At 40.1% G+C, this 143,350-nt stretch overlaps 14 protein-coding genes and 2 non-coding genes across 20 annotated transcripts; 5 read left to right on the top strand and 11 right to left on the bottom strand.

Moving 5' to 3' along the window:
• Positions 1–13,821: 13,821 nt before the first annotated feature.
• LOC133838282 (probable palmitoyltransferase ZDHHC24) lies at positions 13,822–14,972 on the bottom strand. Its single transcript, XM_062269347.1, has one exon. The coding sequence runs from the start codon at positions 14,834–14,836 to the stop codon at positions 13,895–13,897; it is 942 nt and encodes a 313-aa protein (XP_062125331.1). The 5' UTR covers positions 14,837–14,972; the 3' UTR covers positions 13,822–13,894.
• Positions 14,973–25,194: 10,222 nt separating this feature from the next.
• LOC133838566 (uncharacterized) lies at positions 25,195–27,642 on the bottom strand. Of its 4 annotated transcripts, none has more exons than XM_062269710.1 (3): positions 27,486–27,642; positions 27,003–27,411; positions 25,195–25,353 (listed from the first exon to the last, which is right to left on the bottom strand). In XM_062269710.1, the coding sequence occupies exons 1-3, from the start codon at positions 27,637–27,639 to the stop codon at positions 25,260–25,262; spliced, it is 657 nt and encodes a 218-aa protein (XP_062125694.1). In that variant the 5' UTR covers positions 27,640–27,642; the 3' UTR covers positions 25,195–25,259. The 4 variants fall into 4 exon arrangements, with proteins under 4 accessions (XP_062125694.1, XP_062125695.1, XP_062125697.1 ...); XM_062269711.1 differs by having other exon boundaries at positions 25,212–25,353; positions 27,003–27,408; positions 27,486–27,638; XM_062269713.1 differs by lacking the exon at positions 25,195–25,353 and adding an exon at positions 26,743–26,933 and having other exon boundaries at positions 27,486–27,638.
• Positions 27,643–29,778: 2,136 nt separating this feature from the next.
• On the bottom strand, positions 29,779–33,271 carry LOC133836757 (uncharacterized; the record flags this gene model as incomplete). The annotated part of the gene is made up of 2 exons (XM_062267346.1): positions 29,779–30,004; positions 32,679–33,271. Coding segments are annotated over 2 exons (819 nt in total), but the record flags the coding sequence as incomplete, so codon positions are not given.
• An 8,682-nt stretch (positions 33,272–41,953) lies between these two features.
• Positions 41,954–42,763, bottom strand: LOC133836756 (uncharacterized). The gene has a single exon (XM_062267344.1). It carries the CDS (start codon positions 42,761–42,763, stop codon positions 41,954–41,956), a length of 810 nt encoding a protein of 269 aa, XP_062123328.1.
• A 2,977-nt stretch (positions 42,764–45,740) lies between these two features.
• Positions 45,741–46,310, bottom strand: LOC133837547 (calmodulin-related protein 97A). Its single transcript, XM_062268344.1, has one exon. It carries the CDS (start codon positions 46,305–46,307, stop codon positions 45,858–45,860), a length of 450 nt encoding a protein of 149 aa, XP_062124328.1. The 5' UTR covers positions 46,308–46,310; the 3' UTR covers positions 45,741–45,857.
• Positions 46,311–46,358: 48 nt separating this feature from the next.
• On the bottom strand, positions 46,359–47,071 carry LOC133837546 (uncharacterized). Its single transcript, XM_062268343.1, has one exon. It carries the CDS (start codon positions 46,973–46,975, stop codon positions 46,475–46,477), a length of 501 nt encoding a protein of 166 aa, XP_062124327.1. The 5' UTR covers positions 46,976–47,071; the 3' UTR covers positions 46,359–46,474.
• Positions 47,072–58,417: 11,346 nt separating this feature from the next.
• Positions 58,418–60,237, top strand: LOC133837505 (luciferin 4-monooxygenase-like). The gene is made up of 2 exons (XM_062268287.1): positions 58,418–59,160; positions 59,216–60,237. Exons 1-2 carry the CDS (start codon positions 58,484–58,486, stop codon positions 60,180–60,182), a joined length of 1,644 nt encoding a protein of 547 aa, XP_062124271.1. The 5' UTR covers positions 58,418–58,483; the 3' UTR covers positions 60,183–60,237.
• A 23,243-nt stretch (positions 60,238–83,480) lies between these two features.
• On the bottom strand, positions 83,481–84,417 carry LOC133838054 (uncharacterized). Its single transcript, XM_062269004.1, has one exon. The coding sequence runs from the start codon at positions 84,310–84,312 to the stop codon at positions 83,827–83,829; it is 486 nt and encodes a 161-aa protein (XP_062124988.1). The 5' UTR covers positions 84,313–84,417; the 3' UTR covers positions 83,481–83,826.
• A 739-nt stretch (positions 84,418–85,156) lies between these two features.
• Positions 85,157–86,795, top strand: LOC133836405 (nuclear pore complex protein Nup58). Its single transcript, XM_062266878.1, has 3 exons — positions 85,157–85,352; positions 85,401–85,882; positions 85,967–86,795. The coding sequence occupies exons 2-3, from the start codon at positions 85,574–85,576 to the stop codon at positions 86,708–86,710; spliced, it is 1,053 nt and encodes a 350-aa protein (XP_062122862.1). The 5' UTR covers positions 85,157–85,352; positions 85,401–85,573; the 3' UTR covers positions 86,711–86,795.
• A 75-nt stretch (positions 86,796–86,870) lies between these two features.
• LOC133836403 (developmentally-regulated GTP-binding protein 2) lies at positions 86,871–88,405 on the bottom strand. The gene is made up of 4 exons (XM_062266877.1): positions 88,221–88,405; positions 87,897–88,097; positions 87,180–87,844; positions 86,871–87,117 (listed from the first exon to the last, which is right to left on the bottom strand). Exons 1-4 carry the CDS (start codon positions 88,282–88,284, stop codon positions 86,956–86,958), a joined length of 1,092 nt encoding a protein of 363 aa, XP_062122861.1. The 5' UTR covers positions 88,285–88,405; the 3' UTR covers positions 86,871–86,955.
• Positions 88,406–88,737: 332 nt separating this feature from the next.
• On the bottom strand, positions 88,738–92,884 carry LOC133836955 (uncharacterized). Of its 2 annotated transcripts, none has more exons than XM_062267585.1 (5): positions 92,454–92,884; positions 91,272–91,934; positions 89,926–91,215; positions 89,251–89,869; positions 88,738–89,185 (listed from the first exon to the last, which is right to left on the bottom strand). In XM_062267585.1, exons 1-5 carry the CDS (start codon positions 92,574–92,576, stop codon positions 88,938–88,940), a joined length of 2,943 nt encoding a protein of 980 aa, XP_062123569.1. In that variant the 5' UTR covers positions 92,577–92,884; the 3' UTR covers positions 88,738–88,937. The 2 variants fall into 2 exon arrangements, with proteins under 2 accessions (XP_062123569.1, XP_062123568.1); XM_062267584.1 differs by having other exon boundaries at positions 89,251–89,872; positions 92,454–92,876.
• Positions 92,885–97,939: 5,055 nt separating this feature from the next.
• Positions 97,940–100,966, top strand: LOC133838391 (glycine receptor subunit alpha-4). Its single transcript, XM_062269464.1, is given in 5 exon segments — positions 97,940–98,591; positions 98,653–98,716; positions 98,718–99,108; positions 99,684–100,336; positions 100,398–100,966. Coding segments are annotated over 5 exon segments (1,455 nt in total). The 5' UTR covers positions 97,940–98,520; the 3' UTR covers positions 100,674–100,966.
• Positions 100,967–102,855: 1,889 nt separating this feature from the next.
• On the top strand, positions 102,856–109,987 carry LOC133838073 (plasminogen). The gene is given in 7 exon segments (XM_062269028.1): positions 102,856–103,558; positions 106,949–107,026; positions 107,089–108,479; positions 108,481–108,587; positions 109,043–109,153; positions 109,214–109,526; positions 109,587–109,987. Coding segments are annotated over 7 exon segments (2,193 nt in total). The 5' UTR covers positions 102,856–103,524; the 3' UTR covers positions 109,746–109,987.
• Positions 109,988–110,748: 761 nt separating this feature from the next.
• LOC133837499 (uncharacterized) lies at positions 110,749–142,758 on the top strand. The gene is given in 9 exon segments (XM_062268282.1): positions 110,749–111,223; positions 128,020–128,227; positions 129,427–129,613; positions 139,457–139,561; positions 140,585–140,719; positions 141,509–141,712; positions 141,714–141,950; positions 142,007–142,072; positions 142,074–142,758. Coding segments are annotated over 9 exon segments (1,215 nt in total). The 5' UTR covers positions 110,749–111,204; the 3' UTR covers positions 142,128–142,758.
• Trnav-cac (transfer RNA valine (anticodon CAC)) lies at positions 111,598–111,670 on the bottom strand. Its single transcript has one exon. It is a non-coding gene; the product is annotated as a tRNA-Val (tRNA).
• Positions 111,987–112,059, bottom strand: Trnav-cac (transfer RNA valine (anticodon CAC)). Its single transcript has one exon. It is a non-coding gene; the product is annotated as a tRNA-Val (tRNA).
• Positions 142,759–143,350: the final 592 nt, after the last annotated feature.

Below are 143,350 nucleotides of genomic sequence, written 5' to 3'. Positions count from 1 at the left end.
CTCATCCACCAATCAACACGTTCGGTTTTGCGTCTGTGAGCGAGCTGCGCATGCTGCTCACTTGCTTAAAGTGCTCAATTTGTATTTCATTTTGCACAACCTTCAAGGCGGCTCGCTGATCGTCTTATCAAAAAACCCAAGAATTGAACCATTCTCAATTGAACCGATCTAGCGGAACCACTTCAAACTACCTCAACGGAAAAAGAGAGCAATCAATATTTATCGCTGCCATCTCTCTCTTTAGTGATGCCCGCATTTTGCTCTTTGCAGATCAGATTTTATCTACAGCTCTTAAGTGAGGTGAATTTTTCGCTGAGGTGAAGTTGAATTTGCAGTTGAAACGAAGCTGGAAGTTGTTGACAACTTCAAGAAAGTTCAGTTTGTATTCAATTAATAAAGATAAAGCCTAAGATCTGATAAAAATCTTATTAGTAAAAGCAAGTGACGCAGTTTATGAGTTCGCTTATCAGTTTTGTGAATGAAATGCTGATAGTAAATGGCTTATGAATTGAATGAAAGGATTCAATTACGATAAAACTCCAAAGAAATTAAAACACACTTCTTGGTGATCGTATTGAAATCAACAAGTTAAAATAAATTTGTTTGGCGATCGTGTGAAATGCTGATAGTAATGTATGAATTCAGTGAAAGGATTCAATTGTGATAAAACTCTAAAGATATAAAAACGACTTTTTTAACGATCGTGTTGAAATCAACAAGAACGTCAAATCAAATTTTCTGCTGATCGTGTTGAAATCAACAAAAAATTTAAATCTAAATTTAAGTTGATCGTGATGAAATCAACAAAATCAGCACTCGAAGGCATTAAATCAATTTGATACACTTTAATTGGCGTTATCAAATGGTTTAATCCTTCACGTCTGAAGTGCTGCACTGTCAATAACCTAAACGATCGTGCAAACTAAAAGTTATTTGTCTTTATACCAACCTTGAGCACAGGAAATCACTAGGAAAATATATTTCAACAAAAGAGAATCACTTAAATGCATTGTAAGCGATAAGCGAATACGAAAATCGTAGCTATATCTGTGTATAGAGAGGATTTATCGGACGCGCTGCTGCTGCTTTCGATCAGTTTGCAAATATATTTAATTAAAGCCAAACACTTTGCAACCGGATAAGTGATAATCTTGCAGCCAGATATACACTTAAAGGGAAGTACGTATAGAGAGACTAGATCCATGAATTCCCGTCAAGGTTTATTGTTGCGAATAAAGTTTGGGGTGGATAGACGATATAGGTGCGATCTCCAGCAACGACCGACGCGAACTGAAACGTAGCCAAATTATTAGCATTGAAGGTTTACTTCTGCGGCGAGAATTGTTAACTCAAATGTGACGACTGAAGTGTGATAATGGCCAAATTGCCTATTGGTGGTGGATAACTATAGACAATGGTCGGAACCGTGCCGATTACTTTTTTGATTATCGCCATCGTCATCGTCAAAAGTCGGCGTCGTTGTCGTCGTCGTCGTCGACGCCAAACAACATCCGCCCATCGTCGTCATTGGCATCTGCATTTGTCGCTGGGCCACTTGAAAACCATAATTTATGATTTTCGTGTGTAAATCATTTTTGAAGTTGAACCACTGCAACAGAGTGTGTGCTTGCCAATGACAGATGACCATCTCTCTCTCTCGCTCCCTGTTTAGTTTTCAATTTGCGGGCGTTTCTAATTGCAGGCGTTAAAAATCGCTGGCAAATCGCGAGCAATTATATTAATGACAAAACGACTACCTTTTCACATCTCCCTTCCTCCCCCCCCTTGTGTTTGACACTTTAACAAACTGCAGTTTATCGCTGTGGACGTGTGTTCAAGTTGAAATCCCACCCCATTGATACTGCGTGCGTCGAGTGGTCTTGTCTTTGACAGATATTGAGGGTTATCGGCCAGAAAATCACATCTATCTATGGTCAGATTGATAAACATAGCCACAGATACGGCTACAGATAGTCATTAGACAAGGCCTGAAATGCGTCGATGTGCCAATTACAATCATCAACAGAGTCAAGAGTAATGCAATTACAGGAACATGAATCATCGGGAAACAATTCGTGGGGGTTTTCCTGATATCGTAATGTTTGCAGATTGATAATGAGTTCTTAAGCAATAAGTTAAAAAGCCAGCTAATTGAATGTTAGTCACTTTTTCATCGAAGGAACTTTCGCTTTATTATTGTATGATCGATCTTGACATTTGAATTCTTAGTTAAGGAATATATATTATAGTCATATTCTGGAAATTATACGAAGCTAATATATTTAAGCACAACAACACTAATATATTTTTCAGATATTATAACATTGCAGTTCCATTATTGAATTGCTTGAAAGTAAGAATGTTTGATAGTCTATCACTGATAGAGATCCTTAGAGATTGACAAACACTTTCGAAATTAATCAGCATGATATTGACACTTGATGATTGGAGTTTTACACTTCAAAATAAATAACAAACATTTAAAACGGCGTACTTATTTTATTAATATTTTGTAATACGTATGAGAGTGCATAAAACAGTTTGAGTATTTCTGTGTTATTTTTTTTATTAATAAATTGGTATTTAATATGCGCTGATCTTAAGTTTATGTATTCTCACAATTTTTTTTTTTTATTTGTATTTTATATTTTTTTATTTTAACAATTTTATTTAATTGTTATTTTTTTTTAATTTAAAATATCAGAATATCATTGATCTTTAGATAATATTTATGCGAAGAGTTTTGAATGTTTTAAATCAATAAGCTGGTTCTTTATGTGGTATTTATTTATTTCTTTGCTATACTTTCACTTTGATCCTTTTGCAGCTTCACACACTTTTAATAATAACATTCAACCGGACAACACGTGAAACGATCCGCACCGTGGACCGAACAAAACAGAGAGAGGCGCAAAAAAACGTGCAACGGACACAAGCGAAATGTAAACAGCGAATGAATGAATGAAGCGCCGGACAAGAAGTAACGGTAAATTTCACATGTGCCAAATGACAATAGAAAGAGCAGACACAACGCTGTCGACGCGTCGCGTCGCGTTTGTTGCTGTCGACGTCGCAGTCGCGGTCTTCGCAGCACTAGCAGCAGCAACAGCAGCAGCGGCGCATTAACAGTTGTGGATGCTGCCGTTAACAGCGCGCTGTTAGCGAACTATAACAGCAAACGTTTTCGCAGCGCCAGCTTCAGCGTCGTTGTCGCCGTCGCTGTCGCCGTCGCTGTCAACGTTGGCAGCAAAGTCAGCGATATCGCTCATAAACGTCATTCAATGGCTCTATCTAACTACAGCAATAAGGCAGCAACTGTAAGTGTGTAAGTGTTGTGTATGAGAGTGTGAATGTGTGTGTGTGTTTACTGAAGCGTTGCTAAATATGAAAACATAAAAATTAATGTTATATTTATAGTGTGGCAGCCAAAAGTTGTAGCAGGAGGCGGTCGCGTTGCGGTCGCTGCAGGGCAACAGCAACAACAATGCGAGAAGCGGAAGTAGAAGAGCAAACTAAGAATGGAGATGGGGTTGAAGATGAAGACGGACGAAGCTGTGCTCCAAGTGCTGCTATTTGCTTTGCCCGACGGCATCACGTTTACCAGTTGTAGTTGTCTGTGTGTGTGTGTGTGTGTGTGGCAAGTGGCAAGCAAGTGAAAGGGGGCAGGTTGGCCATGCCTCGCCTGCATTTCAATAAGCAGCGCAAAATATTCTATGCTATAAATCGGCCAGAATGTAACGCGCCTGGCCACATCGCCAATTGTGCACAAAAAGCAACAACCACAACAACAGCAGCAGTTGCAACAACAACAACAACTGTCGTCTGTGCCCCTGAGTGCTTCACATTCCGCAGCCACATGACTCGCATGCCGCGCCGACAGTGACCCCGCCGCCGCCGCCATTTTTGGGAGATTGGGGATTGCCGCTGACTGCGGCCAATGCGGCGTATGATGAATTTGTGCAAAGGTTTTTCTCGCAGTTTAACTCTTTCTGCACTGAGATTTCATGCATATAACAAACATACGAATATCGCATGTGCCACATGCCCCATGCCGAATGGTCTATTTCACTTTTAATGCGTAAATGCAATAATTAAAACGATACTGAAACATTTAAATATTCAAAACCTTGTTTGTATTAAGCTAGTATTACGATATTAGCGTTGACCTCGTTATTCCCAATTCATTTAAATCGAGTAAAACATACAGAAACGTTTATTAGATTGCAAATCTGTTGGATAAATATAGTTTTGTTGAATTTGTAATTTAATTTTAAATATTGTGCATTGATTACGTATGTAAATAATTGTCCGAAATATGTTGAATAAAAACTTTAATTTCACACGTTTCTCTATGATTTTTCTTTTATTGTGTTCAACAATTTTATCATTAATTCTACTTTCATTTCCTACTTAAGGTAACTCGCAGTCGTTCACTTCCACCATTTGCGTAATTTGTAAAATCTTTTGTCGAATTGAAGAGTACATAATCATTATTATAAATGGTAAATTGACTTGTGTCATCGCACAATAAACACAATACGCCGTCGGCTTAAGGACAGTCCATTAATCAGCATATTGTGGCCAGAAGAAGCCCTCGGCTACAGAATGAAATATTGACAAGCAAACTGCCGCCCAGCCACGCACTAAGCTTGTGGCATCTTCCTTTCCCTGCTTCCTCGTTAGGCAGCAATCGCGATGCTGCGAAATGCGTTGTCAACACTTTTTGGCCAATCAGCAGGTCGCCTGACTTCGCCTGACGAGGAGTTTCCCATCTGTCACCTTTCAAGGGAGTGGCTAAGCAGCGTTTAACTTTCATTACCGGCTTCGTCTTGAAAATTTACTTTTTTAGTTAGTTCCTTTTTTCCTCTTCTTATAGAAAAGCTAAGCACTGATTGCAGCGTTGTCAATTGAGCGACTTCCGTTTGCTGCTTCCGTTGACTCCTCATCTTCGTCTGCTACGTGGTGTATTTGCAATAGTTGCAACTTTAAAATGGAAACAAAGAGTTGACCAGCAGCAGCACATGCCACTAACCACAAACTGTCCGAGAAGTGCCCTCACATTAGCAGTCAAATAATCATACGCCGCATTGTTCCAGGCCTCTTCTTCTATTCTGTGTTGTGTTGTGGATATTTGAGTGTGCCGTCAACATCGTCCACGTTTACGTTCACGTTCAAATCCAAAATCCAAAAAGGAAACGTTGCATATCAGAAATGTGGAAGAGAACTTTAAACTGCGGGTCCTTTGCCCCAAAGTGAAGGGAAGAGGAGAGCACTCACTCACTGCTCTACAGTTGTGGCAGATAGCAACAACCCAGGGATGAAGTGAGGCATGAGCTTGGCTGGTTGGCAGGTTGGATGGTTGGTTGCCTGCTTCGTCGGTATCAGCCTCCTTTTTGGTTCGCTTTGGGTTTGCAGTGCAAAATTTACCGCTAAGCATTTGCCAACAGCGGCTGCGACTGCACAAAGGACATGACAAACAGACTGAGACTCGGACTCCGACTCTGACTGCGACTGTGACTACGACGATTGTGAATGAGAATGCGAATGTGACTAGCACTGTGATGCTGGCCGGGATCATGGGGGTCATTGTAATCATAACGGTAATGTTGACGTTCCCTCGTCCTGTGTCGAGTGTATCCTTTTTACCAAGTGAAACAGAGAAGAGAATAGGAGGGAACGCATTTTAAAAACCAAAATTAAACGCAGAAAAAGAAGAGCTGAAGCTGAAATGGCGCCAAATTAGTCAAATCGTGCTATGGGATATACAGGGTGCTTCAGTTATTAGAGCATATCTCAGCCAATTGTCAACTGCTTCGAATATAAACTCAATTCCTTTCCTCTTCCTCTTTCCCATTCCCAATCTCAGTCTGAATCGCATTCTCAATCCAAGCCAACAATTTTGGCAGACAAACAAAAGCAAAAGCAATTGACTGAACTTGCTGCCAGTTGTCGCTGCCTCTGCTGCTGCTGCTGTTGGTCCATCTAAGAAGCTACGACGCTGACTGCGCTGCTGCGTCGCTGCTTTGGTTTGGTTGCTGGTCTCTGCTCTGGGCTGATGGACAGAAAAATGGCAACACAAAGTGAGCAACTAAACAGCTCGCGACAGTTTTTATGATTTCTCGTTTCATGTTTGGTTTTCTTTTGTTTGCTTTGCAATTATTTCCCCTGTGGACCGTGAGCGGGGCAAATAACAGAGGCCGTCATGAGGGTTGCTGTTAACTGACATTGTGGCTGCTGTTATTGCTGCTGCTGTTTCCTCCCCCTGCCAGATTCCACGCTTCGCTGAGCCGCATTAGTTACGAGCATTATCATCCACACGGTCGTGAACGTCTTCCACAGTGCGTGGAGTGTGCGCATCGCCCCGGCAAGCACTTCTTCCTTGAGCCCCTGCCCTTTAACCTCTTCGCCTCACACTTCACACAAACCTAGTTGAAAGTTAGACAAACAACTGACAGTCCCAGGCGAGAGCCAAAGAACTTATCACTTTCCACCTAATTGATATCAGTTTCAGTTTCAGTTTCGGTTGCAAAAACTTTGCTGCTTCCCCCACACCCATACCCGCACCCGCTTCGCATGCCAACCCCTGTGAGCTGGCTGAAGTGCAGGCAATGTAAATCCGCTTAAAGCAAAGTGAACTCATAAATTATTGATTTGATTATGTCACCCGGTCGTGGCACTCGGCCTTTTTGGACAGCCAGCTGTTGGCCGAAAAGAATTTTTGGCTCGCAGGCACCTTTTTTGGCTCTCAAGTATTTATAAAGGATCAACAAGCGATTACGTCCTAGCTGGCACTCAATTGCCTAGCGTGAAAGTGCCGGCGTCGGATTAGTTGACATATCAACAGTCATCATCAGTACTAAGAGTATCTGTATCTGTATCTGTGGCGGTATCTGCATCTGTATCTGTAACTGGAATCTGAAATCTGGTAGCTGCGGCTTTTGAATGCATTATAAATGATGACTGGCCGTGTTGGCCATCATTGCTTTATTGGCCATTTGCATGCAGAGAGCAATGGCTAAGCCAAAGCTAAGTCTATTTATAGCCAACCAATTGAGCAACCTTTTTGTACACACTCACCTGCCACATGATTGTGTCTGTTCTGTTTGCTTGCAACCTTTTCATCTGCTTTTGCTTTTTCGCTTTTTGGCGAATTTGCTCCTCCTCTCGTTGATTTCTGGCCATTTGTGTGCCTGCCACGTCATCGTCATAGTCATCGTCATGAAAATGCCGTGGCACGTGTTTTCACTTGCAGATTTCTATCTGATTTGTTGACTCGCCTCCCTACTGCAAACTATAATAATAATTAAAGCTCTACTCGGGTTACCTTCTTGCGGTCCAGTTATCTTGAGGCAGCTCTCAAGCATCTGACTTTCCTATCACTCCCTCTCTGTGCTCCCGCTTTACTTTGGAGACGTGTTAATCATTTGGCCTTGGCGCACGTTTCGCTCTGGTTTGCCATGGGTCATTTGTTGACCTCTTCCTCCTTTTGCTCTCTCACACAAACACACAGAGCTTGTGACATTTGTAGACACATTTGTTGTGCGTCCCCACCCCCAACACACTCACCCAATTGCCTTGGCTTTTATTTATTTGTTTGCCTTTTGTTGACAGCAATTTAAACGCTTCAATGGACTCAACGGGGACCTGGCATCGAGTGCACACGGACACACACACACACAGTCAAAACCTAAAGGGTTGTTGTTCGGCAAATAAGTTTCACCTCGTAAATTAATTTCACTCGCCCTGAAAACACAGCGCGGATACAAATTACGAGCATTATGCGGGGTCCGGACAGGTTGCTGTCCTCCCTTCAGCTCCCTTCTGCCTCCCTTTCTCTATTCGTCTGACAGTCTTGAATTGGATAAGCAGAAGCTGCCTCAAAGGCCAAAGGTCGACAACGAATTAAATGTGCGAATTTTGAACATCAACAACTGGCAAATGAAATGTGTCCACAAAATTAAAATCCGAATTATATTACAATACAAATGTTTGCTACATTTACCATTTTTGGTCTATAAATTTTCAACGATTTTTCGCATTCATTAATAATATTTATTTACCCAATGCCAAACTAATTTCCATTTGCGAATCGTTCGCAAAAAAGTGCAATAATTTAATGGCTTTACATTTGGGGTAGCTTAACAAGTCGTCAGTTTTCATGAGTGTGTGTATTTCGATAATCCTGCTGATTTATTATTGTACTTATTTGCATCGTTTACATTCCACTTTTAACATCTCCATCGAAATGAAATTAAAGAAATACAATACTTTTGGACGAATTGAAATGTTGCGCAAAATATTTGCTAAATTAAATTGCACAAAATAACGTTTAATGAATAATTTAGCAAATGTATTTAGTTGAAGTGAAACAAGAAACAAAATATGGTTATAAATAAGGGGATTCCAATTATTGCTTAAATTATTTGATGAAACTTTTTAAGTAGTAAACAACAACGCAAAATATTTGAAAATTAAACCAAATATGTTTCATATGTTAGAACATTTCACAAAAGATGTGCATAAAATATTGTAGTTTAATTCAGTTGAAACAATAATTTATAAATCCAAGGGAGAAAGTTACAGTCAAGTGTGCTCGACTGTGAGATACTACTCAATGTCAGTAAAAGCAAATATACCGAATGAATGTACCAAAGACTATAATTGGCTATCGGATAGCAATATACTTATAAATTCAAAATATGCCATAAAATAAAAAATATTGCAAATTATTAACAGCTGCTGTTTTGTATTTTAAATAACTTACACAATTTTTATCACAATTAAAAGATAGCTTAAATTCGAAGATGGCATTTATGAAGTAGATTTAAAAACATTTTAAAGTCTAAGATATTGTTATCTTTTCTTTTGATTACTTAAAGCAACTTAAGAAATACATTTCAATTAAATAATTATAAGAACAATAAAAACAAATCAGTATTTAATAGTGAATATATGATACATGTAATATTGTGTTGGCTGAATAGAATTAACTACAGAAACTTTTGCTTAACAATTTAATTGTGCACAAAAATAATGTTAAACGGATTTGCAAATTGATCATCACAATTGGGGGCAACCAAAGTAGTTTAACAATAAATATGCAAGGAAATAATTTGTCTAATCTCTTGTGCTTTAAAATGCAATAAACATATTGCAATTGTTTGTGGTTTTGCCATGGCAACCATTGTCGTCAATGAGTGTGTGAATGTGAATAAGTATGAATGTATGAATATGTGTATGAGTGCAGTATGTGTGTGTGTGGGCACGGAAATCGTTTATCTTTTGTCGTTTGTGTCATGTCTCCCCGGGCAACTGTGAGGCTCATTTTAGGCAGCAGCCACTTTGCCAGAAAGCTGATTTATGCCTCGCTGCACGCCTGATTTTCCATATGCCGCCTTAACAAGGCGCCCAACAGAACCTTCCGGATGATATCCTGCCGTTGCTGTCGTTGCTCTTGGCTCTTCAGCTTGCCATTGTTTTGTTGCTGTTCCCGCTGCTGTTTGGCTCCCCGTTGCGCCTTGTCGCGTCAGAAGGACATGTGATTCAATTTGCTTCGATTAGAAATTCCAATTGCCAAAAAAGTTGAGGAGGAGGTGGAGGCTGAGGAAGTATTGACTCTGTCGCGCTTGACAGATTTATAGAAGTCAACTGAAGAGTCACCGAAAATTAAAATGGCAGCTGCTCATCAAGTTCCGCCTCAGACAGCGGCAAAAGTGGCAGCAGCTGTGCGGCATCTGTGTGCGGTCGATCGCCTCTTCTCTGTGTGTGTGCGTGTGTGTGTGTGTGTGTGTGGCATGTGGCAAGCTCGCGAGACAAGCGAACATTTCGTATTTGTATATTAGGCAATGACGCTTTTTGCCGCTAACAAACTGCCAACAGTTTGATATCCGGTGCGACGCCGGTGCCAACTTTGTCGACTAGACGACGACGACGACGACACGTGCGGATGGAGCTATGGCAACCATCTGAACAGCTGAACAACTATAGACAGGCCCAATTCCAGTTTCAGTTCCAGCTACAGACACACGCAACTGTCACGTTTGCCTTTTGCAATGCTGTCAACTTTATTGGCCCAGCCGCTGTTGCCATTCGGTTGCTGTCAATCTTCGCCACGTTCGCTGCTCCCGAAAAACTTTCGACCAACATATTCCCATTTTTTTTTTGTTGTTGTTGCTTTTTGGTTCGCATATGGTCGCTGTACGTGCATTCATTTCCCAATCCTCTGTCAATCAATTTGGCGTTGGCCCTAACGCAACGCATTTACTCCTTCTTCGCCTGCTCTTCCCTTCCCTTCCCTTCACTTACATACATCCTGGACAAGGCCGTTAAACGCTTGCCGGACAATTGAAAAATTAACAGTATTTATTTATGGAGAACAAAGGCCACGCCAAAGGGCACATTCACACCCCCCGCCATCCCCGTCAGCAGTTTGCTGTGCGTGCTGCGCATGCAAAATGCCCTCAATCCCGAACATTTTTTAATTGGCGCGGAAATTGCGAGAGGAATTGACGTTATGAAAGGCATTTCAAGGCAGCCAACGGGCACATTTGATACAGCTTCTCTCCTGAATAAATACGTCTATATATATAAAAAAAAAATATCTCTGAGGTACTCTTACAAGTGGCAAACGAAATACGAACAAATGAAATCAATGCAAAAATGATGGCATATTAAAGATATAAATAAAAAAAGGTTGAAAATGGCAAAAGCGCAAGCAAAAGCAACGAAGTGCTTGTGGAAGTCGAATGGAAATTGTGCAGTCGGTCATTTATTTAATTTTTCGCACGATTTCAGCATTTGCCTGCCTCGATGCTGGCGGCAACAGGAGCTGGTTGCTGTCTGCCCCAAGGACCTCAGCTAGATAGAAACATTGGTTAAATGACCGCAAAAGGCGGACGGGGCGACGAGTGGAAGTGAGAGGGGAGAGAGCTAAGTGCGGTGGGGTGTGAAGTGCAATGCAAATAAAGCTGATGGGAGTTGAGCGTGGCAAGGCACTTAAGGGGTGCTGCAGTCACACTCTCTTTCATACACACACAGAGATACAGATACGAGATATGCACATATAAATGCAAATAAAAACATGAGCAAAATTTACTTTGATGCGAATTCCCTTAAAGGTGCAGCAAATGGGGCCAAATGAAATTATACCCCAATCCTTGCTCCCTCTTTTTCCCCTTTCTTCCCGTAAAGTTACTCACTTATGTGGGGCAAGCTACGGAAAAAGCAGAAAGCACATCGTTAATACAGCATATATGCTAAATTTACATGCAAATTTGAAAGTGTATCAAAAGATATTGAGTTTCAAAGGCAAATGGCAAAAGAATTTGCCAAAAACCAAAAGTGACAACTCTCGGCAAATCCAAATATGTGGCAACTGAGTGTGGATTCGATTATAGCCACACATCAGACATTAACATTAACAGTGTCTGTTGCTGTTACTGTTAATGGTACTGTTAAAATACTACACTTACATTCCACAGGGGAAATAATTGCAAAGCAAACAAAAGAAAACCAAACATGAAACGAGAAATCATAAAAACTGTCGCGAGCTGTTTAGTTGCTCACTTTGTGTTGCCATTTTTCTGTCCACCAGCCCAGAGCAGAGACCAGCAACCAAAGCAAGGCAGCGACGCAGCAGCGCAGTCAGCGTCGTAGCTTCTTAGATGGACCAACAGCAGCAGCAGCAGAGGAAGAAGCAGCAGCAGCAAAAGCAGCGACAACTGGCAGCAAGTTCAGTCAATTGCTTTTGCTTTTGTTTGTCTGCCAAAATTGTTGGCTTGGATTGAGAATGCGATTCAGATTGAGATTGGGAATGGGAAAGAGGAAGAGGAAAGGAATTGAGTTCATATTCGAAACAGTTGACAATTGCCTGAGATATGCTCCAATAACTGAAGCACCCTGTATATCCCATAGCACGATTTGACTAATTTGGCGCCATTTCAGCTTCAGCTCTTCTTTTTCTGCGTTTAATTTTGGTTTTTAAAATGCGTTCCCTTCTATTCCCTTCTCTGTTTCACTTGGTAAAAAGGATACACTCGACTCAGGACGAGGGAACGTCAACATTACCGTTATGATTACAATGACCCCCATGATCCCGGCCAGCATCACAGTGCCAGTCACATTCGCATTCTCATTCACAATCGTCGTAGTCACAGTCGCAGTCAGAGTCGGAGTCCGAGTCTCAGTCTGTTTGTCATGTCCTTTGTGCAGTCGCAGCCGCTGTTGGCAAATGCTTAGCGGTAAATTTTGCACTGCAAACCCAAAGCGAACCAAAAAGGAGGCTGATACCGACGAAGCAGGCAACCAACCATCCAACCTGCCAACCAGCCAAGCTCATGCCTCACTTCATCCCTGGGTTGTTGCTATCTGCCACAACTGTAGAGCAGTGAGTGAGTGCTCTCCTCTCCTCTCTACTTTGGGGCAAAGGACCCGCAGTTTAAAGTTCTCTTCCACATTTCTGATATGCAACGTTTCCCTTTTTGGATTTTGGATGTGAACGTGGACGATGTTGACTGCACACTCAAATATCCACAACACAACACAGAATAGAAGAAGAGGCCTGGAACAATGCGGCGTATGATTATTTGACTGCTAATGTGAGGGCACTTCTCGGACAGTTTGTGGTTAGTGGCATCTGCTGCTGCTGGTCAACTCTTTGTTTCCATTTTAAAGTTGCAACTATTGCAAATACACCACGTAGCAGACGAAGATGAGGAGTCAACGGAAGCAGCAAACGGAAGTTCCTCAATTGACAACGCTGCAATCAGCGCTTGGCATATTGTGAGGTCAGTGGAAGAGACGGCGTTGGAGTAGGATTAAACTCACAAATATAAGCGGGCAATGAAAGCTAAACGCTGTTTAGGCCAAATCCACTCACAGAGGAAAGGTGGCAGATGGAAGAGACTCCGACTCCAGTCAACTTGATGATTGGCCAAAAGTGTTGACATCGCATTTTTTCAACTGAATTCTGTTTGGAGTGCCGCAGTCGAAGTTGGACTTCAGTTGATAGCCAGAAGCAGTTGTTTTTTCCTCGATGTGGTTGTTGTTGTTTTGAACATTTTTCAAGGCACATTTTGCCCGCTGCTGTTTGGCCGCAATTTTGATTAATGGTTGAAGCTTAAAGCCGCATTGACAACGCAGCCGGCGGCGACTTTTTTATTTGGCAATTATGTTGTTTAGAGCTCGCACAGATTTCACACCTCGAACATTTTTCACAGAACTGGCACCGAGAGCGTCAGACAAAGAGCGAGAGAGAGTGATTTCATGTTTCGAGGCTTGTCGGTGACATGGAGCGTCATTAATTCTACTCACTCGTCTTCCCAATGGCCGAATCTCCAAACTGTCGCCTGTCATTTTTCAACCATTTCTCGGCATTTTTTGACATTTGACAAGTGTTTCCGACTGCGGCCACCAAAACAAAAAATCAAAACACAAAAAAAAGGTGGCTAAAGGTGCAGCCAAACCCACGGGATGTCCAACAACAATAACAACACCAACAAGGACAAATATCTAACAAAAAAAGGTCCTTTATCAATCTGTCTTCCGCCTTTGAAATTCACTTCACTTTGAAATTTTTATGCAGATGACGGCATTTAAAAGTGTCCAAATCTAAGACGAAGTTCCAACACTCTTATTCACACTGCTTTGTAATGAATATTATCCCATTTCCAGGCAGTTGGCTAATACTTTACTTACCCTAACCAATGTTATCAGCGAATTGTCCTTGGTGGTTGGGTTGCTTGTAATTAGTGCTGGCAATAAGAATGGAAATCGCCTGATTAAATGAAGCGTTAAACCTGATTTTGGGTCGCAAACGTACAATTGTATTGAATATGTATTTGTTCTGCAAATGTAATTCAATGAATGGAATGAGAGGAAGTCACGTGACTGGGTTTTATGCTGGCTTCTTGGACTCTTTGGTCTCTTTGTGCGCAGTAACCATCCACTGGGTGCCATCACTCGCCTGAGGGCTGCTGATGAGCGGCGATAGCCAAGTCCAGAACATGCGTTTGCCCAGCACCAAACGCCAGTTGCTCCAGAAACCCAAATCGTAGCTGCGATCCTGAAAGTAATACATGCAACTTCCCCGACTGATCATATACAACTGAAAACCCAGCTGGGAGGCAACAAAAGCCAAGCTAAATACACTTATTTTGAGGACAGCTCCGTTGATAATTAACCAATTGGGATCTTCTTTGAATGAATCGAGCAATTTCACCGGATCGACGCCCAAGAAGATGAGCGGATCACTGAAGACAGGCAGACGAATTTTGAAGACGTACGCAAAGTTGTAGACGAACACAAACAAATTGCCAAGCGTCAGATGTGCGAGCAAGGCGATAAAGTAGCGTTGATTGGCATGACCAATGCAGTTGGCCGTAATATTGCAATGATGATCCCGCTTCAGCATGCACGTGTTGCACAGTCGACAGTGCCACGCGCGCGGTGGCACCAACATCTGACAGTGGGTGCACAGATGCCACAGATGTGCCTCCGAGGCGAGTGGCTGTTGGCGCGCCTTGGCCACGGCCAAAAAACTCGTATCCGTGTGCCAGCAACAAATCAAATTGCCAAGGATATTGTGCAGCATGTAGATGGCCAGTACACAATTCACTTTATAGAACTTGCCATTCGTCTGGCACAATTCCGGCAAGATAAAGTGCAGTTCATACCATGTGTAGAGTCCCACAACGAGCAGCAATATGATGGCCGAGATTGGATGCAGCGAATAGACAATCTTCCGGCGATGATGTTTGATGCAACGCAATACGAATGCCTCTGTTGTTATGAAGACTTGACGCAACCATCGTCTGAGTAATACATGAAATTTAACCATTCTTTGGTTTGAGAATGGAGAAAGAATTATAGACAGATTGTGAGTATTTGTTTAATTTGATTTGAATAAACTGACTGAATTCGAAGGGTTCATTTGATGGCTTGTGATAATCGCATCAGTCTAAATGGCAAACTAATCGAAATTAGATTTATGTGCTTTCAGTTGAAAAGAAAAAGCCGCTTAAAATGAAATTACTTTCTTAGAAAAGTCGAAATTTTTTTTAAACTTCAAATTAAGCAAATGGCTCGGAAAATATAGAAATGAGAGTTATTTTTAATTTTTTTTTTTAGTTTAAATTTACAGGTTCTTTACAAATAAAACAAATTTAATTTAGTTGGAAAAAAGGTGAAATTACTTTCTTAGAAAAGTCGAAATGTTTTATAAAACATAAAATAATATATTAAAGAAAGTTAGTGTTCAGTACGCTTTTACATTTTGTAATTAACAATTTCTATAAAAAATTCAATAAAATGATTTTTTGCACTTGCAGTTCAACCGAAAAAGTTGCTTTAAATTAAATGTTTCTTATAAATGTTTTTTTAAATGTTCAAAATAATTAAATGAGAAGTATAGAATAAAGACTTAGTTGTCAGTATATTTTTAAAATTTAAATTAACAATTTCATTAAAAAAAAACCCACACGTCTCATTTCAAATTGCAAAATAGGTGAACCGCATGGAAAACAATGAACCACAGAGCACATGATATGCATATGCAAATGCTTCAGCAGTAGAAATGGCAGCTGCCTGTTGTTCTACATTAGCTTCTGAAAAGGAAACAAATCTAAGTTGTCTAGCAGAGTTTGTTCACTTAAAAGATACCCTACAAATAGCTGAAAAGATTGCTCGTTAAGCTTTTTATGTTAAGTGCGATTTGCAAAGTATAAATTCTATGTGAAGTTAAAATGCCTTGGGCAGTAAAAAAATATAAAGAGATGATTATGGACATGAAGAGCCTATTATTTGCAGCTTCGTTGGTAAAAGGCTCTCTCAAGTTATACCCTTTGTTAAGCATTTTATGGCATACAGGGTATAATAAAATGTGCAGCTTGATGCTTGTTTTCGAAATATAAACAGAAACAGATGCCGAGGCAAACAACAATATGAGGCCAGTTAGAGCACGGCAAAAGTCAAGAGGAAGAGGAACTTGCTTTCTCGTTCTCTCTCTCTCTCTCTCTCTCTCTCTCTCTCTCTCTATGTGATGTGTGTGCAAACTGACACCGAGTAAGCACACAAATGTTGTCTATTTCGCATAAATTTTTATGAATTATTAAGATGAACTAAGTATTCGGAATGCGCAGCACACGGTTTACCATTTCACAGAGTTTGTGGGAAACTCAGTTGTCAGTGGCTTTTACCTGTTTTTCTTCATTTTTCACCTGCTTTTGCTTTTGCATAAAGTTTGTATTTGCATTGAGGGGGGAGCAGAGAATTGGCTTTCAGATCGAGGGTGGCCGGTTACCCACTTGATGCGTAATGTGCTTGCGCGTTATTTGCACACACCGGAAGCAAACAAACAGCCATTTTAGCTTGTGCCTCTCTCTCTCTTTTGCTTTCGCTCTCGCGTGTTGTTTCGCTATTTCCGGCATTTAAAAGCTGCGAGCTGTGAGCTGACGACACTCGGAATTGAGTTGGAAGAAGAAAAGTCGTGGGATGAACTGTGGGCTGAACACAATGTTTGTCAACCTGTGGCATTCTTTTCGTTGGCATTTTCTTTACCGTTGACTTTTTCACTGTGCCCCACTTGACAGTCATTAACATTCACTCGAAAGTAAGTTGCCAACTGGCTGTTTTTGGCCAACTTCTCGCATAATTGCAACGTTTGCTGCTAATTTAAGCCAAAACTCCAAATCTTTCTCCTCACGCGACTTTCGTGTCTTTGTTTGATTTCATTAGCCATGCGAAATGTGAGAAGAAAACTGAAAGTTTTACGCGCCTTCTTGTCTTATCAAGGTGCGCGGCGAGAATCACACTGTATCTCATTTCCAAGCAATTACCTGAGCGAATCCTGCCACCTGCGAGGCTGAACTTGCTCATGGTCTTGCTTCTCATGTAATTGAGTTTGAAAAATGTTTAAAATTAGATATCAGGCTAACACACAAAAAAAAAAAAAGAATGAGTAACAGGCGTCTTTGCTCCGTGTGCCGCATACAAATTAATAAAAAGAAAAGGAATTGGAAAATAAATGAAGATTAGCCTAAAATATACCCTAGACAATGATTTTTATTAAATTTGAGATTTGAAATTAAAGAATATTTGTTAGAAACCGTATACAAATAAATAATAATCAAGGAATTGGAAGCTGAATAAAAATGAGCCGAAAAAAACCTGGAATGGAAATTAAGGCAACAAATTTAAGTTGCTTTTTATACATTTTAAGATTAAGATTAAGACAACATTTGTTTAATGAATCAGCACACAACAACTTCTTGCGCAGTCAAACAATTCATTTTATCTTTTATATAATTAAACGAATAAACACACAGCTACTTCTTGCACATTTGTACGTTTCGCAGGATATTTCAGCACGCCTTACGAGTGCTCATAACACGTGTCTTTAGCTGTCTGCCAGTTTCTGTTATTATTATTATTATTTTTTAGGTTCAGAGCTACTTGAGACTGAGATGTGTGTGTGTGCTGGTAATTAGAGTGCAGGCAGAAATGTGTAGCTTTAAACAAACTTCTTATAATGCTTGAATTTATTTTGGCATTTATTTAAGCCAGTAGCGAATATTAATTGCTTGGCAGAAGGTCATAGCTCAAAGGCTGCAGCAGCATCTCCAGCTGCATGCCGCTCACATTTATTTGAATATATGCGAATTTGATGCGAATGTGAATACGAATGCTCGACATCTGCTACTCGATTTATTGTGCTCGACTGGTCGATTGATGCAGCATACCATTGAAATTTTAACGAACCATCAAACGGCAATTGCTAGCTGCTCAATGCACACGCCAGCCAACGTTGCGTATGAGCGATTTTCTATAGCAAAACCATCTGCTGCTGTTGCTCCTGTTGTTGCTGCCGCTCCATCAAATATGTTGAGAATGCTAAACATTTGCCACTTGCCAAACAAAATGGTTCGTCATTTGTGCTCGAAAGTTTTTTTTTCTCCTCCCTGTTTTGAAATGTTCACACTTTTCATCTTCTTTTGCTGGGTGCGACATATTTTTACCGATTCGCGGCATATTTCTTCCCCAACTTGGCGCATGCTGTCGTGTGTTTGTGTGTGTCTGTATGAGTGTGTGTTTGTGTGTGTGTGGCACGCTTGTTTCCATTTTTTTGTTTTTCATAAATTTTTCATTTTGCTCTCGTGTATTGCGCCTTCGACATGTGTTTGACATTTGCATGAGAGGTGTGTACGGCACATTGCTGGCAAAGATGAGGAGAATGAGACGACTGCAGTTGATTGATACCCTTAAACGTGAAGTGTATTTTAGATTTAGAAGTGGGTATACTTCATTTGTTATTCAGATTTAGCTGAAAGAACATCATATCGGTAGCATATCAATGAAATTTGATACGATAAATGCTAAAACAAAGTTTCACCTTATAATTAAAAAGTTTTCTTTTAGTTTGCTGATAATAAAAGTAGTTAATTATGCTTGCATACAACTTGTTATTTGTTATTATATGTGCTGTTTTTATATATTATAAACATAAATTAATAAAGATTCTTGGAAAAAATAAATTAATTACCTTGAAGTCAGAAGTATAGATTTATATATAATTGTTATTTCAAAAGCTAGTCATGCATTTTTCTTAATATTATTCTCATTTTTGTGTATTTAGTTTGCTGGGTGACAATCAATCGAAAATATATTTTTATGTCTGCAAAATATGCTAAAAGATGCCTATGTTAAAATGAAATATTTACTAAAAGAAATATATGGTTATAAGTTAAAAAAGCTATTCACTAATTTTACTTTGTGTCGTCCCCATTTTTGTGGTTAGTTTGCTAGGCGACAATCGATCGAAAACATGTTTTTATGTCAGTTATAGAATTCTCAACGATTTATTTTTCTAAAGAGCATTCAATCATCGAATTTTTCGTTTTTCTTTTTGTGAGCGGTTTTCTAGTTCAATTGATTTTTTCAAATGTGAAACATTTAAATGTCACACTATTTCATAGTGCTGTCTGTGTCGTGAGTGTGTCAACGTCTATGTGTGTGTGTGTGAGTATGTGTGTGTTAAATTGAAATTGTAGTCGCAAAGAGCATGGGCGTTTTAGCTGTGTGGGCGTGTCGTATGCGAAGCCAGGACTCGGTTTTTGTGTTTTTCATTATATTCATAGATTTATTGCAAAAGTTTTGTTATTACTTTTCTTTTTTTTCCCCATATTTTCTCGGTGCCAATGCCTCGGCATATTTAACATGCCTGCGATGTTGGCCAAGCTCAATTGCTGATTGAGTTCGGAACATGGCGCAGCTGAGTGGGGGCACAAAAAGTTCAAATGCAAAGTGGAAAGAGGCAAGAGGAAAGTGGTGAGTGAGAAATTCACAAAGGCGACACAACTATTTACAGGACGCGGGTCGCATAGTTGCCAACTGAAAAGCAATTAAAAACTAATTACAGTAGCCTCCACATAAGTAGGAACAACAACAAGAACAACAGCAACAACAAGAAAATGCGGCAGCGAAAAGCGACAGAAAATTGAGGTGAATTAAGTTCAGTTTGTGGTTTGGGGTGAAGCACGCAAAAATGCGCAAAGCATTTAATAAAAATTTAAAACTTAATTCAGTAAATACCTTGGCGAGAGAGGACAACAACGGCAACAGCAATGCCAGGTGGTGGGTGACAAGGCGGATAATTAGAGCAAAAGGCAACGACAGAAATGAGGCGGCCAAGACACTGAAAGGGGGCTGAGAATGAGAGAGAGAGAGATGGGGTGGACTGACTTTGTTCTAGTGTCGCCAGCCAACGTCGCGTATGAGCAATTAGTAGTTAATTGTGAAGTTACCCGAGGCACTGGCAGGAAATGGAAGTTGCTACGCTGCAGCACTTGTGACATTGACGACGCTGCGGATGAGAATGCGGATAGCTTGCGCAGCTAATGGTGGCTGCCAAAGTTGAGGTGTGCTGTGAGGGGGGTAAATCTATGAGTGTAGGTGTTAGTGTAGTTGTAGGTGTTGGTGTTGGTTGAGGCGAAGGCGATAGCGAGGTGACTGTGCCATGCGGATGCCAATGCCGTGTAATTAAGTAGCAATTTTTGCTACTGCAGCAGAATTTTCAGTAGTTAGCGACACGTATGTGGGAGGTTCTCTCTCTCTCTCTCTGTGTGTGTGTGTGGGTGCTTTTGATAAATTATCGCAACTAATTAGCGTTACAAAGGCGCACATCAGCTGGATCAATAGCTAGGGGAGCTGCGATGAACAGCACACAGATTAGTTGAAAAAATATTTGGAAATGCGCATAGAAGGAAAGTGTGAGTAGGAAAACACGACGTGCGAGAGAAAAAGGTGTTGGCATTACACTTGATTAGAGTATTATTTTACTAAATATATTTGCAAACACGCCAGAGAAGGTCGAGCAAATAATTAGATTACACGCTGAAGTGTTTAGCAAAAGTTAATGCGAATTATGAGGATATATTAATTAAATAGAAATCAATACATATACAGATAAGCAAATTAAATTGTGAAAGTGAAAGTAGTTAAGACAATCCTTGTTACCTTTCTCTATTTTACCCTTTTCTTGTGTAAAATTCCAGATTAGTTGCATTTGAAAGGAACGTGCAAAGGCATTGAATGGCCAAGATTCTTAAAAAAAAACTTAGCAAAAAACTTCTCAATTGCAGAATGTCAATTAAATGACTATCGAATGGAATTGTGACTAAAAAGCGCTTAACTACGAGTACAACACAGCCGGACCGACTTTGTAGACACTTAAACAACGCTCAACTAATTGAAACTGGGAGACGACCTAAAGCTGAAAAGCCAAAGCAATACGACAACAACAGCAACAACAGCAACAGCGACAACAAGAACAAGAACAACGATAAAAATCAACGGAATCATCAGAGAGTAGAGAGACAAGTAAGCAAAGACGATTAAAAGACCAACTAACCGAAAAATGAACAATGCCAAATAAAAATAAAAATCAAACACGCAAAATGGAGAAACAAATAGCGAAGCTTTTCGTCCACCCAATCCTTCTCCTTCCCCTCCTTGCTCCTCCACTTCTGTTAGCGTCCAGCAATGCCCAAGCCACTTATGTAAGTAAGTAAGATGAAGCGCCCAGCTCTAAACAAAGAAACAACAAAGGGGAGAGCTCTAGAAAAAAAAAGGAGCAAAGAAACGAAACGAAATAAAGAAGCGTTGACAAAAATCAAACAATGAAAACGCTGTTCAATAAAAACGCAGGGCAAAAATAGCAACAAAAAAAAAGGAACGCTAGAGATAAGCAAAGAGCGAGGAATCCGTTGAGCAGGGCAAACAGAGTAATGCCAAATGATAAAAACAAAGCAAAAATGGAAAGTGTGTGTGGGCCAAAATGAAGTGGCGACGACACAACAAAAAAACGAACGAACCTAAAATAAAATAAGAAGAGAAGAGGAGTGAACGAAAATGTGCGAGCTAATATTATGGACACAAGGCCTCGTCTTCAAGAGCAAGTCGAATTGAACAGCAACAACAATGGAAGCAACAACAACAAAAGCAATGCTGTGTCCCATGAGTGGCAGGAAGCATAGGCAAAGGCGAAGGCAATGGCAAATCAAGTGCGTGTACTTGACTCAATGGCCACTCAATGCGACAAACTTTGCCATGTGGTCCACACTCAACTCAACTTGTGAGAGTTTCAAAAAATGGGAGAGCGAGAGAGAGAGAGATTAAGGGTGGCTGAGCTGTGAGAACTCACTCAATTCCGCTCAGCATCCCTTTTGAGTACTGAGAGCACGCAAGCTCTCGCCAAAGCTTTTGTGCAGCCTGCTCAGAGCAGCAACTGTCCGATGATGATGAGAGCACAAAATGTGTGTGCTCTTATTCAGTTGCTCTTAATTGATTGCTGTTGCTTTTGCTTAAATCTTTTGTTCAAGCAAAAGTAGTAATTGCTTATGAAATTGCAAATGTATTTAAAGATAAGCAAACTGCATACAAGTTTTCGGGGGTAACGAAAGCTTTAAGTGCATACAACTTTACTTCAATTACAGCGTCTGCCATGCAAAATAGTCGCCTCAACAAGGCAGTAAATTTCTCTCAGTAGTGTGAGCTTTAATATTTTTAAGAACTTGATTTTTCGTAGGAATCCAGTTTACAGATTATGAGCTCATGATGGGTGGAATAAATAAATATTGTGTTTTTAATATGAAATATGCTATAACTTTTTCCCTACCTTCGGCTTCGTATGTGAAGTACGACACAATCTAAAAATAAATACAAAATCTTGTTAAATTCTTAGCATGTTTCACTTCGGCAATTATGCACATATGTTGCAAACACAGCTCTTTATTAATGTTGTTTGTTAATTAAAGTACATCTTCAGTTAATGCAAACAGACTGATGAAGTAAACATTTAATTTGATACAAGCAATACTTGTATGCCAATCATTGCTCAGTTTGATTACATTGAAATGCAGTTGATTAAAATAACTAACTTAAGTTACATATCAATTTATTTCCAAGTGCCACTTGATTGACACAAACACATATCGAGTATTGAGACAACTCTCGTTTCATACTCGTTTGAACAGTACTAAATGATCAATAAGCCTTCAAATGGGTTTTATCTATTGCGCATTTGATGCCACGCCCACCAATCGCCCCAATACTTAATGCAATTTGAGCATCTAACCCTTTCGCGCCACATGGTCATGTCCCGATGCGTCGTCTTCTCTCATTTTCTCTGCCCCAGACTAATCCGTTTTAATTTTGTGCCGCGTTCTTTGAACTTTCCAGCTGTTTGGACGTTTCGATTCACACATACTACGAGTACAACACTTGGTTGTCACACACACACACATTTACACACGTCCGCATACACACTTAGACAGTTGAACAGCTTGAGAGCGCCTAAAAGAATGCTTTGTTTGCTTTTCATTAAATGTCAGGAGGTCTGCGCTCTCCCTCCCTCTCTCTCTCTCTCTCTCTCTCTCTCTCTCCCATCATCATCATCACGCTGCGGGCTGCAGCTTGATTTTGCTTCTGCTTTTGCCTTTGTTTAGTCACTTCTCTCTCTCTATCTCTCTCTCAACGTTGCTTTTGTCTATTTCAGTTTTATTATAAGTATGAATTGTATTGCTTTGGTCATGTCATTGACGCCTCACAACGAATGCCAGAGGGTCAGAGGTCGTTTCTGGCTTTGTTTGGCTTTCGGACTCTCAGCAAAGTTGCTCTGGCACAAAAATTTGTAAGTCTTGCGACGTCTTAGAGAATTAATTAAAATGCAAATATCTGTTTTCAATTAGAGCTTAATGCGAACATTATGTGCGTAAATAACTCGGCAGAAAGCAACAGCTAATTATGCCATATTCGCAGTGGGCGCATTGGGCGTGTCATCATGTCTCAAGTGTCAAGTGTCAAGCGTCAAGTGGCATGATTAAAAAGTTTTGGTAATGTCGAAAACGGTCGATAGGTTTATCGATTGTTGAGCTTGTTTGAGCTCACACTTAATGAAATCATTTAGCTAATGTTGAGGCATGCACGCAACGCTCTCAGCCAATATCAAGTATACGCCATGTGGCACAACTCATTGACTTGTGGCAGCTCCGACACAAGCTCACACACACACGCGCACACACACACACACAGACGCGCATGAGTATACGAACTTCTACACTTAACCGAAATGAAAATGTTTAGTCAACTGTAGCTGACCTCACCAGGCGCCGGCGGCAGCTCTCTGGCAGCTTGCCCTTTGCCTCAATGCAATCACAACAACAACCACATTGCCAACTATGAAGGCAACAAATACAACAACAACAACAACAGCGACAGCAAAAATGAAAACTCCGTTGACTGCTATTTTTAGTGTAGTGTAGCCCGAGAATCTCTGCACTCGGCTCTCATGGAAATTTCATAGACGAGCTATGAAAGGATAGAGACCAACCCACATAGATATCTACCTACACATACTCAGTGCTTAGCTTTCAACTTGTCTAACTGCCGTAATTACTCACACTTGACCGAGGCATCGGCTTGATAACCCGGCATCAAGCATCGCTGTTGGCCAGATAAATTACAATTTTAGCAGCTTGACTGTCAATCGACCGCAAAATACCCGTAAAAGTATGCAACAAAAAATGGCTTTAATACGGCAAAGATTTGTAAAAAAGTGTTGCATAATTTTAGGAGCAGCTGAATTTCATTTCGTATTCCACTACACAATAGTTAGCTTAATAATAACAAGTATACGCACATGTGGTTTGAAATGAAAACTCAATTAAGTGTGTATCCTGTAAAAAAGAAAATTGAGAAGGGGATATTTGTCCAACCCACTTTCTGGAGACGAAATAAATACTTGCGAGACGTTAAAGGTAATCCGTAATTAGATTTCGGTTGTGCGCAAATGTTCGCAAAATCAAACCAATAAATAATTTGCGGACATTTTTATTGTTGTCCCATTGATTAAGTGCTGGGGCCTATTGTTGGGTAGTTCGAAACGGATAATGACCATGGGGGCGGTTACTCTCTCACTGCTTGACCTATAAAAGTACAACTTTGACACAGGTTATTAAGTAAATGTAACTGGCACAGCTTGCCAACACACACACACATACACACATAAACAATACTTTATTTACACTGTAATGGCATATAAAATGGCTGCCGTTGGCATTTACTTGTGTATGTGAGCTTCGTTTTTTTTTTGTGTGTGTGTGTTCTTGTTGGTTTATTTGCCAGTGTGTCCAGTTGTTTAATTTCTATGCTTTTATTTTGCCACATTTTCTCTGTTGCATTTCTAGATAGATGGGTGGGTGTGGCACGCCCCTTATTCTGTTCGTTGCTCTTGTTGCTTATTTATTTTCGTAATAACAATAAATAACATTTTTCTTCGGTTTTTGCTTCTAGTCTAGGGGTGTGTGTGTATGTGTGTGCTCATTTGCTGAGTTGTTTTATGCGCCTGTCGCTTGTTTGTGGCTTTTTGACATTATTTGGATTAAGAATATAAATCTTGGCCATGACTCAGCGACTCGAGTGAACTTTTTTAATATTTTTACTCGATTTTGCTGTTTCGGCCACAAATTGTCGGTTCGCCTTTATTAAGATTAACAACTGATGCAGCAACAAGATAGACAAAGGCAAATTTAATTAAAAATATGAAATTTTAAATTGACAAATAAATAAACACACAATATTGTCTTACGGTCTGTGAATAATTAAACAATGTCCAATTTTGGCCTGAAGATGTTTATTATTTACAAACATGCTTTTCTTCTCAGTTCTCTGCATGAAAATAGCAAAAGTTGCATAGACAGTTCTAGTTTTCAGCTTGTGGGGTCTTTGCTTCTATTTGGTTTGTGCCAATTTATTTTAACCATAGAATCCACACCAAAAAATTCTTGGAAACCAGAGAGATGTCTGAAATAGAAATGTGTTAATTAAAATTCGACACACAGAGAGAGAGAGAGAGAGAACTTTTGACTTTCAAGGCAAAACGAATGCACGATATGTCAATATACTAACTACATTGTTTATGTATGTGAGTTTGCTCTATTTTTGTGCCCGCAGGATATACTCACACATAAACTGAAAGTAGCAGCAGAAGCTGAGCTGATAGACAATAAAATGTTGGGTGTTGGTTTTAATGTGCGAAACCTTTTGTTGCAACAGCAGCCAAGTGCTAGAACGGAGCTGCTTACCTAAGCATAGCCATATGCATACATATATTAGCGATACACCGACACAGCAAACATTTAGCTTAGATGCGATTTGCAAAATGTTTTGGCTGCAGCATGCTTCGTTGTCGGCCTGGCTGCTGCCTGCCTATGAATGCATAAGCCAGGCAATTCGAAATGGGCCACAGCTTAGCCTAATGGCGTTACGACTTAAGCTGCAATTTCAATGCAGAAAACCTCCACAGCCTGCTGCCCCCGCGTCTCCCCCGAACTCCCAAAGCAGCAATTTTGTTAATTTTCCAACTGCTTTGCGCGCATTTCGCGCACACCAAAGTTTTAATTAAGCTAAAGTCAAAAGACCGTTAGAGCGTGTGCACACACACTCATACACCCACACACACACACATATACGCATACACATCGCAGCAGCAACACGTCAGCAAATTCTTTCTATTCATACCAAGCTCCCAGTTGGCTTTTCATTCATTCAAAATGCCAAACAATTCAAAAAATGTGTTACTATTTCGTCTAGCCTCGCTCTCTCTCCCTTTCGCCGACTCTCTCTCTCTCTCTTCGCTCTCTCTCTTTCTCTCCTGCTCTTTGTTGGTTGTATCAAAAGGCATGTTGGCTAAATATGTTGCGCTTTTGTTTGCCCCGCTGAATGTGTTGCGGAATTATTTTGCACCACGCTTTGCTCTGTTAATAATTCAAAAAGGGCAGCTGCCACTGCCACATCTACTTGCCACAGCCAGTGCTACAGCTACAGCTACAGTTGCTGCCACTGGCTGCGGCTTTTACAGCGCACTCTAAATGCTTGCGGCATGGCTGCCTGGCTGCCAGACTAAGCATCTTTTATGTTTTATTAGCTTGTCTAATTGAAATATGCACGTTATGTGTAGCTCATGAAAAATGGCCGCGCTCTAAGCAAAAATTCACTTCATTAGAAGGTCATTTAGCAGCGCGCATGTTTCAGAATAATTAACTCAAATGTAACTGATGTCTGCTACCATAGAAAAGAAAAATCCCGTATTTTAGCACCCAAGTAAATTCAGTTACAACTATTTCTTCAAAGAGAACTGAAATGATGTAATATAATCTAGTTAATAAAAATATTATATTCTATTTATTATGTAAAATCCAATTGCTAATAATTGGCATGAATATTCGCAGCTTATGCGCTTAAAGGGATTTCGCCCCAAATACATTTAATTTGCGAGTGTTGAGCGTTCGATAAGCCACGCATTGTGCTCAGCCATTGGAAACTTCCAAACAGCTTTTTTGCTGTCACTCAGTCAATAAAACAATCAGATTATGCAGCTTCAACTTCTGGAATCAATAACATTTAATAATAAAATATATATAGTATAAAGCGTGAAATTTATTCAAACTCACGACTGGAAGACAGTCAACTGTTGCTCCAGTTGAGATATGTTGTCATTGCTGTTGCTGGCACAAGAATTAGATGAACTCGACGCACGCTTGGCGGCACATTCATAGACATAATTGGCCAGGGTCACCGCAGGAGATGCTGCTGCCGTCGTCGTCGCCGCTGCTGCTGATGCTTGGATTGTTGCATTGCCAATGCCATTGAGCTGCTGGGACGCTGCCACATTGCTGTCAGTTGCCGGCCGCAAAGTTGTTGGTCGATTGCAGCTGCCAGTCTCAGCAGCAGCAGCATCAGCAGGAGCCACCAAGCTGGTGGGATGCCGCGGCTGCCACATGTGGTGTGTTCTACTGCCGCTGTTCGCCTCCGCTGCCCTCGGCATTTCCCTAAGGCAATAAGCGCCAATCTCACATACTGCTGAGTGAAACACACACACACACAAAACTATTGAGCTGACTATGCGACGCAGTTGCTTGCTTGCTTGCACTTACCCAAAAAGTTGCTGATGATCACCCACATGCTGCAGAGTATCATCAGGTTTAGTTTGAAATTCAACTTCATAATGAGCTCGATTTCGGATACTTTTGTGAACTGTTTGAGTAGTCGTAAATGTCGTCTGATTATTTCAAAGGCTACTTCAAACATTTTGTTCTTGCTTTTTGCTACTTGCCAAAACTTTTTGTTCTGATCAAATTTGTTGCAAGTTTTGTCAAAACAACTTGCTACGCTTGTGAATTTTATTTTCGTTGTTTTCGGTTGTTGTTGTTGTTGTTGCAGCTCAAGTAAATCCATTTAAATTGACGCATTGACAATTGTTTTACCAATTTTATTCTACTTGTTTTTCGACAGTTGTCCGTTGCATCGAGTGTCACAAGTTTTCCAACGCCACTTCAGTGTTTATCATACTCTAAAAGCGGGTTCTATGCACTTTAAGGATTGACTGAAGCAGTTTTAGTGGCAGTTCAAGTAGTTTAAGAAAGTATTTTCGTAGATATCGCGTTGCATTTCAATGTGTTAGTAAAAAGAAACAACTGCGTGTAAAGTGTATTGATTATTCGTCCGTTAGTTAAGCTCGTTTCTTGAGGTATTTTGTTGGTTTTTATTTTATTTTTCGTGTGTATTCGGTACTCAAGCGTTTTGACAAGTGCTGCCTGCAAATTTTGTGCTATTGTTGCAGCTGACTGGCATTTGGCTTAAAGTTTCGCCTTGGGTTTACTTAAGGTTTCCGCTTGCCCTTTCTTTTTGCTCCTTCTTTGGGTTCCTTGGGATGGGAGCATCTTTCTCTATTTGCTGCTTTGCATAGCCAGCTAGTTTATCAAAACAATTTCAAGTTGAAGTGCGGCTGCAAAAACAATGCGCTCCGGGCATCGATTTTCTAAAGCGAATGGGGCCGCGTCCCACAAGACACAGCAACTGAAGCGTTGAGGGTGTAAGGAAAACAACTCAATGCATGGCACTTAAGCAGCTCAAACAACAACAGCATCGACATCGACAACGACAACGACTACGACAACGATGTGCCACTTGAATTGCATTGGGTTGAAGGTGTAGAAACTTTCATGACAGCAGAATGCAATTTGTGTGCGGAGCAAAGTTTATGCAGCATTTACTTGCCACCGTCTGTTGCCACCGATTGTCGAGCACTCTTGCACTTGCACTCGCTCTCGCATTCGAACGTATTTGTGCAATCAGTCAAAGCCAGTCGAAAGTGCTAGCTGTTGGCTGCGGGCTGCTGGCTGCTCTATAGTCATTCTACGCCAAGGAGCTTAAGAACTATTCATATGGTGTTACGGTCTTTATCCACTTTATTCATAACAGAACTCAACTAGCCGAGCCATGCATTGGCTAATGCATTGAAATTTAAACTAAGTGCATACAGTTTACCCATTCTAATTATGCATTGGCAAACAGTACCAACACAGACTGTAAATATATTGTACTACACCTAAATACATACGTGTGTGTGCTCAACGAGGTTGGTATTTAAAAGTTGCCAATAAAGTGGGACTATTAAATGAAGTATTCAGTTTCAAAAGATTACTATAATAAATTAGCTATTAAATAAAATATAAATGTACGCATTGGTATTTATATTCAAAAATACTAAATCATTCCGAGGGTTATATTTGGTATATCAATATACCATTGCATTGAAAATATACCATATAGTATTAAATATACCATATTGTCAACCAAGCACACTGATATATTTTTTTATTATTTTAACTTATAAAGTTATCCATTTTAAATTTAATCAAATCAGAGCGTTATTATTCCTAAAAAAATACAGAATATACAAACATACTAATATATACCGATGATTATATTTGGTATGGCGATATACTTTTACATTCAAAATATACTATAGAGTATAAAATACACCAGATTGTCAACCAGATACACATCCGCAACCAAATTTTAGAAAATGACATTCTCTAATTATTGTTATACATACCAAACAGTATTTCAATAACATTTTCCCAATTTTTCTCTTTTTTATATCAAATTATACACACTTTAAATAACAAACAAATATCTTATTTTTAGTAAAAACTTTTAAATCCAGCCGAAGCATTACCATAACATTTATGAGACTTTTCTGTTTCAAATATTGTGCACATCATAAACTAGGAAACACACACAGAAAGTCAATAAAAATTTACGCACTTTATGCAATTTAATATCAAAATTTTATTGCTGAATTTGCCATGGCGACCCTCGCACTCGCTCATATCCCAGCGCTAGAATATATCTCAAAGCTAGCTGACTTATCGGGCATCCAGTTCATGCTGTAACGGAAGCAACCATGGCAAACGCTTGGCACGTGCATTTCGTATGATAAATGTTGTCGGTGTCGTTGTCGCTGTCGCTCTTCTTGTTGTTGTTACTGTAACTGTTACTGATGCTGTTGGTGTCGTTGTCATTGTCGTTGTCGCCTTTGCAGTTGCGTTTGCTGATTATGCAGCGCTGCTTATGCCACATTCGCTGCTGCTGTTGCTGCTGCTGCTGCCTCAGTTAGTTATGCCAGAGCGCAATGTGGATGCCAAAAACTTGCCGCGACTTCCTTTTTCGCCTAGGTATCTTTTTATTGCACTCGTGAGCGCAAAAATAAACCACAAAATGTAAGAGAGGCAGCAACGTTGCTCAGGTGTGCGGTGAGAAAGAGAGAGACAAAGTGGGGAAAAGGAGATCAGTTGAATTGGTAGTCGTCTGTCTCTATCTTCTACTCCACGTTTAGTTTTGTATGCGGCGTCAGGTTTCGTTGTGTGTTAAATTTACGCTGACATGCGCTAACTAGCTGTATGTGTGTGCCTGTCTGTCTGTCTGTGTGTGTGTGTGTGAGTGCCGCACGTTGCCGTTGTAACTTGCAACTTAAATGCGCACGTGACGCTGCCTGCGTTGCTTTATTGCATGCACGGGCGAAAATTAACAAAGTTCCACTTTTTTCTCTCTTTTTGTTCTACCGCAAGCGAGTCGGTGACACACTTTTTGGGGATGGACGAAAAACGCATTAAGATGTTTAAGTTGCACACGTTTGACGAAGACAGGGCAACATTACGCATACGCCGCATTGGACGCAAACTGCAATCAGCAAAGCAGCAGCTCAAGCAGCTCAACCAAATACGCATTACTCCTCAATGCAGACGACAATCAATCGAAGGCTGAAAGCTTTCAAGGACAACACGGAAAATTGCACGAGATGCCTCAATTGCAGCGAAGCATTTTGCCAACTTCAAATCGAAATTTGCGCATACAAAATATATACTCTATGTGCAAGGAGAAAAAAAAATATGATGATGGTAAAAATGAAGCAAGAAAATGTTCGTTGGCGCCAACAGCGTCGCGTCAACATTGGAATTATAATCAGAAAACTGCGCGCAAACAGAAATTGAAAGTCAACAGCAGCAAGCAAGAGAAAGTGGGTTGAAGAAGATGCGGGGAAAGGTGGTGAAGGTGGCATCAAGGATATCGAAATCAAATCACAGCATCGTCAAATGCATTTAAATCTGTTTGCATTGCATTCCTTTAGCTATGTGGCTCATGCACCCGCCATCCCGATGCTCCGTTGTTGCTGCTGCTGTTGTTGGCACTCCTTTGGCTCCTTTCGACTGTCTCCATCGACTGTCTCCCGTCTCCCGTCGACAGTCTTCCGCTGTCATGTCGTTGTCGTAGTTCTCGCCTCGCTGCACTTTGCGTGCGCCTTGGCATGTGTCTCTTAATTTTTCAGCTTGCACATCTCCCCCCCGAGATGTCCCTCTGTCAAAGTTGCTGCCTCCGTTGTCATTGCAGTTGTTTGCATGTCTGGGATAGGGAAATTGATTTTTATCGCCTTGGGACATGCGTTTGACTGACACACTCACACACACACGCTGCCTTTCAGTTTGTACTTTTGACTATTTGTTGCTCCAGCTGTCGTTGTTGCTCTCGTTGTCAAAGAAGTGTCAAAACTTTTGGCATATCGACAGAGTTGTTGGTTTTCCGCTTCATACGCAAACACACCAACTTAATCGCCCTCTATTTGTTTAGTGTAGTTACAAATAAACATTTAAAGCTCTTAAGCGCTTAATAATAAGTAAATATTTTAATGAAATATTTGTCATGTCTCTGGACTGTAATTAAATAATAACTTTCCTCACCAAGCGCTTTGCAATTTACATGTTATTCAATTTTTGTAATACCACGCAAATAACTGAAAATAAAACTGAGTTTGACATTGTAGAGAAAATATTTAAAAGAGTTCCTTTTATTTAATTTACAAACGCCTAAAGGATATTACATCGCTCATATTGTAAAAATGTTAATTTAAATTGCCATTTTTTTGCAATGCATTTAAATGCGCTTGTCTATTGTCATTCCCAGCAATCTGTTAACAATTCTTTGGCATTTTGCATGCCTCGAGGGGGTTTTATTACATTGAAAAATTAATATAGCAAAGATCCCGTGTCGTGTTTCACTTCACACGCTTGTTAATAAATAAATAACATCAATATTTATTCTTCGCACATTTGCCATTTAATAAACAGAAATGAAACCATAATGAATATCCAACATCAGCAACAACAAATACGTATACGTAATATATAGCATAAAAAATGAGCAATAAATTGCTGTTACAGTTGAACAACACACACAAATTAATAATGAATATGTTTCGCGAATACATCAATTGTTGCGCTCAATTGTTGTTTAACAGAAATCAAACAAAATGTGAAAATTTTAAATGGAACACTTTATTTTTATTTACCTAGCATTATTAAGACACAATAATTATTCATTAATGTGCATAAGATGCATAAATAATTGCATGCGCATTTTATACTTATGCTGCTGCCAATACACATAACACGTATACGTATACGCATATAACGCATACGCCCCATGTCACTTCAAAAGCAATTTTTAAATGAACCCGCAAACTTTTGACGTAATGTGAAACTGAAGTGAACTTGGTTCACTTGGTTCACCTTCGATTTGTTTAATTAAAGTTTCGTTTAATGGCAAAGCCAACGAAACAGTTTTTACGTGCACATGAGACTCAACCACCTTTTCAATCCACCCGCGTTCCCCCACGTAACCCTTTTAATTGAACATTTTTAATTTATGCATAATAAAAACTGATTTACCGCTCGAAAGAAAACTCGAAAAAAAGTTCAACTTTAACTTTGATGCTTTTTATGACTGACCCAAAAAATGATGAACCATAAAAGCACACAAGGTGTGTCTGTGTGTGTGTGAGACTGTGTGTGTGCACGTTCGAGTGTATGTGTGTAAGGGAGTATGTGTATTTGGCAAGAGAATAGACACCAAAGCTAAGGTAAAGTTTCAGAGCGTGGCGCAACTTTTGGATTTTAGTGCCGGCCGTTTGGTCTATTTTATAGTATTTAAGTGGCCATGAATTTCCCATCCAGTGAGCAGCCCATCCGTACAGACAGTAGAGCAGCTTCAATTGAACCTCTGGCCCGGGGGGCACAGGCTGCCAGGAACATGTGCACGTGGCTTCAAGTGGCTCTGGCCCCGAAATAACAGCCAGGAAACTAAGGTAAGGCGCCACGTGCCCCTCAGACACTACTTCTGTGGTTACTCCTGGTGTTGTTGTTGCTGCTGCTGCTGCTGCCGTTGAGTCAACGGTTATGGTGGCGCTGGCTGTTGCGGTCAGTTTTGGTTTGGTTTTCAATTGGCTGGTTTTGCTCACCACCTGCAGCAGGTTAGAACTGATATTGTAGGCAACGCAACTCGCACTCGAACTCGCACACTCGCAGCTGTGTAGCAAGTGTCTATTTCAAATTGTTTTAGTTGCAATTTCTAAACTTTAAGTTGATTTAAGTGCACCTGCTAATTGGCAAGAGATTCAATTTCATATTTATTGTGTAGATATTCGAGACTAGGTAGTTGAAAAAAACTTATAGTTTATCTATGGTTTTGTGCAAAATTCTCCTAAGCTCTGGGAGCCGATTAAATCCTTGCTTATTTTATTCTAAATATTTTTAACCAAGAGAATTTATTGTCAAAATAATATGCACAACCTGCAAATAGCAAATATTTTGCTGCCAAGTCAAACAATTTTTATTTTGAAAAATGAGAGAAAAATAAAGATTGTGTTGTAAAAATAAAGTTTTCATTTGCAGCTCTCTCGTCTGATATGATAAACTGCTTGCCTAAATTTAAATGGGAGATTATTGAGTTTAAAAAGAGAGTTTAAGTCACTTTAATTCCCCAACTGCAAGAGTGCCAATTCTCGTTTTAACAATTGAAATATACAACATATGTATTGCTGAACAGAGATAACACATAATAATGTTGACATCGACAAAGAGTAAGTTGTGTTCGCTCAAGTGCCTAATTTTTCATTCGATTACAAATGATGCAAAAGTAGCACTCACAACAATGCATCACTTTGGGGGCCTGCCGATGATGCAGTTCGGAGTTGTGGATCAGGAATTGATATTGGAATGCATAAAGCTGGCTCGAGTCGAGAGTAGCCTGTGTACAGCAGCCATTTTGCATCGCATTGCGAGGCTGACAAGTGCTACGAGATGACGAAGATGCATGACTGGCAACACACAGCAAAAGAAGAGATGGAAATGGGAGGCATGTGGCAGTGACAACAAGTCGAGAGAAATTGTAACTGAAAGACACACACACCCACACACATACACATATATATAGCTTGTCCTGCATGCAAGTGCATCGTGTATGTGAGTTTGTATCCTGGTAGTCACTATGGGTATGCTTTGCTGGCATCCTGGGCAGCTGCATCTGTTTGTTTGGGATTTTCACATTTGCTTGTTACACTGCGACTGACGTTGATGTGACATGCAACACATTAGTCTAATGAAATTTTTTTTTTTCTTTCTCTTTCTCACACTGTTTGCACCATGCCAATCATTGTGGTTGGCTTTGTCAGCTGAATTGTGGCTGCTGCTGCTGTTGCTATTACTCCTTCTGAAGGCGAAGAGTGCGCTTATGGCCAAAGCACCTTGGTTTGCCTAAATATTATCAATTTAATAAGCTTTTGAGCATCTACTTAGGACATTATCTCACTTGTTTTAATTATGTTTTTCTTGTCTACCGCATGGCTCATTAAAATGTGTTGCCTACTTTTTGGCTGCCCCAGCAAACATTCAACTTTAATTGCGCCCATAAATATTACGTATACGCTAACTTCAGTTGAGAAATATGCGAGGTCTTAAATAAGGATTTATTATGATTATGTTGAAATATTATTATTTTTTTCATTTGCTTGCTTTGTATTTTTGTTGACAATTTTTATTTTCTCTTCTAAGTATAACTGATTTGTATTTTATCATAGAGCATCAGCTATTCACTGCATGTGTTTCTGCTACTGTCTGTTCTAGTCGGGCTTCAATTGGCAGCCACGTGCCGACAGCAGCTTGTGAGCTTAGCTGGCCACCCATTGCGCTGCGCTAGGGAATTAATTTTGCTTTTGAATGGCTTTGTAATTAAAACGCGGACAGCGTTAGGTGCCAAAGGTAAGAGACAGCAGCCAATGCCGATCCCGGAGCACATCACAGTGTAACTCGGTACGGATACTTTGAAGATTTTAGTCACAATTTTGGCTTCAAGTGGTTCAGCATGAGCCTCGATTGACTAACTGTCACAAAGGCAAACCAGACTGTCAGACTAACTGCCAGACTGACTGAGTGTCTAACTGTCTGAATTGCTGACTTGCTGATGAACTGCAGCTGTCACAAAGAGTTTTCTGGATTTCTTTATGTTCAGCTGCTCTCGCCTCAAATTTCAAAACAACTTGAGCCCCCACTTTCTCTCTCTCTCTCTCTCTTTGTGATTCTGCTGTCTGCTGTCAATTGCTGTCGCCCCAAGGCCCGTCTCCAGAGCTTTTGCTTTGCTCAAGCAATTTGGTTTTGTATTATGCAAAGGAAATACTGTCACTGGAATGGCCTTTCCTTACCTGGCATTGCTTTTGCTTTCGCTTTTGAGTTTGAGTTTGAGTTTGGCTGTTGCTATTGCTGTTGCCATTCCCTTGGCCCATAAATCAACTCAAGTGCCTACGCCCCAGCTGATTTATTTTTACCCCAGCAAAGTCATCCCCAAGAGTGAGGCCAGCTGATATGGAATAAGGTGGAGGGCTAAAGGGCAGGCATTTGCCTAAAATATTTAACCGGCACTTGTGCACAACAATTCCAGTTGCCATTCGTTTGTTGTCCTTGCGCTCCTCCTCCTATTCGCTACCTTCGTGGAGGAACCGCCTCTGCCTCTCGCATTTCGTATTTTTAGGTACTTTTATTAAATTCTCAAGTGGCATTCGGCAAGGCGAATTTCCACTGCTTGTGGTGTGTTTTCTTTGCTATTTTCCAGCCAAAAAGTTTCTTTGTCAATTTCCCGTATAATGCACAATAATAATACGAAAAAGTTAAGGAAGAACACACAGCTCTCGAGTTGAACTTGAATTCCGAGGGGTTACACTGGGGCAGGAGCAGAACGCTATGCAGCGGCAGCGGCAGCAGCAGAAGCAGTAACAACAACAATTTGTGGCAAGTGATTACCTTAGGCATTTTGCGGCTCGCAAATTGCGCAGAGCTCAAGGGGATGCCATGGCGCCTCTTATGTTGCTGTTGTTTCTGTTTCTGTTTGCTCCTCCACCTCCACCTTCAACCATCTTCTTCTTCGTCTTCGTCTGCTTCTCCTTCTATTATTTGCTGTAGTTAAGACCAGGCACTGGAACCTGCTAAAAGATCAGCATCAGCATCAACATTTCCCACAGGCGAACAGCAAAATTTAATTTTTAATTTCGTTTCGCATAATAAAAATGCTATCACAGACAGTGCCATCAGAGAATGGGGAGCACAGCACAAAACAGCAAGTGTTTTCTATCCAACAGTTAGCCACAACAATCAACGAGAATGGACATTTAACAGCCAGCCAGCTACTTTTGTTGAATTTTTAAATTTTCATTTACCCACACTAATCCGCAAAATCTTACACAAATGTTATATAAATAATGTTTACTAATGGAAAATCTTCTCATTTGTTATAGGTATAAACAGAGCTTCTACATAAAGTCAAACCAAAGTAAAGCAAAAACTACTTATTAAAAATAATTGTCAGTAACATAAACACACCTAGAAGCAAGAGTAATTCAAATATTATTGTTATACGTATTTAAATCACTATGGTTATCTTTAGTTGTAAGTTGAAACACAGCTGCAAATATGCAATAAAAGCAACCACAATGTTGAAAAAATACCGAAATAATATACCGCAGAAATACTAAAAATATATAAAAAGCTTATGATATATTACTAGATTAAAAATATATCAGAGAGTGCAAGAAATATCAAAATGTCAGCCAAAGCAACTAAGATCCTTAAGAATTAGGCGTTTTTCCCCCTACAAAATAATGTCTTAAATAACTTCCACATTTTTATCTGATTGCAACCAATCTTTCAATCAGAAATCTTTAATACTGTAGTTATTATAGTATTTACAATATAGCTTCAAAATTACGCTTGTTTTTCGAATTTTATCGAAATGCGGGGCCGCAACAAACAAAGTTGATCTGTCGTGCTGTCGAAATTGATCTCACTATATCTTATTGTCTCTGAGATCTAGATAAGGACGATACATCAAGGCTGTTCACGCAGATCAAGAATATATATATATACTTTATGGAGTCGCAGATGCCTCCTTCTGCCTGTTAAATACATATCATAGAGGCACAAAGTTTTAATACTCTCCTACCCTATAGGTAGCAGGTATGCAAATAATAGCCTGAAGCATAAACACACCCAAAATCAGCAGTAATTCAAATGCAATGAAAGTGTGAAGCACCAGTAATAGAAATTCAATTGAATGGCCACGATTTGGTGGTAACTGCAATTAGAATCGAAATTACAGCTTGTCGGACAGTACAGGGTGCGGCATTTTGTGCTTGTTTAAATGAAAACGCGAAACCGTTGAACTAATTAGAGAATCTTTTCGTTGCCGCGCTGCTTTTCGCTGTGCAAATGTACAAATGCAGGGCAGGGTTTAAGGACACGCCCTAAACTCACACACACGGGATGATGCTAATGAGATTTTGATAGAAATTTGACGTGGAGTGTGTCAGAGACTGATGACAGCTGCAAATTGTTGACAGTTTTGTGTGATTATAACACACAAGGCAAAGTGTGAATACAACGCGCATGAGAAAAAAAAATGCAAGAAAAGGAAAGATGACAGCTTGAGAATGGGGAATTGAGTGAAAGAGAGAAAGAGAAAGGGAGCAAAAGTCATTTGACAAAGTGCATAATTTATGAAGCAACTACATTGTTGCAAGAAGCTTGCATGCAAATGAGCTTAACAAAGAGCGACACCTGGCAGCTTGTTGATTGAATGCCTTCACCAGACATGTGCACCGACATGCTCAAGATGCCAGCAGCTAGCAGCTAGCAGCCAGCAACAATAGCTGAAGCTCCAACTGAAACTTAAACAATTTTAACTTAATTTTTGACTTAATAAATATCTCGGTGCTGACTACAAAAAGCTTCTCTGTTGTTCATATTACTTTGGGAAATTGTTGCAGCTACTTTGGCAAAATAACATAAATTTCCGCTTCACATAAAAAGACAGACAAAGAGCGAGCGAGAGAAAAATATTCTATTCGCTTTCTTTTCTTCATTTTTTGCATCACTTTGCTTATAATATGTTTCTCTTTGCAACAACTGCCGTTGACTGACACAGTTGATTTTTTTCTGTTGTAGTTGCTGCTGCTGCTGTTGCCAACTGTTACTGTTGTTGGCCAAGTTGCATGAACTGTGCTCACTTTGGCGCTTGTCTTGGCTGAAAGTCTTGGCTGGTTGTTGCTGCAGCACCTCCGGCGCCGAGCGCATTGAAATAAATCTGAGCCGAGCTCAGTTTAGTGCAAACTTTGGCAAGCAATCGCAGTCGGTGGCATGTGGCATGTGGCATGCAGCCTGTCTCTCGCCCTTTCCCCATTCTCTCCCTTTTCCTTTGCTGAGGCAAAGTGTTATTTACCTTTTCTCTTTGTTGCCCAGGTAGAGAGACGCCTTGGGACAGACTCCAAGAAAAGTTCCACTGAAGTTCCACAGTGCACTGACTCTGTCTATAATTCCCATTACAATGCGAGCGACTCTCCAAGGCCGAAGTTACTCAATGTTTACGTTGCATAATTAAACTATTATCAAACGCAACGGTTGCAAGTGCAAAAATGAAAACAAATTTCACTTGAGTTGATTTGTGGCACATTGAAATCCTTCTGAAGTAATTTATTTTGTTTGTTTAACATCTGAAAATATTAACACGCTTAGAAATTACTCTCTCTTTAAATGTGCCTGCAAAAAATAAACAATTAATTTAGAAGTGATTTACAATTTAGCTGTCACAAATTTATTAGCACACATTTGATAATTACGCTTTGTATTTAATTATTTACTATGCACTTTTTTACCCGGACATGTAAACCTTTTATTCATTATTTAATAGCTTATTTAGTTGTTCATATTCACAGCCATTATAATGCAATTATTTACTGTACATTTGTTGTCAGATTTATTATTTATTTTCGACAATTATTTATTAATAAGCAATCATTAATTATTTATTTAATTCATAACCCAGAAAATTGAATATAATATTCAATGTAATTACCCATGCCCAAACATTTTTAGAACTAACTTTAATGCTGCTTATCAATCAATATATTGATGCTCTGTATCCATAACCTTTAATCAGGCTAATAGCAGTGACAAGAATAACAACAAGCGCTGGCATCGTTAACATCATCAACAACACGACAAAACAAAACAGGAACCGAAACAGTAGCAAGAACAATAATTAATCTCGGGGTAATGTAATAACCGCCATTAAACTAAACAAACAGAATACACCGACATCGACATCGACATTTGCCATTTGCCGTTGCGCATAAATTTCAATATGTCTGGCAACTGTTTTCCCCTCCCACTCCCCCTCATGTTTTGTCTTCCCATCAGTTTTAACCAGCAGGTTGGCTATGTTTCCAATTGGCTGGCCTGATAGCGTATATTTCCCCGATCCTTGCTGTGTTGTGGGAGTTGTACTCAGTAAATAATATAGTCGAGCCAATGTTAAATGATACGAAATTAATGCGCAAATATCAGCGGAATAACCGTATAACAACAGGACAACAATGTTGCTATGATGAGGCGTGGGACATGCCGTATTTTCCCAATGAAACAGGCCAGGTGAAATGTTAATGGCATTGTAAGTCCACGGTGGGTCCATTTATGACTGCTGTGCGTATACTTAATTTGCGATAGGTATAACCTGCCCAACCCCTTTTCTCCGGGCATAATCGAGACTTGTGCCTAATGTTCTACGAAAATACAATACACACCCACAGCTCTTGACTTATGTCAGCTTGAGGAGAGAACGAACGAGGCAAATTTGATTCTTTGCCTTGAATTTTATGTGTTGGCTGTCACGCCCACAAGACCAAACAATTGGCGCCAGTTTGCTTGAATTTTTATCGTAACTCGTATATAAGTATGCCACAATTTGAGGCAGGAGCATACACAAACAAGCATACACACACGAACACACACTTTGGGTTTCATTTTTCGGCCGAAATTTTTATTGTCCAGCAAAAAGCGAGGAAATACGCATGAAATTAGATTTGCTTCATCGAATTGATTTCATTTGTTTTGATTTGTTTCCGAAAATACGCAAATTGGATACGAAACCAAAAAAACCCAACAGCCACACTCTAACACACAGCACACACAACGCACACACAGACACACACACTAACACGAATAGAAGCATTCAAACATTATGGCAGCATTGCCATTGCTGAAATGAATACATTTTGGTCAAACTGTTGAGATTCAAGCATTGTCGTAGTCGTTGTCGTTCTTGTTTGTCGGATTGCGGGGCCCTCGGTGGAAAGGGCGTTGACGAGGGGGCGTTGCGGTTTATGTTGATACTGTTGACTGACAAGGAGGCAACACCTCTCTTCTGCTCCCTCTCCCTCTACCCATCCGAAAAACCCGACAAACCATCTCCAGTCCCTGACTCAACCCAAAACTCACTCTCATAGTTTAGCCTGGCCTGACTTTTAGTAGTTTTTTGTTCTTGCCGTTGTAGTTGGTTTAAGTGCTGCTACTGCTGCTGCTGCTGCCTTGAGTTGGACTTGAGTTTTGTGCGTTTTGCTGCTGGCAATTGAGCGATCAACACTTGGCAGCTGTGTTGGCATTAAAGTGTCAGCAAATATTTTTGAGGGGGGGCAGCCAGGCAGGCAGACAAACTCTCTGGCATGCATGTGAAAACAGTGCGGACAAAGTGTTAGTGATTTAGGCCGCATGCGGCTTAATCTGCCACGCGTTAAGCCGTCTCTGGCCAACACAACAAGGCCAAAACAAAAGTTGCCTCTCAATCAAATGGCAAATCCAATCGTTTCTAGCACAAGCACAAGCAGCACAACCCTTTTTCGGTTCGGTTCTATGTCGGGGGATTAACAGATCAGAGGCTCAAATGACCCAAGCTATCCTCAAGGGTTTTGCGTTCAATGCTTTTGCAGTAAGTGTTCCCAAGAAACTTTTTCGGGGCCCTCAAGTTATTCAACACATTTCGCTTTCGCATTGCTGTTGATGACCCAATTAATGGCTTTTCAAAAATTTATTTATTGTCATTTCTCGCGCCAAACTTTATGACAAAACCGAAATAAAAAAAAATAGAAAATAACAAAACGAAAGAAAAGCTAACAAAACTTTAAAAACCAAATATTTATTTTATTTTTTTTGTCGCAAAACAAACCCAAAACTAATCATTATTGAAAGCGTGTGTAGAAAACTTTTATGACATCGCCCCTCGTCGTTGTCGCACAAGCTGGCGAAAAAGTCGAGTGAAAACTGTGAACGCCATAGCTTTTCGACAAATTGTTTTATTGTCCTTTTGCGCCCCAAAATATCCCAGCGACGTTAAAGCCTCTCAAAGGATTCCATTGAATGGGTTTCGTTGCCAAAGCAACGCATTTCTATTAATGTGTGGAAAGAGAAGTGACGAGGAAAAAGTATTTTCTAATAAATTGCCATATTGAATAAGCGGATTAAGAGCAAGAGATGGAAAGTTACCAAGTATTGGTTCAAGGATATAGAAAACTATCTGTGAATAATGGTTTTCATTATTCTAATGATACAGAATCTCTGCTTTAAAATAAAACTCACACCAATTTGTAATCAAAGCATGCACATGAATAGCGAGTGAATGAATGGCTGTCAATCACTGAATCGATGATAGATGAATCAAATGCTGATTGATGGATGTGTGGTTAAAAACAAGTTGCAAACTTGTACAGCCAAAGATTGCATATGAATATAGTGTGAAACAGATTTTCCCCCTTTAACCTTTGGTAGCTATTTAATAGAGACTTGCTCTCTATTTATTGTGGAAAATCAATAGAAAATAAAATGAAATGCACTTGCTACTGAAGCTGTTGCTTTTAGTGTATCTTGTGGCGCTTCCTTCGGTTGCTGCTCCTCCCGCTGTTCCTTCGTTCTCTGTTTGCCTTCTGACGTGCCTCGGCAGCAGCACATACCGCCTTGTAGGCAGACTTTTTGATGTTTTCGAGATCATTCCGCGCGTGTTGCAGCATTTTCTTAAGCGTATCAATGCGATGCTGTGCCGATTCTATAAGCTGCGCCTTCTCCGCCAGCTGCTGTTGGGCACCTGCAGCCGCATTCTTGGCATTCGCCAGATTCTCATGGGCAATCTTGATGATGCTCTGCAGCGCAAGCAGCATTTGATGTGCTTGCTTTGCCGACTGGCAGGCGAAATTTAAATTGTTTTGGCTGGTTGCCACCAAAGCGGTTTCCTGTTGCAATGCCGTCTCCGATACGCAGAGCTCTGTCTCAAGTTGTTCCACCATCTGTTGCTTGCATGACAGCGCCGCTTCGGCTGCCTTGGCTGCCGTGTTCGCCTTGTCGGCCAGCTGCTTCTTCACCTGGTGGGCGACCTCGTCTGCTGCACATTGCTGTGTGCCATACGCCTGCTCTGCCTCCTGGGCGGCCTTTTGGGCAATATTTGTGGCGGTTTGCTTTGGATTGTTGCGATTCATCATATCGCAACCGCCCCTCTCGGCATTGCCATCGTCTCCTATATCATCCGGTTGATCCATGACATTGAGGCGCGAACGATGATGCAGCGGACCCAGCTGATGAACTGCCCCGATTGGTGTGAGGATGATGTGCTGGAGTAGCAAAAGTGCCAGGAGTAACGGGTTGAAAGCCTGAGTTAGCTGTGCAATTCGCATAATTACGTGAGCCTTCAAACTTTCTGCAAGTTTTCCTTTTCAGTTGCCGCTCGAACATTTTTACATTTCAAGTAGTTTGCTAAGTCAACTTACAGAGTGGAAAATAAAAAAAAATATATATATAAATGTTGCACGAGCAGTAGGCGAACAGTAATGATGGGAGGGGCAACGTGGAAATACAGCAAAGGCGACGACAGACGCAGGCAGGCTCGGCGCATAACTTTTCCAAGCAATTTAACGGCAACATTTTGAAAGTGGAAGCTCGTCAGCCTTAAGAGCCACATGATACCCTAAGATATGCGTGAAACACTACAGCAAAGCTGAGTTTCGCAGAAACAAATCCAAAAGTATTTTTGCTAAGAGCTGCGCTGAAGTGTCATAAAATGGAAAGTGTATTTAAATTCAACGAGCACGGCTCGAAATTCTTATTTAATGGACCTTTTATGTGTAAAATTATATTGTATTCCGAATAAGTGTGACCAGATGTTACATATTTCATCACTTCACTATAAAAGTGCTCTAATTCCTAGAAATTATAAAACATTTGAATATTGCGCATACGCCCTGTCAATTGTGTAACCAGCGGTGTCGAGTTTTGTTCACTTCTATTATATTCTGAATAAGTGTGACCATCTCTTACATAATCTTTTTACACAATGCAGCGTTAATTCTATGGAATTCTAATTCATTGAAATATTACGTACTACTATACGCCTCATTTGTGTTAACAACTGTAGTGAACCTTTTGAATTTCTGACATTGTATTCTATTCTGAATAAATATGATCAGCCCTTGCGTACCATTATTACACTTTAGTGCTAATTCAGTGAAATCCCAATACATTGAAATATTATGTATACGTCTAGTTAATTGGGTTAAAGTGCTTTTAGCAATTTCTATTTTACAACTATGCGCAGTTATTGACATAAATTCTAGTTTACCCGGTTAATACAATACATGAAACAGTAAACATTTTACAACATGAAAAGCTCGCCCACATATCATAAACAAAATAAGTTCGGTTCTTCTTCTTTTGGTCAAAACTAATTGGGTCATCAAAGCAACTGCCAGCTTCGGTCGCCTTCCCCCTTCAACTGTTGACCAAGTCGTTTTGCCCTTGATAAGCTTTGGGGCATTATCGAAATGGTTGAGCTGGTAACTCCACAAAAGACCCCTAGACGATTGCTCTGTGGGTCGTTTTGTGCGTTGATCTGCTAATCCCAAAAGGGTATTCGTCTTTGCCACACTTTTATGCTGGCTAAGAACTTAGATTTGCCATACGAAAGTGAGTTTTTACGAGCCATAACGATTTTACGGAAAATGCTACAATTTAAAGAGTCGAAAAAAGTCTTTATGTTAAATATGCTTCACTATCAATTAAAAAGGGGGAATTTTCTCTCTCGAAAATATTCCAAAATATTTAAGTGGAGTTGAATTACTGCAGAAATGGACACTCGACAACCGCAACTGGCAGCAATTCCGAATGCCCTGGCTTTGCCTGGCTCTTGTCCTTGCCCCCAAACGGCACAGACGAAACTTCTTCGCTTGCAAGCTGCCTTGTGGCATTTGCACATTTGTCGGGCTACCTCACGTCGCCCCACACACCCATCATGTCCTTGTACGCTCAGCTTGTGCTTGTGCTTCATGTTCAGCCCTATCACCATCCTCAGCCTCATCCTCATCCACGTCACTTTCATGCGCCTTTTTTGCGTGGCCAAGTACATGTGCAGAAGTGTCCCAAATGACACTCCCGAGAGTGGGTGTGAGCCTTGGTCCTGGTGTGGCAAAAAACCACAAAAAATCGTACATGAAATCGATGTGAATGGCACATTTGGCGAATGCAACTATCACACTGCAAACGAACTTGCAATGCTCTTTAATTGAACTCCATTTTACCAATAGGCTGTAATTATCTGAAATGGTATCTTAATTGCAATTACTTGCCTTACTTAAAGAAGAAAACACAAATGATTTACAGGTAAATTTTCATTAATTTGCAATGTTATGATCTGGCCCTGAGCTAGGTTCACAGCCCCTCTATCATGGCCACACTACCGAAACGGCAACAACAATGCTCAGCCACACACAAATTCAATTTCCTCTGCAGTCAGTGGACCATCGAATGGCATCTGTCGTCATCCCAAGCCAGTGCCAGAATCAGAGCTGGGACGACCAGAATGTGAGTATCAGAGGCAAATGTAGTAGCAGCTATGTCTATGCTCACCCCTTTTCCTTCCCACCATATGTCTCTTTCGCTCTCTTTCTCTCTCTCTGCTGGGGGTATATATTATATTTATGCCATTGCAAGTGCTTATTGATGTTGCATCTGAAATTGAAATCTGCACTGTTTTTTGTTACCATTGCCATTGCCATTGCTGTGACTGTCACTTGGATCGTTTACACTTGAAAATGCATCGATTTCTGTTCCAATGTTTTGAGAACTTTCAATTAAGCAAAGCTGGCATTTCGTTAACCGGGAACGCCATCAGGAAATTTGTAGTGCAATATGCAAAAATGTCATGATACTCCCTAAAGGATCAACCAAAAAAAAAAAAAAAGATAAAGGCAGGAACATGTTTTACTGCGCCTGCAGCAGAGTGAACACAGCAAGTTGAGTCGAGAGCCATTGAGCCTCAGGTAAAATTTAATTTTAATGCATAAGTAAATTGAATTTAAGCAACAGGAAAATTGCTCGCAAGCCACAAAGGTGCACCGTCCCAGCTTCAGCTCAGATGTCTGCCACGCCCACGAAGCCTCATCAGCATATGGAGGAGAAGGCAGACGCCGCACAGTGCTCAGTGCTTGGCAAAAGTCTCTCAAGCAAAATTCTCAAAGCAACCGACCACAAAAACCGAAACATGAAATTTACGCAAATATGAGCAAGCGAAGAGAAGAGCACAGGACGGAAGTGAAGCCCAAGTTTGATGACAACGTGCACAAGGTTGATGTTGAAGTTGTGCTCAGACGAAACCAATGATTAGCTTGGAAACATGAGAGACAACTTCTTCTTCTTATACTTTCATCGAAACTTTAATTTAAACTGTTGCATTGAACTATTTACAAAATTTGCATAAAAGTGGGTTTGCTTCAAATTTTACTTCTGCGTGATCATATAAACAAACTCCTCATAGTTAATGAGACCATCACCATCAAAATCAGCTTCACGTATCATATCATCGATCTCCTCGTCGGTTAGCTTCTCTCCCAGATTTGTCATAACGAATCGCAGCTCTGCTGGCGAGATGAAACCATCCTCATCCTTGTCAAAGATTTTGAATGCCTCACGAAGTTCCTCATCGGCGTCGCCCTCGTTCGCTTGCTTCGACATTAACGAGCAAAATTCCGCAAAATCTATTTCACCGTCACCATTGAGATCGATTTCATTCACAAGATCCCTTAACTCCGCTTCGGTGGGATTCTGGCCCAATGACTTCATCAGATTGCCCAACTCGCGAGTGCTTATCATGCCGGTCCCAGTCTTATCGAATAGGGAAAATGCCTCTTTATATTCGGCAATTTGCTCGTCAGTCAAATCTTGAACCATGATTGTGAATGATTATGATTTCTTGTCGTGAGAAATGTAAAAGAGTTTCGATTTTGAGTTTTTTGTCGATTTAAACTATTTTGTGAGTATTTACAGACTGAAGCATTTAATTTGTTATTCGTATCCAAAACTTGAAACTTAAAACTGTCAAATGATCGTCGCCTGCTTTACTTTTCACTCATCATGGCAACGAAATTTCTATAGAGAATATTGCCCTCGGTATTCGAATCGGCATCGAGTATAATCTGATCGACATCATCAGGGTCCATGGGATCGCCCATCGTAGACATAATTTGTCGAAATTCATTTTCATGTATATATCCATTATCATCTTTATCGAAGACCTGAAACGCCAATATAACCTCATCCTCCGGCGTCATGTCCTTATAACGCTCTGACATCAGATGCAGAAAATCACTGAGGTACAATTCATCTGTACTATTGGGATCGTATTCATTATAGTATTCCTGCAGTTCATGCTCCAGCGGATTGTGTGCAACTGCATGCATAATATCCTTCAACTGCTTCATAGATATATAGCCTTGATTTTTGGTATCAAACAGTGTAAAAGCTTCCGTTAAATCTGCTTCCTGTTCTGCAGTTAAAGTGTGCTCTCGTATTAGGCGTTCTTCTGGTGGTGGAGTGCCATAATCAAAGTCCGTATCCATCGTGAAGAGAGTTTAAAGACAGCTGATGTGGAATTGTGGAAAGAGGCGAAGGAAGTGTGATAAATTTATTTGAAAGCAGACTTTAATAATTGAGACTACTTTCAATATTTGAATGAAACAAAAAAACACAGTCGACTATGAGAACATTTTTATTGATAGTATTGTATACTATTCTTTGAGATTATTATTACAATTATCTTTATTGACTGGTAACTGCAATAGTCGTCATCGATTCAGCGTAATACGATTAGTGGTATTCTCCATTGATAAAGGGATATAGAGTACACTTAGTCTGCTGACAATATACCCCTAAAGTCAAGACGAGTCACCACGAGTAATTGTTCTAAGCATGAGCAATCTCAATGCGCACATACCATTGAAGCTAGGCAGAGAAATGTTTACAACGTATGGGGAGTAGACCGACTTTTGTGGTAGACGACGAAGGAGAAGTTGTATAGGTGAGTCGGTCACTTGAGTTTGCTTCTCATTAGCAGCAGTTCCAATTATGGATTGTTGGATCTGCATTTCTAATTGTTGTTGTGGTTGTTGTTGTTGCTGTTGTTGATGTTGTGTGGGGAATATGCCAGCTGCAACCGATGCCAAAGCAATTTGCCGGTTACAGCTAGAAATTATGTAAATTGTGCAATTTGCCTTATGCACGTTAAGCTTAAAAGCAGCAACAAGAACAACACCAATCCCATTGCATGCCACAAAAGACGGCACGTAAAACGGCAAACAACCAAATATCTACAAGAAAAACAAATGTCCAAAAAGCAACGATTTTAATTAAAATTGTAATTACCAAAGCAGCTGAGTTTGGACCTGGAATTTCAAATAAAATACGAAAAATAAAAAAACAATTTCCTGAGGCTGTTAAAAACACAACCTGCAATCAAAAGCAAAACACAGATTTTACTTCGAATTTCTACGGAGCTTTAAGTTGGCATTATTAATGAAAGCTTTAAGATGTTTTCCTGAGTTGAGTATTAAATTTTATACAAGACCTTAGGTTAGTAGTAAGCCTATATTAGATAGACAAATAATTGAATCTTAACAAAGAATATATATTTGATTTGTAGATGGTTTAAGAATTCTATAAAGATATTATATTTTTCAACCAAAATTCGATTTGAAGTCCTCCTTACACTAAATTCTACTTCACGTCCACAAAACTTGCTCAATTGCTTTATCCTCCTGAATTTAATTAAGCAAAGGAAGATATCACTACACACACAATGCGACACTCAGTTCCAATTGAGTGGTCACTGTCATAGCTTCAGCTCTTTGTCATTGAGTGCTATCAGAGCATAGGCAGCAAATTTGTCTCTCATACAAAGCGCTCTCAATATGCTCCATTGTGACCCTCATTTTGCGGACGACACTGCAACCGGAAATGATATATTGCCCCCGGTGGGGAAGAGCACCAATCAACCCGATGAGGAATGAGCGTGTGACTTTGTGGTATGAAAATATTCTGCATTATTGCTAAAGCCATTGCCTTTGGGGAGCCAGCCAGATGCATTGGCATATGAGCTTGGCCAATCGGATGAGTTGTTTTGATTGGCGCTCTTCCTTTTTGCCACAAATGTCAATTTTCATTAAAGCCGTCACAGCATTGAGACTAACAAGCGTCACACAGTCCACACTGCAAACTCAGGCACTGGCTGGCTTGTTTGCTGTTGATATAAAAAGAAACACCCAGACACACGGACAACATGGACGCAGACTTCTTCAGCCTCTGCCTTGGCGCACTTGAGGCAAAGGCAATTCAACCTGCCACCACTTTCTATCTCAATGGCTTTCTGTTTACAATCCATGGAGGCTGTGGACTAAGGAGAAAGCATTTTAAAACAAAAACACTGCAAGAGTAGAACTTGCTGTTGGCTGCTGCTTGTTGCTGCTTTAAGTGTAAAGGCAAATATGTAGACGGGGCAAGTCAAAGGTTAAGTTACCAACGAGTCTGGCTAAAAATAAAAACGAATCAGAGAAGTCTTGCCAAATGAAAACTGGCATCTTGCTCTTTAAAGTAATCAAAGTTGCACGTGCAGGCATTAAAAGGCATGGAGCACGAAATAAATCAATCAGTAATTGATTTAAGCTCCACTTCAACTAAATACTTAAATTGTTTCCAAGCGTATTAATTAAATGCCTTTAAACACCACTTTTTTATATGCAATAAAAAGATACGAGTTTTTATATTACGTGCTAATGTTGAAATACATATAATATAGCAATTCTATTTTAAATTGATCTATAAAATTGTTAGTTCAACTGGTTTTTATGAGTAGATTCTCAATTGCCATGTTTCACTTTCATGAAATTATGAGGCTGGCACAACACAGAAAGTCATAACTTTTGTTGACTTTGTGTATAAGTCCTTTTGGCCATGTTAGTTTCTTGTTTGTTTGTGACACAAATTGCATTTGTGGATGACAACAAAAGCTTTGGTCAGGCCAACACAATGATTAAATTACTCATACGCCCCGTGTACGGGCATCGCAATAGCACAGCACGGCATTTGTGGGCGGCTTTGGTGGGCGTGTGGTAAGGGGACAAGTGGGCAAGTGGGTGACAACTTCTGTGGAGTTATTGTTATTGTTTTAGTTTTTGTTGTCTGGCATTTAGTTAATTAAGTTTTACAGCAGCTCGACAACGGCGCCTGCTACGCCCAGTAAACAACACTTACCCGCTGCCAACTGCCATCATTGCCTTTCTCTTTCTCTCTCTCGCCCATTTAATTAGTTTTTAATTATTTTGCAGTATTTTTATTTTTTTTGAACAGCACACTTTACAAACTGGACTAGCGGGCACAAAGTTGAGTATTTGTTTTGAGTTTAGTTAATTTTATTTGTATTTGCTTGAACCGCCCACAGGCCCAAAAACGAGCTTCCCCCTTGATGTTCTCGGTCTCATTCTCATTCTCATTCTCATGGCGAAGCTTTGTTCATTTAGCACATTATTTCTACACGCTTTGTTTTAGTGCAGTTCCTTCCGCCCCTTTATGGCTGCAGCCCTAAAGACTCGCCTACGCCCGCAGCTACTCTCTGGATGGCTGGCAAAGTTTTATGTAAGCCCATTTGCTTAATAGGTCAGTCCAGATCGTTGCTTGTGTATGTACAGTAATTAAGTTTTGTTTCAAATTAATAAAATTTAAGCAGGCCGCAAATAGCAAATAGCAAATAATTTGCCCAAAACCGTTTGCTCGTAAAATGCCTTTGACAGAGGCGAAGGCACAGTGTCTGTTGCGGTACAGTTTTTAATTGAAAATTTCTGACCACGTTACGAGGCGAACGTCATCAACGCTGATTGAAATAGCCAAGCAAATATTGCACTTTTCTGCATATTTAACGCATCTGGGGAAAAATTGCCGGGAGCGAAAGCTCAGCTCAGCTCAGTTCAGTTCAGGCTGAGCGTAGAAGTGGAAGTGGAAGTGAACGAATGAGAATGTGAAGGAGCCAATGTAAATATTTACACACTACGTTGGCAGTGCCATAAACCACCGCAAAACAATAAAATTCGCAATAAACCAAATGGAAAACGGCACCAGAAATGGAAGTGAGGAATTGCTGCCGGCGCATGTGAAATGCAATGCAATGCGAAACAAACCAACAGCAACATCAAGAACAAAGCAAAACAAAGCAAAAATGCCAGGGTATGCGCAAGAGTTTTTGGCTTTCACTAACCGATTGAATACCCTAAGCCAAGCGAAGGATTTAATATCATGCTGTAAACTGAATATTGGGGCTAGAAAACAAAATTATCAAGTAATTTTCATAGCTTAACTTTAGAATCTGCTAATTAATAAATTAACTAAAAAGTACTAAAAATATTTGCAATACTACAAAAGGCAATAAATTATTAAAACGCATACATAATAGCACCTTGTTACTAAGCTGTTCACAATTGAGTAATACCCTTTTAAAAAGAGCTGAACAAAGCGCATCGGAACGAAACGCTTTTTCATAACTTAAATTGCACAATGCACAAAGTGCGACTAACTGGAAAATCAACACAAAAGGCAATACCACAACAACAACAACAAGCCCAGAGTTGACTTTCGTCAGACAAACAAACACAATGATACACAGGGTCAAGACAAAGCAATTAGTAATACAGCTTTGAGGCACTGTACTGTTTGCAGCCAAACTCATACTTGGCTTTCTCTTGCTTTATTATGCAAATAGTTTGAACAAAAAAAAACAAAATATGTAGATTGTTTGTTTGTTGCTTGTTTTTATCTACTCACACAATAACCTTTATAGGTTGGCTATTTGCACAAGAATTCTCGTTATTCAAATCAAAATATTAATCAGCTATTAAGATTACACAAGCAAAGCTCATAAATACAAGTTTCTATACACAAATGTAAGAATCATAGCATACTTTTCTGCGCATCATCCAAATAGCTGATTTAGTTTCACCCATTTTAGTGCTGGCTCATGAAAATTGCGAACTCTATCTATATTTAAGCACGGCTATTTTAAGCCGTATAATTAACCACACAACCCATACTAAGCTGTGCAAAATCCGGACGCAGGCACAGAAATAGCCTCCGTTAGCCGAGAAAACTTTTGAGTCACTCTCGCTCACCTTGATGGTGCCGAGTCACTTTAATAACGTTAACAAAAAGTTGATGGTAACAAAAGTTTGCCATGCTTTTGATCATCGCCATTGAGTGCCTAGAAAGCAGCTTTCTCATCAGCTTCTATTGACCTTTTTTAAAGCACTTTCAATAAGCTACGGCAACATCGGCATTGTCCGGCTTACCTTTGAAGTAGGCTTTGACCGGAATTCTATTCTTGTATTTCTCGTTTCCATTCAGCATCCTCAGCTTCATACACACGTGGCTGTTAATTTATTGCCTGTCTAAAGCCCAATTTGGATTTGCAAAGTGGACGCAGTGGTCAGTTGTTAGTTGTTCCTTGATATACGGTTTAGTCAATGGTGACTAAATGTTGGAAGCCTTGGTTTAAATTTCAGTTGGTTTAACAGTTATTTTCTTTGCTAGCACCATGGGCAAATTGTTTTTCAACTGCACAAAATTAAAGCCATAAAATGCAACTCCAACCAACAAGTGCAGGAAGTTGTTAGTTGGCAAAATTCTCAACAGCGGCAGTAACATTCAGTTTGCAATTGAAGTGCCTGTTGTCGTTGTTGATGTTGTTGCTGCTGTTGTTGTTGCTGTTGTTGTCGAATGCTCGACGCCGTGTGCAATTATCACCTCGAGCCATACGTGTACACAGCCCAGGCAAAAACAACAAACAACAACAGCAACAACAACAACATTAACAGCAACAAGAACAACATTATGTGCTCAAAATGTAAATGTCATTTATGTGCCGAGCAGCACAACATGGCGACAACAACAACTACAACTGCCGGCAAGTGTTGCACATTTGAAAAAATGTGCTGCTACAAGTGAAGTGCTAGCAGAGAGTGTACCCAGAGTACACAGGAAAACCATCCAGAGCAACCCAGGGTACCCAGCGAAGTCGCAGTCCAAACGGGCAACGCTGCGAGTACTACTCATAGTTGCTCCTTGCTTCGTCGTATGAATAAATGTGCTGGCAGCACAATCGAGAGCAGTAAATTCCAAGCAGTCAGCAGGTAAAATAGGTGTGAACAAATACATACACACACACAAAAAACTAGTGAAGAACAAAGCAGAAAACTAGATGAGAACGAGGATGAAACCAAGAACAATGGCAGGCCCAAGGCAGACAGTCTAATTGGTATAATAAAATGTCATAAAACGAAAGAGCATTGCAACTGGCCAAGTCAAGTTATGCGGGAAATGTGATAAATGTGCCAATGGAGGAATGGAGAAGAGGATTTTCTGATTGGTTGCAGGTATTCAAAAGGCCAAAGTGCTAGCTGCCTGGCTGGCTGACATAGTTCGGTAACAGCTGCGAATGAAGCAGAAACTGCAACTGTCAATTGTCACAAATGACAATCAGAAACTACAAGAATCGAAATAGAGTTCAATTATTTTGCATTAACTTAAATGGAAATGTTGAAAAGGTTTCTCTACTCTTTCTAAATGCTTTTAAATCAATGTATCACAATCAACTTCATTCGCACTTCAACATCAAAGATTTTTGGTGGCCAATATGTCGATAAAACGAATATTGAAAAAGCATGTCGAGGCCTATAAAAGACTTTTTTTGTTAGTCGCAAATCCATTTTAATACACAGCAAGATTATACTATTTATTTCCTTCTCAGTGTCAGCTCGTCGACGACAGCTTTTATTTTATTTTATTTTTTTTATGTTTTAAGAGACTAAAGCAATTGCCAAGTGAGGCATCAGCTACATTCTCTGTGCCCATATATCAACAGTCGATGGCTTGCAATGCTTTGGCGCCACAATCAACAAAATTAGTTTCATTTCGAGCAAATGGCATGACAGTCAAACCACTCCCCACACGACCCACATAACAAACTGCGCTTTAAGCTCAGTTATCTGCCTTTGCCTTGTAACCACTGACAGCGCACACTTCGCTTTCCTCCTCTTCTCTTGCTTTCTTCTATTTAATTTTCCTTCGCTGCGCACTCGCATCGCTTTTGATGGCTTGCTGGCATCGCTTTTGATCTTTGCCGTGGCCTGATAAATGATAAGGTCCCTGGCACAACCGACAGATAAAGCACAAAAAAAAAACAACAAAAAAAATGCGCCAAAGTGTAGAAAATTGCGCCGCAGGTGTGTGGCCATCAGCCCGCATCAAACTGCAAAGAGAGAAATTGTTCTGCCACAAGCTCAAGAGCAGCCAGGGGAAAAAGACTCTCTTGCTGTGTATAGCTCGATTAAGCTGAAGCGTTTAACAAATCATTGTCACGATTTTCCCTTTAAGATTCATGAAATGTAATTAAAATGCGTAATGGGCGTGCAACTGAAACTTGCTGCCAATTAGCAGCTAAACTGAAAGCTGATAATCATCAGTAATGGGCAACGAGTTGTCAAGTCTCTGATTGGCTTTCTCTTGTCTCGCTTCTCAACTGCTTACACAGCCATTTTTGTGCTTTCAATAACAGCTATGAGCAATATTTATATTTATGCAAAAGTGCAGTTGCCACGTAAGTTTTACCTCGTTTCGCTTGAATCAATCATACGCAGCGTACGCCCGCCTGGACCCCGTGTTTACTCAATTCACCGAGTGCCGTTGCCTGTCAGTCAATATTGTCTGTCTTTCTCATATATACATATAACATATATATATATATATATTTTGCATTGCTTTTATTAAGAGCAGCCATGCACACACCCACACAGATGCGCAAATGCACAATTTAATGGCAAGCCAATAAAAAAATATATTGCGAATATCCACCGATTTTACACTAATATTGACGCCGCATTTCTCTACAAACTTAAACTGAAACCAAATTTAAGACTGTAATAAAATTTAGATATCTATAATATCTAAATCAATGGAATATAATATCTATCATTCTCCGATTAACGAAAATGTTAGCAATAAAATATGAAAACTATATAAAAATCATTAAATCAAGTGAATATAAGAAAACTCGAGCAGTGATATTTTTTAGATATTTTTTAATTTCAGCACAACGAATAAATTCTGGTAGTAAAATTTAAGGATTTGATTTTATAGTAGTAGGAGGAGTTTCGGATTTAACTGCCATCCCATTTTCAGATTCTTTTTGTTGTGTGGGTCATTTCATTGTCTACTTGCAGTGAAGCACAGGAGCTGCATGAAGATGAGCTTGGCGCAGCCTCTGTTTTGCTCTGGCATACATATTTGCATTGTCTGCTGTTCCAATTTTTTGGTTTTTTCTTTTGGTCGATTTTGTTTCTTTCGACAACTGCCGAAACGCCCCTCGATGTGACGTTGTACCATAGTTGTGGCTGGTTTTAATTTCGTTTTGTTGGATTTCCTTTTTTTGGTGGACTTTTTGATAGTTGGAACCGGTTGAAGGTGGTTGGCTTGGGTTCGATGACAACGTTGCGATGAAATTGCAGCTCACAAATTTTTTTTTTTCGGAGCTTTCAATTGAATTGTCAGCGTTTTTTTATGCGAATAAAAAACGCTGAAGCGTTATGTTGTCATACATCCATTTAAAGCTCTGCAGTGGAATGTGTAAAGCTCTCCAAAGGTTTTTTGCAATGCTTTGTAAAAAAATAATACAAAAAACCTCAGCAGTTTAAGTGTAATTTCATCTCATTAATCACTTACCGACTTGTATTTGTATAGTTGGTAGTAATACTATATATGCTAAGGGCCCTTCAGGCTTCGATATCACAATTGAACTCTCGTGGCAATAATATTCATTTCATTGTTGTAAACTCATACATTAAAATACTAATTAAGCTGTGTAATATGTGAACAATTTTGTCCGTTGGAGCGTCAAATATATATACACATTGATTGAGCTTAATTAATTCAGAAATTAATTGCACATTATGTGACATAATTATGAACCTGACACACAACTCCAACTGCCAGAGCTGAGTGTATTGTGTCCGAGTGTATTTGTTATGTGTGTCAACTCAATTGACCATTCAAAATACCCATTTACACGAACACACTCGTAAGTAATTAATGCTTTTACAATGCTATGCGATGCGATTTGCTGCTGTCAGCTGTCAGCAGCCAGTATGAACTTTTCCTCACAACTTTCAAGCAATTGAACATCAAAAAGTTTCTGGCAAATCCCTTTCTCCATTTGAGCAAAGTGCAGCTGTCAAGGGCTATAAACTGAAAATCGACAACGAAATTGCTAGCGCTGTTTTATTCTTTTTTTTGCTATTTTTCTATTAAAAAAACTTGACAAATCGGACAGGCAAAAAAACATTGAGCCAACATAAATTCAAGACGAGGACAACATAAGCCAAAGTGGCCCAGTTTGCGGGCAAAAGTTTTCCCACCCGCAAACACTTTTTACAACATCATTTTCGATTAGATAGATAAGGTCATGTGAGAGTCGGACTTGAGGCGTTGTCTGTTTATCTTGGACTTCGGACATAAATAAGTTAGTGAGCGGTGGCCAAGTTGAGGTGATGGTCAACGACTGCAACTATCCAGGCTAAATTACAAGCAAGTCGGAGCCAGAGGCGTCGTAACTAATCAACCACTGCCACAGCGTGTGTCGACTTTGCAGTTACCGTTGCAGTTTCGGTGGCAAAATGCAATTTGTGCGCTACAAATTGAACAGCACAGAAAACACCTTTCTCTCTCACTATTTGTTTCGCTGTCAATTTAATGTATATAAATGAAAATTAGTAAGATTCCACAGTCCAACGGCAAGTATACTTAATATTTTCTTATAGCAACGTGGGTGGGCACCCGAAAAACTCGCTAAAAACATTCTAAAAGCTGCTGAAAGTATCTAACCAAATGAAGTTAATTAGATTGCGTCAAGCAATTTGCAAGCATCAAGACATTGACAGACAGCCTTGACAAGGACATCAGCAGACAGACAGCGACAGCAACGAAGCAACCAATACTTGTTGGAACGAAAGATGGCTGCCAGCTGCCTCACATCAATGGCAGTCGGTAAGTTGTAGTTGCAAATTTGATTAGTTGCTAATTAATCTCATTAATTGAGACGAGTCAAAGTTAGTTCGCCAAACTGTCGACAGCTCGACAAAGTGTGTGTGTGTGTGTGTGTGTGTGTGCGGAAATTGTCTGAAATTGGCTCCTTAAAGCTGCAGGCAGCCAACAGCATTCAACATCAAACATCCTGATTGTATCCTGAAGGTAATTGACATTGTTTATGACTCGCACAATTGACTGACTGACTGACTGTGTGTGCATTTAAATGAATTGCATAAATATTTTTGCAGAAATTTTCAACACATGCGCACATAAGTTTATGCATTTATTTGTTTATTTATTAGAACTTTTATTTTGCACTTTTTTTTGTGTTCGCCACAAAAACCGCAAAACTAACACAACGCCACGGCATGCTGATGTATCCACTTTTAAAGCTGACGCTGCCCTAATGTCTGCGGTTTGGTTTTTGTGTGGCACCCAATCGAAACATGAACAGATAAAAAGTAAATGCACGACGAAAAAACGAAAAGATACAAATACGAAAATTCAGCTACAAATTGCACAACCGAAAATTGTTATCCACAGAGCGCACAAATTGCAGGCTAGCAACAACAGCATCAGCCTGAGAGGTAGCAGGAAATGAAGGAAACACACGGAATAAAAAAAATTGTGCTTAATATTCACAAAATGAAAACCACAAATATGTGAGAGTGTCTGTGTGAGTATGTGTGTGCTTAAGAAGGAGCTAGAGAACTGTAACCAAATATGCAAAAACTGTGAATTTGTATTCAATTTTGCAAAGGGCCACATAACGAAGCCAAGTGGATGAGCGGGCGACAGGTCGATTACTGCTCTTGCTGTTGTTGCTGCTTGTCCAGTTCCTCTACTCTCATACTCTCTCCGTTTACAGCTTTGCCTGCTTCCCAGTTCCCAGCTGCCAGCTTCCAATGTTGCAATTGCTGGGCTCTCTTCCTGCCACCGGACAGACATTGAACATGGGCAACCTATCCAAAACTAGACAACACACAACACAGCACAACACAGCACAGCACAGCTCAGCACGGCAACTGACCAGCCAGTGAACTGACACAGCGCATTTGAAAATTGATCACCGGAACATCCGTGCGCTGACCGGAAATGCGCAAATGCAATTCCAACTGCATTTCATGACGCACTCTCTATTTCATCACAATGTCTGTGTGTGAGTGTCTGTTTCTGTGTCTGTGTCACATATGAATAACTGTTTTACATTCGCCAATTGTTTGAAATTTCAAACGTGTTTCGTTAACTTTAAATTCAAGCAAATCGAATTGCATAAATAAACTTCAAGCAACCTAAATTTAAGCACAAATGCAGTGGAGTTTTTATTTGAGTTATAATAAATAAATAATATAAAATATTTTTTGTAATTTTAATTTATTTAAATGCACATTTAAATCTCTGAAAATTTGTTCTTCTTCGGCAATGAGAACCAGTATTATGAAATTCACTCAATCTTTTTTATCAATGCCCCCTAATTGAGTCGGAGCCACACAAACACTATAAATAGTAAGAGATAAAAAACGAAAAATAACAACGTTTTACCCAAGAGTGTTCGACTACAATATACTCTAATTATTTATAATCTAATAACAGATCAATTTAAATTCATATTTTTTTTAATATAATTTTCATTATTAATGCTCTATTAACTTGTTTAATATTTAACAAATTTAAACAATCATAATAAAACTCAAGCTTCACCGAAAAACAAAAAAACATTCTCGCTATAAAATACTTTAAATGCTTCTTTAAATTAATTTAGGCTTAACATAACTCGAATAGCAACTTATAACAAGTTTTTAGCAGGGTATGAAAACAAGAAACTTGAGCACAATTCTACTATCAACATAAGCAACTTTATCTAATCTATTTGCATATATCAGCTGGTGAACATATGTACTCATAATATAAGACAAACCTGCTCGACAACAAAACTCTTTAGTTAGTTTAAAATGTTTGACCACACCAGGCTGACGACCCAGCTGACGACGAGCTATAATGCGGAAGAAAAAATCTGGTCAGGTGCCGGAACGCAAAGTTCTTACAAGGACGATTTAACAATTGCCCAGCTTATATTTAATCAGCTGCAAAGTGAGCCTGAGAGAGTTTTTCAAATTTCCATCGCCGAAAATACGCAACTGACTCGCGGTCAAATGCTCGAGAATGCAACGAAAGTAAGTGCATATTTACGACAAGAAGGTCTCACCGAGGAGTCGCATAACGTGGGCATCCTGGCAAGAAATACAACACATTTGGCTACATTGGCCTATGGCTGCTTATTCAATGGAACGCCTTTTAGTGCTGCTAATCCCAACATGGACGAACCCAAAATATGTGATTTGTTTAACCTTATTAAACCACAAATCATTTTCTGCACTGCTGAAGACTACGAGAAGGCTACAAGTGTAGCGAAATCATTGGGAGCAAAGATTATAACTATAAATGGAAGTTCGAGAGGTGTAACAAGCATTGCTGACATATTAATAACTCCTTTACAAAAAGATTACAAAGCAGAATGTTTTCGAAAGAGCAGAGATAGCACGATGGCCATACTTCATACCTCTGGCTCAACGGGCACGCCAAAAGCAGTGACGATACCCAATAATCCCATTTTATTTGAAGCCTTGAGGTAACAGTTTGATAACTGGAATATTCTCGACTTACAAACACTTGTATACTTTTAGCTATCTTGGTGCAAATGATGTGCAATATACACCAAGTTCACTCGATTGGGTTTCTGGATTAATCAAGCTGATCACGTCAGGTGTTAATGGTACCCTGAGTCTAATTTCCGAGGAGCCATTTAGTCCTGCACATTTTTTGACTATATGTGAAAAGTATAACATCAGCTGGGCTATGCTGGGTGTCTCGCAAGTGGCTTTACTAGTCAATAGTCCTGAGATTAATGCCAACCAGTTAAAAAGCATACGATATCTGATCATCGTTGGTGGTCGCATACAACCAAAGACTGTGGCGACGATGGAGTTCTATCTGCCAGGCAAAGGCATCCTGTGCATGGCATATGGCATGACGGAGATGGTTACGCCTTTGGCTAACAATTTCAGCACCCACACGAGGCCCACTTCAGTGGGTCGCCTCTTGCCCATCATTCGCATGCGTGTTGTAGATGAAAATGGAAAGAACTTGGGACCCAATGAGGTGGGAGAGCTTTACATTGATCATGGACAGCATTGGAGTGGCTACTATCAAAATGTTGTGGCTACAAATGAGATGAGAGACTCTGAAGGTTGGTTTCACACTGGCGATTTAGGTTACTTCGATGACGATAACTATCTGTATGTGGTGGATCGCAAAAAGGATCTTCTCAAGTATATGCGAATGAGTTACTATCCAAATGAGATCGAGGAGGTAATTGCCCAAATGCCCGAAGTGGCAGAAGTTTGTGTCTTTGGCATTTGGAGTGAACTTGAAGGTGATGCTGCTACTGCCTCAGTTGTAATCAGAGAAGGTAGCAGATTAAAGGCCACTCAAGTAGTTGACTTTGTGGCCAGCAAGATCAGCGCAAGCTATAAACATCTGCATGGCGGAGTACAGTTTGTGTCCAATTTGGCAAGAAGTCCCAATGGCAAAGTAAATCGACGAGCTGTAAAGGAGGCCTTTCTAAAGGCTAACCAAATAGAAGAAAAATAATAGTAAAATATGTCTAAATTAATCACTTTCATTCTGTTATTTAGAATGTAGTTCGTTAACGTTAAATAAACTATTGAAAATTCAAAATTTAATTTTAAAATAAAGAAAATAAAAGAAAATTCAAAAAAGTAAAGTGAAAAATAATACCACAAAAATAAACACTCTAAAATTAAGATTATTGTGAACGATCAACAAATCTTAAAAATAACTAAAGCACAACTATACACAACACAGCCAAAGTTTATGGCAATAGATTCAACAAGCAGGTAGTTGGAAAACTTCTTAACAGCAATAATTCGACCGAGGTAACGAAATTTCAATATTTGCGTATATTTCTTTAGCAGTTAGCAAGCGAAAATCCAGCATTTCTTTAGCCTTCTTCTACGTATTGTAATGGGAACTTGAGTTTGAGTTTGAGCTGAATTTCAACCAGCGCGCTGGTTGTAAATTTTAATAAAATCAGGCAACATAAAATGCCAAAAGTTTTGTGCCAGCGTCCCAGCGGCGAGTTTATAAACTAAAAGCGAAAAAAAAGATTTAATTTACACGCAGCGTAAAAGGATTGTGGGGGAACGGAGACAACGGAGGGAACGGGTGGCCAAATGGCGCCAAACTATGAAAACTAATTTAACTACTTAAAGGACGTGCGAGGTGCCAAGTGAGAAAAACAAAAGAAAAACACATTTGCAAAATGCAAAACTTGTGTTGACACGATATCTAGGCGCCAGTTGAGCCCCAGCTTCCCCCACTTGTCCACCCCTCGCTCTATGCATTTATTTACTCCCGAGTAACCACCATGCCAAACACCTGGTTTGACAATGAGTGTGGATTACGGGGCGAATGCATTGCGTGGCGAGTCTCAGAGTTGCCCCGCCTTGCATTTCTTTGATGGAGTGACAAACTTCGCAGGTTGCACAAAACTTGGGCAGATTGCTTAAAGTCAACCCCTGCACCGTTAACAGTTAACAATACTCCCCCAAGCACCCCTTTCACTCACTCTCTCTTTCTCTCCGTCTCTCAATGCTTTCTGCATCGGCTGTGGCTGCGGCATTTTATGCGTTTTTATGTGTAACACAAACCCGGTACTTAGTGAAAAGTGAAAAACCAGTGTTACAATGTTGAGCTCTTAACGGTAAATTGTTGCGCCAGAGACAAAAGTTGTTTGCAAATGAACAACACGAACGAGGCAACAACAACAAAGTTGACTAAGGGTTGCCAGTATTACGGGAGCTAAAGAGATTGGGGCATTGGGGAAATGCGACTGGGAACTGAAAACTGGAAACTGGCATCGTCAGCCAAACAAAATGTGTCAAGTAAGTGCAATGCTTCAGCTGCAGCTACAGCTTCAAATTTATGCAAAGTGCGCCAGTTCGGCAACGAGTGAAGAACCCTAAGCATGCCAAGTGTATTGTAATTTCAATGGAGTTGCGCAAATTCTCGTGCACTAACTGGAATTACTATATACAAAACTGAGCAAAGGAGAAAACGTAGAAAAAAACGATTGAATGATAAACAGAAGCACACAACGAAGTCGAGTTGCCTTGCAGCTTGCACTTTTCTATTGACTCATAAATAAATATCTACAACATTTTCAATGCATTGCACTGTCAATGTACCCCAAAAAATACTAAAGTGTATTCGCTGTGCCATTTACATGCAAGCACAGTTTGGCAAAGTTAATCAGACTTTTTTTTTGTCGCGACAAACTTTTAATAGGGGCGAATGCACCGCGATTCCACACAAATAATAGCAGCTACTTTGCTGCGGATTTTTCGTTTATGAATAAATTGTGTTTTCTCAAGATGAAATTTAATAAGCAATTCGGTTATCGCAAGAGTTTGAAAAGAGGAGAAAGAGTAAGAGTTTTTCACGAACTTTGAGAGTAAAGTAAAAAAAATTTTACTTTAGAAAAAATATATACTTTTAATTATAAATTGTAACTATGTAGACAGTGATAAACTTAGAAATTGTGTTGATTTCGTTAAATTATTGTAATTTTTCAGTAAAAGGATGGAAATTTCTTCTGATAACTATATAAAAAAGAAAATTTCATGATATTTCGATTTATCGCAAATCTAGTGAAACTTCTATTGAGCTAGAAAAAACTATTTTGGATTCATTTTGGGATGATGATCAATGAGATGTTTAGTAGTTTTTTTACTACACATTTTTATCTATACATTAAAAAACTTAAACGAAGTAATCCTTACGCAAAAATTAAGTTAAGTAATATGTTAATTACGTACTGAACACTCAAGAAGAGAAAATATTAAAAGAAAGAAAGAAATCGGGAAATAGGTAATAAAGCCCCTCTGTGTAATTGAAGTTGGGAAATGCGGCAAACTAGTAAAATTTGCTCCAAAAAGACACTGTGGAATGAAATCAATGCAATATCAATCTTCTACAAGGATATATTTGAGTCTCTTACATATTAAAGCAATAATTTTGCTTTAAGGAATTTTGAAGTTAAATTAAAAAAAAAAATAATTATTTTTTAGCTACATTCTCGTTTAATTATAAAATGTCACAACAAATATAAAATTCAGTTTAATACACAAGAGTTAACTTAAACTAAATGCTGCTAACAACTGTTTATAGGGTACATTTGAGTCTCTTATCCCCTTGAGCAATGCTCTGATTACTAAAGGGTGTTTGTTGCCGCACAAGTGACACTTTGACTGACACCGTAAGCGGTGAAGGCTGAGGGAGCTGCTGTTGCTGCTCTTGCTTTTGCTGCTGCTGCTGCTCGTGTTGTTGCAGGATCTGCAGCTGAATGCTACTCTGGACAGCAGCAGCAGCAGCACTTTGAATGACACATGGTTTCGTTGTGTATGTGCGTGATCCGATGGCCCAACGTTTGTTTGATGTAATCGCAGCTGAGTGGTACAAAAGGAATAGGAAAAACCCCTCCTCACATCCTCCTGAACCTGGCCAAAGGGGACAACGTCGAGCAACATCAATTGGTTGGCTGCGCTGCTTGTCTAGTGGCGATGTTGATGGGCTTGGATTGGGTTTGGGTTTGAGTTTGAGTTTGGGGTTCAAGTTTGTGTTTGGGATTCGTGTAGCCGTTGTCACTTCAGCGGGGGCAATTGACTGTAAGTAGCTTGGAGCTGAACTGAACCAACTGCTGTGCTGCAGTCTGCTGGGCATTAGGATTAGAAGTGTTTATGCAAATGCGGACAACTTTGAGTGATTGCTCGACGAACGCTTGAAAGACACCCAGACACAACTTGACGCGTCGAGGAATGGCAACATCAATGGAATTGCTCCTGAGACATGCAACCGCTTAAATCTCAATGAAAATTTGCTACTAAATGGATATGGAAAAAAAAAAAAGAAAACTGCTTTCAGCAGGTGCGCGCAAGAATCTTTATCTTTTTTATATATACTAAATGGAATAATACTTTTTCACCGAGCTCTCTCGCTATTTCGCACTTTAATTTATTTGGCTGTCCATCACACGTAAACAACACGTTGAAAAAGCGCGTTCGAAAATGCCTTTTGAATAAAAACAAACGATCGAAATGTCTGGCCATTATGCGAATTTATTTGCGGTTATCCAATTTGGTTGCAATTGCAATTAATTTCTCACACATTTTTAAGTGACTTTGGTTGTTGCTGCAAGTGCAGCATGTCCTGGTTGGCGGCAATTTTCACTTCAGCTCCATTGTTTCGCGAGCTGCATTCAGTCCACAATATATTGTTAATTTCGTGGATCAATTGTGCATTTTTTTAATACGCATTAAATTGATTTATATTGTCTAATGTGCTTAATGCATTCCGCCGTTTGCAAACACTTTAAGCCTGTGTGTGTGAGTGTGCAAGCAAAATGCTTGACACAATTCTTTCTTCACTTTTGCCGTTTCCGCCCATTTTTTTGTTGTTTGCAATCTTTTGCGCAAACAAGCAACTGGGGAAGGAGATAACTAAAAACCAAAACGAACCGCAACAATGAAGGTCCTTGGCAAAAGTATTTCACTTTCACGCCGCAACTGATGCCGCAAGAGTCACAAGAGTCGAGACAAGACGAGACGAGACGAAACCAGACGAGAGTCGAGTCGATTCTAGTCCTTTTTTGGTCTCTACTAAGTCTATGCCAGGCCAACAGATTTCGAGTAAGTAATTGCTGCAGTTCTCATTGCCAGTTGCCACTTGCCACTTGCAACTTTGCCACACACAGTCAGCTGGCTGTGGCCTTCGATGGCGTTTGTATGGCAACGTTTGCTACGTTTGCTTAATTGTCTGCAGTTTTCTTTTGCAGCTGCAATTTTTCCTGCTCTCCTCTTTTGGCCTTTGCATCCGAGTTTGCTTTCGGTTGAGCCTTAAAGCAAATCAATTAAACAGAAGCCACAAGTGCATGAAAGACACTACGCGTCAGCCTTTGGCTCTTAAAAGCCTGTCAAACAATGATGTCTTGCCTGCGTCTATTTAATTTTTCTAAACTATAAATTATTGCCATCAATTACCAAATCGTATCTTTAAATAAATCATGCAACAAATCCCTCAGATTGTTAAATTTCTTATACAGATAACTGCATAGGTAAATGAATATTTTAAGCCTTGGCAATTTGCCGCAGGCAGTCAGTCACTCAATTGGATAGTTGGGCCAATTGGGCCAATCACAGCCAGCTGCTGCTGCTGGCCGCTGCTGTTGCTTCTGATTAATTTATGCCAATATGCAATTTTCACACCAACGGGCAACTGCAATGACAGCTCAAGCGCATAATTGCATGGGCTTTGCTTATTTATGGTGCCATCTGTGCACCGAGAGAGAGAGAGAGGGTGAGTTTCCGATGCATGAACCAGCTGTTGAGCTCAGGGGAGGAGGATGAGGAGGAGGCCTAAAGGCAAGCTTAACGACGACAACGTTATGGAAAATGCCTTTGGCGAGTGTCGAGGCCAATGTCATAAATCGACTCGAGCTGTCAGTTGGCAAATAAGTTGCATAATTTCATTAAAAGTCACAAGATATATATGAAATCTCTCCGACCGTAAGTGCTTTTCATTAATTGCAAGCCAATGCAAAAAAAAAGGAAATAACAAAAATGCGATAATAACACAACGCAGTGCAGCGATAAAAGAGGAAAGACCATATTTTCTCGGGGAATTGGGGAATTTGGGAATTTGGCAACTCTGGCAAAAACTACAAATTTATGCAAATTGCTAGAAAATGCTAAACATTGGAAGTTGCCTTCAGCTTGAATGCCATCTACTCCACTCGCATACACGCAACAGCTTTTATCTTGTCGTCTCACTCACGTTTAGTCTATGCACGTGTGCGCTTTATGGCACACACAAAAACTAAAACCGAATCTATGCCACGTGTAGCAGCTGGCATTTTGATTAAGTCAACACCAGACAAGAAAAAAAACCGCACAGAGAGAGAGAGAGAGAGAGAGAGAGAGAGAAGGAGAAACGAAAACAAAGGCATTGCATACATTTGAGTGCTGCTGAATTACGTATACGACGCCTGAGCCGCGTTGACTGTCAAATAAAAATCAAAATAAGTCGGACAATGAAAGAAAACAAAATGTTCGCCTGTCAACCGCAAAGATACAACAGGTGCACAGTAAATTAATGACTATGGGATACACTACCAAATTGACTTGATTAACTTTATTACATTTTTAATATATTCTTGCTTGATCATATTAATCGCTTTTTCCTTGTCAGAATTTAATCTATTCAGTTTAGTAACCAAACAATGTCCCTTTTGAATTGTTGGGACTCTTTTCATTCTTTAGAGTATCACAACAATTTGCCAAGCACTAAATGCGTTTGCTCTCACAGTGAATTGGCTTAGATTGCTCTCTTTGCCATGGCCCAATCAACGTCAAGCGTCGTCAGTCATCACTTTGATTGACGCTTGATGAATTGCCAGGGCTGCACATACACACACACGCATGTGATCGCTAATCAGCAAAGCACTTACTTGCTTATGACAGACTGCGCTTGCAATACAAATTATTACGGAATTTTACCCTCGCTTCTTAAAGTGCCATTAAATTTACCGTTTTTTTTTTGTCAAGTTTCGGCCTGACAAATGATGTTTAAAGGCCAAGTTAAACGGGTATTTTGTGGTTTGCCATTTCTTTGGCTACCTCTGCTTTTCTTATGCTTTTTCTTCTTCAGCTGACTTCAAGCGAAATGTATAAATTTATTTGAATTATTACCAAGGGCTGCTTGTTTACGTTTAAACCTTTTTTTTTTGCTTCGCTTTGGTTCTTTCTTGGCCGCTTCAGCTGACATCCTTTCAACACAAAACTCGTTCGTTCGTTGGTTCGTTTTGCGTTCTCTTGGCCGTGACATAATAAATAATTGTGGATATTTTGTTACGTAATTTATGCAGGTTGAAACGCGTTAAAAAGGTGCCAAGAAGTGGGGACTTTCCCCTTTGCGTCTACAATTCCAGGGGGTAGAAAAAACGAGCTGCTGCTGCTGCTGCTGTTGCTTTTCCCTACTTTTATTGCTATCAGTTTGTCCTTGAGCGCTTGCACTTGACCATGCAGATAGCCGTAGCCTGGCCAAGTGATTGTCTTGCCATTGTGGCCATAAATTGTCTTCAACATCTACATAATGGCTGTGGCGGTGGCTGTGACTGTGGCTGGAGGAAAGAGTTTCCTCTCTCGTTTGGCATGCATATTAGCGCAGTTTAACTCGTATTTATAACACCTACGGGCTAATGATCAAAACGTGCCGCGCACATATGCACGTAGCCCTGGATCTGATTTTTGGCCATGGCCAACAACAATTTTCGGTAACATGAATATGCGAAAACACGAAGCAAACACATTAATTAAATTTTGGCGCTGAGACCAACGCAAATTCAAAAGGCGTTCGCTACTTTCCTTCTCCACCAAAAAAAGCCAAACCGAAAAAAAATAAAATTACCTAACTCTTATTTACGGCACCCAAGAAAAGCGCATAAAGGCTGAGGTAGAGATCGCGAGCAAAGGAAAAGAGAGTGGGGAGGGCAAACAGGGGACGCATAAAGAAAATCATGTTTCGTGCCGCACATTACAAGCGCTTTCAGTTTCAGGACATGTGTGTGGGCCAGTGCTTCCCGACATTTGATTAAGAATTATGTATGATATGCGGAGAAGAGAAGAAGCTATAAACAGACAGAGAGAGAGAGAGAGAGAGAGAGAGAGGAAGAGAGATTGCTGCCCATTAAAGATGAGCCGCAGAAAAAAAGCGAAAACCAAAGGCGATGCCTGCATTATTTATCAGACGCCCGCTCCGCAAGAAAGAGCCAAACCAAATAAAGCCTCATCAAAATGCCCAACAAAATGCCGTCAGCTTAACAATATTGCGGATATTACAAACAAAAGATAATAATATAATGAGCAGCAAGGCGAAGCAAACCGAACTTGGGATTCAATTATGTGCGATAAGCAGCCGTCATTAAATATTAAAGTGCTAATGGAACTGGAATACGCACAATGCACAAAACTGCTCGTGGCCAAGTCAAAAGGAGTTGGCAAGAGCAACAAGCCAACAGCAAACAGACGCCAAGACACTTAAACTACAGTCAAATTAATGGATGCAAAGCAATAACAACAAAAACAGCAACGGAAAGAGGAAGCACCACAGGGTGTCTTTTGTTTGCTTGTCTCCTCTCTCTCTGAAAAAATAAAAAAAAGGTAAGTAAACTACTTGCTACTTGGCACTTGTTTACCGTTCGTCTTACCTTCTTCCATCCACTTGGCATTTTAGCCATATGCCCATATGGCTCTTGTATGCATATCTTAGTGGAACTGCCACTTGCCAAGGCATCTCTGCGATGACAGGGGTGCACAAGCACAAAAGTCTCTCTCTCACACACACACACACTCACACACACACACACTCACACACGAGCGTAAACTGCTTTTGGCCATATTGCTTGTTGCTTGAGGGCCCCGAAAAACGCGACTTAAAGTCGTCGCTCGACTCGAGGGAAATTTTCACCCGATACGCGTATGTGTTTTTCTGTTTAATTTTAATTTATTTTGTTTTGTCGCAAAGGTTAACACTGGCCTGTGGTGCATAAAATTATGACAGCTTCCCCACCCCAACCCAACTCAAAACCCCAATCTCCCCTTCCCTTTGTCCGTTTACTTGACTGCGTTGTGTGTGCTACCTCACTTGCCCTTGGGAGCCATATTGTGGCTGAATATTTGGGCTAATTTTACGCATTTCTAATTCAATATTATGCGGTATTATGCCTTGCGGTTAGATTGGCTTATGTTTTGAGGTTATGTGAGCTTTTGTTTCGAGGTTATGTTGTGCATGCTTTGAGGTTAGGTTTGCATACTTTGAGGTTAGGCCTGCACAAACCTATAAAACAGCAGCCTGCCTTAAGTTCTTAACTTTTGGCTTTACCCCCAGTTGAACTTAGGATTGCTAGGCTTAAACATTGAATATAATTGGTTTGGTCATTTGCGGTTACTTTGTGTTAGGCACAAATAAAATAATAATTATAACACAATTAAAATATTTATGGTTATTTGATCTTAGGAGCTTAATAATTTTATTGGCTGACTTAAAATGTTATGGCCAAAATGAAATTTTGAATGACATCTCTTGTGACACTTAATATTGTTGAAATTGAATAATTGCGAATGAACTTATGCTTTGTTTCGTCAACAATTTAAAGTGTGTTTCGAAATAAATGGGGTAATATATCAAAGGCAAAATATGTGACGTTGTAATAATTCATCAGAGTTTGCTCAGCATTTCCGCTGACATTCAATTATAAATGATTTGGTTCATTACAAATGCATTGCTTTCATTTTACACATTTCGTATTTGATCTATTTTGGGGAAAATCAGAAACACAGCCACAGGAAAAACCACTCAACATTGAAATCAGCATTCAACTGAATGTAGTCCCGTTACACAACAAACATACATAACATATAACATGGCTGAAAGCTGAAACCGCAGAACAGCTGACAGCTCGGAGTTTCTATTGCCTAAACCAGATGTTAAATACGACATGTAATTGCTTTGCACTAGTTTTGGGTAAACAGAATTTGCGCCAGTTTTGCGGCTGGCTATGGCAGGTGTTGAGTATGGAAAATGATTTTGAAATTATATGAAATGCATTGAGCGAACGAGAGTGCCCACGAGAGACAGAGAGGAAGCGACACCCACAGCTGTCCCTATTGTTCCAGAATTCGTATGTAGGACATATGTAGTATATACATGGAAAACACCATTTTTTTTTTGTTTCACTTTTTTTTTTGTGTTGGGGAGGCGTATTTCGGTGCTTGCTATGCTTTATTTATGCCATGAATAAATGCAAATTTTGCCAACACCGTCGCAGATTTAGCAACAGGATAACGGCAAGCAGGCAGGCAGGCAGGCAAGTCGCCAGCAACGCGTGTCCTTTGCATAATAATAACTTGTAAAATGTCATGTAGTGTGTGGACCCGGCCTGTAAAAACTGTCGACTCGTTCGTTCGTTCGCTCGTTCATTCGCTTGTCGTTTACTTAGCTCCGGCTTTAAGGTTTTGGCCGTGTGCGAAATTAGCATTTAATACTTGCGAGTATGTGCCATAAGGCCAACTGCATTAAAATTGCTAATATGGCAACGTTTCAGTTATTTATGAAGAAAGGAAATGTCTAAAATATATAAAATACAAAAAAAAAAAAAAAAAAAAAAACGAAGAACTCTACAAGCATCTCAAATGCAAGGATTTCACTTTGTCAGGCACCGCATTAGCACACAAATTAAATTGCTTTGCGACAGGCGAATGACAGCAGGGAATGAGTATGACATGATGTTATCTGAGTGTCACATTAAAATAATGAGAAGCAAGACAAGAAATAATAATAAGTTAAACTGAAATACACTTAAGCCTAAATTGTGTTTAAGTTTAAACTGAGATAATCATTGCTTTGCAATTGATAAGTCTAATAAGTTCGCGTAAATAAATGCAAAATCAACGACCTGTGCTTAATGAGTTTCCGCGATAGTTTTTGTGTACTTTTGCTCACACTAAATATTGCATTTATCTTGATTAGTCGCATGCATTTTTTTATGCAGTTAATTGAGCGGAAGGACGACAGAAAACGAAGAAGAAGAAGAATTGATTTGCTTATTCAGTCGAAGGCTGCAACGTCAATATTAAGTGAATGGACAGTCACGGTAATAAATCTATTTCCCATGGCTTACATATACAGCTTCATTGGCATTTGCCAATGCCATAAAAAATGTACACGGTTTTTTGGTATTGAGCTGAGCTGAGCTGGGATGAACGGCACTGAGGGTCAATTCCACTTATAGCCAACGCAGCAAATAGGACAACACATTAATTCAAATTAAATCTGCTTAATTTAAGCAGACGCGATAAAGGACAATGGCAGAAACATGGCCAAGCTTAGCGTCATCATTTCTGATTACGTATACGTAACGTTGCCATACTTAATTTACTTCACTTACTCAGCAGCATGACAACGTTGTGCGTTGTAGAGCAATTAAATGTGCCCAAGTGAATGCAACAAATTTCACAGAGAATTTCGTTAAAATGCTTCTTAGAGTACGACTTCCGATTCAGTGGCCACTGAAATTGTTTCATTCCCGACTACCAAGTATTTTATATGTATAGCATTCGCAAATGACTATCCAAAAAACTAAAGTTCGCATTACACTGTGCAGACGAACGTGATGAGATTTAATAAAATTATGTAAATGTCTCTCTTTCTCTTTGAAATGTCGGTTTTCTGTGTTCAGCCAATCGAAGAAAGCAGCAGCAAACTTTAAAGTGAATTGAACATTTCAAGCATTCGGTTTGAGTTCTCAACACGTTGCTGACTAGTGTAATTGACACCTGCTTGGTTGCAGTTGGTTGGCTGCCCGGGTACCATGGATATGCGTGGAATGTGATGAATGTGATGCGTAGTAGCTCTGAAGCAAGCCGAACACTCAATGCGAATTGCGAGTTTGCGACTTGCGAGTTGAGCGTGTTTTCTGTATTGTTCCACAAATTGCATATAATGGCAATTTGTTGCTTCGCACTAGCTGAGACTCAGATTCTGATTCCGACAGAGATTCGCTGAGGCATTTGTGCAATGGCAAGCGGTTTTTGCCAGCTGAAGAGGGCAACGGAAGAGGAAAGATATGTATGAGCTGGGGGAGAGCAGACACTTGTATGTGATAGTCGTAAGTATACGCAAAAAATAGAAAAGAGAAAGATACAGATACAGAGATGAAACCAGATAAAAGCCATTTGAAAACTATTACGCCCATGAGATTCATTCAAGTAGTGCGGCATTTATAACTCAAATGTTTGCTGCCTAAAAAACGGCAAGAGAATGAAACAGGGGAAGTGCAGTCAAAGTTGAACTGTGAAGCAGCAAAAAGGATGTGCCAAGCATCAGTGTTGAGCAATGCAAGGAAAAGAGAAATGTTTGCTTCAAAAGGACAGGCATTAGTGGCTTTAACTGTGAGTAATACTCAATTAAATGGCGAGATTTCTGCAAGACTTGTGCTTGCTTTGGCAACTTGCAACACTTTAACAAATGCTTCGCATCACTGACAACGACAATGGCAACGGCGACGAGAGAGTGAGAGAGGACAACACAAAAATGGCAAACACAAAATGGCGTACTCAATGCTTCCCTTTTTATTAGAATGTGTCCATGGAGACGTGGGCGCCTGGCATTGTCTGGTCTTGGGTTTTTACTCTTCGCATCCGTATCCGTATCTGTATCTCAGTGTGTGTAGTTTGTTACACATTTCTTAGCACGTACTTATCTCTCTAGACCAGCCCCAACAACAGTAACAGCAGCAACGACGACGGCAGCAGCGACAACTTGAACAGCAACACTTGAAACAACAATAAAAAGCTTGAGTAACTACAACAACAAGACGAAGTGAAGCAGCTCCACATCGCAGCATTGCCATAAAACTTGAAGCCCTGTGGGAAAGGAAGTCGTTGCATTGGCCTGACAAAAGAGCTATGCCTACATTTGGGAGACATCTGAAAGCTCGCAATGATTCCAGCATATAATAATGTTTATAATATGTATATAAAGTGAAATGCGGCAATTTTGGTTGTGGCAACGATTGCAACTTATCTCACATAATCAAAATGATGTGCAAATATCGATGCTGACTAAGCAATCTGATTTTGCTCTTTAAAGATTTAGCTTTGGCATATAATTAGCCCATAATCTAGTCCATATTTATATTTATTAATAGACTTCCAAATATCTACCAGCTCTGTTTGTTTTGCTATGTTAATTAAGTCAACAATTCAAACGTATTTTCATTGTAGAGAAATCATTTTATTACCAAAACTGTAATTGCTCTAATGCTACTGTTTCGCTTCAAGCATTCAATGAATTTAATTTGACGCAGCTTTTTTTTGTAAGTATATTTTTTTTTTGTTTGTTCGTATCTCAAAGCTGCAGCTGCTTCAGTTCATTTTGTTGGTTTCAACGTACACAGCAAAAGGAAATTAGCAACTAATTAATTTTCTTATTAAAACAGGACAAATAACCAGCGGCAACATTTTAGCTCGCTCTCCCTCCCCTTCCCTTTCTCACCCTCTAACACACTGGGAAAGTTTAAAGTGCTTTGCGGTTTTGGCCAAGAATATATTGGTTGCTTTCAATTGCACATACACACGTACAATAAGAGAAATATACACAGTTAGTCATTGCTTTATTTGCACGATCCACAAATTTATTTATTCATGTTTTTCGTTGTTGTTTTTCGAAGCGCTTTCCCGAGCTCAGAAAGCTAACCCCGACAACCAGCTGCGCTGCGAACTAATGCAGAAATTTATTGTGACTTTTGGCACTGCCGGCAACAGCTGCTGCACATTATGTGTGTGACTATGCTAGCAACTTTTTAACTTGCAACGAAACCCTAACCTCCAACCCAAAACCCAACTCGATCCCATTTTGGGAACCCCCTCTCGTCCCCTCCATTCGAGGGGAGGGACTGACTACACACAAAAAAAGAAAAGGAAAACAACCGACACACACATGTGTCTCCTGCTCAGTTTTATCTGGTGCACTGCACGCGGCACATTTGCATAGTTCGTGCAACAGCAGCAGCAGCAGCAGCAGCATCAGAAGCTCCTCTTTTTATTTCAGTTTTATTTTATTTCATTTTATTAATGTGGAAAATGTAATTTCAGGCACTTGTCCTCCCCAAGGGTTTCACTTGGGCCACGATACTTGCGTCCCAAAAAATTGGCATGTGGAAAATTGCTTGCCTAGCTGCAAAAATAATTTGCGGGCAGGCTTTGAAATTCAATAAGAGGTCAAAACTAGAACCAAATGTGTCAAGCTGCGAACAAGTTAGATACAATTTTAATTAGCAACAAAAAGAAACAACAACAAAACTGAAAAGTTTGAGAGTAAATGAGTCTGTCAATCAGCAGAAGGTTTACGATCTGCTTTAAATTCAGCAAAATAAACGGATTATTTAATTCCAATTAAAATGCATAAAGTTTTGCAAAATTTGTCAATGAATTTTGCTGGTCGGACATTTATCAACATATCCTTTACACATTTTTTTTTATTGCAAGTCAGGATAAATCAGCCATGTTTAGATAAATACAATAAATGGCAATGCTGAAGCAGTTTTGCTCCGGTTTCATCTCATTTGCATTTGCATTTGCATTTGTCACGCTCGTTACGAGTTTCTTAATTCCCATTAGTCGACCGTAATTCGATATGTTATGGCAGTCACGTGACTCAAAAGTTCTCGTACTCGCACTTATGCCATTTGCACAGTACAACTGAAGATGAGCCACTGGCTGTATACGTTCATTCAACGGCAACAACAAGAAAAACAGTTGAGAGCTGAAGTGGAAACGGATGCTTACGAGCTTACAACGAGCAAACTTTCCCACTTGGAAAATTGTATATTCTTTAAACTAATGCACACACACACACACAAACACACACAGCTGCTTCTTTCAGGAGCAAAGAACAGAGAAAACTCATAAATAGCATAGAAATACTACGGTATGAAAACTGAGCCAACTTTTAGTTTTACTTGGCAGCAGACAGCAGACAGCACTACATAAATACTATGGGATAAAATTACTTTAAGCTCAATCCTTTGGGTCATCCACTCTCTTAAGCACTCTTCTAATAGCACAAATCCAGAGTCAAGTTCCTGGGCCAATTAAATATTTAAAATTATTGCAGTTATTGAAGACGAAATATACAAAAAAAACTTCCCTAGTTGAATGCGTCTGTTGATTAAGTTTGATTTGAAGAAGTTAAAAATAATAAACCAGAGATACAGAAATGAATTTCAATGGAAATGAAACCAGTGAGCAAATAGTTCACATTAATTCAATGAATTCAAACCATTCTAATTCACTTGGCACCATAAATAAATAAACTCATAGATGCTCTGCTTTGCAATGTGTTGCATAAGTAATATGAAAATGAATTACTGAAATCATTTCAAATGTCAGCATTTCAATTTAATTTTTAATCAAGTTAATCGTTATCTCAATTGAATTGATTATTTATAGATTTTTGCAGTCTGTGCTGTAAATAAATATCAAGTATTTTGAGGGTATTTACTAATCGTATGCCCACAACTATCAGCAGCTGCTTAAAGAGTTTTCCCTCAAGCACAATTCCGAGCTTGGTAAAATTTTACACCATGTGGCTGGTGGCCTTCTTATTATTACTATTACTATTATTATTATTATTATTGTTGTTGTGTGGGGTTGGGGGGGGGATGCTACTGTTGTGTTTGCCAGCTAAGGAAGTGGCCGTGGCCGTGTGGCAGCCACAGCAGCGGCACTTTTCATAATCTTTTGCATTTTATGGTTGTGCGGTGGCAAACAACACAAAAGTCGGCAGCTAAAATTCAAATGAATAGTAAATTAGATGCAGTGAGTAAAGTGGGCGCAGCGAATGGGAGTGGGAGTGGGCGTGGTAAGGAGGGAGTCGGTGTGCTACGGAAACAGCTGTTTCCGTTACAGCAACTTTTGACCTAAAGCCCGCTTTCAGTGGCAGCTTCCAGCTCCAGCTCCAACTCTTGCCTCATTGCCAACCAAAAAACGCGTTCAGCGAAATTATTATTACATTTTATGCGAATTCAACGAGTTTTTTGTGTGGGTCGACAACAACAATTCGGGTGGTGATAATAGAGAAAGAAGGAGAACACATTTGCATGCCTCGCATATGCGGCGTTGTCTGCGTCTTTGGCCTCAGTTCTTGGTAAGGTAATTTCCGCTGCTCAGTTTGCTTAATTAACGTAAACAAATAAAACAACAACAAAAATATTCGAATAAATTTGGCAAAACAAGAACTTAACGATACCCTGTACATAGGAACTTAATTAGGGAATATTATCTTAAGTAGAGTGTGTAACATCAATATTCATAATATGTATTTAAAGGTAAAGAACTAGATTCCATTTTCCTATCCACAATTCCAATTAGAGAGTAATGTGTAGTTCATCAAATGCTCTGCAGTCTTTTCTTTCGTGTGTCCTTTTCCATGACAGCCACGGAAGTTAATATTTTCGCAATTTGCGCTCGGCTTTAATTAAAACCAAACTCTGCGATGCGCTTCCAGTGCAAAATTAATGAACGAAGGCGTTTAAAAAAAAAACGCGCACACCACAACAAACAACACAAAATTTCGACTCGGTCTGGCAACGCCGGACGCGGCCGGATGGCAATTCTGGCTAATTCTGTATGCGGCGCACACAAATCTTGTCATTATTAACCCAACACAACACAATGCAAAAAACAAGAAATCTACAGTCGAATGTGCTCGACTGTTATATACCCGCTTCCCATTTTAATAAAAGCTAAACAGTGCGGTTTATTCTTGAAATATAGCACATAATATACCAAAAAATACAACAATACCATTGTATATCGATGCACTACTATAAATGAAATATACCATAGATGTCGAAATATACCAGCTTGTCAGGCAAAGCAGCTAAGACACGATTGCAGTAGGCGTTACTTGCAATATAAAAGTTTTTTTAGATAACTTCTACAATTTTTATTGCAACCAAAATCAAGAATCTTCAAAACTTTATTTATTATTGTAAAACTCTATAGAATCTATCTTCAAAATTACGCTTGTTAATCAAATTTTAGGAATTTGTGGGGGCGAGGGGAAAGTGGGCGTGACAAAAATTTGAAACAAACTTGATCTAAATACAAATATAACAATTGCTTTAGGAACAAAAATGACATCTCTACCTGTTACAATCTGTGAACACTTTGATGTTCATTCAGACGGACAGACAGACGGACATGACTAAATCGTCTTGTCTGTTGATGCTGATCAAAAATATATGTATATACTTTATAGGATCTGAGATGCTTCCGTCTGCCTGTTACATACATTTCATGCCGGTTATAATACCCTTCTAACCTAGTAGGGTATAGAAAACGGGAGCAGTGGAGAAGAGAATACGTCTGTTTTTTGCTCGTTTGATTTGCTCCATTAATTTTGAGTGGTTTGGTGTGTCTGCCCGTTGGTCGTCGTTCTTTCAGTTGTCCATCGCATTCGCGGTTTGTCCTTTTGGAGCCTTTGGAAGTTACTCGTCGCCGACGCTCGTTAAACTTCTGTGACAAGCGCTTCGGCGGCGGGTTCGCTGTTTGCTTGTTGATTTGTGTGGCGCTTTTCTGGATGATTAAGTCATCCATCAGAGACAGCATTAGGCGCAGCGGCCAACGCCATCTCTTCTTTTTTTCTTTCCTTCTTTTTTTTTAATGATGCGCAGCGTTGCGGGCGGCCGCATTTACAAAATAATTAGAGGCCTGTGCCTGCTAATGCCCCTTGGGGTAAGTCCTGATACCCCTCCAGACACACTCCCCCGCACTTCCCCCACACCGTATTAACTGAAGCCATTTTGCAATTAAAAAGTTTTTCTGTCTTGCTCTCGTCTCAGAGCCATTTCGACATTGTCATCATTACGCAATTTGAGCAGCTAAGTGCGACGCGTCGTATGCGTAATATGTCAATGATTGGACACTTTACGTTGACACGGATACGTGCAATACCTTTGGGGGCCAACAAACGTAACTTTTTGTAGCAAAATTGAAAGACACTCTATTGCACTTGAGTATTGCCCAAAGCATTTTCAAACGGCAGTTGACCCAAGTAAATGCCAAGAAAAGCTTCGAGTGAAGAACTCCCACGTAAAAGGTCATTTTTAAGTAGTTTCGTTGCGACTTTGACATGCCTAACGTTGCAAATTAAATAACTTAATTGGAAATTTGTTTGCACAAACTTGCTTCATACTGCATGCAAATGAACATTCCATAAACATTTGTAACAATTAAAAACTGTATAATTTCTGTTGCAAAATTCCAGGAATTTCATTTCAATTTAATCCAAATTAATCTTATTAAAATTCCAACTTCTTTTTCTCATTACAAAGTGAAATCTCAGTTTTAGGCAGAAATGTAATTTAATAATTTGCCAAAGAGATTTCTTTTCACAATTAAAAAGAAAACTTAGTTTTAGGTAGAAATTTAATTTAAAAATTGGCAATGGGAAATCTTTGTAATCATAGAAAATATGCTTCAAGAAAAAACTTTGCAATTGTGAAAATTTGTGAAAATTCGTGGAAAATATCGTGCCTACAGCTGAAAAAGTTGAACAAAAGAGAAAAATGTTGCACGGCAAAAAGGATTATGGCACGTACGTGTGCCACACGGCTTCCGGGCGTTGCACGTAGCCAGCGGGCGCAGTTAGGCAAGGGCGTGCAACTATTTCTCAGAGTGTGCTAGTGTGTGTGTGTGACTCTGTATGTGTGTGCTGTTGTTGGCTGGTATTAATTTCTTGCTGCTTGTTGATTCCCGAGCACATTCTTATTGCTGTCGCTGTTGTTGTCTCGGACGTGTTTGCGGCAGTTTGTTGTATTGTCTTGTTTGTTCATTTGTATCTGTTGTCTGTGTATGTGCGAGTGTGTGTGTGTGTGTCGTTGTCCTGTTTTCATTATTAATACGTTGCCTGCTTTTGTTTACGACACTTTTGCACTTTTTGTTCGTCATCTTTGCAAAGTTCTCGTTCTCGTGCTGCTGACACAAATTATTCTTGTTGACACATAAAAATTGTTAACCCTTTTTTTGTTTTTTTTTTTCATTTTTTTTGGTTGCCTGTTGCCAAAATGAAAAATGACAATAGATGATAAAATGCGCTTAGTTTTTTGTTGTTATTCTCGCTACGTGTTTTGGACATTTTGTTGTATTTCTTTTTGTGGGCGTGCGACATTGATGAATATGGGTCAAATTGCAGTGCAATTTACTCCAACATCTGGCAAAACTGAATAAATATTTCGCCAGCTGTGCCAGAAAGTTTTGCTGAACACCGAACGATGCCTCCTCGATACACGCCCACTTTTATTATGCACTTAACACATTATAATTGCATTTTAATTGTACTTTTATATTGGCAATAAATTTGACATTATTTAAATGCTGCACGTTTTTCCGACACATTTCCGAAAAACTTTTTTCTGCAGTCGCGTTTTCTGCTCTAACGCCGCCGCCGCCGCTGCCTCATCAGCTCATTTGGCTAATAGAGTTTAGCAGTGGGCGCTAATGAAGCATAGTTGGGAGATTGGAAGCAGCTTCAATTAGTCCTACTTTCTACGCCCGTTTAACTCCCGCCTCGCTGGCCATTAAAACTAATGGCAGTTGGCTGCGCCCAATGCCCTGAAAGCAAAACGCCCAGTCAACAAGCCAACCAGGCAACCAAGTCGATGAGCCGACCAAGCTGACCAACCATACAGTCGGATATATCATTTGACCAACAAGCCAAATAGCCAAAAAACCCAGTGCACACACAAACACACACAACCGAAATAAAACATAAAAAATATAGTACGTATAAGATGGAAAAAAAGAGAGTGGGGAAAGAGCAAAGTTTTTGGCTCGCATGTTGGCAAAACCTGCGGTCACAAAAGAGCTGTAAATTAAAATTTACTCGACATGAAATTGAAGCGCCACAGCGCTGCGTGGCGCTCTTTTGCTCACTCTACTGTACTGTACTCTCTACTCAGCAGAGAGCTCAGCTCAGTAGGAAAAAACTACTTTTTTCGTACTCTTTTATACCCTACACACCCAGTGAAAATGCGCGAAACAAAGAGTTTAATATATGTATAGGAAACTGTTTTCAAAATGTTCCATATATAATATTAATAAATATAAATAATAATTAAGTAGAAAGTAAATTATATTCAGGATGAATTTAGACTCCTTCTTCGCTTTTACGTAATTTTGCATTTAAGGGCCACACTGCATATAGCATTAAGAATTCACACAAAATGACACATAAAAATAAATAAAAACTGTGAAAAACTATATGAAGTAAAACTTCATCCTTGATTTTACGCATTTTTGTACTTAACGGTCACTTTTCATTTAGCATTAAAATCCACATAGAAAATGACACTCAACAAAAAATATATAAATATTATGAATATAGTTAAACTTCTTCCTCACTTTTACGTATTTTGCACTTAACAGTCACATTGCATTTAGCATTAGAATTCAGGCAAAAGAACACACAAAAAATTAACTAGAAAAATGATAATACAAAAGAGGCTTTTCGCTACTCACAGCCAACTTCTGCGTGCTCAGTTGCGGCCGCTAAGTGAGATAGACAACTGCTGCTAGGTATCTCATTGTGCTTCACACGTGAGGAAAAACACTTTTACTTTTTTTATTTGCAGTTGCTTTGCCATTTCCGGCTGATGCCCGAGAGGACGAGGTGCAGCAGTGGGATCAGTGGGCCAAGGGAGGGAAAGAGGCGCATTCAATGTTGCATTCAAAGGCGCTGTAACAAATATTGAAATGCATATGAGTCCAAGCCTCCCCCCACCAAAAAAAAGAGAAAAAATGAATATGGAATATGGTAAGCATAATGGAGCATTAAGTATCTTTAGTATGGACAAGAAAAAATACAATACGTAATATTTTAAAAGCATGCACGCATTGTGAATTATTTTACATATACGCAATCTTTTAAGTATGACACAGCAAAATAAATATTATCAGTACTGATTGGTGGTAAATGCAAAAAGAGTGTATGAATAAATAATCTGAAATTGCACAATATGCAGACCTTTAAATGCATCTAAAGAAAACATGAAAGGAGATGCATTTTTTCTCCTTTCAAATATTATGCAATCAATTAAATTTACAATTTAAATTCAAGTTCCTTGAGAGCGGCAATAAATTGATTGCACGTTTCCGAATGTTTCAATTTAACTGGCTGAGCGCGTGCACTCAAATTCGAATTCAAATTCCAGGCATCTCATTAGAAACCGCATTGCATTCGGCCCCAACTATGAGCATAGCTCATCTGGAATTCGTGGCAGTCGAGCAACCTGTTTGGACGGCCTGGCTATGGCAATGGCTATGGCTATGGCGATGGCGATTGGATTGGAGAACCGTCCGTTGCTTTTATATGTATGCATTTCGACTGCTGTTCGTTTGCAGCTCGTTCAACATCAAGCTTCTTTTTTTCTTCTTTTTGTTGCTGAGTTTGTGTGTGTGTTTTTTGTGCCGTTTTTCAGCTGGTTGTGTTTGCGGCTACTGCCCAACGGGCTCGTATTTTACGTGGTTAAAGTTTTACGCTACGGCAGACTGACAGGCAAAGGCAAAGCAGATTTACCAGGCCCCGCCCTTGCCCCCTTGCTTGGTCGTCTCCATCAAGCCTCGTCCGGACGCATGGCACGCGCACAGATTAAGCGCCCAAAATGCTGCAGCTTTTGCGTGGTTTGAAGCACCAAGCAGAAAGGGAACAACGACAGCAACAACAACAACAAATTCACATAAAATGTGCCCATAAAAAGAGAGAAATTAGGAAACCAATGCGACAGCATTTTGTTTCAATCAATTATCTCGCCGAGCCTTTTTTATTTTGTATTCGAAGCCACAATTTGCCTATAAACGGCAATTTCCGCAGCGATTATTCAATGCTAAAAAAAAAGCATAACATAAATATGTGCAGGGTAGTACATTTTATAGCAATAGCAATTAAAACGAGTGCGCCAGGCATCAATCAACAGAACTTGATAGGAACTTAGGAAATACCATATAGCAATTGGAATTTAGGGGGCGATATAAAAACTGAGTTAGATCCTGATGCAGTAAACAAAAAATATGGATAAAATGCTTGCATAAATTTCAAATTGAATTTTTCAGAGCAAGGCTGAAGATCGAAACATAACAAGAATAGATAAAACAAGAAAGAAAGCTACAGTCGAGTGTGCTCAACTGTGAGATACTAATAATATACCCTACCCATTTTAAATAAAAGTAGGCGGTTTTGCCCATACAAAAGTATGTCTTTAATAACTTCCACAATTTTTATCTGATCGCAATCAATTTTTCAGGAATCATAAAGACTATACTTATTATTGTATATACCAAAATTTGCAGCTCTAGCTTTTCGCTTGTTATTCGATTTTTTGATTTGCGGGTGCGGAAGTGGGCGTGGCAAAATTGGAAACAAACTTGATCCGCGTGCAAACATAACAAATGCTGTCGAAAAAATTATAGCAATATCTCTTACAGTCTCTGAGACCTAGGTGTTCATATGGACACACGGACAGATAAACAGACGGACATGGATAGATGATAGTCTCGGCTATTGATGCTGATCAAGAATATATATACTTTATAAGGTCAGAGATGCCTCCTTCTACCTGTTACATACATTTCCTGTCGGCACAAAGTTATAATACCCTTCTACCCTATGGTTAGCGGGTATAAAAACATAAATTGTAGATTGCATCACTCTAACTAATTGTAATTAATATACAAATTTCATTCATATTAAATCAAGCATAAGTAAACATGCTAACAAACTCTAATAAATACAAAAAAGTGAATAATCGAAGTCATTGAATAATAAATAGACTTGCCAATATGTGTGAAACATGTTAACTAAGAAATTGTTTTTTACGTCAGATGTTAACCATCATTCTATAAAATTTCGATTTATATTAAATCATACATGCATAAACTTCTAAAGCACATGTAGATAATAATGTTTATAAAAAGTTTTCATAACTATGAATAGTTGAAATATTTTAGTTATTTAGTAATACATAGTTTATCCAATAACTGTCAAGCGTGTTTACCTAGTTTGTGTACCTTTTTTCGAAAATATTTTTAACAAATATTTTGCTCATCTGACACGCCCGATTTGTGTATGCGATGGTAGTTTATTTAACAATTTTGTTTTTATAGCAAATATTTATGCACAATGTCTGTCAACTTGACTGCAATTTATTTGTCAAAGGGACAGGCAGCTGTTGGTTGTCGGATGCCACGCCCAAACGCCCCCCACGGATTAGACGGATTTATCGCGTACAGACAAATAAATAGTTTTAGCGCAACAACATTTTTCCCATAGGAGCAGATTCTATGGCATAAACCGTATTATCAAGCGCAAAATATGCATCTAAAAAATGTTCAAATTCTCCCAAAAATATTTGCATAAAAAATGATTGTTTTCTTTTTAAATAGTTGCCGCATTGTGTTCAGTTACTAGGTGTTAAGTGGCTATATCAAATATGCCATAAATAAATATCATATTAAGAACATGGAATTAAATAAAAAGTTTGGTTGTATCAACGTGTCAATTAAATAAAGCAATCCATACCAATAAATTAAGAATTTAATTTGTATGTCGATTTCAAATTGCAGCCCACTTAATCAGTGTCATTTGTTAATGTTAATGGGGTTCTTTACCTTTACTTAACTTAATTTAGAAGGTACTAAATAAGCTACTGCCTAATACAGCGTGGTAATAATGAATTTACATCGGAGTATTCATCCTCGTTATCTCGTCCAACTTGTCCCCGCTTGCTCCACATGGGGCGCAGAAGGATTGGTAAATGAAATTTTGTAATTTGTCCACCTCCCAACAAACACATGTGACGAATGTCGAAATACACAGATGACATGTTGTGAGTTAATTGAATTGTTGTTTTGTTTCGTTTCGTTTTGTTTTGTTTGGCCAATTAAAGCGACAACTGCTGACATAAGCTGCGTATTGGTTATTGATTTCTTTCCTCTAATAAAACTTTTGAGAATCTCAACACACATTATCTATCTAAACTATGTTGCAAAAAAGAAGAATATAGAGCGTACACGATTGAGCTATAAGAATAGTTTAAGAATTACATGTATTTTTTGTGTTAATAGTCTTTTATTTAAGTTTATATAGTTTCTTGTGTCGAAGAACATTGGGCAGTTAAATACACTATGCTGTATTAACATCGGAAACAAACGCTGATGATAATGATACCAAAATTTCAAATTCGTTAGTGTATCAGACAATGATATTTCTAAAAACATTATACATATTTCACGATATTTCTGTCAATCTTAGCTTGACAAATTCTTTATAACGAATTAAACTTAATACTAAATTTCCACCAACGATCTAGCGTGGATTTTATGTCTTATCTGATAACAAAATTCAAAATTGGTTTACACAATGCGTTAAATGAAAATTCGTTTTGCAAATGCTTAATATAATACCGCATAATACGCAACTTTTTCTTGAAATGTATAAAATAGAACGCTCTTAAGCGGCAGATTTTTCTCCAAATTCTATAAAATGTTATGCTTTTCTCCTAAGCAATGATATACTAAACAAAATTGGAATACACAAGATTCGCTTACAAATCTTGCGCGTTGGGATGGAGGTGACTGCAGCTCGGCTGCTCATCGCTTTGCTGCTGCTCAACTCCGATTCCCTCGCTGAGATTAATAGACGCTTCAACCATATACTGAGAGTTGGACGCAATGCTCTCCTCGTAGTTCGTTGGGTCTGGGGAGTAAAGGGGCGCAGCTCCCATTTCGCCTACTTGGCCCACGTAATCATCTTCATCGTTGTCGCTGTCGTAGAGATAATCTTGTCCACCCAAATCAATGAGAACGCGACGCAAATAACGCAGTTCTTCTTGGGCACGTGACACTTTGCGTTCCAGCGCTTTCATTTGGGACTGCGGAATTAGGGGACATCCGATGGTGTGCAAAATTTCCAATTGAGGATCGATGGGCAGCGGTTTGAGATCAACAAGTTGCTGCAATATTTCCAATAGCCGCGGCAATACTCCGTGTTCATTAAGATATTTCGTATATTTCTCCTCACGTGCCAACATTTTTTTTTTTATTGTATTCGGATCGTTGTTTGGCAAAAACGCGTGTTCATAAAATTACGAGAAATTTTGCAATCGCACGAAATGAAAATAACTGTAAAAGTTAGTGGCGCCAGTAATACGCAATTTTTGGCATTACAAAAAGCGGTTGGCAGCTCTCATTGAAAGCAGTGTTTGACAACGCTACAACTACGCATCTACTGAATATTTAAATAATGACAAAAAATATTTAAGATAATTTTTAAAAGATATAACAAATGCAATTAATTTTTGATAATTTAATATTTAAATAATTTGATGTATACTTATTACAAATCATTTAGAAAAAAGTGTGGCAGTAAATTAAGAAGATACAATAGCTCATCACTCGCTCGTTGCGGAAATAGTATACATTGGCATACTATAAAAATATATAAAAGCCAACGGTATATTTGCCGTTTAAGTATACGGTCACTCTGTTGTGAAATATAGTGAGTCGTGCGAGTTGTTTTATTTGTCGAATTTGTTATTTAATTAAAAATCGAGCAGTGACAAATACAAAATTAGCGCTTATCCAAGTGAATCCACTATCACAATGTCTTTTTTCGTTTGGCACACCAACAACGAACGCCGCCACAGCGCCCGCAACAGGCGGCTTTAGTTTTGGCGCGCGACCCGCAACCAGCGCCCCGCCCCCCGCCTTTGGTGCAGCAACAGCTACATCGAGTCTAGCCGGAGCAGCTAACGCTGCCATCGGAGGAGCAGCACCCAATTTCAGTTTCAATGCGGGGCAAGTTGGTGCAGCGCCTACGCTCAGCTTTGGTTCACCAGCAGCAACTGCAGCTGCTCCAGCGTCGACTGGACTCGCGTTGCCTGCCTTTGGCAGTACCACAACAGCGGCAGCGCCCGCTTTCGGAGCACCTGCCGCTGCACCGGCGTTTGGAGCAGCAGCGCCCGCCTTTGGCGCCACAGCAGCTCCTGCTTTTGGTGCAGCAACTGCAGCGCCTGCTTTGGTGCAGCAACTGCTGCGCCTGCTTTCGGTGCACCGGCCACATCAACGGCTTCGGCGCGCTGCTTTTGCGTGCACCGGCCAACGGCTGTGGCAACGGCTTTCGGTGCGCCTGCAGCTGCGCCCGCCTTCGGAGCTCCTGCAGCTAGCTCAGCATTTGGAGCGCCGGCTCCCGCGTTTGGCACCGCAACCGCAACCGTAGCGCCTTCATTTAGCTTTTCTACGCCGGCAACAAGCGCACCAACCACAGCACCGCCCGCCTTTGGTGCGACAGCCATGCCAACACTGGGCACTGCTGCTGGCGTCGGTGCATTCTCCTTTAACAAACCCCAAGCAACAACGGCGGCTAGCTTGAACTTCAATACAACCACAACGACAGCAACAGCGCAGCCTTTTAATGCCAGCCTGCGTCTGGGTGGCACCAACACTCTGGCAGCAGCTCCCGCTAGTGGCGGCATCTTTGGCAAACCGCTGACAACTGGCGCTCAGCCGGCGGCAGCGCCGCCAGCATTTGTTGGTCTCGGCGGCATCGATGTGAGTGCAACGCAGCCGAAGCTGGGCGACAACAAACAGGATGGAATCAAGGTAAATTGTATACGTAACAAATGAGTTTTTCAAGATATCCATATAACAATGAATTCAACTAAAATCGTCTCATTTTCCCAACAGATTAAGGAAACACAAGTGCCTGATGAGATTGTCAAGACAGTGGACGCACTCAAGGCGCACATCAAGCAGCAGAAAACCATTTCCTCGGACATTGGACGCACCTCGACCTCGAAGCTAAGCAACGTGAGTCACGAGATCACCAATCTGCGCTGGCTTCTGCAAAACGTGGCCAATACGGTGGATGCCAACAATCGACAGATCAAACAGCTGCGCAGCGAAACAGCCAAGGCTATTCAATCACTGGAGATGGCGCAACGCACACAGGACACTCCTGCTGGTCTGCAGTTTGAGAACAGCGCACCCTTCCAGTACTTTCAGTGCCTGGTGGCCAAGTACGAGGAGGATCTGATAGCATTCCGGCAGCAAATCGCGCTAACCGAGAGTCACATGCATGCTTTGGCAAACCCACAAAGTGTTTCACCCGAAGATCTGAAGCGCGGCTTTCGACAAATCAATGAATCATTTGTCTCACTGGCTGGGCGACAGCATGAGCTGCATCAGCGCGTAGAGGAACAGAAGGAGCACTATTTAAATCTGCGACGCTATCGACTGCGCGATGCCACCAATGTGTTTGCCAGCATCGATAATCCGCCTGAACCGTTGAACGAACCACAGCGCATTAGTAGCGGTCCAACGCCCTTCTCCAACATCTCGGCCATTAGCACACTAAACAAAAGCTATGCATCCGCTTCAGCGGCAACGTCGGCCAATGCAACCGCCTCCAAATCGATGGATAGATGGTAATCTCGACTATGTATTGCCATGGATAGTTTTTAGTTGTTTTATGGAAAGGAAATGCCAATAAAGTTATTATTCATGCGATTCCTCACAGCTATAATTGTGCTTGTGATTAGATAGCAGGAGGCATCTTTGATTCTGCTAGAAAATGCACACCATTTCTAAGTATTTATGTAGAATAGAATATATTTCAACCCAATTGATATCAAGCTGTTGACCAACAACAAATGCAGCTCTTGAATGCAGCCGTCTTATTTCTTGACCACTTGGATGACATCCTCGTCAGCCATCACATGGGCAATACCCACACGCTGAGGCGAGTATTTCGTTGATGTGCCCCAGACAAGAGCGTATTTGAATTGCGCAGCCAGAGTTCTGTGAATGGCATGGCAAACATGCTCCACGCTGACGCCCTGCAGAAAGGAAATATGAATTAAATAACCAATAGAACAGTTAGCTAATTATTTTAACTTACCTTCCGCAAGATTAAACCATCATCAAAGTCTGGCGGTGCACCAGGCTTCTTAGTGTACACACGAATCAGTTGTAAAGCCTCCCAGAGTGCCTCCAGCATGTAATCCAAGTTCAACTTCATGTTACAGCTGACGACAATGGAGTGCGGCTGTTTGGCCAGCCGATCCACCTCCTCAATGGAGATCTGATCAATCTTATTATACACATACAAACAAGGCAGATAGACGCGATTGGCCGTGACTACATCAATGAACTCATCCTCTGTGCAATCCTCTCGGAACAAAACCTCAGCATTGAAGATCTTAAATGAATGCAGAATCATTTGCACCATTTTCTCGCTGCAGCGCGTCAAGGCGCAGGTCGAATTGAAGCTGAGGCCGCCGCCCTTTTTCTGTTTGAAGTAAATGTTTGGTTTCCGTTTATTCAGCCTTATGCCAACGGATTCCAACTCCCTTTCGAGTAACTCCCGATGAACATTCGGCTTCGTGGCATCCAACATCATCAGTACCAAATCCGCAGTACGTGCCACGGCGATAACCTGACGACCACGACCCTTGCCCTGAGCGGCACCTTCAATGATACCCGGCAAATCGAGCAGCTGTATGTTGGCTCCTTGGTACTCGATGACACCGGGAATACAGGTGAGCGTGGTGAACTCGTAGTTGGCTATGGAGTAGAAGATTAGAGAGGTATTTGAAGAGTGTAGCCCTCAACTCACCTGCTTCCGACTCCGTTTTCGTCAGTGTGGATAACATTGTGGACTTGCCCACACTGGGGAATCCAATGAGCGCCACTCGCGCATCTCCGCTCTTGAGCACATCAAAGCCCTCGCCCTTTTCTCCTTTCTTTGACGGTTCCAACAGCTGCGAGCGATATTTTGCCAATTTAGCCTTCAGCAGACCCAAATGATATTCAGTGGCTGCAGCAAATACAAATAGAAAACGCAAGTCAAGTGAATTCTAACCCTAAATTCCGATGCCAACATTGCGAATTGTGACGCCGTGTTGTCTGCGCCGGTTTTTGTTGCAGACAATTTACTCACCTTTGTTCTTTTGCGTGCGTGCGATTTCACGCTCGATCTCAGCAATCTTCTCTAGAATGCCCATGCTGTTGTTTGTGTGTGTCGTGGATGGAACAGCATTAAGTTAATAACAAATATTCGGGAAGCTATTTTGCACTTGTTGTTGTTTTAAAGTAGTGCCGAGCCATGGAACAGCGTGACCGCAGTCCGCGTTGCCAAATATACGTGATTCAGTTGCACATTATACTAAAAAATGCTCAACCTATATTAATACAAGCTGGTTACACTTGGTGAAGTAGCTTGCAAATTTTAAAATAATATAGTAAGTTTTATAAATGTTTTTGTTCACAAAATAAATTATAAAATAATATTTTTTAAAAGATTTAAAACAAACAGTCGCATGTCTGCTTCAAACCGCATTACCGCAAAACAATTAAAAATACTAGAAATTGGATTGTTTGTATATTTGCTGTATATTTCCGGTTGCGGTCATGCTGCATTCAAATATTTAAAAAGAGTGAATACAAAATACGCACTGTTAAGTTTAATATTTAATTGTAATTAAAAATTCATAAAATATACACAAATACACACATGTAAATACTGTTACAATTACGCGAAACAGCCACACACAATAATGACGATCGATTAATTACAATAGGTGTGAATAGAGTAGAGAGGAGGATAGAGTTAGTTCGTTTTTTGTTTTGTTTTCAAGTGTTTTGTTTTGTTTTGTGTTTAATTGGCATAAAAGCCAATACCATCGTTGCCCATAAACTCAGTCCAACGTTGTGCATCAATGTGATCCAGCTCCGAACACACCTCACCCGGTTGCAGTGAGCGACAGCTACATGTTATGCTAATCCTAGTGATGATCAATTGGGATTCATATTTTGGCAACGCGGGATCCGCGTCCACGAGACGCTCACTCAGGCACTGCTTTAGAAATTGCTTGCGCAGCACACGCAAATTATCGGCGGTATAGCCTGTCACACAAATACCGTAAATATAGTCATGAATTTATATACAGTTACAGAAATTAATAACTCACTTTTGTAGGCGCTTATTTTCTCCTCGACGCAGCTTAGATCCTGCGGCGAGAATAACGGTGGATACGCCTCAGATTCGCGTATGTTGAGCACAAAGACAAAGTCCAGCGTAGAAGTGACATTACTAAGCGCCTTGAGCAGCACACCTGTCGATGAAATGGATGCCAAATACCAATCAGCAGGCGATGGAACCTCTGGCGTCGCAGTCACATCCTCTCCAGCATTGTTATCTAAAGTGGAAGCACTGCTACTGCTACTGGTGGCAGGCTCATTGCGACGCTGTCGCTTGCGACGACGGCGACTGGAACTGGTGACCGCGGCAGCTGCTTCTGCAGCACGCTCTTGTGCCTCATTGTCTAGCTCCAGATCCCACAAACTAAGTGGCGATTGAGCCGACAGCGGTTGACTTGTGGTGCTTGTGCTGCTCGTGGTCGTAGTCGAGTCCAGCGTATCGCTGCGCACATCGCGATTGTTGCCACTGGGATATTTGCTGCGCAAGTGAATCGGACGATCGTTTTGCTCGGAGACCTGTGGCAGCTCATCGTTATAGACCAGCTCGTACTCCTCGGGCAAGCGCATGGGATTTGGATTCTCAGCTGGCAGCTGCAGCGGGTCATAGTCCTTCTGTAATGTAAGCCTAATTACTTATTCTTTATAATTTCATGAGTATAACTTACAAATTCCTTGTAGGGCTCCTTGATGTAGCCACCTGCAAAAGCAGGCAACTCATTGTCCGCATCCGCTTCCGGCAACATTTCTGGCAATGTGTGCTTGTGATGCTTAACATGCTTGACTGGCAACTGCTGCTGCTGTTGCAATTGCTGCTGCTGCTGTTCGACTGCATCATTGGCACCAACAACTTGACGCAGCAGCTGCTCCCGATTTGCCAGCAGTTTCTTAAGCAACTTGGGATGCTTCAGTGGCGACTGTTTACCCGTTGCCGCGGGCCTTTGTGTGCGATTCAGCTGCACCTCCAAGTCATCGGTGCTAAATAGCACAGCACCCGGTGGCTCAATGTGCCGGGCAATAGCATAGAGCTTGAGCACCGTGGATTCGTTATAACGCAGGCGACAGGTGTCCGCTCGAGCCTGCAAAATAATGTCACTGTCGGGCACAAACTCGTAGGCATCGCGTGCATTGGGTTTGTTGCGACACTGCAACTGCCAGTGCAAAAAGAAGTCGCCGCCAAAGCTCTGGGAAATGGAGACGCCACCCAACAGACTGCTAGCACCGCCTGCATCTGTCATCATGGCATTGAGCAGCGGCTGCCCGGTGTTGCCATCGAGGATGGTGGTCTGCGAATAGTAATAGACGGGAAAGCCTGGCCCCGTGTTGTACTTGACCATGAAATCTGTAACGTTGTCGTGATTGAAATGCCCCGGCACAATGGCGCTAACGCATTCGCTCGCCGGGAATGTATAGTTCCACATCATGCTGTAGTTGCGACCATCATAGGCATAGACGCTGCTATTGAAGGCAGCCACAACCACATCCGTGACACCATCTCCATTGATATCCGTCAATACTGCGGGCACCATCAAACCCGAACGCTGCTGTTGATGCAAGGGCGTAAAGTGCTTCTCGCTGGTGTGCGCCATCAGCGACAGCAGACGCAGACTGTAGATGCCACCCGGTGTATTCTGACCACCGGTGATCATCAACAGCAGCTCAGTGCCATCGCTCTTGGTCAAAAGCTGGATGGGCACAAACATCTCTTCGCGATGTGGCGTCGGTATACTGCGAATCACTTTGCCCGTCTTGCCCGAGATGAGCTTGATGTGGCCAGCTTTGGACTCTTCACGCTCCTCCAGATGGGCAGCTATAATCTCGGGCACCTCATCGCCGTCCAAGTCACGCAGCACATTAATCGTATAGAGATCCATAACAATGGGTGAATTTGTTTCCACCTCTAGCTCATGGAAAGTCCAGATAACCTGGCCAGTGCGTCCATTGATGGCATAGATCATCTGCAAAACCAAATTGTTATGAAAATTGAGTCCTTTTATGAGTTTCTGCAACTTACGCCCAGTCTGCCGGCCGCCAAGCAGTCCATGCCACCATCGCGATCAATGTCTGCATTGCAGTGCAGCGAAAACACATTCGCCACGCTCCACGATTGCCACAGAATGCTGCCATCGCGACCATTGAGCGCCACAACGCCACCCTCGCAGGGCACATCGTCGCCCTGTTGCGCGGACTTGCAACGGGGCAGTGGAATGCCCTCATAGTGTATGTTATCATCGACGCCATAGCCAAAGATGACATCCTTGATGCCATCGCCGTTCAGATCAGCCGCTCTCAACGGACTCTCGCTGTTCATTCTGGGCATGCTGCGTGTCCAGAGTTTCTGCACTCGAATCTGCGTGCAGGGCACAAATTCACTGCCCATGGAGCTGCCATAACTGATCTGAGCGGTGGCCAATGCGCCCAAATGTTCGCCACGATTCCACCAATGATGTATATTCTGTATGGGAGATGGGAACAGTGTCAACATCAAGGCCGCCAAGCTGAGCAGCGCGCAGAGCACAGTCAATGCAGCGAGGACGTAGCAAAAGGACTCCCAGCATCTGCAGCAGCGGCGACGTTTGTGCTGTTTCATAATGGGCGTGGAGCTGCTGCCCGATCCGGAGCTGTGCTTGCGACGTGGCGCCATCAAGGGACGCTTCAGACCCTGCTCCTCGCTGCGCTGTAATTGCAAGCAAGACATCGAGTTAGGGAAAGTTCAACTAGGTCTCAAAAAGCAATAACTCTTTTTGTTTACACTAATCAAATTGCAATTCAATAAATCAAGAGAATTGACAAATATTTTTGATGAATAACAAAGTAAATTCAAAATTGTCAAAATGTGAAGCAATAAAACACATAGAAAATTAACCAAGTTATCATAAAATGTAAGTTTCAAAAAAAGTGTTAAGTCAAAGGCAACTTTGAATGAAATAATAATTAGTTTAAGTTTCCAAATTTCAATTGCAATTCATAAAGAATAAATTGCAATGAATGTACAATGAATGTAAATGAATGAATATAACGACATTAAATTGATTTATTTGCAAAGAGTGAAATTCGTATGCGGCATCGATTTTAAATTAAAGAAAACTTTTATCAACTCCCTTAATTAATACAGCATATTTTCTCGCAGTTACAAAGAAAGGAATATTGAATTCCCACGAACATAATATTGAATATGCATTAAATTGTGACTCACCTTGGCGGATCGGGCGTCCTTAATGAACACCTCATCGTCGACATCATCGCTTATGTCCTCATCAATCGAAGAGTCCCGTATGGCGATGCGCTTGGATGGCACATATGGTCGCAGTTTGATCATCTTGGGCCACGCGTCCAAATTCTCGGCGCCCGGCGCCTGAGCCTTTATGCCAAGCGCCGCCTATAATGTGCGTTAATAATTCTTATTTTTAATACAAACACCACAAATTTTTGGTTTAATGCATTTTCTTTGCGTATCTTTTGGGATGTTGTGTGTGTGTTTTGCAGCACGAAATGCAGTTCAACGATGCGCGTCTCCTGACTGTGTAAAAATCAATAACGACGTCACGATGCTGCCAGTGCTCAGCTGGCCCGATGGCAACGAGTCTGCGCAGTTGCCCGCTTGCGAGTCATCCCCTCAGCACCCTGCTGGAGACACCCCCTTGCTGCCGACAACCACCCAAAGTTTATATCAGAATGAACCGCACACGTGTTTTTTCTGTTTTTTCGGAGGGGGCCGAACTGGCGGCTACAGGTTTGTTTATCAACAATGGCGACAATGACGCAGCAATCGTCTCCACCTGAGCGCTCTCTCTCGCTCTTACTCTCTCTCTCGGTGTGGCAACTGTTGCTTGCCTTGGCCACCGGCATCCCTCCCCCAAATGTACAACCCACTGGCAATTCGCCCAAGTTCCTAATGTGGTGTGGAACGAATCCCGCAGCGCATAAACTTCCTTATTAACCATTTCGAACGGCAGTTCAATGGCCTCACTTGGCGCTTTTCATGAATGAACCGAGCGAGTCTCGATGTCTGGAGTGGAGTTTCTCCGCTTAGGGGTTGACTGTTGCTTCTTGTTGCTTTCTTCAATGCCTTGCAACTTTCCATTCAACACACTTCCGCAATATGTTTATGTGGGTCACAGTTTTGTTTTTGCTTCTGCTGCTGCTTGACAACGCATGTTTCCACATGACTTTTGTGTTTTGTGTGGCGCGCTTATTAATTTTTGAATAGATTATGTTTGTCGCACGCATGAAGTGTAGCTCTAGATCTGCGCAGATTGGCTGCTCTATAAATATTGCATTAATATTACCGAGCTTGAATTATCTTAACGCGACCTTCACTTGTTTTTATAGATATTTCCTTGACGTCACACAAAGGCATCATATTTTAAATGTGAATTCAGAATTTATTTTTGCGAAATTTCAATGACGTAATGCTTGCAAAAAGTTCTGTACAACAACAACAACAATAACAATTATTACAAAATTACAACTATTCAAGTTAAAAGCGTGGCAAACCTTTACGTTTCGTTTGCAATGCCCACGTTTTTCGCTCCTCGTTGCCGCCTTGCTGCCATCAGCAGAAACTTGAGAGCACCACTTAGGCCGAGGCAGAGGGTGGCACTGGATAAAGGGGGGAGATTGAAAAGCGTGTGCACTACGAGACTCTCACAGCCCCACCAAGTACTTAGGTCAGGTCCAAAAGCAGCGCCAAGCTCGACTGCATTCGAATAAACTATAGAAAAATCAGCGGCTTTTTATAGCAGACCAACTACTAAGGGGCGGAGGGATGAAGGAAGGGTGGGGCAAGAATCTACGGCAACTTACTTAAGTGTGTTATTATCGCATCAGAGATAATTTAATAACGATGCTGATTCTTCTACTCGTTGCTGTTGTTGTTGTTGTTGTGGTTGCTGCTGCTGTTGCGGCAACGGAAGGCCAAAGGATGTGTTGCTGAAGTGTTGCGGCAAAGGCGTTGAGTGCTTGTAGCTTGTGCTTGTGGGCGTGCCCAAAAGGCCGCATTCTCAGCATCATCACCGAAGGATGAGGAATCGAATATACAATACTCGTGTGTGTGGTGTGTACAGTCAGTCAGTGTACAGACAACATTTAATATATACAGCTCAGCTGCTTCAAGGTTGCAGATTGCCTTGTCCTCCAGCCAGGTGGCGACAAGGCGCGATGCGTTTTAATTATAGCTTCACTAAGCAACTGTGTTCCGCTTGAATTGGCGTGTTTTTGGTAACTCAATTAGATGCATTCCATAAAAAGCGAAAATATTTTATACATTTAGTGTTGGTTATGAAAATGAATACCGTTTAAGAATTTTGTAAGATGGATTTGTACGTGTTTTTTCTTTGCAAATTCGAATGAAATTTTTTAAAATTGTATTTATTTTCCATTAATTTACATATGTATATTTGTTTGTTCCAATTTGCATTCCTTTTATTATTAATTATTCTTCCTACGTATTTCGTATTTCCTCAGATTGTTTTATTAACTTACATCTATTTGTTTGTTACTATTAACTCGACTTATTACTATTTATATTTTCTCTTGATATTCAAATTTTTGAATACATATGGGATATATTTTAAATTGCTAAATTCTTAATTATTATTTTTGTGTATACGTATTGTATACGTTATTTTTGCGTGTATTTTTTCCACTTCATTTACTTTTTTTGATATTACTAGTCCTATTATAATTAATTATTCTCATTTTTAAATACTTACCATCAATATTGTAATAGGTGACGAGTACTTTGTCGAATTAGAAACACCAGCACGTTATTGCTGTTTTGATCTTGGTTTTAGAATGATTTATTCTTTTGATAATTTGCTTTGCTTATCCTAAGTACATAATAAGGCATATCGCGCCGAAGCCGTCGATGCCGGCAGTAGAGCGGCTGCATACATATTTGTATATAACATATTATATACTATAAGAATATGCGATAAGGCATATTATCGAAAAAGAGAGTCTCAAGTCTCAAGTCACACTCGAGTTGGAATGTTTATGTAAACCAATAAAGTGTTGCTGTTTAATTGATATGCATAACAGCAACGAAATGTTGCTGTTTAATATTGTTTATGCTTTGGTACAGTGTACCCTCGATATATGCCCATACTACAATACCCTTATGTTCATTTAGTAATGAAGATTCTTATGTTTGAAATATCCTTATTTAGTAGATTTTTATTTAGATGATTTGTATGTATAAATTAATGTCTATTTTATATTCTCCCCAAAGACTTTACTCTTTTCATTACATCGCTTCATATTCGATGTTTTTCGACACGTTTTGCTCACAATCTCGCTGGATTATCAGTGGATTGACTGCCATTAGTCGCCATTTGGCATTTTCGTTTATCCCTGGCCAATGCAATGCAAGTGCAGCAAAATGTTGGCATTGTTGCTGCTGCTGCGGCAAGTCGACCCTTGGGAGGCACTTCAGAAGTTGTTAGCTTGTTAGTCGTCGCTTCGAAACAAGCCAATTGATTGGAAAAACTACAGAAAAGGTTTCAGTTTTTCACGCTAGAAATTCGTTCGTTACACTTCAGCGAATCAATAAGCTAATGCGGCACTGCTGAAATCTGGCTAAAAGTAGGGATCGAGAGGAGAGGAGACGAGAGAGCCCCAGCTCATTATTACAATACGAATTGCAATTACAATGACGAAGAAGATGACGACGATGACGACAGAGCCCGAGCAGATTATGTAGAAAGGCAATGCCAAAGTACTCGACGAAATTATGTTAAGTGACTATGCCAAGAACAAACAGACAGATACTATACACTATATATAGTATGCTGTATATGTGTGTGTGTGTGTACACTCATACACACGCATTCACACAGTCTTCCCAGCTGACTGTATTAAAGACTTTTTCTTAGTTTTCCCCCCTAGATGTTCTAAGGCCTTTCACTTTTACATAGTGTGCAAAGGTTTTCAGCAACTCAACCACAATGTCTCAATAGCACACACACACATACACTAACACACAGTTACACACACAGGGACATCGAGACACATTCTATGAGTGCTGTCACTGCATCTTGTATCCAGCCAGCATTCTGCGCCTTTCGTTGGTGAATTTCGCCATCGTTTCGCCTTGCCTGGCAACGTTTTAAATTCAAATTCCTTTCGTTCTAACCGTCAGTTGTCAGCGACGCCTCGAACGGCAAAGACGTTCAGATCGGCCATAAATTACAACCATAATTAACTCAATATATACTAAGTGTTGCCAAAATAATCAATTCAACTAAATAATTAATATTACTAAAATATATTTTATTGTGCAATAAAAACATTTCAAAAATATCAAAAATAATCAACAGAAATGTTTTAAATAATTGAAATCACACGCAAAATGTTGCTTTTGGCAGTGTCTAGATGATGTTATATAATCGTTGCTAAGATTTGATAATCCGTGAAATCTACAGCAATTTGTGCCAGAATTGTTTAATCTCAGAAAACTAACGTGAAACTCAATTTTTAAAGGACTTAAACTTTTCAGTATGTACCATATTTTTAAACTTTTTTTTAGAACTTTTTCTACTAGCCACAAAATAATTTTATTATGTTACTCTCATATATTTCTTTAATGTGAAGAATTTTAAAATATTCAGATCGTTTCCATATTTTTTTCGGTTTGAAGTTTTTTTTAAAATTTTTTTTTTTAATTTTTTAGGTACAAACGTACTTATCGTTCTAAAATTATCAAAGAAATTTCAAGTTACAGAAGGAAATCGGCCAGTTAATACTTAAGTTTGCTTAAATTATGTAATTATAAATATTATAGCATTCTACGCATAATAAAACACAAAGAAAAGTAACTACCTTGCTCAAAAAAAAAAAATAATAAGAGTCATATGTAATGGAAATATAAAATAAGGTTTCAAATTTTAACACATTTTCTCAAAGAAATCTAAAAAAAAAAAACAAACTACAAAAGAACCAAGGCGGCTTTAAATAATTGAATACATTTTATATTCACAAGAATTAAAATATTTTTATATTGAATTTGCTAAGAATTGAAGATTTGTTAGTTTATGAATTAAAGCAAGTAAGAAAGCTACAGTAGAGTGTGCTCGACTGTGAGATACCCGCAACCCATTTTGAGCAAAGGCAAAATAATGCGAAATTATTCTTAAAACTTACCAAATGATTTACCGCAAAAAAAGGAAAAAATTACCATAGGCTATAGCGATGAAGTACTAAATTTTATATATACCATAGAGATGAAAAATAACATATTGTCAGCCAAAACAGCTAAGATCTGAGTAGGTGTAATTTACCATACAGAAGTATTTCTTACTTTATACTTTTCTCCTCATCAAGACCTGCATATTGTAAAAGAAGAGTCATTTTGCATTGTGTCTAGAAACAATTAAATATATATATATATTTTATACATTTACACTATTTCAAGATCATCAGAATATCTGCTTGTCGAGCAAAGCTATCGACTTGATCGCTGATTAGCGACCAACATAATGCAAATTTAATGAATAATTAAATAATTAATGCATGCGTATAACTTGGCCTAAATTTGACTAAGGAATAAATTGCAGTCACAGCATGCAATGACGTCTATTGGATGAGTACCTTACTATGTGCCACACTCGTATATCGTGCAGCATGTGTGTATTGTCCTTGTCTCCTGCGCCTTCAATCTAGCCGTGTCGCGCTCAATGGGCCACATTTTGTGTGGCATTGCCATCTCAGGAGCAGCGGCATCGAAGGCATCGCATAAAAGGCGCATGGGCCACTTAAAGCTGTGGTGCACCCCAACAACGTCCCCCCCACGCCTCTCATCTACTGCCCTCTTCGAGTGGCTTTAATTGTGAATTAAGTCGGTATTGTGGCCTCCACGTGTAGACAGAATTGTGAAGAGAGTGCAATAGAGAAAGAGAGAGAGGAGAGGACTAGGTACTAGGTACTAGGGTTGTGCCAGGATTGCCATTGCAATGGCGAGGCTATTGTGCAGGAAGTGTGGCTAACTGTCCCCGTCATTGTCCTTTGTTTCACATTTTATTTACATCGTTAAGCGACATAATTGTTGCTATTTTCGTCTTCTCTCGATATCAAAGCTCTCGATGCACACATTGTCAATGCCAGTGACACCGTTCGAGAGTTTTGCTTTGATCCCGTCAACAAGGTCATGTCACGGCCAAAAAAATCACCGCACTTAGATCCACTCACATATGTCCTTTGTCACCTGCAGACTAACCTGAGCAGAGAGAGCAAAGAAAGAGAGAAGAATACTTCAAGTCACAGCCATGGTCGCACAAATAATCCTGCTCGTCATCTGCTGCATTTGCCTGAAACATTATGCCAAGGGGGAATTTCAGTAAGTATACTTCTCTTCCATCGAACATTCGTTCAACGGCTTAATCTGTTTCAAATAACAGACAAAGTCTGGCCATCACCGATATTCTGCCAGAGGATATAAAGCGTTATGATAAAATGCGACCACCCAAAAAAGGAAGGTCAACCCACAATTGTCTACTTCCATGTAACCGTGATGGGCTTGGACTCCATCGATGAGAACTCGATGACCTATGTGGCCGATGTGTTCTTTGCCCAAACCTGGAAGGATCATCGTCTTCGTCTGCCCGAGAACATGACTCAGGAGTATCGCCTGCTGGAAGTTGACTGGCTGAAGAACATGTGGCGACCCGATTCCTTTTTCAAGAATGCCAAGTCAGTGACATTCCAAACGATGACCATACCCAATCATTATATGTGGCTTTACAAGGACAAAACCATACTCTATATGGTCAAGTTGACTCTAAAGTTATCCTGCATCATGAACTTTGCCATCTATCCACATGATACGCAGGAATGCAAGCTGCAAATGGAGAGCTGTAAGTTTGATACAAGAATTTAATGAAAAACTTAATTTTTATGTGTAATTTACTTACACATGGAACCTAAAAATATTGCTTACATTTAATTTACATCTTTATACGTTTTCGTTTTAATATTTAGATGCAAAATGTTGTTGAGAAAATACTTTTATTTTGAAAATAAAGATTAAAAATTAAAAAAAAAAAAATTAACATTCATGTTGGATAAAGAGAACTTCAAATTAATTGTGAATTAATTCGAAATTACCTTTATAAATATGTATGAACAATCTGCAAAAAGTTTCAATGTAATATGTGTATTTCTTTTAAACTATTTAGACTATTCAAAATTAAAAAATTTTCTGATAGGTATATTTAAAAAATAGTTGCATATTAAAGCGAATTTAAGGTTTTTCATTTTAAGGAATACCTACAAAAATGTATAGAACAAATGTGTTACTTTTACGATTATTTGAAAATAATTATAGGAATTTCTTAACATTAACTACTCTTTTAGTATAAGCATTATTCTTTTATGTAGTTATATTGATTTAATAATATTAAATATGCCACAATCTTTACTCTTCTCTCAGTGTCTCACACCACAGATGATTTGATCTTTCAATGGGATCCCACCACGCCTCTGGTGGTGGACGAGAACATTGAGCTGCCCCAAGTGGCGCTGATACGCAACGAGACAGCGGATTGCACACAGGTCTATTCCACGGGCAATTTCACCTGCCTCGAAGTGGTTTTTACGCTGAAACGTCGCCTGGTTTATTATGTATTCAACACCTACATTCCGACCTGCATGATAGTAATCATGTCCTGGGTGTCCTTTTGGATCAAGCCGGAGGCGGCGCCTGCTCGAGTCACACTGGGCGTGACTTCGCTGCTAACGCTTTCGACGCAACATGCGAAGTCGCAATCTTCGTTGCCGCCTGTCTCCTATTTAAAGGCCGTGGATGCCTTCATGTCTGTCTGCACGGTGTTTGTGTTCATGGCCTTGATGGAGTATTGCCTGATCAATATTGTGCTGAGCGATACACCAATACCCAAACCCATTGCGTATCCGCCCAAACCAGTGGCCGGGGAGGCGGGCAAGAAGGAGGCAGAGGCCGGATCGACACAGCCGCCGGGGGGCAGCAATGCGGCAAACAATAAGCAGCCAACGATGTTGCCGCTGCCCGAGGAGAAGATGGAGAAAATCGAAAAGATTTTCGATGAGATGACCAAAAATAAGCGAGTGCGTAAAAGTGTAAAAATGTGGATTTAAAATATGTTTTTAATATTAACATTCTGTGCAGATTGTGACTACTACAAGAAGGGTTGTGCGTCCGCCGCTGGATGCCGATGGTCCCTGGATACCGCGTCAGGAGTCGCGCATCATCTTGACCCCGACCATTGCGCCACCGCCGCCCCCGCCTGCACCGGAACCGGAGATGCCAAAGCCAAAGCTAACGCCCGCTCAGGAGCGTTTAAAGCGTGCCATTTACATCGATCGTTCATCGCGTGTGCTCTTTCCCGCACTCTTTGCCAGTCTCAATTGCATCTATTGGATTGTGTTCTACGAGTATCTGTAAGATACATGTGTCAGTCTGTGGCTGGCTCTCGTGTAAATATGAGTCTTTCCAACTCCGAGTCGTACAACTTTATTAACTGTTAATTGTTCGCAATATATGTAGACATCTATATAAACATGCATATTTACTCTTAAGACGATGAATTTTAAACTGAAATCACAACTCAAAAAAAACTTATATATATAATATATCTCTTATGAATGAATGAATCATTTAAATGCGAGTATATGAATTCAATTCCTAAATGCTTAATGTTAAAATTTCAATGGCGTTGTAGCTGTAGTTTAATTCTAAATGCTAATTTAATGTCTTAAAATGCTTTTAATTGTAAATAAAGTAAAATAATACAAAAAACAAAATATACTTACTCTTACAGTTTGAGAAGCACTGCTTCAGGTTTTCAGGTTAAGCATGAACCTTAGTAAAAGCTTTAGTGCTTAAAGCGCTTGCGCAGTGCGTAAAGCTCGCCAAAGGCGCCCAATTCAATGAATGCACAAAACAATGATCCAATTTTTATATTGCTGCGCACTTTTCATAAAACACAGACAACATTGTAGTACATTTATTTATGCATAAAATTATTCAGCATTATTTTCTCAGCTCAGCCATTAGGCAAAGCCATATGCAGACAACATATGTTGTCTGCACACTTTTCTTCACATTTGACTAGCAAATTTTTGTGTTACATGTTATTATTAAGGTTTTTATAGCTGTTGTTGCTTTTCCTTTTAAAGGTGTCAACAGTAGGTAAACAATGGTGGGCAAACAACAGCTAAAAAAAAAAACGAAAAAGAGGCAACAAAGATTTCTAAGTTTTGCAGTTGTCAAACAACTTGGGCCAGGTTCGCATGAATACCCAATTAATTATGTTGGTCACACGCTCCACACTTTTGCTTTTCACGGTCGTTAGTGACGCCAAACACAAGATCCCCCAAATGAGCCCGCAAATGGTCCATCCAATCCACAGATGATATAGATTTATTCAATGGTCCATAGTTTGGCGCTGAAAAAGAAAGGTGAATTAAAGCATCAAGCTTTCAGTTTGTGTCTTCAGTCTTTTGTTTGACATGATCTAGATTTCGGATATAGAAGTGATTGATAATATCTGAAGTGGCTTCATTTTAATGTCTTTTAGCCAAAAATCGCCTCAAGGATTTCTGCAGAAAACTTTAAATATTATAGTTGGTATTTCCACATCTTCAGTCGAAACTCTATTGAACCATTATCGATAATGACTTTAGTGTTTAGACCTTTGTTTTGTTTTCTTCAAAAACATTGTGTTAATAATCAGTTTTGCATTTTAAGTAGGCCAAAAAGTGTGTTGTGGGGAAACCACGTCAAGTGCATGAATCATCCACAAAAAACACAGCATTGACTGCTGCTCGATAGTGTATTGCAACCCAACAACATACGAGTGTACAAATAAAGCAGCGAAGGTTGCGCAAATTTTGACTGGGGATTACCTGAGCGTTGGGTTAGAGTGCGCTAATATGTTATGTGGGTGTGGTTGACGTACATTTACATACGGGTTCAATAAGGTTTGTCTCGAAGGTGCACAGAAAAGTGTAGAAAAGTGTAGTATGTATTAATATAGTAGATATATTAGTATTCATGTTAGAAGTAGGAAATAGCTTACTACATTGTAAACAAAAAGAATTGTTTAAAGCAGTAATTGTAACAGTAATCTTACAAACAACTAGCGGCCATAAAGATAAAATTAAATGAAAATGGTAACATTAGCTGAAAACAATTTCGGTTAATTACAGAACTTGAACATTTAAAGCTCAGCATGCTTGTCGAAGCGATCCATTAAGACGAAAAAAAGCGCAACTGTTGAAGAAAGTAAAGACCCAGTAAGTCTCTTCGCTTAGTTGTTGTGTTTTTTTTTTCTTTCTGTGTGTGTTTTTTTTCGGTGTGCTCGCTACCTTCGCGGTCTTAAGTCCCCACTCTTTTACACAAAGCAAAACGAAAGCACCCCAAACTCAAAGTCAAAGCTGCCTGACGCCTCCGACTCTGTCTCTGTCTCTGCCTTCGTCTCCGACTGCGACCGCGACGCCGAGACGTAAATTGTCTGTTGTGTCTGTCTCTTGTAGTTTTTGTAGCTGCTGCTGCTGCCGCTGTTGCTATTGCTGTTGCTGTCGTTGTTGTGTCGTTTTGTCTTTTGCAGTTTCAGTTTCAATTTCAGTCGAACTCGGGCAGCAACGGCATACGGAAGCAGCTGCGGCGCAGGCGCAAAAACCAACCAGCAACAAAAAATATATAAAAATCCATTTAAAGTTTTCAAAGTTACCGAATGCAACTGAGTTTGAGTGTAAAATCAACAACAATTACCAAGCCCAAGATCTCTGTGTTGTTGTCAACTTCCAGTGAAATCTCAAAGTGTTTATTGAATTTTTTGCGTATACGTAATTCGTAATTTGTGCTGATTTCGCAACCGTGCCGAAGCGAACATAAATAAGCAGATAAATTTGTAAATAAATATTACTACATTTAATCAACGAGCTGCGCGACAATTAACAGCTCATAAACATTATCACAATCAGAAAATATATATATACGAAATCATAAAAAATAAACGTACGAGTTTTTTTTATTTAACATTTTTTATAACGCGGCGCTTAACACTTTCATTTTCATTGGTCTTTGCTCGGCATCGTATCGTGACTTTTCGTTAAGTTCATCGTCGTCGTCGTCGACGTCTTCGTTGTTGTCGCCTTCGCTTCGTTGAGTTGTGTTAAATAACAATAAACAGAAACGAGACCAACTCTAAAAAAACAAATCCAAATTTCTATTGCAAATGTTTTGTGATTTGTGCATTGCATAAAATTTGTTGTCAATCGGATTAAAAGAAATGCATTTAAGTGCATATTTCTTGTTGTGCCTAGGTTCGTATACCAACAATAAAAATTCACAAATCTATGATTAAATATTTTGAAAGCATTTTGTAATATTTATCATGAGTGTGCGTGTGTCGGTGTGATTATTATGGTTAATTTGTGCTAATGTACGGATGTTCCCAATTTACGGATTTTGGTCTCACACTCAAAACAAAAGACTTAGGCAACGAACTTGAATTTATTGCATGTGTTAAATGTTAAATGATTACAGATTTTAGACGAAATACCACAAAATAAACCAAGTGATGATTAAACTTATTTCAACACTTACCCGATACACTTTGATCTCTTATCATTTATCATTAAGTTAATGACAGACATATTTGTATATAGTTACATAGTTGAGCGACTTTTGTTTTTGTTTTTGTAAAAGTGAAAACCCTAAGCTCAAGTTCAAGCTGTCGTCGGTGTTTCTCACCAAAAATTTAATGAGCCAAATAAAATGCGCATCCAACAGCAAAACGTGACTAAGTCTGCAACTTTCTTTGGGCAACAGCCAGCAAACAGCGCAGCAGCAACTGCTGCAAAAATCTTCCGCCACGTGACGTCACAATTCCCGAAACCAGTTGAGCAAAATGCAAATTGCCCACATGTCCAAGGCCAATCAAATTGTAGCTCGCCGAGCAGCTGTCCAGCTACTGTGTTCAACTTGCACTTACAAACACTTACTCTTACTCTTACTCTAACCATACGTGTTTTGGTTTTTGTAAGTGTCTTTTCGGTATTACCGCAACGTCAGCCTATCCATACATATTATGCAACTGGCTTAAAATAAATAAATAAATAAATGAAAAAACAAATATGTATGTAGTCGCTGTCATCCCTCGCTGCACAAACTCAAACTCCAGCAAATTGCTTTTGGCTCTTGCTCACGATGCCTACAATTTAATAATACATTTATTCGTTGCCTCGGAAGTTATTGCCGCTTTTTTTGTTGGCTTTTTTGTTTTATCTATTTTTATTGTCGCAGCAAGCGACCGTTGCTCAATTGCAATTTTTCCTGCAGCTCTGACAATTCGGTTTCCCCAGCCGGTTAGCCGGGATTTTCACTTTCGTTTGCCCAAGTCAAATAATACTACGACAAAAAACAGCTGGCTGAATGCCTGATTAATTCCAAACGTTTGTTTGCGGTTTATTTTAGTATTCGAGTTTTTGTGTTTGAAAAATAAAAAGCGTCACAAAAGAATAGTAAATTGATTTTAATCTAATTTTTATTGTCAATATTTGGTTGAACAATAAAAGAAAGCATTGTTGGCGAATTGGATCTAAAAAAAAATCCGATTGTGCATTCCAGATTAAGATAATTATAAGATAATACGCTAAATAAAAGTGAAGTTTAGTATGATGACCTGAAATAACAAAATTTTCATTTAATTTTAAACATGTTTAACAGCAACTCATTAAATGTTTCTTAAAAAATAATTTTAAACTTTAGAATGAGAAACTTTATTCAATTTAATGATGACGTCATTTAAGAAATACTTTTGTATGGGCAAAAACGAGTCTTAGTTGCTTTGGCTAACAATCCAGTAATTTTTGCACTATATGGTATATTTTGAATGTAGTACTATATCAATATTCCAAATTGTATATTTGTAGTATTTTGTGGTATAATATTTTGGTATATTCTTGCTTTTGTTTACAATTGGTAGCGCGTATCTTACAGTCGAGCACACTCAACTGTAACTTTCTTACGTGTTTATATTGACCAATACTGTTTATTGCCGGTCAAGACCAGAACTAACCTACAATACCAAATGCTTTTATGTTCATTCTCATAGAAGTAACCCAAATTTACTATAAAATATTTGTTTTTATTGTTTGCTTATTCATTTTGAAAGTGACACAGAGTCTGGCATGAACAATCGGCCAATTGTGCGCCTATGCGAAGGGGGCTGAGTGCTGTTGCCAATGCGGGGCATTCACTTTTCATAAGAAATCATTTCTATATACTTATGCGAGGCAAAAGGCTTTTTTGTATAATTGGCCAATATTTCATTGTGTAGAGAAAAATACGAAAAAAATAAACTCAAACTGAGATACAAAAACAACTTCAAAAAGCATTGCCATTGGTATGGGCAATTTTATTCCCAAGTGAAAGTGACAAAGTTGCAGTGCACACCTCGAAAAATGTTAATGAGCCACCGAGCGGAGCATAAGAAAATAAAAACAACAAAAAAAGGCCAAATACACAAAAAGCAAAATACGAGTTCAACTGTAACAGCTTAACCCAAATCGACGTGCGAGATAATCAATTTTTGTTGTTGTTGTTGTTGTTGTTGTTTTTGTGCGAGGAGAAATCTTCAATCGACCTTGAGCTTCACTCTGTGCATACAGAATAAGTTGAAAGATTCCTCTGTCACTCGAAGAGTGTTACGACGGGGGAACCAAAGCGAATAATTGCAAGTCATTCGCATTGGTTACGAGCTCCGATTATGTCACGGCAAAAACTAAATAAACATTAAACGCTTCAGTTGCGGATATGCATGGACAGTGAGCAAGGAAGAGCGGCGAGGGTGAGGGTGAGGGCGGAGTTAAACAGTGAGCAGAGATAGAGAGACGCACACAACCGACATACTTTCTCATTTATATGGTATATTGTTGTAAAACCATTTTGCCCACAGATGCGTGTAATGCCAATTTGTGACATTACTCAACTCCAAAGAGCTTTTTGCATAAGTCAAGCACTACTTTTCCATTCACTTGGCTTAGGTCAGATTTCTTGGTATTTTCTATTCAATTAAGCGCAGTCATCAATGAACAAAAATATAAAAAAGTTTCTCGAAAACTAGTGTGTAGATGAGGCAAGTAAATTAAAAAAAATATAAATTGAAGCACAGTTGAAAAATTTGAAATAGAAATTTTTATTTTTACCTCATGGTTCTTGTAATTAATGTATGAATATATAATAAATATGTTATGTACTCTAGTATAGTATATTGCGTATGAAGTAGTGTATTGATATACCAAATATAATATGTATTATATTTATGTTATGAACTTTTTGGTATATTAGCCATAAATTACTAAATCATATACCATTCGGTATATTTTTTGTATTTTTCTTTATATTTATATGGTATATTCTAGAAATAATACCGCATAGCGGGTATCTCACAGTCGAGCACACTCCACTATAGATTTCATACCTGACAATTTCTCAGCTTAAGATAGTTAGTTATAGATGTTAAAAAAACATAACATTCTTGATCAAATAATATTAATTTAATTTGAATTTTCCATCTTATTATTACTACTTATTTCCTAAGCTCTATGTTTTCAAACATTCAATACCATCCTTCAAATTGTCAGTTTAAGGATTCGCTTAGTGATTCATAGCTGCACTTTAGCTAATGCCACTTTTCGATTTCATTGCAGCACTGGGAGCTGGCATTCGAGTGCAGGGTCAAGTGAACCAAGAGGACGATGAGCAGCCGCAGCATTTGACAAATGATGGTAAGTGAATTAAGATGCAATTTCGTTTACACGGGCATTCATAACTTTAACTATTAAGGCAGAGTCTTTCTTTCAGCCACATTTGCACGACGCTCGCCTGGGGCGACAGCTGATGGATGACTCCGAGTACGTCGGCTTCTCGGCGAGCAACTCGGCGAGCAACAGCAACAGCAATGCCAGCGACGATGATGACGATGAGGATGATGACGATGTCGAGGGCTCAAGCGAGTACTATGACAGTGATGAGGAGCAAAGTGAGGGCAACAGCGATGCAAGCAGCAATGAATCGTTGCCTCGCCTGCTCTCGCCATCGACCTTCCATCGCATCTCAGAGACACTGGGCGCACTCAACACTGTGGGACACATGCTGGTGGACATGACGCGTGGCGGACAAGAATCTAAGACAGATAACTCCACTGGCAATAACAGTAGCAGCAGCAGCAGCGCTGAAGGCAGTTCGACTTCCAGTTCAATTGCTGAGTTGAGCACAACAACAACTTCGTTGCCTTTGGGCAAGTCGGAGCCGTTGCCTGGCATTTCGGGCAAGATTCTGGATACGACAACAACACTGTCTGCCAACAGTTTGCTGCCCGCTGGCAAGCCAGCAAATCTTAGTGCAATTCAGGTGGCCACAAAACGCATTGGACAACAGGAGACGCCGGCGAAGCCAATGTTTGTGGAGAATAAGGACACCAAGCAGAAGAAGAAGCGCAAGAAGAACAAGAACAAGCAGAAGGTGAAAAAGCCCAGCGAAGAGTTAACAACTGCACAATCGCAAACCCAAATTCAATCACTGCAAAAGATCAAAATACCAACCACACCACGCACCACAACCTCAACTACAATCTCCGCCATCAGCAGTACAAATAGCATCCTCAGCTCAACCACTTTACGTCCACTGGATCAACTGGCGTTGGCCAGCGATGACCAAGGCACTGCTAAGGATGTGGAGAACTACTGCAAGACGCCGAGCGGTCGTCCAGGTCGCTGTGAGGATCTCAGCAGCTGTCCAGCGTTACTTCTCAATCTAAGCAGCTTGCGTGAGTCGCTCTGCTTCAAAAGCCTTTTTGTGCCCGGCGTCTGTTGTCCGCTTTCGTCTTCGGCCACCTCCGAAAGCTCCCCAGTGCTGACCACACAGCGACCTCTGAGGTTGACCACCAAGCCACCCGTGAGCACCACTACAGTGGCCACCACCACCAGACGCACCACAACGCGTGCCACAGCGCGACCCACTACAAGACCCACAGCTGGTCTAGTGCTCATACCACAAAAGAAGCCGCCCACAACTACGACAACCACAACAACGGAGGTGCCACTGGAGCCTGAGGATCTGGATGAGATTGCCAACAATATTGTCGATCCGGATGAGTGCGGACAGCAAGAGTATTCAACGGGTCGCATTGTTGGCGGCGTCGAGGCGCCCAATGGCCAGTGGCCCTGGATGGCGGCCATCTTTTTTGCACGGTCCGAAGCGTACGGAATTCTGGTGTGGCGGCTCCTTGATTGGCACTAAATACATTCTGACAGCGGCGCATTGCACGCGGGACTCCAGACAAAAGCCGTAAGTATTGAGCACTTGATTCGGTATAGTATATAATACAATGATCATCAATTGTGATAGGTTTGCTAATGTTCAAAACTTTATCAATAATAATTTGATTAAAAACAAATTGATTAAAGTAAATTATCAAAATTTACTTTGTCAAGATTTGAAACTTTATCAATACAAATTACTTAAAAGAAAAGATTAAAGTACATGAAATTTAAATGTTAAATACAGCTGTGAACTATGAAATAGCAGTGCTATAAAACAAAACTACATTTCTTGCATATTCCACTTCATACTATTGAGAATGACAAGTGTCCTTTGAACTGATATTAAATAGATGCGATTGCTTCTAGAGTGAATAATTAAGTACAACAAAATGATTACACTTTACCAACTATTTATTTAAACGACAAATGGAAAAACTCTTTCACAAATTACAATTTTTTGGAACATTTTCTTACTTACAGATTTGCGGCACGTCAGTTTACTGTGCGTCTGGGCGACATTGATCTTTCGACGGATGCCGAACCCTCCGATCCCGTCACTTTCGCTGTCAAAGAAGTCCGCACACATGAAAGGTAAATGAATGCATCTCAAATATTTGTAGTGCAGTTAGTCAACATCTTGATGCTTTACAGATTCTCGCGCATTGGCTTCTATAATGATATTGCAATACTTGTGCTCGATAAACCTGTGCGCAAGTCGAAGTATGTGATACCAGTTTGTTTGCCGCGAGCTGGACGCATGCCACCAAAGGATCGACTGCCCGGACGTCGTGCCACAGTCGTGGGCTGGGGCACCACCTACTACGGTGGCAAAGAGTCGACCAGTCAGCGACAGGCTGAGCTTCCCATCTGGCGTAATGAGGACTGCGATCGCAGCTACTTCCAGCCGATCAATGAGAACTTTATCTGTGCCGGCTATTCGGATGGCGGTGTCGATGCTTGTCAGGTAAGCACACAACTTATATTTATATCTTAGTTCATTTTTAAAGCTAATCTCCACTTCCAGGGCGACTCTGGTGGCCCCCTGATGATGCGCTACGATTCGCACTGGGTGCAACTGGGCGTGGTGTCCTTTGGCAACAAGTGCGGCGAGCCTGGCTATCCTGGTGTCTACACTCGCGTCACCGAGTATCTGGATTGGATACGTGATCATACGCGAGATTAAGTTTTTACTAACTGTAGCTAGGTTTATTTACGCGCTAGTCTATATACGTTTAATGATCTTTATCTCTCTCTCTCTCTCTATCTCGCTTGATCTATCTATTTAACTCGCTGTCGCTGTTTATATTTATTAATCCTCCAACAAATTGTAAAACCAATTGTTTACCATATTAGTTGTGTATAGCATTTTTGTGTAAATTATTTAATCGTAAATTAAAAAAATAAAACACCTGTGTAAAATTCAATTTCAAAAGGCCGTAAAATCTGTAAGAAATGCAAAAAAATTCATTACAAATTGGCAACCTTGTAAGTCAAAACACTTTAGGTCTACTTTGTCAGTCGTTGAGAATGAATTGCTCGCGAAGATTCTATTCCGGATACATGCTATTTTTAATATTATCTATAAACGATAGTACGAAATAGAAATGTTTGCAATTCAGCTTAATTTAATTGAAACATTTTTGCAGTATCCGTGAGTTGTGCTAAGACACCATGCCACAAAAATGCTCGACGACTTCCCAATTGCTATGGAATGGGATCCTATAGTTGCACCTTCGTGGGATGGTCCGATTATAAAAAAAATGAAATAAATCATGTTAGCTTTACTAACAAATGTCAATGTGACTCATATAGTAGTTGGACAATTTCGCAATAAACGCGAGTATATAAAGGAAATGAGTAATTCGTAGAGATAACTTGTATGCAGTTGCAGGCTAGCAAAATGCACTGCTTGCAGTTTGTATGCATGTGTGCAAGCAGTTTATGCTATAGGCATCTATTTTTTCTGCTTATCTTCAACATCCAATTAATATGCGGAAACTACTTGTGTATTAAGATAAGGCTATAATCAATAATCACTATGACCATTAAATCAGCATACCCTTCAATCATATCAGCGGAAATACCTGACACAGCAGCTATTCAAAAATGTAAATAAACATTGCCAACCAACCGCGGAGAATCGTCTAAAAGGGAATCACCACGCGCATTGCATTGGCTTTATTGGTTTCCCTTTTAGTTTTCGAAGCGTTCTCACAGCTGACGGACGCGGTGTTGCTTAGCTTTGCCGGTAACGCGCGTTTTTTTTTTCTTCTGCCCAGCTCAGTGAAGTGCACAATTACCTCTGATAATAAACGGGGAGAAACGAGTTTATAAATATTGTTATATGGAGTACTAGAACGAAGAGAAGATTTACAGTAGCAATTTACCGGAATTTGTATTACGTGTGATAATATTTTCATTTCGTTAATGCCGCTGTGCATAAGACGAGAGCAGTGTGTTTTGTTTGGAAGCCAAAAGCTTTTTCGTGTACATAGAACGCGTGGTAAGTGCGAGAAGAGAGATATTTAGTGGGAGCTCTCTCTGCTAAGTGAAGAGAGTGCACGAGAAAAAATACGCTTACTCATTGGTACTGTGCCAGAGGTCAGAAGGGCAAAAAAGCGTTCGAATTTTCTGGATATATAATGGAAACTATTAAAGAAAGTCAGTATAATTGATAAAATTCAATCTACATTTTTTTAAAGCGTTGTTTTGCTTAACAAAGATTATACTTTTTTGGTATATAATTTATAAATATGAATAATATTATATCAACACTTGGAATACATGCGGTGTAAACGCGTCTTGCAAAAGCTTATAAAGCTTTTGGTTAACATTTTTCTGTTAAACTTTACTAAGCTTTGCGTTTATGTTAAAGTCAAATTTCACAATCTTATAACAGCATGATGTGAGCTTATTATTTCAAAATTTTACTAAAAAACTAATGACTAATTTGTTATGACAATTACCTTGGCTATTTTGTACGTCGATTATTCTTCTAATTTACAAGAAAAAATAAAATGCAAAAAATTATTAACTGTTCCCGCCCGGGTTCGAACCGGGGACCTTGTGCGTGTGAAGCACACGTGATAACCGCTACACTACGGAAACTGTTGATATACGATCGGTCAAGAGTCATTGAAGATACAAACCATTCACAAAATCAACTTTTTCGTAGTAAATTTGTTGCAGCACATTTCCAAAATCTTTCTTAGGCTTCTGTTAGTAATAATTGTTTTTCAATTAAAATAATATGAAACAAAGAAATCGTGCGATCGGTCAAGAGTCATTGAAGATACTAACCATTCACAAAATCAACTTTTTCGTAGTAAATTTGTTGCAGCACATTTCTAGAATTTTTCTTAGGCTTCTATTAGAAATAATTGTTTTTTTAATGAAAATAATATGAAACCAAAAAAATTATCAATGTTCCCGCCCGGGTTCGAACCGGGGACCTTGTGCGTGTGAAGCACACGTGATAACCGCTACACTACGGAAACAACTTGAAGGTGGTCGCGCTAATACCGCATATAGGCCCCAGTAGGTTGATAGTTGGCAATCTTCTGAGCGTAACCTATAAATTGGTTCAGTTTGTCAAGTTTCTCCCCGACACGTTGCTTCGTTGACTGTTAATTGGCGTCTGGTCTGACCCGCCCACTTTCAATTGGTTCACAATTGCCGGTAGGTTGGGTGTGGGGCAAGGCGGGTGGTCACAAAGCATTCGAGGCATTCAGCTGAGAAAGCTGTGTGGAGACTGAGAAATGCCTGACTGGCTGGAAACATGCACACAGATTACCAAGCCGAGCCAGAGCAGCAGAAGGCTGACGAGAAGGTGGCCACCTTTAAATAAATTTGCCCACGCTGATCCTTAATTAAAATTCCTATTGTCTGTTCTATGGCCTGCATAGATTTCGTTTTATCCTCCTGGTTCAGTTCTCCTGCTGCTGCTGTTGCTGTTGCTGCTGCTGGCACACAATTAATATGCAGCACCAGAACGATTCAGAGTAACTGCTCGCACTCGTTGTAATTACGCATTTAAATTGGCACAAAAGGTTGAGCCATAGCCCGAGTAGAAGAGTCCAAGCTGAATGGGGAGATATGGCTAGCTGGGCAGGCCTGAGCTGAGTTGAGCTGACTTGAACTGAACTGAACCGAACCGAGCTAAGCTGCTCTGTGCTGTGCTGGACATTGAGTTAGCTAGCCATCCATCTCTTTCTCTCTTGCTGGTTGCTCGACTTCTGTGGGCTGGCCCCATAAATTTGGGTCAATGGGAAAAACGTCAGAATTGAGTAATTACAACATAATTTTCAATTTTGCAGTTTACGTTGTAAATTAATTTGCGGTCGACATTTGCCAAACTGGCCGCGCATTGTGCTCGGCCTGCCGTCGTCTCTCCACCTCTCCACCTCCCCCCCAACCTTTCTTCCCCTCAATCCACACAACACACAATTTGCCGCCTATGCTGATGAAGCGGTACAGAGAACACAATCGTGACTGGGTGTGCCACTTGGCTTGGCTTGGCTTGACTTTCTAGTGGATTTGGGGGGAGGGCGCTGCACAACAATTATAGCAACAATTAAGGGGCAGCTTGGCGTTCATTGGACTTGTGTAGGTGTGGGGAACAGGAAGGTGGCTGAGGGGCTGCGGGTCGTCGTTTGTTGTGCATAATTAATTTGCAGTTATTTTGCACGTTCGCGTGTTTTTTTCCGTTCTGTTTTAACCCCACACCGCAACGGGGGAGCACTAGGTTTGGCGCGGAGGTCGGACAAAAACTGTTTACGATTTTACAGTTGAACGAATTTTAATTGAAAAAAAACTAAAAGACAAGCCAGTGTCAACGACACATGCGAAGGAGCAAAAGGGGGCAAGACCGGGACCGGGACCGGGATTGGGGAGTTGGAGTTGGAGTCGGAGTCGGTGTTGAAGGAAGGAGGAAGGAGGAGCGAGGAAGGAGGGCCGTTGCCAACAGCTGCGACAAGAATCATGTGGGTGGCTTATGTAGGATGCAATAAAAAATTGACCCGAAAATGTGTAACAAATGCTGTGACATATTTTCGCAACGTTACCCCCAGTTCATTGTACCCCCCCCCATCCTTTAGTTTCCCTTCGTGTCCCCATCGACGCCCTAATACCCCGTTTCGATACCCGCTGCCAATGATCCTGAAAAGAACAAGCGAAAAAGAGTCGCAAAGGGTGTTTCAAATGGGTTCACTTTGTAGTTGGGGTTGGGATGTTGTTGGTCTTGGTTGTGGAGGAGGGGGGGTGGGTGGAACGTTCCTTCGACTGGAGGCTGCGGGTTGGATGAGTGTGTGGCATATATGAGTATAGTGAAAATCGGTTTCGGGCAACATTTGTTTTGGGCTACAGCACAGAAAATGTGCAGAAATGAATATGCCAAAAACGAAAAGAAAAGAATAAACTAAAACAAAACGAAACTGAAACAGCACAAAAAAAAGAGAAAAGAAGGCAAATGGCAAAAATCTGTAACTGTAACTGCAACATGGCATGAACTTAATCTGCTGCCGATTGTTTTTGTTGCCAAGGGTTTTTGCGGCGGCGGGGGGCAGAGAGCGAATCGGAGGTTTGTTGCTCAATTTGTACTCGCATATGGAAGCTACTTTGCCGGGGCAGAGGCAGGAGCAGAGGCAGAGGCAGGGAACAGAGGGACAAGGGACAACATGCTGGAGTGAACGACGCGCGACCAACGCCAATCCAAACCAAATACGCCGCATTTTCAATATTGCGGCAACAATTTTCATCGTTGTTTGTATTTGCCAGCGTTGTAATAATGAAAGCAACGATTGGGGCGTGTTCTCATTCTCCTTTCAACCCCAACAAAAACTCCCCAATGCCCCCTTTGGTACTCCTCCAAGCTTGTCGCACTCTTTGACTAAAGCTTTGTACGGGTTTCGGGTTGCGAAAAACGGCGGAATTGCGGGTTGTGGATTGCAGATTGCGGGTCACGGGTAATACAACGGGTTTTGCTGTGTATGTGTGTGTGTGTGTGTGTGTTATGTAGGGCCAACTCTCTCTCGGCCCTGGTGTTCATTTAATTGAAAACAAGGCGGCAGCACTTAAAGTGAAACCGAAAACAGATGGAAACGAAAAACTTACAATAATTGCTTCGACTTGAGAGTGAGTGAGTGAGTGAGAGAGCTTTGAGTTCAACGGGGCAATGCTCGTAATCAGCAGATAAAGTTCCTCCAGGATACACAAGTGTGCAGCTAATGAATTCTTTATTGAGTTAAATATTAACTTATCGAGCTATTTTCTTAATTAACACGAACACTTAAAACAGCCAACACGTTGAGCCAGAGAGCTTGGTCTTGGAATAACAGCTCATAAATGTGGCAAATATTCCAATTCATTTACTATTTTAGTACAGAGAATTCAATTAAATTTTATTAAAAAAAGACTTTTCTATGTTTAACACATACAAATGAAGATGTCCAATAGCTTATTTTATATTTTAAGGAATTAATTAAATAAGCTCGAACCTGAAGGTAAACAGAGTTTCAAATAGTTTATTTACTTTGTGTTTTAAAGAAATAATTGAACTAAAATAAATGTTTTAACATTTGCTTTCAATATAATTTCAACAGTTTATTTATTTAACAGTTTAAAGAAATAATTGATAAGGAATAAATGTGCTCGAATTTGGAAGAAAAAGAGTTTCAAATAGTTTATTTATTTAGCCAACAAATGGAAATTGCTTAATACGCCCTTCCAGTGAAATTATTCAACTCAATTTGAAATAACATCCTCAAGCTAAATCAATAGATCAGTTTGCTCAGCTATCAAAAGGTTCTTTGGCTAAAATGTTTCGTTATTTATATCAATTTAAATGTGATACAAGTGCGACTGAGACTACTTAGAGTTGCTGTTGCTTTTGCTGTTGCCTTTGCTGCTGTTGCTGCTGCTGCTGTTGATGGTGTGATGTGTAACGCGATATTTTCGCTTGCTACAATCGGTGGCGCCATTTCTTTGTGCAACAGCCGTCGCCTACACAGCGACCTTTCCCATTGTGCTCCCCGCTCGTTTCTTGTGTTGCACAGACTGTGTTATCTTTGGCCATATATGTATATATATCTCTTTATATGCATGTATGTGTGTGTATAGCCCGTTTGTAAACAAACAGTGTACAAGGATACACAAGGCCAGGCCAGTGGACATGACAAACAGACGCCGCTTGCTGTTGCCACTCCTCCCTCCAGTCACCGCCTCCGCCTCTGCCTTCGCCACACCGGATCCATTCCGAATCCATGAGGCAGCCGTGTGAGCCTTGTGGGCGGTTTGAACTGGACAAACAGGACGACCAGCGGCAATTGCAACTGAGCTCGTTTAAACGCATGCCATCCGTTGTTGCGTTATGGCCAACGAAGCCAAAGAGCCAGCCGAAGGGTTGTGTGGGCTCTCGCTCTCTCTGTCTCTCTATCTCTCCTCCCTTTTCCACTCAGCAACCCTTTCCCATGACTATGGCAGCAGCATCAGCAGCAGCAGCACAAAACCAATAAGTCAAAAGACCAAAAAGGCTTAACGGACTATAAAAAGCAAAAGGCAACAAGAAGAAACTCAGCACAAAATTACAACGGTTGCAAAAAAAAAAAAAAAAAAAAAATAAACGAGAAATGTTGAAGAAATAAGCAGATTGAAAAACTTTTTACAAGTTGTCGAAGCTTTAATGCTCTTAACTAATGGAAAATCGATGGGCGAAGTGCACACAAAACGAATATGATGAGCCATTACTTTATCAGTTAGTTGAATTTAGAAAAACTCTTGGGAAATGAACGCAATTTGGAATGCAGCATAAAAGTATTTGTGTTCACTTCGTTAGCATACAAATAAATTGGCCAATGCATACTGTAAATACTTGAATGTTTGAACTGCAATTTGAAATAGTATTTTGTTTATTAATATTAGCATATATATTGGATAATCTTTAGAGGATATACATTTTTAGTTGAAAATGGTTATGATATTTATGAGTATATCGACGAATATTAATAATAATATTTAATATTGAAAATACTGTTTTAACAGTTACTTAAAATAATATTTGTAATTATTCTAATAATCATTAACATGCATCAATTTATTGTTGTTTTAAATAAAGTAAGCCATATGAGAAATGAGGTTGATTATGGAAAAGATTTTTAGGAGTTACTTTATCCAATTAAAGACTTTATAAGGAGTATAAAACCAAACAAAAGAAGTGTTTTGAAACCACTTACAAAATTAATTCATAAATATTATTTTGTTGTGCATCTCTTACATATATTGTAGAAGGCTTTTATATAATATAGTTTAACTGTAATGAATAAAAATAAAATGAATTGAAAATTAAAAAACAGATGTCAGCTTTTATCTGCAAACTATTTTTTTTTTGGACTATACTATATATAATAAAACAAATATAATAAATAAATGAATGAGAACATTTAATTTACTTCAATCTTTTGCAAGTCGTTTGCTAAGTGTTTGAGAAGAACTCACCTTTAGCTTACCTCATTCGGTTGCCATAAAACTCAGTGAAAGGGTATAGATATCGGCAACAACAGAATATAGCATGCAAGTACAACACAACACGTGTTGTTGTTGACTGTTTTGTGCTGTGATTGCCGTATAGCAGCAAGATCTATGAGTCCCGTCCAGCAGTAGTTGTTGTCGACTAGTCGAGCAACCGTCCAGCGACCCATTTGTGCCAAGTGTGTGACAATAAAATGTTTACTGATAGCAACAACAAGCAAGCCCCCAGCCAAGCCAAGCCAAGCCAACCAAGCGACCAACCGGTCGAGCAATTGAATGTGGCACAAACTGCTTGCCGGATAGCAACCAATGTATCTGTGTATAAGTGTGTGAGTATGAGTGTATGTGAGTATGAATGTGAGTGTGGGTGGGTTACATTACTCGGCTGTTCTGTCATCTATTAAAAAAGGTTGCCAAAGCAAACTAAATGGCAGGCAAAAAGCAAAGCCGAGCGACTATTATAAATAATAAATGCTGACTGGTCAGCCAGAGTCCTTTTCCCTCCTCCTGGCTGCCCTTTGCTACAGTTCGAGTCTAGTACTCCTTAAACCTCTAACCCAATCCCAAGCACTGCAGAAGCTATTGCTGTAGCTGTAGCTGTGGCCCAAGGCGCAACTTTTGGCGCCGGCAGAGCAAAAACAATTTGCTCTGGCACTTTTTTTTTTTCCAGCTCACGCGCCCTTGGCTCATAAATCTCAACCAAGAGTGAAATAAAGCTAAACGTACCGGGCAGATAGAGAAACGAGTCTCCCAGACTACCGACTACAACCGTCTAAGGCATTGGCTTTAGGTTTGGGTTTGGGTTTGGGTTTGGCACTGCTTCTGGTTGTGGCTGAGGGATTGCGGAGGATTGCATGGGGGGGGGGAATGGGGAGCTCTGGGCCTAGGCACCTGGCAAATTGATTTGTTGGTTTATTTGGTGTGCCAGAGCACTCTCTGGGCGACGTAAATTCAGCCAACGCCTGTTTGTGTCATAAAATACGACGATGACGGGATGTTATATGAAGTGTCCTGCCCGAAATGACATTACGATGAAGTGTAGGAGGCAGCCAGGAGGAGGCGGCTGTGTCAGCAAGGCATCCAGGCTATATATAAGACATCTCCTGGTTTGGCTATAAAGCAATTTACAATTGCCGTGTCCTTGCACTTGATCGATTCAATTAGATGGCCAGCCGCTTAATGCCTTTAATTTAAATCAATCAATCAATCAGTCAATCAATCTATCAATCTAGCAATATCTGCCACCATTTACCTACTCCCACTTTTTGTTATTTTAGTTCGCTTTTTTTATGGTGGGCATTTTTTTTTTTTTGGTTGGTTTGGGTTCCGCTTATCTAGTAGCCTTCATTTTTATTTGGCTGCTTTCAGCTTTGTCCTGGCTTAGTTTGAATTGATTGGGAGCCTTAGGCTCGGCCCTGACCCATCACAGCCAGACAGCCAGACTGCAAGACTTGTGCTTATTTTGGTTTCGATTTTAGGCAGCTTACGCAGTCAGGCTTTTGTCTTTAGCTAAGCTACTTAATTTATTTGACCCTATTCATGTGTCCTGTGTATCCTGTGCAAGCAATTTTAAAGCGGATCGGAATTGAAATCAAATTGGACGCCGACAAAGTCCTATACGCCCATTGAGAAAAGGTGAAATAGTACATGACCTGCATTTACTGTTGACCATTTATCTACTCCCTCCGAGTGTGTGTGTGTGTGTTTGTGTTTGTGTGTGTGTGTGTTTTGTGGGACTTGTGTGTGTTTAAGGCTCTCTCTCTGTAAATGCCTGAACCCGTATTGAAGTTTCCGCTGTTTAAATGCAAAAGCATCTTGAAATTACTGTTGATTTATTCACAGTTCTCGGAACAAATTTCACTTTAATAAATTTCGTAGAAATTGCAATTTTAAGTCATTGAAACTAGATTAAAATTGGATGCAAAGAACACTCTAGTGATTGCACTTTCAAGGACCACACTTTGCACTTACGTTTGTTTGCCGGCAAGCGATTCTCTGGTGAAATCAATTCATAGAATTGCCTTGGCAATCGCATGACCTGCTACAGTGATTCATGATTGCAAATAGTTGAACTATAGATGAAATTGATTCGCAGAACAGCCCCTCTTCTATTTGCATGACCTGCATCTATGCAGCGTCGCTCGTTTTGCTGCCATTTGCCTGCAATCTTTCAATAATTCATGACGCAATCAATAACGTAAACTAACAACACGTGCCCTAACAACAGCAACACATTTCAGCCAAGGGAGGCGGCCTGTGAGGTGTGAGGTGTGAGAAGCAAGCAGAATGAGTGTGTGTGTGTGTGGATGGATGGATGGTTGGATGGATAGTTACCATTCTTAACCGTATGCTGCTGACTGGCATTTCGTTTACATTTAGCTACGATTCGTTTCACCTGCATATTTTGCCAATAAATTGCCCTAGCCTGACGACCTGTTTTCCGTTCGCTTTTTTTTCGTTTATCGTTTTGCTTCAATTTTTTTCATTTCTTTTTTTTTTTGTGCGCTAGTCTTATCCTAACTGCAATCGAAGTGCCGCCTGTATGCCGCAATACAGCGGTATCAAAATGTCAAAGTTCAATGTGCAATTTAAATGCAACACTGTGCAATTGGCTTGCAACCTTTGCCCGCTTGCCTTGCTTTGCCTTCGCATTGCAGGTGCAGCAGCAGCGGCAGCAGCAGCGGCAGCGAGTGAGGAGAAAAAATGCAAACAATTTGTATTTAAATGCAGTGCAATTTGCCGCTGTTTGAAGAGAGAGAGTGCAGCAAAGTATAGGCGGACAACAGATAGGTAGCATGATGCCTAGGGATGATTTTAATTGGCAAATAAAAATGTTCAGTCAACGTGAAATTGATGCATATGAATGCTAAATGAGAGAGAGCGTTTCAAATTGAAATTTATTGTGAAAAATCAACGCATCGGCCCCAAAAAAGTATGCTACAGCAAACGCAAATAGCCAGCAACCAAGCACACACACATTCAAACTAGCACACACTCACGCATCGAATTTGAAAGAGCAGGAAACATCGATTATTCAAAACATCCGCAATTTCAAGCGCTTATCAACAATTGCGCCATCTAGCGACAACCATGCGCAGTTTGTCAAAATCATTTCAAGTTTGGTTGCCATTTTTTTTTTGCTGTCCGCCTTCTTCGTTTCGCACTCCATTCACTCCCATCTTTTTTTTTTTTTTTTTTTTTTTTATCTCGCACAGTGTGTTGAGGCTTAGTGTCTATTGTCACACACTCACACACAAACACATACACGTCTCTTACACACACACACACACACACACACTGGTCCGCTTCATTCATATGCATGACGATGTGTCCATTTTTGTGGCTTGTCATTAATGCATAAAAAATGCTAATGTGGCCAACGTTTATAGCGTCGCTTTGCCAAAAAAGGTGCAAACTGTTGTTGCTGTTGTTAGTCTGTTGTTGTTGTTGTTGCTATTTGGGGCAAATGCTTGTCGTAATGCCTTTTAAATGAAGTTGTGCGCCATTTGCCATTTGAAGTTTTTGGACTGTTTGTTTGCATCGTTTGCACTGATGGCCAACACACACTCTCACACACACACACACACAGACACACAGTAAACGAAATTGACTGGTTTCATTCTCTTTATATTTGGGCTAAAAGAGGTGCCAAATAGAGACGGGGGATAATCTGCAATGGCAGATTAGTATAAGCATCTTGCTCTTGCTCCTTGTAATGCTAAAGGATTTTATGGGTAATTCTCTGTGAATGGCACTCGAGAGCGCTCTCTGCCTTTTTACTAGTATCTAGTCGCTATCTTGGCCCGTCTCTGGAATAATGCCAGACGTGTGACTGTTAAGCAAATGTCTTTAATAGTCAACTGATTTTGTTCTTTCCATTCCACAGGCGAAGTTCACAGAAAACGAAAGTCAATGACAAGAGCAACAAAAGAGAAATGGATAGAAATGGGCACTGAAAGAGATACGAGTGAGTGAGTGAGTGAGGTAAACTGACTTTCTCGACTTCGACTTGAATAATGTTATTAGCAAGTTGTTCAGATAATAGAGTTGCTTTGATTTTCAACGGGAATTGCACCTTTAGTGTCTGTTGGGGACAACTTAACGAAATCACTTTGCAAAGACTTTATTTTAATGATCGATTTATAAGAAATATTCAATTGGGAATGCAATTACCTTTTCACTTAATTTTGCAATATTCGATTATAGTTAAATATAATTACAGTTGCATTTCGAAATGAAACCACAAAAATCATATATTTTCAGCCTGCATTTGATGGCGTAATTTATTAATTAATTTCTGCTTATTATAAGCAAATGCTTATTTAATCAGGTAATTTGGAGTAAATGAAACACGTCGTTTCGTTTAATGAGGCTCTAAAACTCGTACGTTTATGTATTATGTTATATCCATTATACATTTCATTCGAATTTTTGTTGCCGTTGTTCATTTCGTGCGAGAGAGAACATTTTAATGTCGTGTTGACGTGACCCAAAACAAAAAAAAAAAAAGAAAAGAATTCCCAACGGGATGCAAAAAATGTATATAAAAAGGTTTACCCATTAAATGGGCAATATTCAATTTACCTTTGTGGCACTTGCGACACATTTCTTTGGGGCACATTTTGATCTGCAAAACGCGAGCTGACCGTTGACCCAAAAGTCATCCGTATCTGGATTCAGGATCTGTACCACGGTACCGAGTATCTGCCCCCAAAATGACAACGACAACGAGACCGAGACCAAAAGCCTCTCTCCTCGCCAGCTGCATGCGTGGGTTTTTTTGTTGTTGTTGTTGTTGTGCCTAAAGTGCGAATGAGTCTGTGTATGTGTGTGTGTGTGTGTGTTTGCATAGCCCAACACTTTTGCTGTTATCTCTGCATCAGCGTCAGTGGAGCGGAACGTGAACATTTTTCAAAGCGACGCAGCAATAACCAACAATATTCGAGTACAGCACGAGGACAAGGGCTAAACTTGTGCAACTCGCGTCCAATCCTCGCCAGCGGCCAGAGCTCTGAAGCATCGAGTTCATTTCGCAGAGTTTACTTTACGGTTTTTTTTTTCATTTTCAACGTTGTTTTTCCAATTTCTCTGCTGCGCTGAACACAGGGTCACAAGGCGAAGGTAAAAATTGCAAAAGGTGTTAGAAGGAGGCAGCAGGATGAGAAGGAGAAGGAGGAGGAGATGAAGAAGGAACTGCTGCTGCCAGTTGCGTCAAAATGGCAATTTATCATTTTGTATTTAAGCGCACAGCAGCAGGTAAACAAAATGAAGCGAAACCAAACCAAGCCAAACCAAACGAAATGAAATGAAATGAAACCAAATGAAATGAAATGAAAGGCGGCATGTGCGCCACGTATTTTTAGATACTAACAAGTGATAAAAGGCCAGCACGCAGCTGGCAAAGCACACACACACACACACATGGAGAGACACTGACATGACTGACTGAATGACTGACAAACTGAGGTACCGGCTGACACCTACTGCAAGCAGGCACTGTTAATGGCAGACCACAAGGCACAAGTTGAACGTGAACGTGAACGTAGCGAAGCCAAAAGGCAGCTGCTGACGTGGCATTCCTCGCTCGCTTTTCATTCCCCATCTTTCTCTCTCTCTCTCTCTCGCTCTTTGCGTATCCATCAATGTCTGCCCCATGTCGTCCTGCTGCTATTGCTCCTCTTCTATAGCTGCTGCTACTGCTGCTGACGTGCCTGCATTAAGCAGGCCCCGAAAGAACTCAACTGCAAAAAAAAAAGAAAATACAAAAGGAAAAAAAAAAAGAATTGAAAGCCTTTTATACGCGCCGGGTTGAGGGTTGAGGCTTTGGCCTAACAGAAGCTGCTAAATTTTTTGGCAATTCAATTGATGGCTGGCTTCGTTACCAGCCAAAAACCCGTCTCCGCCTCCGTCTCCGCCTCCGTCTCCGTTTGCCCCTCGCCCCTCGCTGCTCCTCTTCCGATCCCGTGTACTCCATATCGCAAAATTGAGCCCCGACCTCGAGGCGTTTGCTTTTAAATGCGCCGCGCCACTTAGCGCCGGTTTCCTGCCCCGCCCTGTGTGCACTCTGTCTTTCTCTCGCTCTCTCTCTGTCTCTCTCTCTCTCTTCCACTCTCTGCTGCGGCCTTGGTGCTGCCTGCCGCCTGCTGACTTGGCTGACTTGGTGCGGGTTGCGTGGTTTATTAGCTGATCCCACCCGGCTTGACAAGCCACTTTTGACGCCCCCTTCCAGCTCGAACAACAACAACAACAACAGGAAGTCTTAGGCGGTAATTTACTTTTCAGGGCGCTACTGGCAAATTATGCAAGACTTTTCCCCGCTTCAGCTCAACTCACTCCACAGAAACTCACCTTACTGGCTCCTTTGTTGAGTTATGTTTGGCAGCTTAAAGTTTTTGCGACAGCCTTGATGAGAAAGCACTAAAATTCTTCAAAAGATTCGGTGCACTGATTGCTGCTTGAGAGCCTTCGATGACAAACACTAAAATGCCATTCATTATTTTTTATTTTATTTTTTTTTGTTGATGCTTCCACTTTTAAAACTAATTTCAAAAGTAAAGCTTTTGTACAGCTTTCAATGAAAATTGTAATTAATATGATGCCAAAAAGTTAGTTTTATGTACAGACAATTTAATTTATTTTCCCTTTTAATAACTGCCAGCCAGAGTACTCCATATGCTGTTATTGTACGTAGTTTCGAAGTGCTTTCAGCTACACGAACATTCGCTTGACTTCATAATTGCAGTTTTAGCAACTTGTGATAATATTTCAATGAAACTTTTTGTTGCACCCCGTGGCGTACGGTGCACTTGCTCAATCTACTTGCTCTAATACTTTAAATATAATTATTTGCGGCACCCTCGCAAAGCAGTTCAAAGGGCATAACAGACTATAAAGGGTATCTCCAAGTTGAGTAACTACTTGTCATAAAGTGAGTAATGAAATGATATGGTATTGCGAATACAATTCTCGCAGATGAGTTTAAGAGATTCGACCTCATCTCTGACCTGTGTCAAGCTTTCCACCTGACGGTGAAGCTGAAGCTGAAGCTGAAACTGACGCTGTAGCAAACAATTTAGACACGTGCGGGCTTCATTATTTGCCAAATTGTCAAAGTTTTTGCTGTTTGATGCGGGCAACGAAGGTGGCGGGAGTCGCAGTATAACTGCTTTCACTTTTATGATGCTTTTTATTTAGTCAATGACTTTGACGTCGACAACTTTAATCGAAAACAATTGGAGCCTCCCGAAAAAAAAGAAAGAAAAAAATTGGTAGCTCTTTTTTTTTGTTGTTGCTGTTGGTAAGGTGTGCGCTTGCGTTTTGCTTAATGCCGCGTAAATTGTTTCGCAGCAAAAGTTTTGCGCATTTCGCGTTATCCTCCATTTACATATTAACCCAAAGGGCCCTTGGGAGTTGGCAGTTTGGGAGTTAAGAGTTGCCAGTTCGAAGTCTAACTGTCGGCTGACGGCTGTCGACTGTCGACTGTAGGCCGCTGGGGAGTCCGGGGTGGAGGTGGAGGGTCTCGCCGCCGCCAATTCCAAAAATAGTTTTCAATTAGTGTTTGGCATATAAAGCGAAGCGGCGCCTGAAAGTCATACTCAAGCCGCCTCACAACCGACCAAAACCTTTCCTTGACGCCCGCTCTCCTTTACCTTGGGGGAGTTGTACTTAAGTTTATTTGGACAAACTTTTCTCAAGCTAAGCGAAATTATGCGCATTTTTATTGTATGGCCACAGAGCAGCAGATAAAACCAACCTACACACACACACACACACACAGCAAGCAAGCAAGCACATAACACATACGCCCCGTAGACTCTGGCCAGTCAAATTGTTTGTTGTTTGTTTGTTTGTTTTCTGTTGTTATTCGGTTATTTTTGTTTATTTGCGGGCGAAAAATTTTAGTGAATTAAAGAACAAGTGTTCAGAGTGAAACTAATTTAAAAGCTAACTCGTAACTTCCTGGCAATGATCATTTATGGTTTTATGTCCCTGGCCCTTTTGTGAATTGTTGCGGCTTCTGATTCATGCGGGCCGCAAATGCTTTGAGACTGCCAGAAGATGGAGTTGTAACTGGAGTTGGATAGAGAGGGAGAAAGGGAGTTTTGTTGGCCAAAGCATAAATCATGAGCCCGGCTTGTTCTTGTTCTCTCGTTTTTCCCCGGCTTGGCACATTTGTTGTGCTATATTTTTATTTTATTAGTTCTCTTTACCTATGAACCGGCTGCAGTTGGCGCTCTGCACATCGCTCCTCGACTCGGCCCTGATCTGCTGCCTGTTTGCCGCAACATATTGTGCATAAATCTTTAATATTAAGTAAACATACATATAAATTTAAATTTATTGCTCAATGCGCATTAGTTCCTATATGTCGGAGTCATGTGAATATAACAAACACACGCACCGCACACAAAAAACCAAAGCCAGAAAAAAAAAAAAACAAAAAATAAGGAACGACAAAAGCAACGTTCGGCTTAGAGCCTGTGGCTGAGTTAGGACTTTAAGTTAAATGGAAATCTATGGCTTTGTGGCGCTCACACACACACACTGGCCACAGCTGGGGGTTAGCAACCGATACGAGATGGATGGCAAAAAAGAAGCAAAAATCAAGAATTAAGCCAGCTGAATATCATAATAATAAAATACCTTGCCATTGCCATAGAATTTATTGCAGTCAATGGGAGCAATTTAAAAAATACATAAAACAAAATTATTCAAATAGAACTTTAGTGGAATTTAAATGATTGAACGGTATGGAGCTAAAGCTTATCTAAATCTTATATAAAGGGAGAGAGAGAGAGATAAGTCTTTTGAGTTAGTTATATATAAAGAAAACCTAAACATATTTTTTTTATTTTCCAAAAAATAAAACTTCAAATTTATATCGACATCAGAAAATGAAAATAAAAGAAATGGCATTTAAGTTAATCTTATCTTGTCTTAAAGAGATGCAGTTTTCAATCTTAGATATACAAATATAAGCCTATTCAATGTTGATTTTTTCCTCTCGCAAAATTAGTAGAAAATATGTGAATTTTATATTAGCTTTAGGAGAATTTAAATGATTGAACTATTTATGGCGAGTTAGTTTAAAGTCTTAGATGTGTACACAAAAAATCCTTTACAATTGCGAGATATTTTAATGAACTTTCGGGGAATTCAAATGGTTGGGGCATATTGGCGAGAATCTTATTTTTGCAAAGCCAGTTTTATGTCTTAAATATAATGTATAAATAATCTATACTGTTCTCTAACAAAGTAAGAACAAATTTAAGATTTATATGAACTTTAGGGAAATTTAAATTATTGAAAAGTATTGAACTAAATCTTATTTATAAAGTGAGACAATTTGATGTCTTAGATATGCAAATATAACCATACGGAATGTGGCTGCTTTTAACCCAACAAAAAAAGTAGAAATTGTGTGAACTTTCTACGATATTTAGGGGAATTTAAAAGATTGAGACATATTGAACTAAATGCTATTTATGGAGAGACAGTTTTATGTCCTGGTTTAACACAAACAAGAAACAAAGCTACAGTCGAGTGAACTCGACTGTGGGATACGCTATTCATTTTCAATAGAAGCAAATGCAGTATTATTCCTAAAATATACCAACTTATTATACTAAGAAAACCTAAAATATACCGAAGACTTTATTTGGTACTTTGATATATTTTCATATTTAAAATATACCAAAAAGACGGCTATAGGCATAAAGTTATAATACCTTTCTACTCTATGGGCAGGCAATATAAAAATCGCAACAAAGTTGCTTCGTTTCTCTCACAAAATAAGCAGAAATTGTGTGACTAGAAAAGTCCATCAATTAAATGTCAAGCTATAGTGCAGCAACTGTTTAATTTCGCATTGTCACTCCAGCGTCTAATGGAGACCAAGTCGAAATTGTGGATAGCATGAAGAAATGGTAGTTGAAAGCCCGTCAACATGCCAACAATTGGCCTTGTTAGTCAGCGTGAGCTGAAGAACTTGATTTCACCTCGGCAATGGAGTGACGGAAGGGGAAGTTAACTCAGTGGGACTCACTCCAAAAAATCAAGTCAAATAAGAGCAAACCTATGCCAATAGCAGAAACCAGGCCAACCATGTGTGTGTGTGTGTGCCAGTGTGTGTGTGTGTGTGTGTGTGAGCACGTGCACAACTGTACTTTTGACGCATTTAAAACCGCCTTCACTCACACATCGCGATTGCGCTCACAATAACCGACAATCAGCTCCATCAAAATTGCAATGGAGGATTTTAGCCCGCATTTTTTTTTTTTGGGTGGTTCACAGCTTACACTGAAGTTGAAACTTTGCTGCAGCTTTTAGCAAAGGCATTTCCACAAAACAACAACAACAGCAGCAACAACAACAACAATAGACTTACACAATGCGCACTTTTGATTAGGAAAAATGCCGCCAGGTAATCGCTACGGGCGCAGCCACAAAAGCCGCTCGCTTCGCTGAGCTCGCTGACTATTTGGTTGGTTGAGAGCGGGGCTTGGAGGGGAGCTGGGTTTTGGTTTGTGGGTTGGGCGTGAAATGAAATAAATAAAATAAACCACAAGATGACGTCGTCGCCATGACAATAGCTCGATGACAGAGGGGTGACAAGAGGTGCGGGCGGCGTTTTGTTTATTCGATAAATCTATTGCAAGGCGACGACCATCGAAACGGGCGAATGAATGTGGTTCAGTAACTGGCGGTCGTTCAAGCTGAGCGGGTAAGCTGTGGAAGACGCCCCAAAAAACTTGTCTCAGTCTCAGAGTTAATTCTAAGGATCGTGGGGTGCACTGTGGGTGTTGTTGCCATATTCACAGTTACATTCACATTCACATTCAGATTCACGTTCACATTTCACATTTAGGTTCAGGTTCACGTGTGTGCGCGCGCAAAACAACAGTTATTATTGATGGCTTCACTTTAACTTGCAGTTGGTGGCTTGCTGCGGGCTTCATTAAGTGGCAAACTCAGAGACTACGACGACGACGACGACGACTCGAAGAGCAGACAGCCAGGTTGTTTTGTTTTGGACGTTGGCAACGTTGTCGCAGTTATGGATTCACCAACACCGCCAATTGTCATCGACGATTCGAACGGTTCAGCAATGGACGCCTGTTTCACGGCATTCGACAAGGATGGGTGCGTATTTAAATGTTGTGACGAACGACAAACAGAAAACGGCTAAATAAATAATAATAATTATTTGAATAATAATAATATGCAAACAAAGGCAACCAACCAAAATTAATTAACGGTCTGTTTAGTGCATAAATTAACAATATAAAAAAGACAATTTCAATTTACGATTCATAAAATGACCAAAAGTTAACATTCTATTAATTTATTAATTAATAAATGCCGCGTAAAATTACTAAAACTATTTCTAACAAAACGAAAAAACTATAAAACATTTTTTATTACATAACATTGTGGCACATTAGATTTAAGGCGGTTTTTGTCAACTTTTAATTTGCTACACGGCGACCGCAAAGTAAATCAATTACTATAAAAAATAATGCATATTTATGCAAATTGGCAAAAGTGTAAAAGTTGCAACAACAAATAAATAAATTGCAAACATAAATAAACAAAAATTAACTGAATTAACAGCATCAATGGTTGGACCAACAAATTTGCAAATTTACAGTAAACACTTGCATAAATTATTAATGAAACGTGACATAAAAAGCTGCATACAGAAAGAGAACGAAATCTAAGTTAATTTATTAATGCAAAGTTGGAGTACAGCAGCAGCAGAAGCAGCAAACAAAAAAAGAGAGAAAACGAATTGAAATAAAAGCACAACGAGGACAAAACGTTGCATAAATTAATTCTAATTGACATTTTCAACAGTTTTATAGGGCCATCCATTTAAAACGCAAATCAATAAACGTAATCGCATTAATTTTACCTTAATTAAACGAATTGAAAGCAGCTGCTGGGATGATGATGGTAGGCCCCAAAAAGTATGCTATAAATAAATAAATTTTCATTCATTTGGCAAACGGCAAGTTAAAGCTCTGCTCTCCAAATGGCAACGACAACAACAACAACGACAAGAACGACAGCAACAGCTACAATGACAAACAACCCCTAGGCAACTGGCCCCAACTTTTGCAATTCACCTTCCCCGCTCCCGCCCTCTTTCTAATCCTCTACCCTTGCGCCCTAAGACTCGCTCTCTCGTTCTCTGTGTTTAGCTGAGTCTCTTCCTGCTTCCCGAAAAACTAACTTTATTTGCTTGCTCTGCCTGCCGTTTATTTTCATGCCTGATTCACCTTTGCCGCCGCCGCCGCGTCTCCTCCTCCTCCGACGTCGCTGCCACCTGTCTCCTGTAGCGATGACCGCCTGAATCTGGATGAGTTTACGCTAATCTGCCGTGCTCTGTTCCGCAACGACAAGGGCCACATCTACGACGTACCACACGAACGCCTCGAGCAAATATTCGCCGTCTTTGATACAAACGGCGATGGGTTCATCGATAGGGAGGAGTTTAAATTTTGCTGGAATCAATGGATAAAAACGGTAAGCAGCGTTTCATCTTCATCTACTACTACTTCACACACACACATATACACGTTTCAATCTCAGTGTCTGTACTTATTATATACTATACAATGTGTGCGTACGTGTCTGTGTATGTGTGTGTGTGTGTGACGTGTGTGTCTATATCTCCCGGGCCTTGTCTGGGTTAAGCTTTTACCATCATCCACTATTATGAAGCGGTGTATTTGCTGTGCATGTGCGTGTGTACATGCGAATGTGTGTGTGTGTGTCTGGTAAGGTTCTCGTCACTCAGTGATTCATATCCGGGGACTCATAAAATCATAAAATGTGATAATAAAATATTTGTCAACGTTTTGCCAACGCGGAAGCTGCGTCATAAACCCAAAACACACGCATAGAGAGCCAGAGAGCCAGAGAGCGAGAGCGAGCGAAAGAGAGAGCAAGATAAAGCGGTGTCCCACCGCACACAAATTCGCAGTCATTCGCAGCGTTTGCAATCAAAGTGGCCGAGTCCCGGATTGTGTGTGTAATTCAATCCTGATCAGTCCTTGTTGGACGGTAAAATGTCGCTTACAGCAAATGTCACACGTCACACATTGCGAGGTCTGCCGAGTTTGCCAGTCTGCATATGGGGATTGCTTTCATCATCTCCCATCCCCCACTCCCCCAAAACCCAAGCCATTTTCCCTGCACAGACACACACACACACACACACACACACACACACACACACACACACACACACACACACACACACACACACACACACACACACACACAGTTACTGCTGCTCCTGTTTTTGCCCACAACCAAAAACTCATTCCTTCGCCCAGCTATCGTCATCGTCATCATCGCCACTGCCCTGTCACGAAGCGACGGCGGCAGTGGTAGCGTATGCAAATGTGATAATCTGATTCTGTGAATGTCACACACAAACACAAAAACAGACACACACACACAGACAACAGAGTGACACATACAAACACAATACTCAGAGCCTCTCCGCACGTAAAGTGATAAAAACGCGTGACAAATAAAATGCCACAGAAAGCGAACGGAGCTGCATTCATTTGGTAAGCTCGTTGCTCCATTTCCCCCCTCTCGGTACCACTTCCACTCTTTCCTCTCGTGCTCGCATTGCCTTCGCCCTCATCGCATTGCCAGCATATTAAAATAAAGAATTTTTCGAATAATTTTATTGTGCGAATAGTCAACGAAGCCAGGCCATAGCTGACTTCATCTACTGCTGCTCGCTGCCTTTTCTTTGCTTCCTTCGCTTTCCACATTTTTCACATCGGAATGAGCTGAGCAACATTGTTGCCACAGTCGCTGCCATAAAATTGCGTACGTGATGTGAAAGATGTTGCGTTTCGCATGTTTTAAAGCTACTTGAAAGTTTTTGACTGCTTCACAATTAACATAACTCTCAAGTAAATCAAAGAAAGCAAAAAATAAAATATTACGAAAATCACAATAACAGAAAATTTAATAAGAAATCCACTCGCACACAATTCACAATACAATTCTAATTCAGTGTACAATTTAAAGAGAGTTTGGAAAAATAACAACGAAAACTTTTTCGTTTTGCGGTAATTTTGTGGGTTAATGTATTTTTAATATAAATTTCAACATAATTTGAATTTAAACTGAATTGTAGCATAGATTAACAGCAACTTTATAAAACTTTTTTCTTTTTTTTTCGCAATGTCCACTTTTTATGCTGGAAATTTTTGAATAAAACTTTTCTTTTCTCTGAATTAACGAGAACTCTACATATTTATTTAATAATGAACAATTGCGAAAAATTACCAAAATTCCCAAATGTTGCAAAAGTTTTTTTTTCATCCGTATTTTGTCTTCAACTGCTTCAATATGATGTTAAAGTTTCTTTAGAAAACCTTACGAAATGGGCTTTAATTTGTGCACCGAGATTTCTATAAATTCCTGAAGTGAATGCTTTTGTTGAACTTTCTTCTGGCATGGAATGTATGAACATATGTATGTGTGTGTCCTGTAATGTGAACCCCAAATAAATTACGTATACGCATGGTAGGTCGTTCGCATTGTCTGGCTGGCTGGCTGGCTGGCTGGCTTGGTCTGCCTGTTGAACAATCCCTCGTTTGTCACGCGACAAATTATTTCACAAAAATAATTTCATTTTTGATATGCCATTTAAACGATGATGATTCTCCCGCCACCTCGCTACTCGCCCCTTACCCATCGAATGGAATGGTGAGCGTTGCCAAATTGTGTAATATTGCATAAAAATTTATTAACATATAAAAAAATCTTCCGGCAGCTGATATCATAATAAAGGGAACACTTAAAAAATGGCAGACCTCGGTGACACCCCACACTTCCTTTCGCTGCCACATCCCTTCCAGCTACATACAGTTTTTTTTCGGTTTGCCAAAAATAAAAAAGCAACAGAAGAAAAAATTGCGCCCCATAAAATTGACTTTTGTTTGTATTTCCGCATGAATTGCATAAATGGTAATTTTGCAGTTTAATGTTTGCGTGAAGCGCGCACGGACAAAATAAAATACAAAAATACAAAAAAAAAAACGAAGGAAAACAACAACAAACGAAACGAAGCGGCAACAACAAACGAAATTTGCATAATAAACAAATCAAATGATGGACGGGCTGGGAACGAAACTTAGACGAATGAAACTTGTGTCCCGCGTTTGGAATTAAATAAACACATAAATAGAACATTTAGCGCCGTAAATCATTTGCATTGCTCGCTAAATATTTTTGCGGTTTTGTGGTGTGCGTGTGTTTATGTAACAATGAGTATATATTTGTTTTCCCTCTGTGTGTGTGTGTTTGTGAGTTTGAGTCCATCTGGCTGTAAAGTATTTTTTTTTGTGGGGTGGGGCTGCATAAAACTGAAACCGATTGAAGTGGCAGGAAACGGAAATGAACGCAAATTTATGGAAATAATGTGACTGGCCGCATTTGTGTAAAACAATCAATAGAAAGGTGCATGCGAAAAACGGATTTGAAAAAGGGGGATCGACCATGGAGGCTACCTAATTTTGTGGGCATAATTCAATGTGACGCGTTTACAATTTTGATGCTTTTATTGTGTTGTGTTTGCATTTTTGTGCCATTTCGAAAATGCGTAATTTATGTGCTTAAATGTGCAGAAAATGCTTTTTAACCAACTGCACAAAAGGTATACCTAGAGTAAAGGCAAGCGTTGAGGACGTTGAGGTGCGACGGGGGGGAGTAGTAGAAAAGGAGTTCTGTTGTTTCCTCAAGCGTAAAATGCTGCGGTTTTGACAAGCAGCCGCAACACAAGCGAAACCGAACAACGAACAGTTTTTGATGAGGGACCAAACCAAGTGCAGGGCAAAATGACCTTTTTACCTAAAGTTTAAGTGCTGGAATTGAAGGTAAAGTCGTGAGTGACGGCGGTTTCAATTCCACGGGGATGATTTTACTTTAAGCTCACACACACACACACACACATACATTAATTGACAGCGCAAAGTTTATATAAAAAGTATCCAAGCACTTTGCAAAATATTATTATAATTGAAAACGAGAAGCTGACAATGGGATTTTTCCTTTTTCGAGGGATGAATTTTGCTCAGCGACAACCTGTTGCATTTATGTCTTTGTTTTCTCATCAAACGAGATGAACTGTTTTCCGTGAACTCGACAATGGCTGTTAACATTGCGAAAGCGCCTAGGAAAGCAGCAGCAGCAGCTGGCAGTTTCATTTTATATTTGAGGGCCGCCATTACCATTTCCTTAAACAGTTTTATCTTCATATAATACATTTATTGCTGTTGCCACCTGCTCGGCTCGGCTCTTAGCCATCTGACAGTCGTAAATTGCCAGCGTTTGGCTGGGATTCAGAGACTAGGTTATAAATATATGTAGTATGTACGTGTATGAGGGCAAGCAGCGTGCTGCTGGCACATTTAGAGAGCCGTAATATATCATATAAGGCGCGTCATCATATAGTTCATTGAACCCCCGACCACAAAGTGACTCAAAAATCTTCCGCCCAAAAAGCTTTAAGTGTCTTACAATGTCTACCGTTAATCTTGGGTGCACTTACTTATACCCATACAAATACACACACCCACACACACACAGCTGGGTAGAAGAGGGGGTGACTGAGGTGGTTCCGTGGTGCAGCATCGTTTATAATGTCTTCATTTATGGCACAATGTGCCACAGTTTTTTTTTTTCGTGCTCAGTTACGCACCGACACCGAAAAACACGGCCAGCAATCCGTGGAAAGAGACTTCGTTTGGTGGCCATGGTCGGGGGGAGGGGGATGGACTTGGAAACACAGCCGCACAGTGAGTGCCAAAAGTCGCCCTACGACTTGTCTGCTCATCGAGCGGAAAATAATATCTTGCTATAAATTTGGGCTCCGTTTTTCTAACGCTGTCGCGTGTCCAGGGCGCTTAATTTTTTCTCGTCCTTTTTCGTGTGCTCTTCTTCGTCGTCTTCTTCTTCTTCTTTTGCTTCTGCTTTAGCTTCTACATCTTCTGCTTCTTACTTGGTTTACGGGATTCCCAATCCTCAATGCCACCACTCACCGTCGCGTCGTCCTCGACTGATGAAAGTTTAACGACCAAAGTTGACACGCTGCGGCGATTATTTAGAAAGTTAATGACTTATAACACACAAGCGCAAGTGCGAGCGAGACGCCGCGACGGTGTCGCACAGAAAGGGACAGAGCGTGTGGAGTTGAGTATTAAGAGTGACAGAGATAGAGCGGGGCATAACAGTTGATATAACGTTGGAAAACTGTTGGCAGTTTTTGTTTAATTGGATTGGGCAGTTGTCAGACATGAAAAATGTTTTTCCAATAGAAAAAGCTTTCCTGCATTAGGCTTCATTAAATCAAACAAAACGATAGCACCCCAGGAAACAGAGAGCAGAATAGAGCAATAGAAAGAGAGGGAGAAAACAGGTATGGGTAAGAAACGAAATGAAATAGCAATGGATGCAACATTCCGATGCAAACTAAAATGCCAGATGAAACTAGATAAACAACTTTATGGCTTAATGGCAGACAGCACTGAAGTGAAGATAAAGTTTGCTTTTACAGAGAGTTTTTAAAAGAGAGCATTAATTGGAAATATGATTTATGCTTCTTTGCTAAAAGTGAACTCCTAATGTTCTAACAATAGCTATCATCAATATTTCTGATAATCATCTGCTTGACTTATTCGACTTCAATATAACATTCAAGCTTTATCAAATTATGTATCAGATCTCTTATTAATATCTTTAATACTCGTCTCTGCAAATTATTTTATGAGATAAGCATCCAGGAAATATATTCACAGACTCAATATAACATTCAAGCTTTGTCAAATCATGTATCAGATCTCTCAGATTATATCAATAATACCTTGAATACTCATCTCTTCAAATTATTTTGAGAGTTGAGCATCCAATAAACATATCCACAGACTCCAGACACCACTTCAATATGACTTTCATGCTCAACTAAAATCATGCAAAATCATGAATAGATCTCTCAGATTATCAACAGACATCAAGAAGTTGCTGGCGAATTATCAGCATATCATCTGCATAAATTTGTCGTAAGCAGCTTATTGCCACATGAGCTTGAAGTTCTGTCTGCCGATAAGTGTGTATTATTGGTGTTGGCAATATATTGGTGTGAAATCGTGGGGAGTTCGAAAACTTATTTATGGTTAGTTGTGCATAACTCTCGCTCGTTCTCTCTGCCTCTGTGCTCGCTAGGCATGTTGGGTTGCCCAACAATTTCTGGTCCCAGTCAGCCGCATAAATTGTATAATGTAATTTTCCAGCAACTGGCATGCCTCCACTAACTCTCTGTCTGTCTCTGTCTCTGCCTCTTCCTATGCCTCCACCTCATCATCACTCCTGGTGGGTCCGTCGCATCCGTAAAACCCACAACTGTCAACGGCAATGTGTGTTGGAGTTGTCTGCCTATGTGAGGAGTATGCCAAAAAAATAAATGTATACAAGTGAGCAGAGGAGTTGGAGGTGAAGTGGAGAGGGAGGCAGACAGGCTCAGAATCGGGCCCAGAACTGCCAGAACCGCCAACTTATGCAACAATTTCAAAACGGAAATTGCTTTAGCACCTGCCCCACATACCCATACAGCCAATACACACCCACACCCACACACTCACACACACACATAGGCCTCCCCAACATCGATGTGTGTGGGTGTGGCTGGGCACGTTTCCCTTTTGGCACATACTTCAATATCACGTTGAATTTCATTCGATTCGTGCGCCTTTCTGCCTGCTTTTGGATCCTTCGGTTCGTGGTCCTTGTCGACGTCACCATTTGCCGTCCTCATTCGTTTAGCTTGGCAACTTTTTTGGCACACACGGCGCACACTTTGACAGTTTGTCTGCGGCTCTCCCCAAAAAAAAACCCGGCTCGGGATGAAGTAGCTCCGGTATCCAACTAAAAGGCAACCCAAAAACGTCGGCGCTTTGGGTTTTCGGATTTTGAAATTTATTCTGCACTGAAATTGACTCGAAATGTTGTATGCCGTGCTCGACACAACGAAAGTTTCTCTTCCATTTACTTGTGTGTGAGAGTATAGAGATAGAATTCAGCAGATAGAAAGAGAGAGAGAGAGAGAGAGCGAATGTGTGCAAGCGAGAGCAAAGTTATTTCTATAACTTGTTCCTTTTGTTTGGCCCCTGACAGAATCGGGTTGAAGTGTAATTTGAATTTAAGATTTGCTGTGGTAACCACAAGGTGCCTTGTCTTGCCGCACCTCTTTGCTGTCTCTCTGTCTGTCTGTCTGACTGTCTCTTCGTTCCCGTGGAGCCAAAGGCATTTCGGGTGTCGCCATGTCTGCCACATCCACATCCAAATCCAAATCCACAACGTGTCTGTGGGACTCGTTCTCGCAACGCTCAATAATTAATTTAGCCGTAACATATTTGCCAGCCAAATGAATGAACCAGGATTTTTACTCTCTCTCTCCTCTGCACACTCCAATTTGTTGCTAGTTGCCAGTTGGTTGTCGCTTAACCAAGAGTTTCACTTTAAGTTTGAAAGCATTTCTTGGCTATTGCCACAGCACTTTAATCAAACATTCATAGTTGCAACTTTAAATTAAACGGCTCAAACTCTGCTGGCAAACTCTGCTCGGCTGTGGGTGCGGGACGCACTCTTGTTTGAGGCCAGGATGTGGGTGGCTAAAACAATAAGTGCTTGGGCCAAGGGTCAGTTGTTTGCATTAGCCAACGCCGACGCCAACGCCAATGGAGCCCAGTGGATGAGGTGCGTGTTAATTTGCCAACTTTAGTAAACTGTGCGACAGCAGATTGAGAAAGAGGAACGGCAGCAGCAGCTGCGTCAAATGCTTCATAATTGGATGGTGCTGTGATTTCTTGCGGTGAAACTCTGAGGTAAAATTGCGGAGCAAAATGAGAATGTGTGTGTGTGTGTGTGTGTGAAATGTGAGGAAAGAGTCGAATCGAATTTAAAGTTTTTTAAAGTTTACAAACTAAACATTGTAAAATTAATTGCCGAAATGTGTGTGCGAACTTTGGGTAAAATTTGATTAAAGAAACTAAAACAATATTTGCTATTTGGCAATTGGGCATGGGGAAATTAAATTCAGTGAAAGCCTTGTCTTTGGTCGTCTAATGGCCATGCTAAGCTCTAGCATAATCCACGTGTGATATATGTTTTATGGGCCAAGACAACTCACCGCACAAATTGATACATTAACTACCTTTATCCGGCCATTATCTCTAAGTATGCTCTCTAACCGAAAACTATGCTCAAAATGCGTCGTCCCCATGCTCGACATGCAAATGTAAATCACTTCCGCAACTATGCGGCTCCACTGCACCATCACCACAGTAGCATCCGAGGCAGCAGAGGCAGAGGCAGCTGAAGCAGAGGCAGCAGCACTAATGCTATAACCACTGCCACAGCCACTGCCAACGGGCGATAAATCATCAACTGCTTAAGCGTTGTCTGCCCCACGACGACAACAACAAGAACAACAGCATCAACAAGAACAACTAACCTTTCCGCCACTCTCCGAGCCCGCAACTTCATTTGCGTGCCACCTGCTGCTGCTCATGCGACTGCCATTGCCACTGCCACTGGTACTGGTGCAACTCACGTTGGTCGCTTTAAAGCATTTAGCTGGGATGACATATTTTAAACGCTCTGCCAACAGTTGCAACACCAACAGCAACAGCCACACAAATCAAAGCTACTGACAACAACAACACACTTAATCAGTTGCTAGAGATGACACTTCATTATGATCATTAAGCTGGCAAATTATCTAGATGAAATAAACATTATTTGGGAAACATTGTGGGACAATCAATAATATTAAGAAATAAATAATAGTATGTCGACATACCAAATGCAATTTTCGGTATATTTCACTATTATTTCAGTATGTTGATTTGGTATATTAAATTTTAAGAATAAAACCACACTGTTCGGGTTTTATTAGAAATGGGTAGCAGATGCTGAGCCCACTCGACTGTAATTTTTCCTGGTTATTTGATAGTCTTGGCGTTTTCTAAAATGCTCTAAAACAAATTGGGGAAAATATTGTAAGACAATCACTATTATTTTTAAATATTATTAAATAAATAATAGTATAACGATATACCAAATGTAGCAATAGGTATATTTTAGTATTGTTGTAGTATATTAATTCAGCATATTTTAGGAATAATACCACAACAGGTTTGCTTTTATTAAAAATGGGTAGCTTTCTTTCTTTAAATTTTAATTAAAATTTCCATTGTATTTCTTTAAAAATTAGCCTATTAATTCTGATTTCTTGAAAAATGTCCAAAAATATGAAATTAATCCTTGGAAGTTAATTGTATTATATTGTAAGTTTATTCGTATGCAAAACCTAATATTTACTCTAATAAAATTTCGTGTTGATATTATACATCGTTTGTGAATTTCTGTCGATTATTGCGACGTGTGTCACGCACTCAGCTCCAAGTGAGTTGCATGCAACGTGCCGATGCTAATGTGCTACAGCTACATACATACATACTTACATCTAGTTCAACTGCTGTTGCCACTGCCACTGCCAGTGTCTGTGCTCCTGTCTCCGTCTGTTCGTCTCCGTCTATGTTTGCGCATAGATCATAATCATTCATAATCAGCGTGCACATAAATAACAAATTAAAAGCGCTTCACTAATTTTAAATATGCTCGAACATAATCAGCTTAGACGACGACGACGACGTCGACGGCGACGTCGACTCTGTTTTGTTGTTGATGATGATGCTCGTCTTCGCTCTCGTTGCTGCTGCTATTGCTGCTGCTGTTGATGATGAGGTTTAATGATGACGTATACTAGGTACTCGCTACTCAGGGCTGCCAGTCAAGATAGCAATGGCATCCTAACGAGCTCTTTGCTCTCATGTGTGCTGCGGAGGGGTTTTTTTTCGAGAGGTTTTTATTTTTTTTGACTGGCTTTTACTTCATTTAAAACGCATTTATAATGGGCGGCAAAAAAAAAAAAGTAAAAATGAAGAAGAAAACTCATCAGCGCACACACACACACCAACACTCACATAAAGAGTCTTATACACACACATACACACACACACACACACAGTGAAGCAGAGTCTAATGCACATGTATACAAATTTTCTTTGTAGCTTTTCATGTTTGTGCTTATGTACTTTGGGCTGACGTCTTTTGTGGCGTCTGCTTCACTTACTTTTGGCCATACAATTTTCTTACAATTTTCGTGGGCTGCTCATGTTACCATCTCACTCTCTCATGCTCGCTCTCTTTCAGTTATTGCTCATTCTAATACACATACTCTCTCTCTCTCTCTCTCTCTCTCTTTCACTTTCTTGGCAGATTGTGCGACCGGTGAACGCGTTTCTCATTGTTGATGTACAAAATGATTTTATAAGTGGTTCCTTGGATATAAGTAATTGCAGTGCACAGCAGCAAGGACACGAGGTGAGTCCGGACAGACACGCAAGCAAGACGTTTGGACGAAGTCGACTGACACAAGAAAAAAAAGTAGAAAGTAGAAAGAAGAAAGTGGAGCTGGCAGCTGGTGGCTGCGAGTCGTGAGTTGTGGCCACAGACGGGGCAGCGGCAGCTAAGCTTAGCTCCAGCTCAGCGCTGGCTGAAGTCGGTTGAGCAGAAGCGTGGGGAGGCCAAACTGACAGGTATGCGGCATGCGGCATGCGGCGACGGAAAGACATAAAACGTAACAAGAAATGAAAATGGAGGCAGCGAAGCGAAGCGCAGGATGAGCCAAAGTCATTGCCGCCGACAACTACGACGACGATGAGGACGATGAGAACGAAGGAGGACAACGAGGTCGACGAAGTAGATGAGGTTGGGCTGGGCACGCTCTGCATGTCTGCATCTCCTCCCCTTCGGAAAGATACAGTATCTGCAACTGTGTGTGTGTGAGAGAGTGTGAGTGTGCGTGTGCAGAGACGGAAGCGGATATGCTTTACTTAAGTCGCATCCGCGCTGCGACACACGCCGGATGTCATCGTCAACGACAGCAGCAGCAGCAGCAGCAAAAGCGGCAGCGGCATCAGAGCTTCGACATCAGCATCGGCATTGGCATCGCCATTTCCATCGCCATCGCTTAACATCTGCGGCAATTGTGTGTCCTCGCTGTCCCTTGTTAGCCTGCTGCTCGATGCCGATGCCAATGCTGCTGCTGCTGTTGCTGCTGCTTCAACTTCGGCCTCATCGTCTTCTGTGGTGCACTTGTTGGCCGGCACTTGCTACACTTCGAACATGAAAATTTGTCAAAATTAATAACACACACTTCCGGTTGCCGCTTTATGGACTCAACTTGCAGACGTGACACACCCCACATGCCGCATGCCACTAGCCGCATTTCGTATGCCACATGCCGCAATGCCAAATGCCAGACCCATTTTCTACTGCTATAAGGTTATCTATCTTTTTGGGAATTTCATCCAATGACCGCGCACCTTCCGTCGCTATTCATAGATACTGGAGCCCATTAACAAGCTACTCGACACCGTGGACTTTGATGCGGTCTTCTATTCTCTGGATTGGCATCCTAGCGATCATGTTTCCTTTATTGATAATGTCAAAATGCGAGCCATGGACGAGGCCTCATCGGTGAGTAGACAAATTTGTGTACAATGTAATTTAATTAAATTTAAAATGAGATGCCAACATTTTATTTAAATAAAATGCAAATATATTGAATAGTCAGAGGTTATAGATATTAAATTTTTGAAAATGTTTAAAACTTTTCTTACTGTATAATAATGTTACAGCAAATTAATTTAGATAAGATAGAAATGACTTCAGAAGTCAGAGGTTATACATAATATTATATTTAAGGAGAACTGAATAACAATAATAACAATACATAAACTAAAACCTAAATACAAATAAATTTAAAAGTGAGTGAAATAAGAAATTCTTTTTAATAGTTGTAAATATTAAAAGTGTAGCAGCAAATACATAATCATTTCACATATCGAAAGCAAATTGTGTTACGAATCACCTCAACACCAAAACAATTTTTTCACTAACACATAGAAAATAACATATATAAACAAGTTATAATGAATTCAAATGGAATAAAAATAATTAAACTATAGATATTATCTTCATAGTTGCATATATTGAAGGTGTTAAAGCAAATTTCTATTGAGATAAAGCCAATAAATTCAAATAAAATTAAAACAAGTAAGAAACATACAGTCTGTGCATAACTTTGAGATACCCTCTACCTATTTTAATAAGAGCAAAACATTGAACTATTTTTACTATATCAAAAATATGCCGAAAATAAAATAATTAATAATTTAAAAATTCATCTATTATAAGAAAGTGACATACGGAAGGAAGTGAATAGATTAGAATAAAAATATTGCATTTATTTAATGAACTTCACAGCTGGATGCTGATTCGGCAAAGGTCTTCGACACGGTCATCTTTGCTGGGCCGCCGCCAATGAAGCAGCGACTGTGGCCACGTCATTGTGTGCAGGACTCGTGGGGCGCGGAGCTGCACAAGGATCTCAAAGTGGTCGATCATGGCATCAAGGTGTACAAGGGCACCAATCCCGAGGTGGATTCGTACTCGGTGTTCTGGGACAACAAAAAAGCTATCGGATACCACACTAAATGCGCAGCTTAAGATGAAAGGCGCCACAGATATCTATGTGTGTGGATTGGCCTACGATGTGTGTGTGGGTGCAACTGCGGTGGATGCACTTTCAGCTGGCTATCGCACCATTCTGATAGATGACTGTTGCCGCGGCACCGATGTCCATGATATTGAGCACACCAAGGAGAAGGTCGTGACCAGCGATGGCGTTATAGTTCACACCAATGAGGTGAGTGTTGAGTGTTTATAATTGAACTCTTTTTTGTATTTAGTATTTATATTTAGGTCAAGGCCATGGCCGAGGGTCGAGATCGTCGCCCGGAGTTGGGCTATAAACTGGCCATGGAGCTAAAAAAGTCCCGATTCGGTGCTGTCGCAACGCAACGGATTTAGGCCATCATTTTAACCAAGTGCAGCGCAATTGATTAAGGTTTAAAGACATCACAAAATATCACAGAGCTAAGCAAAATCACACAAGGAATATGGAAATGAATAATGACAAATTTAGTTAAAGTAGTTAACGTTTAGTGCGTTTTAGTTAAACAATAAAATGGAAAAACAAAAATAAACAAACACAAGTATCAAGTGCCTCGCAAAATGTAGTTGAGCTAGCTTTTGCTAAAAAAGGACATTGAACAATTTTGAAAATAACTAAAATAATTGCGAAATATTTTGGTAGCATTACAATTTTTATATACTCGTACTTAATACAAAACTAATCTTGAATTTTGTGTGTCTATTGACAGGGTATAAGCAAATGAAACGAGCTTAAGTATTACATAACATAATTATTCCTTTACTTGGCACCTGTATTACAATTACAAGTTTCAATCAAGCAATCAGCAAATGTTGTATACTGCACCTGTTTCAACAAAAACAAATACAAATACAAATACAATTTTAAATACAGTTAATAAACAATTTGTAGAGAACTATGGAATGAAGATGGGCTTCAATGTACAAGTACTTAAAAACGCTAATAGATTACATAATAAATAAAAACAACTTATTAAGTTGATTATTTCGCAATTTACCAACTTTAAAGTGTGCTCATTCATGGCTGGGAAAGTTTTACTCAGAATTAGAATTGTATTGTTTCACTAAAACACTAAGAACATAAAAAAAATGATGTTGTTTTAGCTCACAGCAGGTATAACTTTATGATAGCTAAGCTGCTTTGATAAATGTCTCTTGCAGTTGTATTCAATTCATTTTGCATTCTTTCGTTCTCTATACTCAATAGACTCTTCATATATAGCCAATTGCAAACAAAAACTTCAAAACAAACCGAATAAATGTCCTGCGACCAACACACACACACACACACCATGTTCATTCTGTGTGTGTGTCTAGTTGGTGGACAAAGTGTGCAGAGACTGTTAAACGCTTTTTTACCGACTCGCCTTGAATGGTCCACAGCGTCAAGAACAACATCGAGAACGAGAACGAGAGCAAAGTGAAACAATCCATGCAACGTTTAAAGAAACTTTCAACTTTCTGTTTTATGTATATAGTAGTACCTACAATAGTTGTTTGTGTAGATGACTGTTATAGTGTGAGCTGTTGTTGTTGTTGTTGTCAGAGTTTTCCGAGCTCGTTTTTTTGCTATTTTCTGTTGCTGTTGTTGCT

The sequence above is a fragment of the Drosophila sulfurigaster genome, chromosome 2R (genome assembly GCF_023558435.1).
Source record: "Drosophila sulfurigaster albostrigata strain 15112-1811.04 chromosome 2R, ASM2355843v2, whole genome shotgun sequence".
Taxonomy (NCBI): Eukaryota; Metazoa; Arthropoda; class Insecta; order Diptera; family Drosophilidae; genus Drosophila; species Drosophila sulfurigaster.
This window is presented reverse-complemented; position numbering and strand designations above follow the sequence as displayed.

Bases quoted from the DNA above. Each gene is read 5' to 3' on its own strand.
- LOC133838282 (XM_062269347.1), bottom strand. From the start codon at position 14,836: ATGGTTAAATTTCATGTATTACTCAGACGATGGTTGCGTCAAGTCTTC.
- LOC133838566 (XM_062269710.1), bottom strand. From the start codon at position 27,639: ATGTTTGAAGTAGCCTTTGAAATAATCAGACGACATTTACGACTACTC. The intron at 27,412-27,485 runs GTAAGTGCAAGC...TGTTTCACTCAG, and splicing joins GATCATCAGCAACTTTTTGG to CAGTATGTGAGATTGGCGCT. The intron at 25,354-27,002 runs GTGAGTTTGAAT...TTTCTATTTCAG, and splicing joins CAGTTGACTGTCTTCCAGTC to ACATCTCTCTGGTTTCCAAG.
- LOC133836756 (XM_062267344.1), bottom strand. From the start codon at position 42,763: ATGCGAATTGCACAGCTAACTCAGGCTTTCAACCCGTTACTCCTGGCA.
- LOC133837547 (XM_062268344.1), bottom strand. From the start codon at position 46,307: ATGGTTCAAGATTTGACTGACGAGCAAATTGCCGAATATAAAGAGGCA.
- LOC133837546 (XM_062268343.1), bottom strand. From the start codon at position 46,975: ATGGATACGGACTTTGATTATGGCACTCCACCACCAGAAGAACGCCTA.
- LOC133837505 (XM_062268287.1), top strand. From the start codon at position 58,484: ATGTTTGACCACACCAGGCTGACGACCCAGCTGACGACGAGCTATAAT. The intron at 59,161-59,215 runs GTAACAGTTTGA...GTATACTTTTAG, and splicing joins ATTTTATTTGAAGCCTTGAG to CTATCTTGGTGCAAATGATG.
- LOC133838054 (XM_062269004.1), bottom strand. From the start codon at position 84,312: ATGTTGGCACGTGAGGAGAAATATACGAAATATCTTAATGAACACGGA.
- LOC133836405 (XM_062266878.1), top strand. From the start codon at position 85,574: ATGCCAACACTGGGCACTGCTGCTGGCGTCGGTGCATTCTCCTTTAAC. The intron at 85,883-85,966 runs GTAAATTGTATA...TTTTCCCAACAG, and splicing joins ACAAACAGGATGGAATCAAG to ATTAAGGAAACACAAGTGCC.
- LOC133836403 (XM_062266877.1), bottom strand. From the start codon at position 88,284: ATGGGCATTCTAGAGAAGATTGCTGAGATCGAGCGTGAAATCGCACGC. The intron at 87,845-87,896 runs GTGAGTTGAGGG...TCTACTCCATAG, and splicing joins GAAAACGGAGTCGGAAGCAG to CCAACTACGAGTTCACCACG. The intron at 87,118-87,179 runs GTAAGTTAAAAT...TCCTTTCTGCAG, and splicing joins ATGGTTTAATCTTGCGGAAG to GGCGTCAGCGTGGAGCATGT.
- LOC133836955 (XM_062267584.1), bottom strand. From the start codon at position 92,576: ATGATCAAACTGCGACCATATGTGCCATCCAAGCGCATCGCCATACGG. The intron at 91,935-92,453 runs GTGAGTCACAAT...TTGCAATTACAG, and splicing joins AGGACGCCCGATCCGCCAAG to CGCAGCGAGGAGCAGGGTCT. The intron at 91,216-91,271 runs GTAAGTTGCAGA...TTGGTTTTGCAG, and splicing joins TGGCGGCCGGCAGACTGGGC to ATGATCTATGCCATCAATGG.